This window comes from Ambystoma mexicanum, chromosome 12 (assembly GCF_040938575.1).
Source record: "Ambystoma mexicanum isolate Mex_15411 chromosome 12, UKY_AmexF1_1, whole genome shotgun sequence".
In the NCBI taxonomy this organism is placed as follows: Eukaryota; Metazoa; Chordata; class Amphibia; order Caudata; family Ambystomatidae; genus Ambystoma; species Ambystoma mexicanum.
In genome coordinates this window covers 900,329,393-900,473,571 of record NC_090936.1, presented here as the reverse complement: position 1 = coordinate 900,473,571, position 144,179 = coordinate 900,329,393, and positions in this window count along the sequence as shown.

The window sequence follows — 144,179 nt, the reverse complement described above, 5'->3', positions numbered from 1 at the left end:
AAACAGCACTCACTTCAATTCCACCAGAGCACAGACTATTCAGCAGAGCAGCAATGTTCTTCTCCTCAATAATACATCCAGGACTACAGGCGTACGCAAACGCAAAATGGCTCCAGATAACTCGATGGGAACTAATGATGACTATTAATTCTACGGTAAATGGATTCAACACAATAAAAGAGGAACTGCGAGCTGTGAGGATGGTAGCACTACAGAACAGATATGTACTGGACTTCCTAACAGCAATGGAAGGAGGAGTTTGCGCTAAGATAGGACAATCATGCTGCACATTCATCCCTGCCAACGATGCTGACAATGGTACACTGACAGAAGAAGTTTTACAATTGGCCCAGATGCACTCAAAAATGATGGATGAAAGTAAAGGTGTGAAAAAGGATGAGAGCTGGTTTTCAATATTATGGTCATGGATGCCATCTTGGCTGTCAGATGGACTGAAAATTATAGTTGGATGTACTATTTTGGCTGGAGCTACACTGATCATAATAAGATTTTGGAAGGCCCGGAAGGCACGCACCACAGACGAGATGATCGAAATGGTTGGTATGCACCTCTTGATGCCAACAGACGACGGCCAACACACAGGCACAATCATAAAAGAGAGAGAGAAGTTGCGCAACCAGATCATCACCAACCACCTGGACCCACCATCTGTGAAGCTCGAAAACCCAAGAAACCCAAGGAGCTACATAGGGAAATGGGTATACTGCACTCCTGGAGGAACCTGTGCATATATGTATTGGTCATTTGAAGACCATGTTAACCACTATGGACATTTGGGAGGAATAACTAAAATATGGAGAGTGAGAGGAGATAAAGAAAAGGATATGTTTGTGGTCGACAAGTCGACCAGAGGGGGGACTGAAGTGGGAGAATGGAAGAACAGACTCCCGCCCTTCCCCTCTCGCGCTTGGCCTAGAGGATCACGGCCTAGACACCCGCCACGAGAGGAGTTTGCCTATCTACCAGACGACCAAATACCCTGGTACAGGAACATACGGATGTGCCCACCTACCTGCCCAGCAGCCCGCCCTGCCCATGCCGACACCTGCGGCATGGATCAACTCGACTAAACCTACACGTCGTTAGAGATGCCATGACGACCTAGCCAACGGTCAGCACACCTGTGCACACATGCACACCGGACACTCCCACACCAATCCACACGAAGAACATACTCAGTGCTATGACATAGGCGACAGACATACCCACGGACGTGCATCTTTATTATTTTCCACATAGGCTCTCAAAATGCAGAAACGCAAGACGCATAATGAACTTATCTAAAAAGGCTTGCTCACGCCTCTTCTAAGAACCATGTACCATAATGAAGAATATAACGGAGACACGATACTGAGGATAGAGCAATATGATGCTGTAACCTAAAGCGCTCTGCATCAAACGGTTCCACCTATGCACCAGGCCCAAGTAGGCCGCAAGCAAAAGTTTCCATGAACATTGAATGAGCGAGAGCTCGGTTGTTGACCCTGCAGAATGAGCCCGGCGAAAGCACACCGCCAAGGGCACGATGTTGCAATCTCGCATGCAGAAAGCCGACGGCAAGGTCGCACCTGCAAGATAAACCAGGCACACAGTGGAAAAAACAATATTAATTGTGCTGAATTCTGCCTCAAACACGGTCCCACCTCACGTGACAAAGCCAAACCTGACAGGATGCCAAGCCCAGGAGGAAGGAGACGCCTGAATCCCACGTTTCAAGACACAGGCAGATACAATTAAAAGACTCATTGGACATCTGCAGCAGTGGGAGTAGTCGACCTCCCAACATATGAATAAATCCTCACATTGTTTACACCTACCCATAGTAAAAACATTGTTGCAAATGACAGGTGCACCGCGAGCTGGGAACAGCGATAGTCCCAGACTGGGAGGCTCGCAAGCGGACTAATCAGAACATGGGGCTCTTATCACTGACGCCATTAACATTGACCAATTCTCAGAGGTCTTCATGTAACAATTTTCATGTATCAAATTGAAGGGACAGCCCAAGTATATCACCTGACTAACCCTCAACCACTAATACCGTTCTCTATATGTATGCTATACTAACCCTACCACTCGAGTAACCAATCCAGAGTGGAAATAGGTTTTTTGCTAAACTTTGTAAGATGACGCAAGTAGCACGTCATACTAAGGTAAAAAGGGCCTGCGAGCCCCACGATTGTGTGTGTGTCAGGACGGACGCGTACGATCCTTGACCCATCCCTGCCGTTTTGTCTAATAAACAGCAGAGTCACCTTGCTTCTTGCGTGTGTCTCATACTCTATCTCTTTTGGGATATACAGGAGGAGTTGGGGCCTCCCTGCCCGGAGGTCTACGGACGGCCCGGCCGACCCCGGCAGAATCCCCCCCCCCCCGACAGCAGGTTTTTTTTTTCCACGCACGTGGTCTAGGAGGGGTTGCGTGCACCTTACTTCCCTTTTTTGGGCTGCCTGTGCGTTGCGTGACCCGTCATCTTTCCCCAGGGGTGACATACAGCCTTGCTAGAGCACTAGGGTACGATTACAATCTGGTACCCAAGCCCTTTGACCCCCAATTGCCCAGGAAAATAGTTCACATCAACTCCCATACGCACAATAACAACAGTGCCATGGCTGGGAGGCGAACAAGCCGTAAGGGTGGCAAAGGTGGCCGAGCCCCAAGTGGTGGCCGTGGTGGATCCGGTAGGGGACGTGGCCGTGACTTGCAGGGTGCCCCTAGCCCCCCATGTGTGGAGGAGCAGTCAGGGACACCCCCCCCCCGGTTGAGGTTACCGTGGCTGACACCATCCATGCTCAGCCAGCCCTTGTTGGACCAGCACACTGTGGAACCAGACCTGGCACAGGGTGACTCCATGGCTGACTTCCAGTTCAGCAGGTCTAGGCCACGTGCGCCGGTGAACGTTAGTGTCATCAGGCCACGTGGATCAGGGGCAGCTAGGTCATCTGCTGCCCCGCGTAGGCAGGCTGGGGAGGCTGCAGGGGCAGCTGCGGCTCCATCCACCCCACCTCTCACACACCCAGCCAGGACAGTGTCGGTCCAAGTCCATCATGCTGACATTCCCCCTGACACCATCACACTTGAGATAATGCCTGCACCAACTCCCATGCTGAGTGTGCAATCCCACGCTCCTGCCCCTAGTGTCCAGAGCGGCGCAGGACACTCCGGATCCCCACCACCTTCCAAGCGGAAGAGGAAGAGTGCTCGTCCAGTAGAGGCTGATGCCCCAGACACGGCTACACAGTCCGGCCCGTCAAGGAAGCCCAGCTTCAATGAGGCCGAACTGAATGCACTTGTAGAGTATGTGTCCGCACATGACCGCGAAATGGTGATTGTTGCAGGATCCAAGACCACACCTGCACAACGTCAGGCACACTGGCAGACCATTGCGGACATCATAAGTGCCCTTGGAATCGTGAGGCGCACAGCTAATGATTGCTACAAGCGCTGGAATGACCTGAAGCGCAGGGCAAAGAATAAGCTGGCCTCAAGTCATGCCGCAACTCTAGAGACTGGAGGTGGGTCTCCAGCAGACGACATAGAACTCACTCCACATGAGCAGGTTGCTGGGACCTACGTCACGGAGGAACATATCCAAGGCGTGGGAGTAGTGGCAGATTACGAGGCATTGTCCGGTGAGTGCACATGCATGTGTGTGTCATCCATGTGCATGTTGTGTGTGGGAGGGCTTCTGTTTGTGTGCCAGGGGAGGGTGTGTGTGCCTGAGTGGTTTGGCTCACCCATGTGCCTCTTCCTAAACATTCTTGGCACCAGCATTTGGGTATAGCAGCGTCCCTTCGGCCAACATTAGACATCCAGCCCAACACCACGCCAGTTGCCCTTGGAGTGTCATCTTGCCACTACACTGTTGCTTATTTACCTCTGCTTATTCAGGCAGATTGTTTGCATACCACCACTTTTACTCGGGATTTCTCAGTCCTATTGTCACATGTCTGACATGGCTATGGTACAGTGGACTGGCTCAGTTTCGTGGACATGATTAGTTTGGACATGTCCCTGTGCTATAGGACCATTTTTGACTGGCAGCTGCATCTAAAACATTAGAACCATTACAATGAAAATAATCAATCATATGAACAAACTGGACTGAATGAACAATTGGTGACCTCCTCTCCCTCTTCACTTCATGGCTAGGGTCAATGCCATCTGTGTGATGGCATGTGTATTTGACCTGCCAATCACTGGCCAATGTGTGATGGCACTGCTAGGCAGCATGCAGCAAATGTGTTCATCTTCCATCTTGGTGTCATCAATGTGTGCCATCTGCCTCCCCATCACAGGCAGTGACGGTGCATGCATGGGAGTGTTTAAGTCATGTGGGACATGTGTCAATCAAGTACTGTTTCTGTAGCCTCTCAGCCCTCATTGTGTGCCATGGTGCTAATGCCTGTTTCCATTTGTTTTCTTTTATGTCTTTGCAGGGGAAGACGCACCTGATACTGCTGGGGTTGTGGAGATGGTGCAGACCCAGGAGGGGTCTGAGGGCCGACCGACCACCAGTGAGGGACGTGGTGTGGTGGTGGGTGAGAACCCACAACTGCTGCAGGTCATGCTCTCAAGGGGTGTCTCTGGCTGCACCTCCCCCGAGCGTACTCGGGTGTTGATTCGGATGATGAGACCTACGTGCCGTCGCAGGTGAGTGTTCCTGGGAGGGATTCTGTTCTGTCCGACCCACCTGCACCAGGGTTAGAACCCTCAATGGGGATGTCAGTGTTGGCAGGTACGCCTTTGGTGGTTACGGATGCAGGGTCACACTCCGCGACATCTGATCCTGTTCCTGGGCCAGCAGATCAGAGGGGGAATTGTTCTGACTTGAGTGTCGTGTAGACCGATGAGTCCTCTGTCCCCAAGTGACGCACAGGGGAACTAAATAGAAACCCGCTGTGCGACCTTTGAGGCCACAGGTGGGAGATGTCTTCCCAGATCCACGGAGCCTCTGGAACACCGATGCTGCTGTCGAGAAGGAACGGGGTTAAGTACCAGGCAATCACAATACAGTCAGATAAACAAAAGGATCTAAAGTGTCTTACCTATCTGGTGTAAGGGTGACCCAGGTAACCTAGTAGAGAGGTTCGAGACTCAGATGATGCGGCGGTCCCTGGAATGGTAGAACCGCAGGTTAGCGTGGATGAAGGGTTAGCCACCTGTAGGAGAGATGGCTTGACTTGAATCCCAAGAAGGGAAAGGGCGTAGAAGTTCAGCAAGGTAACCAGGGATGATCCAAAGACAAGTCGAGGTGAAGTCCAAAATCCGGCAACAGGTCAACAGTTCCAAGCAAAGGTACAAAAGGGGTGTCCGAGGGAGTCCGAGGTAGAGTTCCGTGATCAAGATAACAAGGAGCAAGTTGTAACGCCAAACAGGGTCTGAAGCCAGCTGAGAAGCAATGAGCGTTCTGTCTCTCAGACCTTTATACTGAGCGTCCCTGGGTCATGTGACTTCTCTGGGTCATGTGACGTCCACCAAGATCACGTGAGGAACGCCACAGTGTATCACATGACCGACGTGAAGAGGAAACGCCGCCCCTTCTGCTATATGTTCTCCAAGGCAATTGCCAATTCAGAAAGGGTTGTAATCGAGCCCGTACACTAAAGCTGGTACGGAGTTTTCGGTTCTGTGGGTTCACCGAATCACATGAGCCTCGAAGCTTGGGAGGGGATGCTGGGGGAATGTGAGCAGTGTTCTGATGTGTAGTGTCCTGGTGTGCAGAGGATCGCCTAACAGGAATGCAGTCCTGCAGCCTCAGGCAGTGCCGGCACCGCAAGGCGCAGTTCGCCTTGCCCCAGACAGGTGTGGTGCCCGCCGACGTGGTGGCCGTACGCCACCTGGCAATACCGCATGGGAGCAATCCATTTACGGTATGGCAACCCAACAGGCAGCATCATCAGAGATGATGGCTCAGGCCATGGATAGGGTGGCCACTTCCATTGTCCCCCCCGAAAGGCTGATGGAGCGACTACAGCAGGCAACCGACTCCATCTGCCAGTCACACAGGGAGGACATGTTGGCGTCCAACAGGGACAGGCGGGCGGCACTGGCGACTCTGCAGGAAGCCATCTCCATAGAGTCCCAGGGCCACAGGGAAGCCCTGAGGCTGGAGCTCCTTCACCTCAGGACGACTCTTGTTGAGCTTGAGGCTTCAACAGACCGAAGGACAGAACAGCAGCTGGAGCGTCTCACCTGTACACTCTCAGCTGAGATGCAGGCAACTAGGGCGGAGGTCCGGGCATCCCGTGAGTTGTTGCATGGGGACCTCCGCACAATCATCCTCCAGAACGAGACCTACGACACCCGCATGCTTGCAGCCATGGAGGAACAGACTAGGGCCTTGCGTGGGCTGCCTTCCATAGTGCCACCACCTCCAGATGCAGCTGCACAGGGTGAGAATAGCGACAGCAGTGATACTCCCACAATAGATTAGCTGTGTGGGCCATGAGCCCATGGAGGTGTTTTTTTTTCGCAAGATCCACACAGGTGGGTTTTGGTGTGCACCCTGTCCTCGGACCTCCTGGGTGGCCTCCCCAACCCCCCCGGGCCCATTAATGGCCTTTTTTTAAAAAAAAATTTTTTTTTTTTTTTAATTTATTTTGGGACAGTGTGTTGCCTTGTGTGGCTCCCGTGGGCATACGCTGCATTGTGGCTGGGCACATGCAGGCTTTTCATGGATATGGTTCAGATGCTTGGGTTTTTGTCACACACACCCCTCCTGCTTCCCGTTTCCATGGGCTTGCAAAGGGTGTGCCCAAGTGACATTGACGTACATGGTGACATTGGACTCCCATGAGCTGTGTGGGCAGTCTGTAGTCAATACTGTGTATACATTCATAGTGAATATTGTTGTTGTATTATACACTGCGTGGTGTATTTATATGTGCCTCTGCATCCATCTCATCCTCCATATTTGCAGGTCCATTACTCATGTCTTCACAATGCGGTCCACCTTGGAACTGGAGTCCATGTTGTAAGCAGTGCACCTACACTCTTGCGTGGCGCTAACACTGTATACTTGCAAGTGTTCGGAGGGCTGTCATCATCAGGTGGTGAGGCTAGCTAATTTTTAATTCTGTAATGTCATGTATAAGGTGGGTTGGAGGTTGTGTAGGTGATTGATATTATTGGTAAGTATTTGGTACGGTGGGCTGTAGGTCCTGCATTACTGTGAGCATTTCATGTGTGGACAGGTTTCCATTAGGGACACTGTAGCTGCTGACACTTGGGGCATGTTGTGGGGATTCATTTCTTTCCTCTCACATTGCATGACATGCCATGGTGTGTTGTGTGGCCATGGCGTGGAGGGGTGGGTGACATGGCACTGTTTTCATGTAGTATTTTGCAAGTGGGTATTCATTTCTGCAGCATGGAAGTGTCTTTTCATGACACTGCATTGGTGGTGTTTGTGTAGGTAGGGATGCACACATTGTGACACTTCCACATGAACAATCTCAGGCTGCTATGGTTCTGACAGTTGACAGTCCCTTTGTTCGTCTTAATTGTCAGGTCGAGTCATCATTGCTTATCAGATGGTATGTGCCAGGCCTGTGTGCACTCCATTGGGGTGTGATTTCTATGTGAAGTAATTAGCCACCAGCTGCGTACGGGCTGCCTCACCCCGTGCCCTCTCCCCTCCCATGCGCAGCAGGCGTGCATGTGGTTGGGGATGTGGGGGCACCACCATGTCCACGGCCAGGCCCCGGCGTGTTGCAACATTGTGCAGGACACATGCTGCCACTATGATCCTGCACACTACTGGGGGCGCATATAACAGCTGCCCGCCAGACCGGTCAAGGGAGCGAAAGCGTGACTTGAGCACTCCGAATGTGCGCTCCACTATGCCCCGGGTTGCAATATGGGCTGTGTTGTATCTTACCTCTGGAGGCGTGATGGGGTTCCGAATTGGCGTCATCATGTGGGTGCTCAGAGGGTAGGCACTGTCCCCTGGTGAGGAGGTGATGGGTATCATTAGTGGGGTTGTGACATAACTCTGCATCTGACATGCATGCATGTGCAGTGGCATTCATACTCACCAAGCAGCCATGTGTCACCATGCCGCCCAGCTTCGAGGTCCCGGCTTAGGGTAGACATTCGGTAAATGAAGCTGTCGTGGGTGGACCCTGGATAGTTGGCATATACTGAGGTGATGATTCCCTTAGCATTACATACTACCTGCACGTTGATGGAATGCCAGTGCTTGCGGTTCCTATAGATGTGCTCTGATGCCCTGGGGGGACGTAGTGCCACATGGGTGCAGTCAATGGCACCTAGCACTTTTGGAAATTGTTCCACACCATAGAAATCGAGGGTGGCAGCCTGCCTTTCTGCAGGTGTCCTGGGCAGGTATATGTGCCTACGGACTGATGGGCGTGCAGTGATGATGTTCAAGACCTGGTGTAGGCAGCGTGAGTGGGTGGCCTGTGACACCCCACCCACTATGGCACTTGTCCGCTGAAATGATCCTGTGGCCAAGAAGTGCAGTACATTGAGGACCTTCTCCAGGGGGCTGAGTGCTTGGGAGCACAGGGTGGGTGATGTGAGGTCATCCTCCCACTCACTGACCAGGTCCAGTATTATGTGTGGGGGAAACCTGTACCTCCCATACTCCTGGTCATCAGGCATCCCAAAAAGGCTTGTTCTGGGAGTGAAAATTCGGGCCCTCACTATCCTCCTCCTCCTCCTTTGGTAACCCAGGGCCACTGCTGCTAGGAATGGTATATTCATCCTGGCGTATGAGCTTGTTTGTGGTTTTCGCGCACTTTTATGCTGCGCGGGTCGACGTACGCCTGCTTCATGCTGGCGTACGTGTGTCAGAATTGGACCCTTTTTCGGCACGTCGTAGGCGAACGTGTGAATCTTCCCGCCCACACCAGGAATACACGTAGCACGCTCTCACATGCCCAATCGCGTGTGGAAGTTCACGCGCACCCCCAGTAATACACGTACCCAGGCAAATCGCGTGTGGAAGTTCACGCGCACCCCGAAGTACACGTACAATCGCGTGTGGACCTTCACGCGCACCACGAAGTACACATACCCAGGCAAACTGCACGGCTGGGGGGTGGGGGTGGTGGGAGACATGAGTGGGGGCCTGGTGGAGGCTGCCCCTGCACTGCGGGGGGTGGGGGTGATAGGGGACTTGAGTGGGGGCCTGGTGGAGGCTGCCCCTGGTGGCTGGGGGGTGGGGGTGGTGGGAGACATGAGTGGGGGCCTGGTGGAGGGTGCCCCTGGTGGCTAGGGGGTGGGGGGTGGTGGGAGACATGAGTGGGGGCCTGGTGGAGGTTGCCCCTGACTGCTGGGGGGTGGGAGTGATAGGGGACATGAGTGGGGGCCTGGTGGAGGCTGCCCCTGGTGGCTGGGGGGTGGGGGTGGTGGGAGACATGAGTGGGGGCCTGGTGGAGGCTGCCCCTGGTGGCTGGGGGGTGGGGGCGGTGGGTGACATGAGTGGGGGCCTGGTGGAGGGTGCCCCTGCACTGCGGTGGGGTGGGGGTACTAGGAGACATGAGTGGGGGCCTGGTGGAGGCTGCCCCTGGTGGCTGGGGGGTGGGGGTGGTGGGAGACATGAGTGGGGGCCTGGTGGAGGCTGCCCCTGGTGGCTGGGGGGTGGGGGTGGTGGGAGACATGAGTGGGGCCTGGTGGAGGCTGCCCCTGACTGCTGGGGGGTAGGGGATGGTGGGAGACATGGGTGGGGGCCTGGTGGAGGCTGCCCCTGCACTGCAAGGGGGTGGGGGTGATAGGGGACATGAGTGGGGGCCTGGTGGAGGCTGCCCCTGGTGGCTGGGGGGTGGGGGTGGTGGGAGACATGAGTGGGGGCCTGGTGGAGGCTGGCCCTGACTGCTGGGGGGTAGGGGGTGGTGGGAGACATGGGTGGGGGCCTGGTGGAGGGTGCCCCTGGGGGGTGGGGGGTGGTGGGAGACATGAGTGGGGGCCTGGTGGAGGCTGCCCCTGACTGCTGGGGGGTGGGGGTGATAGGGGACATGAGTGGGGGCCTGGTGGAGGCTGCCCCTGGTGGCTGGGGGGTGGGGGTGGTGGGAGACATGAGTGGGGGCCTGGTGGAGGCTGCCCCTGGTGGCTGGGGGGTGGGGGTGGTGGGTGACATGAGTGGGGGCCTGGTGGAGGGTGCCCCTGCACTGCGGTGGGGTGGGGGTACTAGGAGACATGAGTGGGGGCCTGCTGGAGGCTGCCCCTGGTGGCTGGGGGGTGGGGGTGGTGGGAGACATGAGTGGGGGCCTGGTGGAGGCTGCCCCTGGTGACTGGGGGTGGGGGTGGTGGGAGACATGAGTGGGGCCTGGTGGAGGCTGCCCCTGACTGCTGGGGGGTAGGGGATGGTGGGAGACATAGGTGGGGGCCTGGTGGAGGCTGCCCCTGCACTGCAAGGGGGTGGGGGTGATAGGGGACATGAGTGGGGGCCTGGTGGAGGGTGCCCCTGCACTGCGGTGGGGTGTGGGTACTAGGAGACATGAGTGGGGGCCTGGTGGAGGCTGCCCCTGGTGGCTGGGGGGTGGGGGTGGTGGGAGACATGAGTGGGGGCCTGGTGGAGGCTGCCCCTGGTGGCTGGGGGGTGGGGGTGGTGGGAGACATGAGTGGGGCCTGGTGGAGGCTGCCCCTGACTGCTGGGGGGTAGGGGATGGTGGGAGACATGGGTGGGGGCCTGGTGGAGGCTGCCCCTGCACTGCAAGGGGGTGGGGGTGATAGGGGACATGAGTGGGGGCCTGGTGGAGGCTGCCCCTGGTGGCTGGGGGTGGGGGTGGTGGGAGACATGAGTGGGGGCCTGGTGGAGGCTGGCCCTGACTGCTGGGGGGTAGGGGGTGGTGGGAGACATGGGTGGGGGCCTGGTGGAGGGTGCCCCTGGGGGGTGGGGGGTGGTGGGAGACATGAGTGGGGGCCTGGTGGAGGCTGCCCCTGACTGCTGGGGGGTGGGGGTGATAGGGGACATGAGTGGGGGCCTGGTGGAGGCTGCCCCTGGTGGCTGGGGGGTGGGGGTGGTGGGAGACATGAGTGGGGGCCTGGTGGAGGCTGCCCCTGGTGGCTGGGGGGTGGGGGTGGTGGGTGACATGAGTGGGGGCCTGGTGGAGGGTGCCCCTGCACTGCGGTGGGGTGGGGGTACTAGGAGACATGAGTGGGGGCCTGCTGGAGGCTGCCCCTGGTGGCTGGGGGGTGGGGGTGGTGGGAGACATGAGTGGGGGCCTGGTGGAGGCTGCCCCTGGTGACTGGGGGTGGGGGTGGTGGGAGACATGAGTGGGGCCTGGTGGAGGCTGCCCCTGACTGCTGGGGGGTAGGGGATGGTGGGAGACATAGGTGGGGGCCTGGTGGAGGCTGCCCCTGCACTGCAAGGGGGTGGGGGTGATAGGGGACATGAGTGGGGGCCTGGTGGAGGCTGCCCCTGGTGGCTGGGGGGTCGGGGTGGTGGGAGACATGAGTGGGGGCCTGGTGGAGGCTGGCCCTGACTGCTGGGGGGTAGGGGGTGGTGGGAGACATGGGTGGGGGCCTGGTGGAGGGTGCCCCTGGTGGCTGGGGGGTGGGGAGTGGTGGGAGACATGAGTGGGGGCCTGATGGAGGCTGCCCCTGACTGCTGGGGGGTGGGGGTGGTGGGAGACATGAGTGGGGGCCTGGTGGAGGGTTCCCCTGCACTGCGGGGGGTGGGGGTAATAGGGGACATGAGTGGGGGCCTGGTGGAGGCTGCCCCTGACTGCTGGGGGGTGGGGGTAATAGGGGACATGAGTGGGGGCCTGGTGGAGGCTGCCCCTGGTGGCTGGGGGGTGGGGGTGGTGGGAGACATGAGTGGGGGCCTGGTGGAGGGTGCCCCTGCACTGCGGGGGGTGGGGGTAATAGGGGACATGAGTGGGGGCCTGGTGGAGGCTGCCCCTGGTGGCTGGGGGGTGGGGGTGGTGGGAGACATGAGTGGGGGCCTGGTGGAGGCTGCCTCTGGTGGCTGGGGGGTGGGGGTGGTGGGAGACATGAGTGGGGGCCTGGTGGAGGGTGCCCCTGCACTGCAGGGGGATGGGGGTAATAGGGGACATGAGTGGGGTCCTGGTGGAGGCTGCCCCTGGTGGCTGGGGGTGGGGGTGGTGGGAGACATGAGTGGGGGCCTGGTGGAGGCTGCCCCTGGTGGCTGGGGGGTGGGGGTGGTGGGAGACATGAGTGGGGGCCTGGTGGAGGCTGCCCCTGGTGGCTGGGGGGTGGGGGTGGTGGGAGACATGAGTGGGGGCCTGGTGGAGGCTGCCCCTGACTGCTGGGCGGTAGGGGGTGGTGGGAGACATGGGTGGGGGCCTGGTGGAGGGTGCCCCTGACTGCTGGGGGCTAGGGGGTGGTGGGAGACATGAGTGGGGGCCTGGTGGAGGCTGCCCCTGGTGGCTGGGGGGTGGGGGTGGTGGGAGACATGAGTGAGGGCCTGATGGAGGGTGCCCCTGCACTGCGGGGGGGTGGGGGTAATAGGGGACATGAGTGGGGGCCTGGTGGAGGCTGCCCCTGGTGGCTGGAGGGTGGGGGTGGTGAGAGACATGAGTGGGGGCCTGGTGGAGGGTGCCCCTGCACTGCCGGGGGTGGGGGTAATAGGGGACATGAGTGGGGGCCTGGTGGAGGCTGCCCCTGGTGGCTGGGGGGTGGGGGTGGTGGGAGACATGAGTGGGGGCCTGGTGGAGGCTGCCCCCGGTAGCTGGGGGGTGGGGGTGGTGGGAGACATGAGTGAGGGCCTGGTGGAGGGTGCCCCTGCACTGCAGGGGTGGTGGGGGTAATAGGGGACATGAGTGGGGGCCTGGTGGAGGCTGCCCCTGGTGGCTGGGGGGTGGGGGTGGTGGGAGACATGAGTGGGGGCCTGGTGGAGGGTGCCCCTGCTTTGTGGGGGGTGGGGGTAATAGGGGACATGAGTGGGGGCCTGGTGGAGGCTGCCCCTGGTGGCTGGGGGGTGGGGGTGGTGGGAGTCATGAGTGGGGGCCTGGTGGAGGCTGCCCCTGGTGGCTGGAGGGTGGGGGTGGTGGGAGACATGAGTGGGGGCCTGGTGGAGGCTGCCCCTGGTGGCTGGGGGTGGGGGTGGTGGGAGACATGAGTGGGGGCCTGGTGGAGGCTGCCCCTGGTGGCTGGGGGGTGGGGGTGGTGGGAGACATGAGTGGGGGCCTGGTGGAGGCTGCCCCTGGTGGCTGGGGGGTGGGGGTGGTGGGAGACATGAGTGGGGGGCTGGTGGTGACTGCCCCTGGTGGCTGGGGGTGGGGGTGGTGGGAGACATGAGTGGGGGCCTGGTGGAGGCTGCCCCTGGTGGCTGGGGGGTGGGGGTGGTGGGAGACATGTGTTGGTGATCAGTGGTGCAAGGTGACATGTGGGTTGGCTGGTGGCCATGGCCATGGTGGATGGGTTGCCTGTGGGACATGAGCAGGGGTGCAGGGTAGTACCCTGTGGTGTGGGCTGCCTGCAGGGGCCGTGGAGGGTGTAGAGGGAACACCTGGGGGGACCCACATGGCCATATCACGTGTAGCATCCCCCCGCAACACCGAAATACACGTACCCAGCCAAATCGCGTGTGAAACTTCCCGCGCACACCTGAAATCCACGTACCCAGCCAAATCGCGTGTTGAACTTCCCGCGCACCCCTGTAATCCACGTACCCGGCCAAATCGCGTGTGGAACTTCCCACGCACCCCTGAAATCCACGTACCCAGCCAAATCGCGTGTTGAACTTCCCGCGCACCCCTGAAATCCACGTACCTGGCCAAATCGCGTGTTGAACTTCCCGCGCACCCCTGAAATCCACGTACCCGGCCAAATCGCGTGTGGAACTTCCCGCGCACCCCTGAAATCCACGTACCCAGCCAAATCGCGTGTGGAACTTCCCGCGCACCCCTGGAATCCACGTACCCAGCCAATTCACGTGTGAAACTTCCCGCGCACCCCGAAATACACGTACCCGGCCAAATCGCGTGTGGAACTTCCCGCGCACCCCTGAAATGCACGTACCCAGCCAAATCGCGTGTGGAAATTCCCGCGCACCCCTGGAATCCACGTACCCAGCCAATTTGCGTGTGAAACTTCCCGCGCATCCCGAAATACACGCACATGTTATTTTTCAGTCAGCGGGTGTCCGTGTTTGTGGGTACCCCTTTGCACGTCATTTGTCCTGGAGGGCCACAGTATAGGACATTCATCATAGCTGTATACAGGTGCTATTTGTTGGCGCACCTTTTGGCGCACATTTTTTACAGGCGCAGGGACGCTACCGCCTGCTTTCTTGTGGCGGTCGTGTTTGTGCCTGTGCGCTGGTTTGACCGTTTGCTGTTTTGCCCTATTCGATTCCATGAATACGTGTTGTAGGCGAGCGTGTGGGCGTTCCGCGCACTTGCACCCTGTACTTCCCCGTGACGCCCACATTTTGGCAAGTTGTTACCCATTCCGAGTGTTACGCCCCGTGTTCTGCCTACTTTTGTTGCGTGCGCCGCGCTATGTGCGATTTTCGCTGTGGCCTGTGCGATTTTCGCTGTGACCTGGCGCACGCCGTTAGATGGCCTGTGCGCCAACGTGCGCCGCGCCCTTTTTTATCGCACATCAGATGGTTTTTTCGCGCACGCCCTTCCATGAATCGATGTGCGCTGCTTTTCGTGCGATTTTCGCACTTGCACTGCGATTTTCGCAATTCCACTGCGATTCGCACGTTTTTGCCCACTTGCGCCGCGCTAATTATTCCATGAATCGGCCTTGCATCTCTAAAGTATCCACGAAGTAAGTAAGCAGTAGAACTACATTGGCCTGGGACTGACTTGAAAGCCTAGTGTGGGAGAGAGAGAGATAAAGTTAGAGAAGCATTCTGTTCAGTAGCTCTGACTTTACTTTCGTATTAAACCCTCACCCCCAGTGAAAGTCTGCAAAAGGCTTGACCCTTTGATCCCGGGAGGGAGGCACCATGAATAGCGTTCAGCTCGCACAGATGTGAATAACGGAGTTCAACGAAGGAAAATTAGTGTAAAGTATTCCCAGTGGTGCATGGGGAATAGTGTGCTCAATTGTTCCTGTTGAGTTGATCAAAGCGGGCTGACTAATCAGCAATTTAGATTGGGAATTTGCAGAACTGCATTGTAAAAGAGCAATTTGGTTGGCGAAAGACTTTTCTGATGAAAACTCGTCAGCTGGCCAAACTATTTGGGGCCCCCAGAATAATGGTTGAGGTGGACAAATCGAGCAACCAAAAGGGAATGTCATGCCCCCAGGGCTGTATGAACATGGGACGGACGGGGAGAAGAATAATACTTTCCAGAGCGTCCCACTAATATCAGCCTGCATGGGACGACACCAACAGAACAATTCACCTTCTGTTAGTGCAAGTACTGAAGCAGAACTTACACTCTCCATGAAACACTCTGGGAATAGGGGAAGTACATCTTTGACTGAGTCCATGGGGGACTTGGAAGTTATCCCCACCCAGGCAGAGTCAAGTAAAATAGGAGAGGAGCGCGCGGGAGAGCACGACCTCGGAGAGATGGGGGAGAGCAGCACTAGTAATAAAGCCATAGGAGACAATCTGAACTGCTCTGATATTCGGGTGGATGATTTATCCCACCCGGGTGGTTGATTACCCCTATAAAGATGACCCCAGTATCTGGTGCTTTGAGTCGTGAGAGTGAGATGGAGTCTCCGTGCTGCAAGGATCAACGAAAGAACTCAGAAATAGCTGACCAACTGGCAAAGGATCTCACAGAATTGACTGTAAAAATCTCGACTCAAAAAAGAAAAAGTCTATCCTCAATCCAGACCAGGATCTCATAATTCGAGGCCAATCTGTCATCAGATGTTCTGTTCTTAAACCCCTCTATGCAATTGCAGACGAGAGAGTGCATAAGAGAGGGTTATGAGGAACCTAATATGGACAATCAGGGTATTTCCAATGACTCCGTTTTCCCTTCAATACCTCCAGCACAGCAAGGACATGAGTCCCCAGATAATATATTCCCCAGAGAAATTTGGAGGAAAACGATTCATTAAACTCCACAGACCCAACCCAGAAGGATTCAGTCTGGAGTAACCATGATAGGGCAAGGTCCCTGCCACAAATAAATGTCGCTCCAGCAGAGTTACAAAGGATTATATTGGCATCTCTTTCAATCTCCATGTCGCCATTCATTAAGCTTTATGAGGCTATCAATAAGTCAATAAAAGATCAAGGAACATTGATAGCAATGGTCCAGGCTAAATTGGGGGCAATTGAGGGCCTTGTAACTAAAGCTGAGTATCGCCTCGATAAAGAGGCCAAAACCTCTGCCATGTGGCAAAATCACTTCTGCGATTTAGCTCGAAGAGAATCTTCAGACAAATCCACTATAATGGAAGCCCTTTTGGAAGACTCTAGGTGGATGAGATCAGGATGGAAGTAGGAACAGATCAAGGAAGCCATCCCTCCAGCAAAGTTACAGACGCCGGAAAACACTGTTGTGGATGGTGGAATTATATTGGTGGATCAGGCTCCTAAAAACACAACAAAGTATTCTCTATTTTTATGAACAAGGAGGTAGGGGGATAGAAAGGGGAGACTGATACACATTTAACTAATACAAAAAAGAATAGGATAAATGGTTCAAGAGCTTTTCTGCATAACCGGTGCACACCCCCCACCCATTATCATTAATTCAATGTCCTAATAGATCAAGAAATGAGCTGACATTGCCTGCAGTGGCTGCCAAGAGAGAGAACAAGCTTACTTTGTTTCCAGACTCCAAGCATAAATGTAGAGATGCCTCGCCTAATTTCAGGGAGGAAACCTGCCTGAGTGATTTAGTCAAAATCATTGACCAATAAATCATGCAGAGTGGATGATCATTGGAATAATCTTTCATCCTCGGAATGGGCAGAAATTGAGCGGCTGGCTACTCAGTCCTCCTAGTTACAAGGACCAAAGGTGTTGAGAAGGGCAGCCGCCTGTATTCCTAGAGATAACCTGGCGAAGGAAACAGTTTTGACCCTAGAACAGAAACGTATGAAGTTGAATAATCAGAATAATACGGCTCAGCAAAGAAGGAGTTCCACAACAAAAAGAACATATGTGAAGCCAGAAACAGGAAGAAAAAAAAAAAGGGAAGTTCTGAAAATCCATTTGGAACAAATTATTAGTGGAGGAAAAGCTCCTATTTTAAATACTAGTAATGCTATGAAACTGTTTAAACATATCCCAGGCCTGCAATTTGTTTCCTCTGAAGACATCAAGGTTGTTGAATTTGTTTCAGAACAAACCACTGATTGGGTGGATCTCCATCTAACATCCCTGGAGATAAAAACCTCCATTTTGGAACAGAGTGAGAAACTATTGCCGCTTGGCTATGATCGAAGAGATTACCAACAGTCTGAGCTCCTTTCAAGATCACCTTAAAAAAGGAACAACAAAGGGGCAGGAAGTGTAAGTAAGCCTGTTGAAAAAGGGGTGGGTTGTGTGGGATTAACATGAAAGCCCTTGAGGAAAACTTTGCTTTGTTTGAATACATCTTTTCCCCGTGGGGAAAATATGTATTCAAACAATTCAAGGCCGTCTACGGATATCGTTGCAAAATCTGCCAATGATGATTCTTTACCAAACTAGTCTCTTTCTGGTGAGGGGCTTTCCTTGAAAAATCAGGAACTAAGTAGAATAAGATTCACAGTTAATAATTGTCACCAAGTTGCTTCTACAGGTTTAGTGGATAAGGAAGAGAAATGGGGGTGGTTGGCTGGGGCTCTAGCATCTAAGAGCCAAAAGTAGACAGGATACAGGATTCCCAGGTGATTAGGTTGGGATCGTGGAATACAAGGGGCTTTAAAACTCTGTTTATGGAGGAAATGAAGGCACTCAGTGAATATGACATTATGTGCTTACAAGTGCCTTGGCTCGGGTCCCTACCTTCCTGTGATGTTTATGAGGCTTTTTTTAACCCGGCGGGCAAGGGGGTCATGGGAAGACCATTTTCAGGTTTGTTAACTTGGATAAAAGTCGACTCAGAATTTGCAGTGACTGCTCACTTGTCTCCGAATCGATATGTGCAAGGGCTTAAGTTATCCAGAGTAGTTCAGGGGATTTCAGAACATCTGCTATTATTGAATGTTTATTGGTGGATTAATTCTGGGAATAAAATTAATTTTGTTTAAACAGTCTGTGAGGTGGCTGACCAGATCGGGACAGTGGGGGTATAGATTTGGGTGATTATTTGTGGGGACTTAAATATACATTTACTTGCTGCAGATGGCCACCCAAAAAAAGAAAGTGAATTAGAAGGAAGGGCTAGGAACTGGCTCCAGGAAGTCGGTTTGAGGGACTTTGTTATGTTGAATGGTCAGTTTGCAGGAGATACCCTGGGGTGTTACACAAGGGGTAGGGGATATAGAAGATATTGCCTGGATTACTGCTTTGTGTCACATCATTTGTGCTCCAGAGTCAGGAGATTTGAAATAAAGGAGCAAGTGGTGAGTGACAATGACCTGTTAAGTTTCGAACTAGAGATGAGGGGGGAAACAAGTCAGTAGATATCGAATGGGTGAAGTTGAAGTAGCTGGGGCGGGAAACAGGTTAAGGGTGGGAAAGAGAAAAATTTAGATGATTTGTGGGCAATTTAAGGAGGCTCTGGAGGCTGATATCACTCGAGTGGATTACAACTGGATTTTAAAAGATTACTCTAAGCCTTGGAAGAAGGGGAGGAGGGTGAGGACACCCCCGAGGCATGCATACGGCCCGTTGGTCAGTATAGTAAAAAAAGAACTCTGCGCAACCTTGAGGAACATCAAAAAAAAAAAAACAGTTGGATTAGGTGGAGTTGCCTAGGTTGCGGAAATTGAAGTTCAGGAATTGGCTCATCTCCACTAAATCACAGCAATTGCAAAACAACACGGAAAAGATGTTGAAGGCAGTGTGTCTAAAGAATACAAGGGACCTCTGGGAGCTCCTCAATAATGGGGGGTCTTATAGTGCTGACTTTATGCTCGGCCAAGTAAGTGAAATTAGTTGGTGGTCCATTATTCAGCCCTCATTTCTGACCCAGGCGACAAGGCTCCTATAGAGATTCCAGCATCTTTTTCAGGGTGGAAGCTGATCATAGATCTTGAAGACCTTGTAGCAAAGATCAAAGGGCTCAGTCCATCGGGGGCAACAGGCCCAGACGGGATTTCCAACCACCTCCTCAAAGTAAATCCGGAAGAGTAGAGTATGCTACTTCAGCAGATTTTTGAGCAGGTCCTTCGAATAAAACAGGTCCCGGAAACCTGGCGTCAGGCAATAGTGGTCCCGATTTATAAGAAGGAAAATCGGGCGGACCTTTGTAACTATTGTCCAATCTCCCTTTTGGATTTGATGGGGAAGCTTTTTGCCTCTTTTCTTCTGCGTGACTTGACAGAATGGTCAACTAAGGCGAGAAGGTTGGACCCCCAGCAAACGGGGTTTGTAAAGGGGGTGGGGACTTCACTTAATTTATTCGTGCTCGGTTATTTAAAACAGGGAGTCCTAGAGTCGGGGGCCTGCATCCATATGGCCTTTTTAGACCTGGAGCAGGCCTTCGACTGTGTGTATGGGGCAAAGTTGTGGGCCAAACTTAAATTCTCACAGCAAGAGGTGAGGGCCTTTCCTCCAAAAATAAATGGGAAGTCTATACCTTGGGTGTTGTATACGGACAATATTGTTCTCATGGATCTGACAGCAATTGGCCTGCACAGGCAAATTAACTGCTTTCTTCGATAATATAATGATATGAAAATTAACGTCCGCAAGTCTAAAATCATGAATATGACATCGGCACACAGATACCAACATCAAGATCATGGTTGGTGGATCGGTGGGGAGAAGGTGGAATTCATAGACACAATGGTCTATTTGAGGGTGGTGGTGAACAAGAATTGTGATGACGGGGCCAACTACCTTTCACTTTGGTCTAACACCAAACAATAAGCGGGCCACGGTGTGAGAATTGTTCATAAATATGGTACATTTTCCCCTGCTCCCCTTCTCACATTCTACTACCAGAAGGTGGTGCCTATTTTAATTTAAATGCAATTGGGAGTGGGGTAATTATTGGGGGTCAACCTCTTAGGCCTTGCAACCTATTTTAATGTGCAATTTGCAGGTGTTGTGTCGGTGTGAAAAGCGGATTCGGAGGAACCACCACCCCACCTCAGAGGTTTTAATAGAATTTTCTGGGGTTTTAACACAACGACTGCGCCACACTTGTGTTGAGAGGCCAACAAATTGTTTGTAGGTTTAAATCATAAATCTCCCATTGGAGAGCCCTTTTTATTGACACGTGTTTCGGCTCACACTGAGCCTTTTTCAAAACAGGGCATATCACATAATCGCTGCATCATTTTAGATCAAACATTAATAATAGTATGTGCCAACAATTGATTTGATATGAGACAGAGAATAAGGAGGGGCAAAGGGTAGCATTAAAAGGAAATAAGAAAGAAAAAATGCAAATGAAACTCAGGTTAAATGCATGTTAGTTCTCACATGCTTGTATTAAACTTAACATTTCACAAACTATATATTTGGTTTAATTCTGGTTGTTAAAATGTCTACCATATTTTAGGCTATCGCAATATGAAAATTATTATATAATTGTTAATGCTGTCTTCTGTTAATGTGTAAACATACTCAAAGACCAAGTGCAATACACTTCTAAATATATAGATCAGTCTCTTACCATCACTTTTAATGTTCCAAATATGTAGATGTAAAAAATGGTAGTGAACTTCTTTGATGTGAGGCCTGTTTGACTTTACATTGAATTGGATCAAAGTGCATGATGAGTATTGATGTGCTCTGTGTTTGTATGTACAGTTACTTTGGCCTCTGTTTGAGTTTTGGTGTGAGCAGTACAAGTGTAAGTTGTGGCCTCTGTTGATAAGGAAATATTGTGAAGTTTTGTGAGAACTTATTAATTTGCACTCTTTTGCTAACGATTTAGATATCCACAGGTAACATCACAAAGGACTTTGTAAGCTAAATATGTTGGAAGTTGCATACTCTTGTTTGCCAAATATGTTATGCGCAAATTGCCTAGGTGTGGTGATGTTTTGCTGGGAGAGAGTGGATGTGTGAAAATGAAAGGGGGGATGGAGATTCCCGACACTGGTGGTGTCGAATATGGTGGGGATGGAGGTTTCCGAAACTGGTGGTGTCAAATATGGTGGGGGATGGAGATTCCCGACATTAGTGGTGTCGAATATGGTAGGGGGTGGAGATTCCCGACACTGGTGGTGTCGAATATGGTGGGGATGGAGATTCCCGACAATGGTGGTGTTGAATATGGTGGGGGATGGAGATTCCCGACATTAGGGGTGTCAAACATGGTGGGGGGATGGAGATTCCCGACATTAGTGGTGTCAAATGATGGTGGGGATGGAGATCCCTCGCATTAGTGGTGCACATTTTTGTGTAGTGGTATTGTGGCTTTAGGCCGCGTGTGGGGTTAGGAACCCTGAATGGTGTTTTTTTGCACATTTCGTCGATGGTGGATGGAGGTAGATGGTTGTGTGTGTGGTTTGGCTTGTTTTGGATGTTTGACGGATTGTCGGCTGGTTCCTTGAGGTCGAGTTCTGTGGTAGGCCAGCTATGGAACAGTTGTTTTGATTTGGCGGGGGTGTAGCTATGTGTTAGCTAGTTTATGGTTCAGTGAGGGGAGAGATTTTTGCTCAGAGCGCTAGCTTGGTATTAGGGATTTTGGAAGCTTTTTTAATTATTTTGATTATACATGCTCTTTGGAGTTTTCCCTTTTCTGATCTTTCCTACTAGTTACATCTCAGTGAATAATTTGGTTGTCCCTATAGGGGGAAGATGTGTTGTGATGAGCTCTGCCTGCATTTTGTGCAAGTGAGTGGAATGTTGAGATGGAAGGCAGAGCAGAGGATGTTTACCCATGAGTGAGTGTTCCAAGGTTGTCAATTGTAAAGATGTAAGCCCTGAGAGAGGATGCTGGTGGGTGTCCTATATTCTCCATGACTTAACTGACCCTAAGAACTGCATTTAATAAGCCTAAACCAAGTAAAGAGTTAACAGTTCACTTGAAGTTGTCGGAGTCATTTGTAGCCGGACTAAGAACTCAACATAGCCCACAATCTTTATATGGACTGGGACCTCTGTGGTGGCCCGCAAGTAAAAGTGTGTTACTGGGTAATTTTTAGACGGAATGTCCCCTTTCTCTTCGGTCGGAATTTTCACAACAGCGGTATAATAGACTGTGTTCTGAGACATCATCTTTGTGACGATTATGTAATTGGGACTGCTGGGAAGAACCTTACCTTTGTATCTCTGGACCTGCTGAAAGGACTAGACTTGAAAGAGCTTTGACCTGTGAGTCCTGGAGGACCACCTGCCTTGAGGAGCACTCTTCCAGTGCATTGGTAGATCCGAGAAGAAGGAACACAACCATGACTTGTTCAATAGAACTATGAGATCCAGCCTCTCCAATTCACCCCTGGTTCTAAGGGGTTCTGGCCTAACCGTTCGACCTGTGTGTCTTCCTAGAGGAATTTGCCAAGGGTTTTTTCCAGAGGACTTGAAAGTCCGGTCCCAATGAGGATTCAGGAAGCATTTAAAAGGCTTGGTCATTGCAGAGACAGACCCTGGAGGTACCATGACAGATTTCAGGTACCTAAAATGTTACTGGAAGTGGGCCCGCATAAGAAACATGGGCTGACAATGAACTGCGTTGGGGCACATTCCAGAATTTTACAAGTGCATATAATTGCAATAATTGTGAACATATTCTGAAAGTCATATCTATTATTTCATCTCAAACTACTTGACATTGTTCAACTTGGAGCTTTTTTGGCATTGGGACCAACACATTTTCCCAACCAGGCTGATCCCCCATGTCAATAGCTTGGGGATGCACAGGAGCAAATCAAGAGATTCCCTGTTCATCTCAGAATTGTTCCTTCTACCTTATACCTGTTGTTTCCCAAAGCCTAAAAATGTAGCAAATATAGGCGGACCTGGAGCATCTTTCAGATGCCTCAGCCGCCTCTAAAAGAGCCATTTTCACTCACATTTCATATTAAGGATTGATTCTCTTTAACCAGAAGGGCAATGGCCTGACAAGGCACTACTGCTCTGACCCACATTATGCCTCACTCTTTCTTTAGCCATGTGTTCTGTCATGCCTCCTGACTCATCCAAATGCAAGGAAATTCTATCCCATGATGCCCATCCTCAAAGTGATAAAACACATGAAACCTTGACATTGCTACACTTCAAAAGAAAAAAGGAAAAATGCAAAAGATTGAAAACAGGCTTCTCTTGCTATGCACGTATACTCTGGAACAATATGCAGGCAGACATCAGGATAGGCAGTTATCGCCTACATTTTAGGAAAGACGTAATGCTCTGCGCATCAGTGAATATCTTGACAGACACTGATCATTTGATCATGGTCGCACCTTGAAACACTTGTGTAAAGGCGAGTTATAAATGCCATATCATATCATAGCACCTCATTACAACCAATGCGGTCCGGGAACTACGGTACCGGTAAGCATGCCGTTACCGTAGTTCCCGGACCACCATACTACGTGCTCTGCTCACGGGTGCCAGGTTTTTCCCGGCGGGTGTAATGGCACCCATGAGCAGAGCACGCAGGATGCACCAGCACAACTCTGCATGTGCCGGTGCATCTGACCTCCCCATCCCCACTCAGCCCTATGGGGCAGAATGGGGATCGGGAGGCCCTTGATTCTGGCACCCGCGAATGGGCAGCTCTGCATGACCCGGTTCTTGCCCATTCGCGGGTGCCGGAAAAAATGCAACTCCGGCAGCAGCTGTGCTGTTTTTAATGGCATAGCTACCGCCAGAGTTGTAATGAGGCCCACAGTATCAGTCCCCTCCTCCTCCCTATCCTGGTCCCCTTCTGTTTCTGTATACCCCACTTCATTGCAGCAGCAATCCACTGCTTCCCACCTAGGTTGATGTCTTTCAAATCCAATACATACACACAGGATGTGAGATGGATGCTAGCACGTTTTAAGCCCCTTCCATTGATTGAAGAAGAAAGAGGGCCTAGCAAGATCAGATGACCACATGCCAGCAGCTAAAAAAGAAAACCCCTAATAATCAAATACGTTTACAAACATCAGAACACACCACCAACTGGGAATGTATACTTCTCAGGCTTTCTTGAACCCATAGCCACTAATTTAAGGGATCAATAATAAGACTGTCCTGGATAATGATCGCTGAAAACTAGAATTACAATGGGCTTGTCAAGATGAACCATATGTTCTGTGTTATTCAATTATAGCAGTATGGCGACAATATGTGGATCCACCTTGGGTGTGTCAGAGTTCATTGATCAGGCAAAAAACTGACATTGTTAAACATTTAATTTAACAATTTACACATACTATTTCTTAAATTATGTTTTGGTTTAAAATAAGCAAGCCTTACACATTATCAACACATATTTCTAGATTAACAGTCTTTTAAATTCATAGATAATACACTATACATCAATCAATTTCAAAGCATTATTCTTTTAATAGAACTTACCATGGGCCTCATTGCAAGCATGGCGGTCTGGGAACTACGGTACCGGTAAGCATGCCGGTACCGTAGTTCCCGGACCGCCATACTACGTGCTCTGCTCGCGGGTGCCGTTTCACCTGCCAGGTTTTTCCTGGAGGGTGTAACGGCACCCGCGAGCAGAGCCCTTTGGATGCAGCGGCACAACTCTGTATGTGCCGGTGCATCTGACCTCCCCATCCCCATTCAGCCCTGTGGGGCAGAATGGGGATCGGGGAGGCCCTTGATTCTGGCACCCGCAAATGGGCAATTACCTGGTCCACCGAGCTCGGCATGACCCGGTTCTTGCCCATTCACGGGTGCCAGAAAAAATGCAACTCCGGCGGCAGCCGTGCCCTTAATAAGGGCACTGCTACCGCCAGAGTTGTAATGAGGCCCCATATCTTTCACCAAGGACATCTGATGACCGAACATCATTTGCTTCCAGATGTTTTCTGTCATTAACATTTTTGAATGATCAACACATTTAGAAAAATAATGAATTTGCCACAGGGTTAAGGCCAGGCAATCTAACCACATATGTTTCAAAGTTTCAGGCGTTTTCACGTGTAATACCTTCTTTATTTATTTATTTTTGCACTTATAGCAGCGTGCAAATCCCTCAGTTGTCTGGGCTACAGTTACAGTTACAGTAAGTGTGAAGTGACAGTTAATAAAGTGCAAGACCACCCATAGTGGTTACAATATATGTATGGAACTTGTAAGCATACTCTGGCAAAGCCGCACCTCATGGTACAGGGGGGCTACTTCAGTTGTACAGGTAAGCATAACATCAAAATCAGGTAGGTGCACATGCTGGCCAAGCCGTGCCTTGTGGTACAGGGGGGCTACTTCAGGTGTACAGGTAAGGATAACATCAAGATCAAGTAGTTGCATAATATGGCAAAGACGTGCCTCATGGTACGGGGGCTACTTCAGGTGTACATGTAAGCCGTTGTAGGTCAATTAGTCGAATCTAAATGGTCGACAGGACAAATGGTCGACACCAAAATGTCGACAGGTCAAATGATTGAATTTTTAAAAAAAAAAAAATTTCACATTTTTTTTTATTTTTGTTGTTTTCACATTTTATTTTTTTGGGGGGTCCCCCGCACCTCCTTTTTTTTGCTAAAAACCCCTTTTTTTCCCTAAACGAAAACCTAAAAAATATATATATAAATAAAAAACATTTGATCATTTGTCCTGTCGACCAAATTGTGTCGACCATTTGTCTGTCAACCATTTGTCTGTCGACCATTTGTCTGTCGACCATTTGACTAGACACCCATGTAAGCATAACATCAAGATCAGGTAGTTGCACAATATGACAAAGCCGTGCCTCATGCTAGAGGGGCTACTTCAGGTGTAAAGGGAAGCATAACATCAAGGTCAGGTTGTTGAACAATCTGGCAAAGCCACGCCTCATGGTACGGGGCTACTTCAGGTAGACAGGTAAGCATAACAGCAAGATTAGGTAGTTGAACAATCTGGCAAAGCCGCACCTCATGGTACAGGGGCTACTTCAGATTACAGGTAAGCATAACATCAAGACCAGGTAGTTGAACAATCTGGGAAAGCCGCGCCTCATGGTACGGGGCTACTTCAGGTGTACAGGGAAGCGTAACATCAAGATCAGGTAGTTAACAATCTGGCAAAACCAAGCCTCATGGTACTGGGGCTACTTCAGGTGTACAGGTAAGCATAACATCAAGATCAGGTAGTTGAACAGTCTGGCAAAGCCGTGCCTCATGGTACAGGGGCTACTTCAGGTGTACAGGTAAGCATAACATCAAGATCAGGTAGTTGAACAGTCTGGCAAAGCCACGCCTCATGGTACGGGGACTATTTTAGGTGTACAGGTAAGCATAACAGCAAGATTCAGCTACTTCAGGTGTACAGGTAAGCAGAGCATCAACATTTAGCTCCTCGAATCTTGATGGTGGGCAATATGTACAAATGTAAATGTATGTAATTATAAACATATGTTTTGGAAGGGAATCACTTTATACAAGGTTACATTTGAAGATACTCAGGAAATACCCTAACACAATTTTAACATACAACACATGTGTACCTGTTCACTGTTCTACACCTCTTAATGATCCATTATTTTGTTCTTCATCCTTATTTTTACTGCGTCATTAAACATCTGCTCAAATTGTCCCATGAATTGATTAATTACTGCATGGCATTCATTGTTATATGCCATCCTAATACCATTCAAAATTGATAGCTCAGAAACATTCATGATCTTAATAAAGAAGGACATTTGCCTTCATTTGGCGTAGGTCACATATGAGGTTATTTCCAGCTCTACTCTAATCGCTGACATAGGTGAGCATTTGGGCAGAGCAAGCAGATATTTTAATATATAGCTTTGCAATAGGGTTGCACATTTCAAATCCCTTATATTTATACATTCAAGGGAATATCTGCCAAATTTGGAATCACACCTTTTGATCTAAGTGATTGGTGACATGATGTTCCTCTTCCAGCTCGTATAATTGTCTGCCCCTTTGCTTATGTTAAGACACAACTATGTTAGATATTTAACTTCTGCTAGAGACTGTGCCTGGACAGACCTATTAAAGGGGCAATGTTTTTTTTTTCTTTTTGGTAAATCTCAAAATGTTTTATTTTGATGCATCAATTTCTCAAAAATGATCTTTAGCACATTTCCCCTCTTCATTTAAAGATCGTTAAAAGCCAATGGGAATTTTAATAATTCTAATTATATTGCCTGCATACGCGTGTCGCACAATCCTATCTACCCCCAATTTCTGAGGGAAACCCTCGGCCTTAGAAGCTATCTGCAGCATGTCAGATATATTTATTTATTGAACATCGTTTATGGCGCCTATAGACAAGTGATCCCAGGTGCAAAAAGACAAGTTGGAGGGGGGTGGGAGGGTGGGAGAGAACATGGGAACAACAAAAGTAGATCTACAAAAACGATTATATTGGCCTTGTGACAATTCTACCGTGCACGTGCATGACAAGGTAGTAAGTGCAGGGGGTTAGGGGTAGTGGGAGAAGTGCAAGAGTGGGGTGCCCAAAGGGAGGGGGTGGGCAAGTGCTGGGGGGGCCAAGGCGGCAAGTGCCACAGGAAAGGGAGAGGGGAGAGAGGATGAGTACGGTGGACAGGGAAGGCCAGGTTGGGCTTGTCCAGGAAAGAGAGGCCGAGGGCAAGTGCTGGCAAGGGATGCTGGGGGGAATTATAGGGGGTGGTCTGGCCCCTGTATGACTCTGAAGGGACCAGGCACCAGTCGCAGGGGCAGGGGGAAAGTTAGCATGGGAGAGGGAGAGGGAAGGAAGAGGAGAAATGGAAAGTCTTGAGATATTTCTGGAACATAAGAAGCTCTGGACTCAAATCTAATGGGGCCAGGGAGGCTGTTCCAGAGGGAGGAACCAGCTGAGGAAAGGGATCTAACTTCCACTCTCTGCTTGTACAAACGTTTTGACCTGCAGAGAGTTGGACTCAGAGGACTGAACAACTCTGGCCGGGAAGTATTTAGGGAGGGAAAGCTGGATGTAGAGGTCCCAGGCCCCAGACAGCCTTGTGGATGATGCAAAGGGTTTTGAATTTGATCATTGCAATTACCGGGAGCCAGTGGAGAGATTTTAGGGCAGGAGAGATGCAGTCACTGGGCTTGAGTCCAAGGATAAGTATTGCAGTGCTATTCTGGATTAGTTGAAGGGGTGAAGGGTGGAAAGAGGCAGATTGAGGAAAAGGCTGGTGCAGTGGTCCAAACTAGAGAAAACCAGGACTCTGGAGAAATTGAGCTTCTGGGGGAAGGCGAGGAAAGGTAGAATGCCTATTATCTACCTATTATCTATCTAAAGGTAAAATGCCTACTATCAGCTCCAGAACGCTGGAGCTGATAGTAGGATTTATTGTCAAGGTCCCTGATGTAAGCAGAGAATGAGATAGAGGAGTCAAAGATGTTCCCAAGGTTTTTTGCCTCACAAGTGGGTGAAGGGAGGGGATCCAAAGAGGCTGGCCAGAGAGTGGGGGGAAACAAGGGACAGGTATCCTAATGAGAAGGATCTCTGTTTTACTGGCATTTAGGGAGAGATAATTGGCACAGCACCATGCCTGAATGGCAGTCAGCCAGTTAGGAAAGAGAGAGGAGCGGGAGGAGGTAGAGGATGCCAGCTTAAAAGAAAGCTCTCTGTGTGTTGTTTGCATAACTCTGGAAATTAGGGGAGAAGGTGGAGATCAGGTGGGCCAGAGGGGCCAGCTGTCAAAGAACCATGGCAATAGGATAGAGCATTGAGGGACTCCACAGATAGAGAGTGAGGTGGGGGAGAGAAAAGGACCCATTTGAACATGGGATGGTCTGTCTGAGAGGAAGGAGGTCAGCCACGCCAGTGCCCTGTCTGTAATGCCTTGGGTATTTTTTTATTTTTATTGTTTTAGCTGTTATAAAACAACTTTTCAATATACAAAATTATACTTTAAAAAAAATAAACAATACATTATACAATATACAGACTCAAGCAACCAAATATGAACTTTCTATATAACAACAATCTCATATATATACACACTATGAATAAAATAAAATAAATAGAAGTAAAACAAACAAACAGATAAAAGAAGAAAGAGTGATACATACAAATAATTCATAAAACAGGCTTTGTGAATAGCTAAATTGATTGATTATCCCATTTCTAGCTGCCAGGTCAACAAAATCACTGCTTGAGTTAATGTAACTTCTTCACATGCAGGATTTCCAAGATTCAAAGACATCAAAAAATTAGTCAATGTTATCTGTACCAGATAGTTGTTAGAGCACCGTAAAAAGGACCAATGCATATCTTGGTCAACTATTTCTAAGATAGGAATCACTTTTGAAAAATGAACTAATCTTAAAGCAGTTAGCTGAGTACAATAGCAAACCAAGTGTTCTAAAGATTCAATCGAGTTAGAGTCCATGCAGAATCTACAGGACACAAGCTCTTTAGATCTCAAATTCCGCTCTTAATGTAGCAGAGGGAAATTTTAATAGGTATGCCTCTGGGCTTTTTACTATTTTAGGCCAAAACTGAAACTTACATGGCTGGCGATACATTTGACATTTGTCTAACGTAGTGATCCAATCTAATTGATATATATGTTTTTTTGACTTCTCTGGATTGTTTAATAACATAAGAATTAATACATTGGCCTTTGCTAAACTTTCCAAACATAAGTCGACCCATTGTTTTGTAAAAGCCTTGTCTGAAGTTAACATATAATCGGCGATTATCAGTAACATATTTGCTTTTTGGTGTGCCAATAAACATTTACGAAGTAACATACAGCATCGCCATATATAAACTGCATGCATAGAGATTAGTCCCAGCTCATAACGCAAGCAAGGGCCGGATACACATTGAAGCAAAGTGAGCACCGCCCTCCAGAATTTTGCTTCAATTCTGTCAAAGTTTACATTTTTGCAGTTCAAGAGAGTTTCCGCTCCATATAAAATTAAGGGAATTACTTTCATGGTCCAGAAGATTATTGCAGGTTTTATGGTGAATTTCCCAAACTTGTATTGTATAATTTTTGTCTGAGATATGGCCGTGTTCAGCTTTGCCTCCATGCGCTCCATCTGGCTACATAATTTGACTGAACCTTCAAAATCCATGCCCAGATAGGTATATGTTGTCACAATGTCTAAAGGGATGTTATTTATTGACCACTTGAATTTGTTCTTATGGGGTCTGGTTGCATAATATGCTACAATCTGAGTTTTCTTGGTGTTAACTACCAGCTGGTTCATAAGTAGATAGGAGTTAAATGCGTCAAGAAGATTCTGTAAACCTTTTGGCGTTTTTGATATAAGAACTATATCATCAGCATAATTCAAACTGGTGATTTTTTACCCTTTAAGGACTGGGGCATCAGATGGAATCTGCAGAAAGGCCGAACTTAGATTGTGTATGAAGTAGTAAAATATTGCTGCGGCTAATAAGCAACCTTGTTTTAGACCTCAAGCAGTCTTAATGGGAGCAGAAAACAGGCCTGCCAGTGTTAATCCTATACGAATCGACGTTTCGGCATCAAACGCAAGGATAATATCTTGGAGCATTGGGGACAGCTGTCTCTTTTTAATTTCACCATTAATAAAGCACGGGATACAGAATCAAATGCGGCATGTAAATCGATAAATGCAAAATAAACTGATTGTTTATGTGTTTGACAATGGGCCTTTATTGCTTTAAGGGTTAAGAGGTTAACACAGGTACCTAGACCCGCGACAAAACCTGTTTGATGTCGGTCTCTCTTACCACTAGTTTCTGTCCAGTTGTTAAATTCTTCCAAGACCAGCTTCGCAAAAATTTTCCCTGGAGCATCCAACAGTGCAATCGGACGGTAATATCGAGGATTTGAACGGTCACCTTTTTTTTTATATTGGTACTATTACCGAACTTAACCAGGATGCTGGCAGTTTACAGAGGGCCATCACTTGTTGGAAAATTGCGTTAAGAATCTTGGCCCAAAGCCTTGGGTTTTCTTTAAGGATGGCATTATGAAGCCCATCAGGGCCAGCAGCTCTAGATGAGCTTAATTTTTGTATCAACTCTTCAAGTAAAGGAGGTGAGCAATGGATATTCCAAGAGACAGTGGATTGAGTTTTATAATCCTTAGGCTTAAAATTTGGATCTCTATACAAATCAGAGAAGTGTGATATCCAATCATCCACTGATACAGCTCCTGTTTGGGCGTGTGCTTGTGACGAATTTGAGCGAAAGTTAAGTAATCGCCAAATTTCGGTTGAGTTTTTTGAACGAATAGAAGTAAGCATACATTCCCTATCTTGTTGGAAGATCCATGCTCGGTGGCCACGAATCCAGTTCAAGTATTTACATTTGGCTGTTTTCAAGGCACTATCGGTATTAACATTATTTAGAGCTATAATGTGCCTCTTTTCTTTACGATATTGCGCCTTACGTAACTTGATTGCAGGGTCAAACGAATGCTTGTGGATTCTACCATTTGGATTTGGCACAATTGTGTTTTTAAATGGTTCTAAAAAATCGATATATTCGATCAGTTTGTGTGAGTTATCTGGTCTATTTATTGCATGTGAAAACTTCATTAAGTTTCCATGAGACCATTTTAAGCGATTTTTGGTGTTATTAACCAGCAGTTGTTGGTTCATCCATTGGTTAGGAGAAGGAGCAGTTGACCAGTTAAGCTGTAGTGAAAGAAGATGGTGATCACTTTGTGACTGCAGAATTATCTCGAACAAAGCAATTCTACTGAACATAGATTGTTCGACATAAATGTAATCAATGATACTTTGACTTAGATCACGCTGCCACTTGGGATTCGGGGGTATATCTCGTTCCACTGCGCCATTTACAACTCGCATATTTCGTTCAGTCATAAGGCAGGACCAGGTGGAGGCGGCCTTCGTCTTACTTTTGTTATCAAGGGACAAGCAGTCCATATTTAAATCAGCCACTATGATGGTTTCGGTAATACAGGCAGTTGCAGATATTAGGTCTAGTAGCCTAGTAAAGCCCTAAAAAAAAAAAAACGCATCAGACAGCCCTGCCGGGTTACGGTAAATGTTAATGAGAGCTATTACATGGTTAGCACATGTGATTTTTACTAATTGCATGCAGATGGTAACATGTGATTTTAAGTCCACATTTCTTGTTAACGGCTACCGTTAAACCCGACGAAGGTCGTCCACGAGATCCCGTTTTTGCAGGCAGCAATACAACATCAAAATTATCCCAAGTGGGGGATTCCAAATACCAAGTTTCTTGAAGAGCAATTATAGCATAGTCATCTAATGATTTTATGGAAATATGCCAGTGAGCGTGGCCTTGTGTATTCCAACAAGCGACCTTAAGATCTTGAGACTGTGGCAAGGTTAATGGTTAATTCCTAGTTGTATGCATATCATCACATGAGCTAATGTATATTTGAAGTTGGTGGTCAGAGAATACCTCCACACGTTTTTCCATGCGATCAGGATCTTGAGCAAGTAAGAATCCCATGTCAAATAAAGTCATTTTAGCCAACCATATTGTATTTAATACTATGCCTGAGGGGATCCATAGTGTCATAATTGCAGTGGAAACATCAGTGATGTATTCTACTTGGGCGATGTCATGTTATGTTAAATCCTCCAGTTCTAAAACATCACTGAAAATATTCAATACACTTTGTCCATTTAAATTATATGTGGGGTATGGGCCCTCACAGCATTTTAAAATTAGTGTATGACAATCAGGGGCTAAGGAAGCTGGGTGGCGAGATTGCTTGGTGTTAATATTTTTCGTCCCGTTGTTACTAAAAGGGATATTGTTTCTTTCCAGATTGTATTTGGGATTTAAAGGAGTCGGGCAAGAGGCCCGCATAATCCCATTCAGGCCACCATTAGTTATTGGGTTCAGTGAGTTTGATTGTGGAACCACCGGACTGTTCCAGGCTACAGATTTTGCTTGGGTATCGGTGGCTGGCTTCTTTAGTTGGTCATTCTTGTGCAGGCCACGTTCATCCATATATGAATCTAGTGCTTTACGCATTTCGCTCAAGATAATGGATCTTTGTGAGTTAATTTCGATTACACTGGGCACTCGCAGCAAATTACTTATGGGTGCAACTGTTGTCTGGGTCGTAATCAGAACTTGATTTTTATTGTTACAATCACTTTCGAGCACTTCAACCAAGTCGTTCAATGGCTCATGTACCACAGGACTAACAGCAGGGGCTTGACCAACAGGCATCAATAAAACATTTGTGCCTTGAGATGGGACAACTGGGTCAATAGATGGAACATCTGAGACTTCGGGACGGATCATTGTGATTTTTTTAAAAAAGGCATTGAGTGACACTTTTGTCACTCTTGCAGATAGCATATTCTTTGTTTTTTTTAATTTGCTACTCTTGTATTCTTGTTATTTTTTGAAGGAATTAAGGGGGCATTATGAATTGTAGGAGCAGCACCAGTCGAGACTGATTGCACGTTACCCATCGTGAGATCAGTTACTATTGAATCCTGAACACTAAGCCAGGAGTTATTGGTTGATGGTATCGGGACGGGGGGTAGTTTTTCAGGACTTGAAGTAATTAAATGGGTAATAGTGGGCAACACTGATTGGGGACCGTCAGTAGGAAGGGGTAGCTCTTGGGCCATCGGACAGCAGGTTAAATCAACACATGGCTTTTCCTCTCGTAAGTGAGGTAAGACTTGAGGGCCCAGTCTCACCTGTTGAGTCCATGACAGTAAATCATCTAGCTTAGATTCTTGTTTAGCTATTTTAGCATCTAAAGCTTCAAATAGTTTAAACATGGATAGTAGTGTGGTGTTAAATGCTGTCAGTGTAGTCTGTAACAGCAAAGATTGAGTATCGAAAGAAGCAACCTTGGGATGCGCAATGGGACGGCTCGGCATTGGATGTACATATGAAATTGCTGACAATGAGTGGACCGATGACGGAAGCCCAGGTGACACATTTCATAAGGAATTTGGCTCGTTAAAAGGGAGACCTCTTGGTTGTCCGTGTCATCTGTTATATATTCAGTTATCATGGTAGATTCGATGTTGCATTCAGCCATTTGGGGAGGAATATAACAGGGCGAGTTTAACATAGTATTATCAGAGAGGTCTTGAGGGGCCGTCGAACCCACCACACTTCTTATAAGGGGATGATGCAAAGGTAACCCAGTATTACTATGCGTGTTAAGTGGCTTCAATGTTTGGGCTTCCAACTGGGCACCTTGTTTTGGGGTAGACAAATTCGTAGGATTAAATGCCGCAGTACACGCGCCCCTAGGCATGCATGGGCAAGGTGAAAGCACAATAGACTTGCGGGAAATCATTTTTTTCTGCAAATTATTTTGATTTCCATCAAAGCTGTTACATACATTAACAGTTGGAGGCATATCGGTTTTCAATGAATACAGCCGACCACGTTTGTAAATAGTAAAGGCACAAGAATTCGAAGCAAAAAAAAAATGTCGTAGATAGTACTACAGACACAAGCTTTGAAGAACCCACTTCAACTACAACTTTATAGGACACGTACCTACTAAGATTTAAGATTTAACTATGAAGGTTGGTCACCTTCACCGTCAACGTGGCAAAGCGTGTAAGCGGTACTTTCACCGGTACTCGGCCATGTGCACGTGCACATTCAGTATGTAGGGAATGCAGATCACAGCCACGGCCAATCGCTGTGCAATTTGGGGGGGACGAGCTCAGCAACAAAAGAGTGGGAGTGGCTCTGGCACCACAAACAAACAAGGCTGACAAGGCTGACACTTCGTAAGTGGTAAAGTCTTAAGTTCGAGTCCTCCAAGCAAGAGCAGGAACAGCAGGTAGTGCGGGTAAGCGGTACTCTGACCGGTACTCTGCCCGTGTGCGCCTTGGGTATCATGGAGATGGTTTATGAGGATAGAGTGGTTGACTGTGTCAAAGGCAGAAAAAGGATTGAGGAGGGTTAGATCAGAAGGAGTATTTGAGTCCAGATTAGATAGTAGGTCTTCACGGGTGTTCAGGAGAGCAGTTTCTGTGCCTCTGGATGTCATCAAACCAGACTGGTGGTCATGAAGTCAGCCAGCCATTTCAGTGTGGAGGGTCAGTTGGGGGATGGCCAGCTTCTCCATGAGTTTGACCAAAAAAGGGGTGATGGAAATAGGGGGAAAGTTAGCCGAGCAAGGAGAGGGTGCACAAGAGAGTGCTTAAGGGGTTGTGAGAAGGAGACAGTGGCAAATGAGTGGTTGCAGAGGTCAGCTAAGGCTGGGGCAAGAGAGTCAATGTTGTCCTTGATTCTCCTGGAGATGCAGGGGGGCACCTTTTTAGAGGAGACTTTCATAAAGCAGACAACTCTAGAAATCTTGTCCGGTGGAATGGGAGGGAAGGAGGAGTGTATGGGGCAAGGGAGGCAAGAAAATAGAGGAGAGGGGGGAGCAGATGACAGAGAGGACAGGATGTCCAGAGTTTTGGAGGAGAAGTAGGTGGCCAGTGCCGTGCAGAGGGCCTGGGAAGGAGGAGGAGAGGAGGAGACTGCAGTAGGATTGGCAAGTTCCTTGCAGATATAAAAAAGTTAAACCGTGTTATTGGTGGCTTCAGAGAAGCAGGCTGGGACATGAGCCCTCTTCTTGGAGCAGATGGCGAGATGATTTTGGCTTTGGAGTAGGCAGCAGGACAGTATGGCAGGGGATGCGCTAGATGCCTGCCCCCTCCGCTGTGCAGCTTTGCACTTGCGTTTCAGAGCTGCCAAGTCGGAGTCATACCAATAGTTACATTTGGTGGGAGACTTCATGTGGATCCTCATAACGGGGGCAAGAAAGTCCAGGATGTTAGAGATAGAGGTAGTAAAAAGGTTGGAGAGTGGGATTCCTGTTGAGATGAGAGCATCCAAGGTGTGTCAGGCAGTGTGGGTGGGCCAAAGGGAAGGATAGTGAGGGAAAGAGAGTTGCACAGGACACGAAAGAGAACAGTAGCCACATCTGAGATAGATGTTCAAATCCCCAAGGAAGATAGGTTTGGGTTAGGAGGAAAAAGGGAGGAGGACCTGTTTGCCCATTCTTAGAGGAAGAAGGAGGTCGGTCCAGGGGGCCTCTAGATGATTGCAAGAGTAAGAGAGAAGGTAGACGAGACAGATAGCCTGCAGAGAAGGCTTCCAAAGGATGAGTTGGTTTGAGTGGGGATGATGAATGCAGGTACCCACTCAGGGAAGATCAGAGCCACTTCACCACCAGGCTGAGAGGGCCTGGGATTGGATAGGATTGTGTAGCCCTCAGGGAGAAAAGTGTCAAAAGGAGTGACAGAGGTGGCCTTGAACCATGTCTCGCTGAAAGCAAGGATATCAAGTTCAAGGTCAGGTTCTTCAAGGAGGTGACAGATGTCAGAGGACTGTTTGTCAGTGGAGCGAGAATTGAGGGTAGCTAAGTGAAGCTGGTTGTCCCCTTTAAATGATTTGCGAGGAGGGGCACAGGGGTGGGATGCCACCACTGCGGGTGGAGGAAAAGGGGGGGTGAGGGATGGAGGGGTGGCAGAAGAGGGGGGAAGATGAAGAGAGATGGAAGACACCTGTCAAGAAGGAGAAGGTTGAGAGCCCTGAGCCATGATAGTGACATTGTGATAGACATTAATGGTGCATTTGGAAGATGCAAAGTGAGCCAAGAGCACGTCCCGTATAGGGCCACCAGTAATGGGTGAGGAGGAAAAAGGGGAGGGGACAGAAACCATATGGGGAGTCCATAAGTCAGAAGAAGGGACAGCAAAGGGAATGTCAGTGATAGTCTGTCTGGAGGAAGCATTGATGTAGGTGTCTGCGATGGGCAGACCAGGGTTGGAGCTCAGCAGTGCCTTTTTAAGTTTCTTTCTTCCAGACTTCATGAGAGAGGGAGATTAGGTGATGAAGAAGCAAGTAGAGTAGATAGAAGAGACGGAGAGCACTATAGGGACAGAGACAATTTTAGGTGAAACCTGCACGAAAAAGCCCATACGGCTTACCTCTTTAGGAGAAATGGAGACGCTGCTCCTGCAGCCGCGAGGCGATAATCGGAGGCATGGATGCCTCGTGCCTGCTTGTAGTGAGATGAAGATCTTTTAAAAAGACAGGGGGCTAAAACGTCACTTAGCACCGCTTGATGTATTTACATCCAAAGACAATGTGGTGTTAAACCTTACTCTTACCACAGTATCCATATGAAGCAGCATTAAAAGCTTTGGAAGGCCTCCATCCAAGCCGCTTCCATGGAATGTTTTCTATAATTCAGGTTCATCCGCATAATCTAGTTTTGTCTTTAGGAGCTGCAGTGAAAGACCATTAACTGAACAGCCCATATTATTTTTTTAATATTTTAGTATCCGGTGGGGGCGGGGGGGAGTTTAGTCTCTCAGCCAATGAGGAGGCTTGGAACGAGGGCATTACAAGTGGTAATCGCCCCACTCTGACCCGCTTCATGGCTGGAGGCCGCCATCTTCCCCCGCCAATGAACAAGGTAAGTGTGGTCCTCCCCCTTTCCCCTTCCTCCTCCTCTCATCCACAGAATTCCCTTCCAACCCCCTACCCCACTTACCATCTTTTCAGTCCATTTCGGGAGTGGACACGCTGGGAACACTTCTGTCCCGAGCGCATCCTCTCCCGATCTGCGACAAGCCACCATGGAAAGCAAGAAGGGACTACTCGTTATCCCTTCTCCCCTTTCCATGAAGGGCATTTTTTGTTTACTTTTTTAATGGGTACCATGGAAAGAAAGAAGGGACTACATGTAGTCCCTTCTCCCGTTTCCATGCTATTCATTTTCTTTGTTTACTTTTTTCAATGGCCACCATGAGAAAGGGAAAATGGCCCTTTTTAAAAACATTTTTTGTTCTGTTTCAGAACGCTGCAGCATTTAGGAACCAAAACAATACTGCTTTTAGTATCCCAGTCTTACGGGCCGAGGTACTATTAGCAATAAGCCCCTTGCAGAGAGGGAATTACCGTTTCAGGTAATTCTGCAGGGCTTTAAGTATGGCCGCCAGGGCATCACCCAAAGTGGTAATGCCCTCCCTGCATGTGACTTATTGCTTAAATGATACCATTTTCATTTGTCCACCTAGTCAAATGTTTTAACATTAATGCCCTAAAAACCTTGCTATTAACATATAGCAAAGTAATAGGTGCTATTTCCCATTTCAAATATAGAGATGATATTTGTCAAATGCCAACAGCTACATCAGATAAAATGTAGCATATCTTCTTTCATAAATTAGGGTCAGACCAGACTGTAATATGGGCCCAATATATCAGTACCAGGTGCCCTACTTTGCATTAATGCCCTGATCACTTCTCCTAAATCCTCTTTCTTAAATTGTCTCTCCCATGTGCTCAGAGAGCTAATCCGAAGTGTATCCAGGGAAGTAAGATGTTTGACGGGTGAGGCATACAGTATCATCAAATGGTGCACCCAAACAGATTTAGAGATGGAATTGATTATAGATTTTTTCTACAGCCTATCCACACTAGAGATAGAACCCCAACATGTTTGGAGTTCTGCTTCATTGCAACTAGCATGCTGTTCCATACTGTAATTAGTTTGACTTTTTTTATAATTCTTCAGCCAATTTTTATACTTTTGCTACACATGTTTCTGATTGATGTAATAATAACTTGCACCAGTATATTTACAAAAAACATTTTATTTAAATCTTACCTTATTTCCTTTTTATGCTCCTTTGTTGCAGCATAATTTAAAGAGGGATTGCGCTGCAAAAATACTTTCTCCAAGTATTTGGTATAATACCTCAATTAATTGGTCCATAAGAGCACCAAACCCAAGAGATTGTAAGGGGGAGAGGGGGGGACCAGAGTGATCCAAAATATAACTCTCTTACGTTCTTACATTTTTCTCAGACCTTACCAAATGATTTCACGTCCCATTTACATCTGTCATACCCTGATCTTCAAGGTCAAAAATAAAGCTAATCCCATAGAGAGGTAGGTGTGAAACTTGCTTTAGTATGAATGAAATCTAATTCACTCACTTAATGATACAACAACGTTGAAGCAAATGTAATCAAGGGTGGATCATACCTGGCTTTCGGTCCTAGTAAAGTCCACCACATGTCCCCTTTTATGTTGCCATGTGCCAAAAGAATAACATCTCTGTCCAAATTCGACCCAAGATGGCCAGGGCTTTTTGTTTCATATTAGCCCCAGGAATGGCGGTAATATATATACTCCCTATCTCCTCCTCCTGTCCAAAAAATCAGGACGTTTTGCCAAATAAAACATATTTTCTATTCCTCATGATGACACCATGTCATTATTTTATGTACTATTGATATATTGTCATGGGTATCAGGCAGGTAGTTGGGGCAAGCTGGGTGGAGGCTTTGCAGGCCTGGCATAGGCACACAAAGAACCCATAACAAATCCTTCATTTCATTCCTTCCTAGTTTTTGTAGTAACTTCCTGGTTACCACTTCCTGTTGCCAAACAGGAAGTGCATGATAACTCATGAGCTCTCTAGTGTTTGGGTGTGGCTGGCTATATAAACCACACTCAAGATTGTTCCAGTGCTTCATGTTGCTTACTGTGAGCTGTATCAGCAACACACTTGCTGTGCTCTGGATCAGTCAGCATCTGCTTACCTGCTCCGGATCATCCTGTTCTGTTTACCTGCTCCGGATCATCCTGCTTCTGCTTACCTGCTCCGGATCATCCTGCTTCTGCTTACCTGCTCCGGATCATCCTACTTCTGCTTACCCGCTCTGGATCATTCAGCTACTGCTTACCTGGTTCTTATTCCATGCCGCAGCTAACTCCAGTCAAGAGGGGACTTCTACACCACCACCTGTAAGAACAAAGAAGAACAGCGTTAACACACGCACATCAGTAATGCTGCGCGTACTCACCGAATCTTCCCGCGACACTGGAATCCAGGTTAGTTGCACGAGCGCACAAACCCCTGTAAGAAAGAAGAGACATTACTCATTGCGCTCGCTCCAATACACTTATTTCACTGCGCCCTCTCTCTCTATGCGGTGCATACTTACCAAAAGCATTTGTGCAAACTTATCTAACCACCAAGTCTCCAGTAGCGCTGAATCCGGACTCGAGGCGCTACTACCACATAATTTCTCCTGCAAGGGAAAGGGAGAGACATTACCAGGCGCGCTCGAATTGAAGGCGCTGCACAAACCTACCAGCAGCAAGCTTCTACACGCAGCGCTGCTCACCCACAAAAATACCAACAAACAAAGACAATACAGACAATTTTGGACACTCAACATTCTCTGCGCAACGTTCACTTGTGGGAAGGACTTTCTAGCCAGTGAAGAAACTGGCGCATTGAACTCTCGGCCTCGCTGTGAAGGCATAAAACAGTGTTTGGCATCTGAACTCAGCCTACAGACATTGGCACCAATCACATGAGTGAATCGCACCCCTGAAAATGCAGAATGCAGTGCACACCCTATTAAAGATCAAGGTAAACCCAGAGGGGACATCAAAGCACACAGTAAAGAGAAGGGAAGGGCCCAGGGGAAGCGGTGAATTCAGGTCTGAGTGTACACCTTGTATTTGACAGGTATTCCTCCGGGTGAAACAGGGGAAGTGAAGACTCAGGGTCAAGGGAGGCTCGTCCATCGCTCCTGCAGAGACACAGGTGAGTGTGACATATATTTGTGTCTCTGTTCTCATCAGCCAAATTGGCATGTATATTATCCAGTAACCAGTTCAGCACTTACAATCCTGCTTACCAAACCAGAGACAGTGGGACAATCCCCTTTTCCCCTCTTTCCCCACATACTCTCCTAACCGGAAAATCATTTAATGTAGCAATAAGCAATCCACCTTTTGGTCTAGCAGCCTTAACAGCTTCCTGTAAAATACATGAGAATTCATCAAGCTCTGGTATTTGCACAAGCCAAACCTTCTTTAAATGATAAAGTCATGGTAAAATACATATTCCTGTACTTTCATATTAATAAGAAAGCTATTAAAGCCAACAAGCACTCTTTTAACTTCAGGGATGCTGTTTGTCAATTGGCTGAATAAATTCTAGGCAATCATGACCAATCCGTGAAAAATCACTCTATATTGCTTTTATTACATGTTGAGAGTTCTTCTCATCGCTTACATTTGTAACAAAGCTACGTTTTTAATTATCACATTGTCTCTTATCCGACTTCACTGGTTACTCTGCATCGTAATGGACAGAAGTGGTTCACTATCATAACTAATATGCTCACTTGACTCATTTTCCTGGACACATATGCATAATATGTATTGTAGTTTCACTTTTTCTAAATCATTATATTCAGCAAACTCAAAATAATGTATATCCTTTGTATCAGTTACTCTCAATGATGGTATCTCTTAGACAAATTGCAGTATGCAAGAATGATTAATGCTTTTGATTTTTAGAGCCTCTAAATATTGCCTCCATATTCAAGACCAGGGGATCTCTGTTTTGCACCTGACACAATACATCAAGCACACCCCTTTTTCCAGCTCTTAAACAGGTGTCTACTATGTTCATACATAATGTTGGTTATCAAGGCACAGATCCCTTGTTCAGCTGTATGGTTTCTGTTAATGCTATACAGAAAAGCAGGTTTCCCTGTACCCACAAATACACGTGAACATCCAATATATACAGAAACACTGTATCAGTGCAATGAATTTGAAAAATATACAAAGTTTGAGTTCATTATATAGCTAAAATATATTATTTCATAGATAAGTAGCTGAGAGACATGTACAAATAACTCATAACTAGTGTTACCAATGGCAAATGCATGTTACAATCATCAATATGCCAAACATTAATATACATTACAAATATGGAACAAACATTAAATGAGTATTTTCCTTCTAAATATACAGTCCAAGTGTTCAAATGTTCACAAAAGATACAAACCGTCACCACCCACAATGGTGATCAATTTACTAAAATATTCACAACCTGGAAATCTACAATTCCCACTGCATTGAGCTCAACACCCCACAGTCCCTACATTTCACCATTACTATTAAGGAAGGACACTTCCAAATTGCCATGTGGAATTTCAAGGTGTCAGGGGCAATCCTTTCTATATGGTGTTCATTGCAAAAGAGTTCCTGAATGACTTTTCTTTTACCCTTCTAGAGTTTAACTTGTAACATTGCATATTCATGTATGTCCTACAAAAGATAATTAGGACTATTCAATACAGCCCTTATAGTCTCATAGAATTTTACTAGAGATTGAAATACCAGATCCAAGGCACTTGGCACTGCAGGACTCAACACACAAATTATGGAAGTGGATGTTTGCCCCAATTCAAAATAGTAAAATATTTCTCATTTGAGATTTCAGTAGCTGAGTCGAAATGATTTTCACATAATTGAGATGCCTCCTGTCACATTTAAATTTCCTTTTCAAGGATCTGGAAGGTTGATAGCAAAGATGTTTCTTTAGGTCCTGAGATTCAGGTTTAGGTCCTGAGATTCAGGAATTACATCCCTTTGCCCTGCCTTTGCACTCTCCATAAATGGCATAAAGGCTTCATCACACCTGCCTCCCTGCTTGTATGACTCTCTTTTTGTCAGTTTGCCATTATTTTTGTTAGTGCTAAGTTAATTTGTCCCATGTTCCACACCGTCCTCCAGACACATAAAATTAGGAAAATCACACATCAAAGCACACATTTTCAATATAGAATTGTTGTTACATTGGGCCTTTTTCTTGCTAGAGAGATTGTACATGTTTGCAATAGTAACAAAGGGGTAATTTACTCAAAGCATGAGATGCGATTTAATATTAGTGTCCGTCTTATAATGTTTGTTTATAGTAACCTCTAAGAGTGCTTCTCCATTCCATTGAAATAAATATTATAAATACTTCCTATACTATTAATAAGGTATGTTCAATCATAAACCTTACAAATTCAATTAAGGTATGTTACCTCTAACCATTACTCCATACAAAACATTCTTTAGAATCTGCATAAAACATGTACAAATACCAAATTTAGAGAGAGTTCACAACCGCTAATTCAATAGCCACAGAAAGTAATAAACTATTTAAAAAACTAGGATCACGCACTATTTGACTATTTCATAAAAGGTGCCAGTCAAGCCTTACATATGGTCCCACAGTGTTTTAAATTCCCCATTCTGTTACAAAGTCTATACATTATTCTAATGAAGGGGACACTTAATCTAGTGCCCAGCATGTCTATGGATTCTAAAAGATTAAAACAAGATTTCACAAATATTCAACAATTGAATATAAGGCATGGGGACCAAATAAAGGAAGAACATGTGTGCACTCAAGCTAATTTCTTTTAAATAAGAAATTATTAAACACCAATCTCATTAAGTTCCCTTTCATCTGTGTCACATATGATTAGAGTTCAACAAGTGTGAGCCAATACAAAATCCTAATACACTCATTTGGAAATTGGAGAATTGTTAGTTGTTGCTTGTTTTTCACAGTACCTAATGGAAGCCATGTTCAAGCCCATTTTAGGTACATCATGACTTATCATGTCTGCTGCCAGACATTATGAATTCACTGTGCTCACGATTCAAGCTATATAAAAACCTACAACTAAATTGTGTGTTAAGTACTATATTTAAAGTAAATATAGGAAACTTTGTGAGTGCAAGGGTGAATATTGTATATGGACAATATGTCCTTACGAGTTTGTCAGTAATTTTGCAGTAAATCTGCTAAATTACTGCCAAACTCTTAATGAACAAAATCGATTACCGTTACCCCACTCAGTCACATGGATTTACCACATAATTACTGACGAGTGGTGGCAATGTGGGACACATCACCATTTTTGGAGACTATAGGACTCTATGGGGATTTTGGCAGAATGATCATGAGCAGTAATTCCACTGCAGTAATTCCACAGATGTTTGCCACTATGCTGGAGGTAAATCCCCCATGTCAAGGTGAAACCCGGATTTGGTGGTGTGGTAAAATGGCAACAATTCTCTTACCACCGAAAAAGTACAGTTTAGGATGAGAAAATGTATTGTTTTGCGCTTTCCATTAAAATGAACTGTACTGGAGGAATACATTATGGCATCCCAATATGGTAAGGTCTTTTATGTACTAAATAGGAGTGTCAAATAACGGCTGGTCCCTCCAAGAGCTGTGGTTAATTAGTTAATAGCTAATTTTGGTGTATAGAGAATACCCAGAAAGAATGAGTTCAAATCATGACCTCATATCATTGTTCTAACTTTACTAACATTTGTCTTTGAAATCATTATCGCATTCTATTTCCTAGCAACACCTCATTTTGGAACTACATGACTTGAGACAAAGATGCATATTAATTTGTGTTGTGCCCTTAATATAGCAGACCAACATATGTTTTTAAGCAATATATTTTCTCAGGCCAGCTTTTACAGCCATTGACATTTGGGCACATAATATGCATGGCCGTTACCTGAGCAAAAATAAATTGCACCCATAAAGTTTCATAAGAACAGCTAGCGGTTCGATGCTAAAATGCCTATAGATGCAGCCTTTAATACGCAAGCAGACTAAGATACTTTAAAAAGCCCAAAGCCATGACATAAATATCGCTCAGGATTTCATAATTCTCCCAAAATATCCTGCCCTTCTGGCAGAAAGAAATGCTAACACCAAGCTACCTTGATAGCAGCAGTGGCTGGTATTGAAATTATTTTTTGATCAGTGGGAGCGGCTCTGGTTACCAGGTCATGTGTTGCTCCTGTGGATACCCCTCTGTTGTCCCTAGGAACATTACCTTTCTGTAAGTACATTCTACTTGTGTCATAGTGTCCTTGATTTCCCAAGATTCACTCTGCTCATCACGTCCATCATCTGTCAACTGCTTATTTAGTGGCTATTGCTTCAAATTAGCAGAGTGAGGAATTTAGGAATTGATAACCATGCAAAGCATGTACTTGCACCTACAAGGACACACATTAAGTAAAACAACACAACTCCCTGCGTGTTTGAATGTGTGGTGTCATCTAGTGTCACACAAAATTAGTAATATGTTAAATGATCAAGATTATCAAATTATGAAAATAAATATAGGTGAAGTACCACCTATCCAAAGAACAAAACTATCTTTTGGTTTCCTAACTAGTTCCTAATAACAACGGAAAATTAATACATACAATGAGATCAAAACTCAGGCCTATACATGTTTTACGCAGCCCTGGTAAATGATATATACTTTAAATGCGTGCTTCCTCAGCGGGAAGCAATTCTTATGTGTTGACCAAACACATTCAGGGCCTCATTTACAAAATGTTTTGCACACCGCAAAGTCACTTTGCACCATAAAAGTACACTTTGCGATGCGCAAATATCAATTTCCGTTCACAGGTCAGACTTTGTGCTGGCACTTCTCACTTTGTTCTGTGCAGGAGTGCTTTGGTGGCACAAAGTGCAACGGTCGGGAAGAGTCCACGCAAAAAATGAAATAGGGTCAAGGGCACAGAAGCATGATATCAGCACTACGAATGTGCGCTGCCCTATGCCCCTATGGCTTTGTGTGTTGTGTTGTGTTGTAGTGCACCTCACCTGGGGTGGCTGGATTCCTGCTGGGTGTTAAAAGCAAGGGTGAGAGCGGGTAGACACTGTCCCCTGCAAAGGAGTAAATGTTTGTTAATTGCATGTTTGTTTGTTTGTATTGTCATTTCTTGTGTTTCTGTGTGTAATGAAACTTCTTGTGTGTGTGAGATAGTTGATACTCACCCACCAGCCAAGTGTTTTTTGTTGGTTACTGATGCAAGAGCGCAGTATTTAGGGGAATGGCGGAAGATGCAGCTGTCATATGTGCATCCTGGATAACTGGTATTGGAATCACAGATCACCTGCACATCGATGGAATGACATTGTTTCCTGTTTCAGTGTATACGCTCAATTTCTTGGGGGTGTTTGCAGCATTACATGGGTCTGGTCGATGGCTCCCAGTACCCAGGAAAAGTGTACAAATGCATAGATTTCCTGGCACACTCTCGGCCTTGCCTGCAGAATGTGTGGCATGTGAATGTGCCTATGCACACATGCACCGATTCAGTGCAAGACCTGGTGGAGGCACCTTGATTGTGTGGGTTGTGATATACCCCACACAATGGCTCTGGTATGTTGGAATGATCCTGTGGCCAGGAAGTGTAGGGCTGATAGCACTTTTTTGACCAGACGTGTAACAGTGTGTGTGCACATGGTGGGTCATAGCAGGTCATTTTCCCACTCCCTGACCAGGCCTAGGATGACATGGAAAGGGAAGTAGTATCTTCCATGCACCTCCTCGTCTGGTATCCTGAATAATGTTGTTCATGGATGGAATATTCTGGGCCTCCTCCTATTCCTCCTTCTCCTCATCCTCCTCCTCCTTCCATGTAATAGTATCAGTGCTAGCAATGCAGGATTCACCATTGTGGCAAACTATGTTCATTGGGGTTGCATTGCACCTTTAGGAGTGTGCTTTCATTGCGCTTTGTGCTTTTCGTCGTGTAACGGTCGCAGTAAGATTACAAGATGTGCATTCTCCTTTGGACTCCAAACAATTGTGAGATAGATTCTCTGAATGGGGTTTCCTTAGTGCTTAATGGGGCATGTTTGTTGTTTCCACAATGGCTCCCTTACCACACCCATGTTCTTCCTCATTTTCCACTTTGAAGGGGGATTTTGCATGTTCCATCCCTAGTTAGTTCTTTCCCGACCGTTGTGCTCTGTGTCACCAAAGCGCTCCGGCTCAGCACAAAGTGCAAAGTGCCAGTGCAAAGTCTGATCTGTGAATCAGAAATGTATTTTTGCGCAGCGCAAATTATACTTTTACGGTGCAAAGTGACTTTACAGTGTGCAAAACATTTTGTATTTGAGGCCCTGAATGTGTTTGGGCAACACATATGAATTGCTTCCCCCTGAGGAATCAAGCACTTAAGGTATATATGAATTATCAGGGCAGCGTGAAACATGTGTAGGCCTGAGGTTTGATCTCATTGCATGTATACATTTTCCGCTTTGTTGCTGGGAACTACAGATAGAAAACCAAAAGATAATATTTTATTCTTTGGATAGGTGGTACTTCATCTATATTTATATTCATAACTTGATAATCGTGATCGTTTAACATATTACTTATTTTGTGTGACACTAGATGACACCAAACATTCAAGCATGCAGGGAGTTGTGTTGTTTTACTTAATGTGTGTCCTTGTAGATGCAGATACATGCTTTGCGTGGCTATCACTTTCTAAATTCCTCACTCCACTTATTTGAAGTAAAATCCGCTAAATAAGCAGTTGACATATGATGGACGTGATGAGCAGGACGAATCTTGGGAAATCAAGGACAACATGACATAAGTAGAATGTACTTACAGAAAGGTAATGTTCCTAGGGACAACAGAGGGGTATCCACAGGAGCCACACATGAGCTGGTAACCACGCGTTCTAAGATGGCGCTGATGGTGCAGTATTTGCATCGTATAATGCTTGATATCTTTCAAGTAGAGACGATCCGACTGATCAAAAAAGAATTTCAAAACCAGCCACTGCTGCTATCGAGCATTACTTTCTGCCAGAAGTGGAGGATATTTTGGGAGAGATATGAAAACATTAGCGATATTTATGTCATGGCTTCGGGCCCTTTTAAAGTATCTTAGTCTGCTTGTGTATTACAGGTTGCATCTATAGGCATTTTAGTATCGAACCGCTAGCTGTCCTTATGAAACTTTATGGGTGCAATTTGTTTTTGCTCGGGTAACGGCCATGCATAGTCTGTGCCCAACTGTCAATGGCTTTAGATGCTGGCCTGAGAAAATATATTGCTTAAACACATATTTTGGCCTGTTATATTAAGGGCACAACACAAATTAATATGCATGTTTGTCTCGAGTCATGTAGTTCCAAAATGAGGTGTTGCTAGGAAAAGAATGCATGTAGTTCCAAAATGAGGTGTTGCTAGGAAATAGACTGCGCAAATGACTACCAGGTATTGCTGTATGCACCCCTTGGAGTATGCAAAATCATTGTGGTATGTTGTGTCCTGCATAATATTGCGACACATCGTGGTATAGCAGTAAAGGTGCAGGAGGGCTTCACCCCTAATCCACAGGCAAAACCCATTCCCTTAGCTGGCCAAGGGTCACAGAGACAGGACGCATGCAACCAGGTAGTACAAACCTACTTCAGATGCATACCAACCCCTTTGGAACACAGACAGCAAAGCCACATCCATAAAGGTCTTCAATGATGCAATCGGGCGAATGCAGCTTACCCATAACAACACTCAGAGAATGTGCCTCTTGGAAAGCCAAACTGTGTGTGTCCCACAACACGAAAAGTACAATGCCACCCCTTCGACATCCAACACATGAAGTGCACAAACCACTGACATAGGGCCTCATTACGAGGTTGGTAGCCGTCCGGCTCTGGGTCCCGCGAAAGGGCAATTACCGGGCCATTCGGATCTCGGCGGGCCCGGTAATTCCCCTTGAGCGGGGCCCAGAGCCGGTACGTCCCCATTCCCATATGAGCCCCCATAGGGCTCAATGGGAATGGGGAGTATGGTAGCAGCGGTACTGTTCATAACAGTACCGTTGCTACCATCCAGTTCTGCTTGCGGCTGCCGCTCTGCACGCCTGGTTTTTTAACCAGGCGTGCAGAGCGGCATCCGCAAGCAGAACTCGTAATGTTGCGGCATGGTAACAGCGCCGGTAGCACTACCAGCGCCGTTGTTGCCTCGCCGCCACAATCGTAATGAGGCCCATAGTCTTTTCACATGGAATACAAGGTTACCCTGTCACGTGCCCAAAATGCAAGACGTGATGAAGCCAGCCCCTGGCACAATAGCCCCATACTATGTGCCCTCCTGAGTGGCATGTAGCAAGTGCAAAAAAGGTTTCATCTGACTACCATCGTGATGATGTGTCACTCTGCATGGTTGCTGCTGGTCCTGCCCACCTCCACTCACTACTGCTATGTACATGCTCCTGCAATGGGGAAAATGAACAGCTGACGACCCTCCCCCTCCACATAAATGTCACTGATATATTCAACATGCCCCCTGTGCAATCATGAAGATGCACTCCAGGAATACCAGAAAGCAAATTAGCCAACCACAGGATACACAAAAAGGAATAAAAAGGTAAGGTGACACACCACTCTCCATAAACAGCCCTTGATCATATCATTGGGAACACATCAGCAACATTACATATGACACATGAGAAGGACATTCCGGCCCACACCACCTGGACCTCACCAACAATGCACTGCATAGTACACACATCACTCACATACATAGTGGTGAAATGAAACATCCACCCATGTGGACCGTGACATTCAGTTGTTTTGCATGCCCATGGTGGACTGGGAACCAAAAGAGGCCATGGACATGATACCCAAAGTGAACCCATATCGTACTTCTAGAATAAGGTCAACATTATTCCCATGAAAAAAAAGTGGAAAACCACACAAAAGAGGCCCTGGGTACAGAGGGCTACTGTGAATTTAACAGAGTTCCTAATAGGCCAGTCCACCCCTGATCATGGAGCGGCTACTGAACATGACACATGTCAAGAGACATGACAGGAGTGCAAATGTAATGCCACACAAAGAATGGAGCTACTGCATCATCCCGTACTGAGGAGACTGACTCCAAGCACCAAGTTGTGGATCTGCAACCAATAACCCAAAGCACATGCATAGCTGATGATGGAGACATTCACACACACAATTATGTAGGACAACTCACATCTTCAGCGTCAGTGACCAGCACCCAATCATCACCGAATCACATCATCCATGAAAACCATAAAAGTGCCACATCATGCCACAACTGGGATGCATATGTTACCAGCCATGAACATCTATGACAGTGCACAACCATACCAGGGGTACAGCTGTGGTGCTGTGAACCCCTCACCACCTCCACCTAACACTGGGCCTCTGCATTGGTGCTAGGAGGGCCAGTGTCCAGCAGAGTGATTGGGGACTTCGGTGCATATAGGGTGCTGAGGGGGCCTCGAAGGGAGTGTGGGCACTGGAGGAGGCAACATACCTGAAATAGCATTGTACATATGTTTCAACCAGCTACAGACTGCATCTATACATATCATTGTAGAATAGAATTTTCACCTGCATGTGGGATGCTGTAGCAGTCCGCAACACCACGTCAGTTGACTTCACTGAACATTGTCATTTACTCCACTAAGCCTGGTTGCATATGCAGTCCCACAGTCTGAAGTTGTGCCCACTAACATGAGCAGTTGACTCACTGCCCTCGATAGCACAATGGTCCTGAAATGAGGACACACAAATTACACAATCCACCCTGGACGAGGACAAAAATATAGAATGCAGGCCACCTTGGACAGGGGTAAAAATCAAATACAGTACACATTGGACGGTGATAAAAGTCAAATACAGTCCACCTTATTTTATTTATTTATTGCATTTTTTATAGAGCACCACTCACCCGTGAGCCTCAGGGCACACAGAGAAACAGAGACAAAACAGATAACACGTCAGTACGGGGGTAGGGGCGACAGGCTGGGAGGAGAAGAGGACTTAAGCTGGTTTAAGATTGAACAGATGCGTCTTGATCAGTTTCTTAAAAAGCTTTTGTCGATTGTGTAGCCCTAAGGGCCAGGGGAAGCTTGTTCCAGGTGGCAGGGGCCTCAGCATCGAACATGGTTCCACCAAACTTAGTCAGCTTGCATCTTGGCTGCACCAGTGGTGCCTGCTTTTGAGACTGAAGGACACGGCTGGGGCAGGCATCATTGAGGCAGTCCATGAGGTATTGAGGTGCTCCATGGTCCTGCCATTTGTGGGTCAGGGTATACATTTTTGTGTCACACAATGATGAACGGGGAGCAAATGGATTCCTCTTCTAGCCTTGGACACATGGTCTTTCCGAGACCTGCCATGTATGGCCCCGACACCCCCGTTTTGGACCGTCTGCAGTGCTTTAACATTGGCCTGTGATGTGCTCAGTAATAGACTATTGTAGTAGTCTTAGTGGGAATTAACAAGGGCGGTAGAAAGAAGGGAGAGGTTGCTGAAGGAGATGAAAGGGCGAGTATAGTTAAGTAGTTTGGTGAGGTACCCACAGGAAGCATTGACATTGGCCATATAGGGTTTCATGAGAGCTCAGTGTCAAGAATGACCCCCAGGGTCTTGGCACTGCTGGTGACAGGGATTCTACTGTCAGCGATGTTAAAGAACTCGTAGTTCGTTTGTAGTTTTTGGAGTCGCTGGAAGGAGGCCATGATCAGGAGTTCTGTTTTGCCTGTGTGGAGGGCAAGAGAATTTGCAATCATCCAAGACTGGATGGCATCATAGATTAAATTGATCATATGGGCATCTTGGGCATAAATGCCTGACAATTCCAGGACGACTTGGGTGTCATCAGCATAGTTGGTATACCAGAAACCCAGGTCGTCCAGGAGAGCAAACCGGGGCATAACGTAAATGTTATTCAGGGAGGGGGAGATCCAGGACCCCTGTTGGACTCCGCATGTGATTGCCGAGGGAGTAAAGCAGGTGCCATCAACGGCCACTCTGGCAGACTGAGGTCCAAGAAAGGAGGAGATTCACTGGGCAATGGAATCTGTACAGTGCGCATGATCCTGTAGCCTAGTCACAAGCAAGGAGTGATCGATCAGGTCGAATGCCACTGAGAGATCCAAGAGCATGAGAAGGGCGGGATGACCATGATCAATAATAGTGGCCAGATTAGCTTTGAGATCCAGCATGGCAGTTTCTGTGCCATGCTTGGCTCTGAAGCCAGACTGCCGTAGATTGAGGATGTTGTTGCATTCAAAATTCTTGGAATTGTAAGTAGGCTACCCGATCCAAGATTTTGAGCAGAAAGGGAACGTTGCTTATGGGCCTGTAGTGTTTGGGAATACAGGGGTCCAGATTACTTTTTTTTCAAAATAGCAGAGTGATCCAGGCTTGTTTGAGAGATGTAGGGACGCAACTTTCTGCAAAAGATAAATTGACCAGTTTGGTGACCCACAGAGCAAGAACTGACATGCATTCCTTGAAGATGTTCAGGGGACAGCTATCTCCTTGGCAAGCAGTGGCTTTAAGGTCAGCCACAATCTAGAGATTTGGGCTTTGGAGCATTGTCTGAATTCGAATTGAGCAAAACATTTTGAGTTTTTGGTGGCAAGGGGATTGGAGGGAGAAGGCGGCATGATCATGTCTGTGGGTTACGAAAGCTGTTTGGCTAGAATACCTTGTTGATGGCCAGAGTGTAGGAGAATTCCTCATTAATCAATTCACATCAGGCAGAGTCTTTGATGGGTGCTGGTTTCCAGATGTTTTTCCCTCAAATTCTTTAAGGATTTAGAAGAGGTCTTTAGAGTTTGATTTGGCTGAGTCAGTTTTGCTTCTATAGCTGCCAGATTTAGCATCCCTGATTGCTGCTTTGAATAGTTTGGCAGCATTTTTATAGGATTGGAGAGTAAGCGGAGAAGGGTGCTCTCGCGATTCCCTTTCAGCAGATCTTTTGATGTGTCTCCGATGCAGGATGTCTTAGCTGAACCCGGGGTCTCTGTTAGATTCTGGTTTGACTAACATGCGTTTTTCAGGGGTGAGATAAGAAATGGCCTTGTTGATAGTAGTGGTGATATGACTCCCAAAACGGGGTAAAAGTCAAATACAGTCCACCTTAGCAGGGGGTAAAAACCTTTTGCATAAAAACATGTCCACCCTGGAAGGGGGTCAGGGGTAAACAAAAAATATATGCTCCCTTCACAGGCTCATAGACAACAGGGTGCATGAATAAGGGTTGTTGGTGGCAAGAGACTAGGGATGTGTGGGAGCCTGCCCAATGTCATCACCTGCGTGGTTCAACTGGAAGCCTCATCCTGTGGTGGATCCTGGGATGGTGAAATCTGACCATGCAATGCCAAAACCTGGTCCCTATTGGCTATGGCCACTCGTGAGAGGGATGCCTGCATGAGGGCCCCAATAGCTACAAGGTCAAGGTGATGGATGTCGCGAGTGGCGAAATACTCATCATTCATGGTGGCCCTTTATGACTCCAACTGCATGTTGAGAGATCATCTCAAGGAATCCATCTCTTGGCAGATGTTGTCCCTTCTGGCAAACATTTCATCATGCAGAGAATGCTTCAAAGAATATGTGTCTTCACTGTGGGACTCCCCTAAGGACAACATCTCCCCCTAAAGGCATTTGCTGTGTGATTCTGTGTATTGACTGCAGGATTCCCTTAATGCCAACATCTCCACCTGCAGGCATTTACTCTGGGATTCCATGTCTTGACGTTGGGATTCCCTTGAGGCCAACATCTCCACATGCAGTGTTTCCCTCAAGATGTGCAACTTCTGCCACTGGTGGTCCCTTGAGGCCAACAACTCATCATGCAGGGATTGTCTCAAACCGAACCATCATCACGAATCACTGCCTCAGTTGTTGCATGTCCTCTTCTCTCTCCTGCCACATTAGGTGGTGTTCGGAAGTGTGTGCAGCCTTTGAGGAAATGGCATTTTCTGCCAGGTTATGGATGTCCTTGGTCATTTCCTGTAATACTTCACCCTGTTGGGCACTTGCATGCAACAATTGATCATTCCACTCTGAGTGTCCGACAGGCACAAATCCTCCAGATATGCAGGGCCTACCAAGCCAGGATGCCAAAGCCTGGGCCCGTCGCAGTGAGTGCACTGTCATCGGCTGGTGGTCTACAACCCTCCAACTGACACAAGCCTCCGCTGCTGTCTCCATAATGGGCGAAGGCAAGCCTGCAGATGCAGGGCTTCCCACTGCCAGTCCTAGGGTCTCCTGGGCCTCTTCCTCCAAGCTTCAAGGGACTCAAGGAGATCCATGGCATCTTGACCACACAGTGGTTTACCCTCCACCATGTCCCTCAGTATGCCCTCCACATCAGATTTGTCAGCATCATTTGAAGAGTCGGCAGGCCTGGTGATGATGGAGTGCCACACAATGGGATTCTCACACTTTCACACCTTTCTGCACTGGTGGATGGTTGTGCCTTGCATGACCATTGAACAATCGACACTCCTAAAGTGGAATCGACAGGTCTCAAACCTCATTTGGCCAACTACTGCAACTGCTGCCTGTAACACTCCCTAATGTGACTTTGCCCTGACATTATTGCGCATTCATGTCAACTGGCTGCCAGGGCCAATGAATGGATAACCCTGACATCATCCATTGCTTGGTGTAATTCCATGTGAGTCATAATGTGTGTTCACAATACACTATCCACAATGATGACACTGTGAGCATGTCCAATGATGTGTCTTACAGTCCATTGCCACATGAAGGGTATTGCCGTCACTAGAGAATTCTGTGTGCTGTAAGATCAATGTCAACTGCACACAGGGTTACACAGTAGGATGCACAACATGTGATGGAAGGGGCCATGGAAGCATTACTGTAGCACTCAGAAATGGGTCAGAAGTACCCCAGACAAATGTACCACTGCATAGGTGTCCATGACTCCCACTCCAACTACCTGCTCACTGCTGATGAGTCCACCGGTGACCTCTTTAAATGGAGCTAGCTCATCCACATGTGGCGATCCACCTGCAATAACCTGCGCAGAGACCATATTGTTGCCAAGCTTCTCCATGGTCTATCGCATGAAGTCCCCCAACCTCTTTTTGACCTCTTCTGCAGTGCAGCTCTCCACACCACAGACATTGATGTGATCTGTGACCTCCTGCCACACCCTCCACCGCAGGAAAAGTACTGCCAGTCCAAGTGTACAAGTCGTCATTGTGTTCATTGATGTAATCAGTGAGGATTGTCAGCTCCTCATCCGTAAAGTGCCTCTTTCGTGGTCGCACCTTCAACTTCACCTGTGCCTCTTTGTGGGGTTCTGCTTGTTCCTGGCTCACCACCACGTTAAACAGGTGGCCTCTTTTTTGTACCTTCTTCCCCATCCTCATCCACTCTGCAGAGCTGTCTTACTCATGGTGCAAGCAGGGTTCACAGCAAGGTACAAAAAAATGTCAGCCAAAATTACACGTTCCACTCCCTAAATATCACAGCCTCTGTGCATGCCAGGAAGTGCGCATTGCACCCCCTAAATGTGTCCGGCTTCACGCACGACGGGAAGTGCATATTGCAACCTGTAAATGTCTCTGTCTATGAGCATGCAAGGCTGGGCACATCATATACACCATTACACGCATAGGCACACTGCGTGCGTAAATTAAGTACATATGCTTCTTCCTCTGATTTTCACACAACTGCCTCGTGCATGTATGAGAGACACCTGTTCATTCATGCTACTCCTGCATTGTGCCATATCTTGCCTCCTCCTGCAATATATTGCCTCCAAAACTCAACATCTTCTGTTCCCTGGTAGATTGTCACTGGCTGATTACCACTAGCACTTTCTTTACGTGTCTGGTATCCTCTCCTAGCCTGTTCTCCTGGCTCACCTGTCAGGCTCAGTGACCACCTCTTCTGCCATATTAGGACTTCCATACCCCAGAACCAACACCACAGCTCCACAGCATGCATCATCAGGGCCCAGCTTCCCCCCACCAGCCTCAAGGCGAACCATGTTCAGAACATCAACCTGCATCCCCAAGACGAGGCTGAGGGCTGTCAACTTCACTGCTGCAGAAGTTGACTTCCTGGGCGAGCAGGTCCTGGCCCATTACGATGCCCTCTTCAATCCATTTAAACAGCATGGGACGTGGAGGCATCAGAAGATCTGGGTGTAGATTATGGCTGCCATAAACATGGAGAGGGTTGTACCATGGACCACACCAATAAGTGGTGTGATGACCTCAGGATCCAGAGCCAGGCAAAGAAGGCCCTTGAGGCACATGCTTCCATCATCAACAGGCCTCCATTGGGTGTCACCTCTTCACCTCCACACCTTGTAGAGGGTAACTCAGCCATCCATGCCCAGGTCCTTGACCTGCAGACACGGATCCAAGCTGCTGGAGAGTACTCACAGGGTGAACATTTCCAGAGAATGTGTGTGTCCTGCATAGGTATGCGTGAATTGAGCAAGTCGGTTCCTTTCACAGCATGTGTGTTGCACAATTCTTAACTGGCGTGCCGCCTCATGCTGACACTGTAAGTATGTGACGGCACACATCTGTGAAGTGGACAGGTGTAAGGATGAGCTCTGTCAGACCTTTGTGACCAAGTATACTTGTGTGCATGCAATGTGAGATGCTGAAGCAAGGCTTCAGTCTCAGACAGGAACAGTTGTCAGATTGAGATGTTGTGGGCAGGTGAGTTACATTAATGTGCACCTCCTCTATGGGTTGTTCAATTGTGCATGATGATTGCATTATCCCTACTCCGCAGTTGAGACTGACACATGTGTATGGATGTGTGCTAATGCCAATGTTGTGCATTTGACTATGCCGAGTGAGGGGCCATGCATGCAATTTCATCATAGCATATGTTGGGGCTGGGAGCAACTGCATTGCTGCCTGATCCTCAGCAATGGGTGCATGTACGTCTTGCATGCTTTCATGTTGGACTGTAAGTGTGCATGTTGCTAGATGTGGTTGGTTGTAGATGTGCCTATAGTGCTACCGACACATGTGGCCGGTCACCTTTTCCATGACCGTTCCTGCGGGATACACTTGGGTCACTGCATCATTGGTATTGTGATGTGTATCATTGGTATTTATGTATGAAGCCAAACATAAATGTGCTAAGTTTACATGTGCATGTCTCGTCATTATGATTTATCATTTTGCTTTCACTTGTGAGACTGTATTCATTGTCATTCCAGGGCATGGGCCTGTATGTGTGAGGCAGTTGATTTTTGACTCATGCTGACTGCAGTCATCTGTTTCTATCGGGGAGACTACACATTGCATGCATTGTCACTGATGATTGATGCCTATGTTCTTTGGTCCTTTTTCCACAGTTGCTGCAGCTGGAGGAGAGGGTACAAGCTGTGCTGTTTAGCTGCAACCGAGGGACAAGGGGTCCAGACCCAGGTGCAGACCCCGGTCAGTTGTTTCCACCTCTTCTGAAGGTGATGTAGCTGGGGGAGAGTCCCATACATCTGGCAATGCTGCTGAGGGGAGTCCCAGAATTCCATCATTGTTGTGGACACCTCGGCAGCAGTGGGACAGGGTGGTGGTGAATTTGCCACACAGGGACCCCAAACCATGGAGACGTCGTTGGAGCTATCTGGGTTGATGGAAAAGGAGAAGGAGGAGGTGGCCATTGAAGTCCTGCCTGCAGTGGCAGGTGGGGTGCCCAGGGGGATATGCAGGCTGCATACCTGACCCTGAGACAGTAGAATGTGCAGTCCACTATGGAAGGGATAGCACAAAATCCAGTCTCAGAGCCATCTGATGCAGCATTACCCACCTTCACTGATGCATCCACCCAGACAGAGGCTGCACTTCCAGCTGATGTGGACCTCCGGAATGACGTGCTGCCCCTGTTGATGGGTGGCATGAGGTGGCAGGCTTCTATGTGTGATGCTGTGCAAGCATCTCGTAAGCTGCTTGTAGATCATCCTATACAGATGGGCCCCTATTGTCACAGGTTGCAGCGGAACTTCATTCTGCTGGTCTCTTTGGACAAGCCACTGCAATGGCCCCCTCCTTCTCCTCCTGATCTGTGCTCCAGTCATCCACAATGGAGACCTCTATGCCGGCTACCACCATGGCCTCATGTGCACCTGTCCCACAATTACCCAGTCTGGATGTCCCTGGAAGAGGTGGAAGTCCATTCAATGGCAGATGAGGTGGTCACTGAGCCTGCCCAGGAGTCTACACAGGAACAGGCTGTGGAGCAACACCAGGCACTTCAGGGCAGCGCAGGTGCTGTACTCCCCCAACGCAGACTGTCATCCAGTCAGAGGGAGTACCAGCACCGCAGAAACATTGCCAGGCAGCAGGAGATGTTGACAGCAAAGAGACAAATCCTAGATGGTCTTGCCAGAAGGAGGAGCTAAGGAAGCACACATATGGAGCAAGTGATGCAGGAGGCACGATGGCCCAGGTGCACTTTGTGAGGCAGCAGGAGTAAGAGAGGCAGCGGGCAGATGATGCGGCAATAGCCAGGACCTGGGCTGAGGTTGAGGAGAGGATGGCGCAGGCGTGGGCTGCCATACTGGAGGAATCTTGCAGGGCAGCAGAGGGGATTGAGTTATATCTCAGTATCTCCTAAGGCTTTCATGTGGGTTTAGGGCACACTCTTTGGGTCATGTTGGTACTGGCCTATTTTCTGGGGGACATGTGTGCATAATTCTTGTGAGTGTGATGTTTACTAGGATGCCTTCATGGCCAATGTACATATGTGGACAATGGTAGATGTGGGGAGATTACATGTTTAGAGTTGCATGTGTTTGATGTCTTTGTCATTCACATCTATCACTTGGCTATTTATGTGTTTTGCAGTACAGGCATGTTGGTCATTATTATGCATGGTCTGTGTGGGTGTGCCTGACATGTATGCTGTGGTTGGCATGGCGCTTTCTTTGTACATGTGTTCATGGGTGTTGGGTCATGTTGGGGGTTGTCTGAGGTAGTCCTGCTGCTAATACTTTGATTGACTTACCCATAGGGCCATGTGGACATGTGTTTTACAACTAGGCAAGGAGCATTTCAAGCATGGAGGTGGCAAGGGATGGTTGCCTGATACCATTTATGGTGCAGGGGCATTTCATGTTTGCTGTCAGTGTATCAGTGTTGGTTTGGTATGTTTTTGATTGTGTACCTGATGGTGGCGATGTGGGGGGACATTTCAAGATGGAAGGTATGTTTCATGATGATGTTTGAGGTCGCTCATTGTGGATGTATACTCATTTGTTTTGGTGTCTGGCTGGTTCATCCACGAACAACAAAACAATGATGTTGCATGGGATAAATCTGAAGTAATTATCATACCACAATCAATCCATCTTTAGATAAATGCCAAGAGTCTGCGTCTAGAGCAACAAAGTTTTAATAACATATGCTAAACTTCACATTAAAAGCACCACATAATAATAACATCACCACAACATCCTTCAACCTTCCCATTCAATTATGCATCCCTTCATTGATATGACACCATTCATATACAAACATACACAACTTTACACACCAATCGGAAAACCATTCAGTATACATCAATGTTGCAGTGTCGTCAACCCGACAATTAGACAGGGATATGTTTTTTTCCTGCACAATTTGACACTAGTGGGTATTAACACTTTACTCATGGCCCAATCACTGTATATTTGTCTGTAAAACATTTACCATAAATATTGTAATTCCGCCAACCCAGTTGAATGCTACCGCCATTCACATTTGTCTCATTGCCCAATCACTGTATATTTGTCTGTGAAGTATTCGTCAATTAGTACTGACTTCGCCCACTCATTGTAGGACCACGTCTAATACTATTTTAACCAACTTCGTCAACATCAAAAATTGATAATGTTCCTAGTCTTCTTCAGGGCTTGTGCATTGTTTAAAAATAAAAAAACACATTACCACCATGTTGCCCAGTGCCGACAATCTTTAGGGCACGCGGTGTGTACCAACCTTTAATCACACCAACAGTGCCCAATTACTTCAACTCATTATTGGCTATACATACTAGACATACTTTGAAAAAAAACACAACAGGCTACAACAGGGGCCTCACCAAGAGTGCCACACCCAAGTGAACAGCAAACGCATGCGATGGTGATATTTATACCACTCAATGTATGCATTTTTCTTCATAATACGACCTTAGAGTAATAGCTCATTTCCTGTGCGTGTATTGATTGCACCTAGTCATGAATCCTCAGGCTGCTCAATAAAGTAAAATGAAACCACAATTAGCTCAATGCACTCAACACGCCTCACCTTTGAAGGGCGACAGGCATTGCTTTTCTTACATTGCCTAACTTGTCGACCTCATTGGTGGGCCAATCTTGGACTGTCCTTATGTCCATTGATGACTACTTTTGTAACTAATTCGCCGGGTCTATCGTAAACATAGAGAGTGGTCTACTCATTAATATTAGTATTAAATATTACCTCCATAGATATTATCAAGTAGCCACTCTACTGCATGCGAGAGGGATATTGCTTGTGTACAAAATGTATTTTTAAAGTAGGGGAACGACGACTTGCGACAACGTTGTATCGGAAAGTCACAGGTAAAAACACGATACTACATTATTCTAGTTTCCATCCAGTCGCAATGAAACAGAACAGCCCAGACTGCAGGTTTGTGAGGTTAAGAAAAAACTGTACATCGATTCTAGAATTGTCAGCTCCAAGGATGGCTGCCTGAAGGCTGAGCGCCTACACCTGAACTGAATTCACTGCCCTACCATGGCTGATTCTATCATTTCTGACTCAAAACAACCAGCAAAATGGCAGAAGGGAGGTGGAGATGGAGGTGTGTCCTCTGATGAAAGAGTGGACAAAATAATGGACCTGCTGACTAAATTGACTCTGGATGTCAATGAAATTAAAGACAAAATGACCATGGTGGATGAAAGGTACACTGAATTGGCTACTAACTTTAATAGAGTGGAAACTCACTTGAATGTAATGGATGCAAATATGGAAAGGATGGACAACCACATCAAAGACCTTCAGTCGAAAAATGAGAAGTTGTCCCAGAAACTCTCTGAACAGGAAAACTTTTCAAGGGGAAGTCATATCCGGATTGCTGGTGTTCCTGAGGATGTTGAGAGGGGGAAGCCCATGGAGTTTGTGGATAAAATGCTAGTCTCTTTACTCAAACTGGACCCTAAAATGAATTTGGAATTGGAGAGGGCACACAGGAGTTTGGGGCTCAAACATAGCATGGGCCAGCAATCCATACATTTTGTGGTGACATTTTTAAGGTTTCCTATAAAAGAAATGGTACTTAAAAAAACTCCTGAATTGCATGATTTTTCTTGGAATGGCCATAGAGTGATGATTTTTGGGGTCTCAGTCGTGATGTCCTTGACAGGAGGAGGGAGTTCAGAGCAGCGAAGGACAAGGCAAAAGCAAAGAACCTTAAATATTACATGGTGTACCCTGCCATCTTCTGTGTTGTCAAGGATGGTAGATTATTCTCCTTTAATGACAGTAAGAGTGCTGAGGCTTATCTCAATGACTTGGGAAACGAGGTGGATTTGGAACAGCCCATGGAAGCAATTGCTTCCACTTCACAAAGGTTGTTGCCTTCCAAAAAGAAAAGATGATTTAACTTATAATTTGGTGAAATTCAACATTTTATTGTTACTGTTTTTTCCTCCTCATGTTTTTGGTTGCTTCTACTTTCTTTGTTAATGTAATCTTTATAAGTAATATTGGGGAAAAAAAGCTTTGTTTGAACCGTTAAGTCGGTTACATCTTGTTTACTTTCATGCTGCTTTCGTGTTACGAGATGCGGACATTAGAGGAAGGGTCCTAGCAACGTTGATCACGTTCATACATCATGGCTGAACGTGGATGTGAATGGAATGTGGAGTAAACATGGATGTGCGGTCAGCGGAGTGGGGCTCCTGTGACTCCGTAACTGACAGCCTACCCGCTGGTGTGCAGACGGTGAACATGGAGGACAAAACACGCCCGTTCCATCGCAGGTGAGGAGGTGTGTTTACTGGCAGGCGGTGCAAAGGGAATGGGATCAGAGCCGACCCACATAACGGAAGCACTCTGAAACCCTTCCCGCATGCCGCCAATCTACAGAACAAGTCCTTTCTGAAAAGTGACTCGCACTATGGCATTGGCATTCAACCTGTACCATTCAGCCCTTAGCGGAGGCTGTTACCATGATGGCCCTGAAAAACGACATTGATGCAGGAATCGTCCATTGGTGAACGCAGCTAGGTGACTTTCAGTGTACAACCTTGTGCCTTATCTGATCGGTACGCACTGGTGGATCTCCTGGGCCTGGCCACCGTTCTGTGTAATGTTGCTTTTGACAGTGTTTGCCTATTTACTTGATGTTTATTTTTTTAACTGGACTGCATTGGCATCCAATGGTGTGCCTGTCTGCTGGGAAAGCCTCAGGGCTTAACGGGTGTAATCTGTTCTCAGGCTTGGAGACTGCTTAGTTGGAAGGAATGGTGCACCTATGTAATTTTTTTGTTTTTGTTTCACGGCCAGTTGTGGAGAAGCTAGAAGCTGGATGTATGCCTTTTGTTGCATCTGACGATTGTGGCTTTTGGCGAGTTTCCAAGTGGCAATGGACTTCCGTGCCTCCATTTCAGTTCTAGGGAGAAGTGTATAATATGTTGTATTAGTAAAGAACAGTCTGATTGGGCTTAGTCTTGGGGGTTAGGGGTGGACGAATGGGGCTCCCTGATGCATTAAGGAGTCATTATTTTAAGGCTTATTCAAAAAATAAAAAAAAGAATGAGTGTGGTTCAATGATCGCTGTATGGCAACCGCAAGCACCTACAACATTTGAAGTTTTTTGGCTCTATGGCGCATTGCTTCATGTCTCTTCACAACTTTGCCTTCGGCCTATGCAGTAAGGCCAATTTGAATTGATGAGCAATGGGCTGTTTCAGTATCTGTGTTTTTGCTGTTACTTTAATGTTTGGGGGCAGTGATAAATTAGGGGATTTCTGGAGTTGCTGGAGTAGGGATGCGGAGGCAAATGTTTATATGCATTAATATTGTTTCGGTTACCAGTACCTTAGGTGAGAGGCTTAATGAATCTTGTGTTCTTCATGTGCTTGAAGGGGGCTGGAGAGTGGGGTAGGGGATGGTTATTTCAAAGTTATTTATATTGGAATAAGGTTTCAGGTGTAGGCTCTGGAGTGATTGTAATTCTGGAAGCAGGAATAGTTGTAAATATTGGAACTCAGTATCACCTGGCGATAACGCTAGGTGTGTGGTTTGATTTGAGGGGTATATGTGTTCTGTATGTTTGTTTGTGTTTCTGTTTGTCGTGTTTGTCAATGTTGTTTATTGTCTTGAGGGCACACTTGCAATTGTTCTATTTCAGCTCGCTTGGGTATCACTCATTGGGTGAACTGTTTGATTGGCTAAACATAATACAGGAGGACTCTGAGGATGGTTGAATTAAATATATGTTCTTGGAATGTTAAAGGCCTCAACATCCAGCGGAAGAGGAAGGTGGTACTAACTAGTTTGAGAAGGGAAAAGATCGATATTGCTCTTGTTCAAGAAACTCATTTGCTAGATGAGTCGATGCACCTTCTTAAGAATAAATGGTTCACAAAAGTTCTATTGAACTGTTACAGTAACAAATCGAAGGGGGTGGGTATATTGTTACGCAAGGGGTTAAATTTGGTGGTGGACAAATTGGTGATGGATGGGGAAGGAAGAATGATTTTCATGGATGCTAAATATGAAGGTAGATCTGTCACAATTGGATCTATCTATGGTCCATGTGTGGGTGGTAATTCTTTTTTTAATAGGATGTTATCACTCTTAAGGGACATGTCTGGCGAATACATGACACTAGGGGGTGATTTCAATTGTGTAATTGACGGGAGGATGGATCGTGCAGCGCATTGTAGATACACGGCTAAAGTTCTAGTAAGGCATTTAGGGAGTTTTTGGACAGTCTGAGCCTGGTGGATGTTTGGAGGTGCATGCATCCTACAAACAGGGAGTTCACCTTTTATTGACCTGTCCATTATTCTCACTCGAGAATTGATTATTTCCTAATCTCAGATCGGTTGAGTGAAAAAGTTCACTCTGTTATTATTAAAGAAAAGGGGATATCTGATCACTCAATGATGACCATGCAAGTGACTATGGGACAGGAAGGTTCAGGGTTTTCTAAATGGCGGATTAAATCCTATATTTTACAAGAACCAGGGGTAATTGAATCCCTGGAAGAATTCACAAAAAAAAATGTTGACTTAAATATTGCCTCAGCTTCTGATCATGTGGTCTGGGACAGTCATAAGGCGGCCATAAGAGGGGAACTAATGAACTTTACTTCAAGGGTAAGGAGAAAAGGATTGGCGGACCTTAAGAAATTGGAAGATAAACTGAATGCAGCTCAAACAAAATATGCAGTGTCTAACAAACTTGAGGACAAGGCAGAAATTGGTAGACTGAGGGAACAGGTTAAACAGGTGATGGATATTCAATATGAAAAAGGTATGTTCTTTATGAAGCAAAAATTCTGTGAGCAGGGGGACAAAAATGGTAAACTATTGGCTAATAGACTTCGTGGTCTCACAGAGAGTTCCTTTGTTCAAAAATTGGAAGGTGTAAATGGCGAATTTATTGTCAAAAAAGGTGAAATATGTGAAGAGTTTAGGAAGTTTTATACTACTTTATAACGAGAGGAGCAATCTCCAACACTGGACAATTTGGATGTTTTTTTTGATAAACGTGTTTTGCCCAGGTTAAGTGGAGACCAGGCAGGGATTGTTGATAGTCTTATAACGGAGGATGAAGTGTTGATAGCGACTAATCAACTTAATAGGGGTAAATCACCAGGCCTGGATGGTCTTCCCGCTGAATTTTACCAGGGGCTAAGTGGAGTGTTGGCGTCCTTCTTATGCAATCTGTATAATGGTTTTATGAGGGAGGGAATCATGTGTCCCACAATGAGAGAAGCTTGTGTGGTGGTTCTGCCAAAGCCAGGGAAAGATTGTAGAAAGTGTGAAAATTACAGGCCGGTTTCACTTTTGAATGTGGCTCTAAAGATCTTTACTAGAATATTGGTTAATAGGTTAGACACGTGTGTTGGTAATTTGATTAGCTGCTCCCAGGTTAGGTTCATGAGAGGTAGGTACGGGTATGATCATATCAGGACACTGATTGATATTATGGGTCTACCAAAGACAAAAACTCAGAATACCCTGTTAATTTTCATGGACGCTGAGAAAGCCTTCCATAGAGTCAACTGGTCCTTCCTGTACCATACCCTTAAGAGAATGGGATTTGGGGACACGTTCATTAATACCATTCGGGCATTGAACTTGCAAATTAATGTAAAGGTTTGGGTGAATGGTGCCATGTCTTCTTCTTTTTTCCTATATAGGGGGACTAGACAGATATGTCTAGATTTCCTATATAGGGGGACAGGACAAGATGTGGCCCATTGTCACCATATCTATTTAATTTGGCACTGGATTCACTCATTGTGTACCTCACACAGGAACCGAGTCTTCGTGGCCTTCAATTCGGGGATGATGAGGTAAAAGTTCTTTGTTATGCTATGATATGGGTATTGTCTTGTCTAATCCAGCGGAGGGGTGCAACAGGCTTAAAAATATGTTTGATGAGGTGGGTCGGTTATCTGGCCACAAAATAAATTGGGGGAAAATGGTGGCCTTCCCACTGGATGTAGAACAACCACGGGATATTTTGGGTTCATGGAATTGTCGTTGGGAAGTGGGTACTATGAAATATCTGGGTGTTTATTTGGTCCGAGACTTGAAAAGAATGGTTGGATTCATTGTGTCTAAAGTATTGGAGAACGTGAAAAGGGTTATACTAAAATGGGGCCAATTGAAATTAGGAGTATGGGCTAGGGTGAATGCAGTAAAAATGGTTCTTTTACCAAAGGTTTTATATATCATACAGTCCATCCCTTTAAATTTCACTAATAAAGTCCTTGGTTCCATTGATAATGTTTTTCAGTCCTTCCTCTGGGGAGATGGCAATAGACCAAAAGTGCCTAAATATATATTGATGCGTCCTGTGAAGGAAGGAGGGTTTGGATACCCGGACCTGAGGAAATACTGTACTGGTTTTGTCCTGAAAAAATCAACTTCTTATTTCTCCAAAGTAAATAGCTATGTACCCAATTGGCATATCATTGAGAATTCTCAGATTTCACCTTATGCTCTAAGTGATATCTACTCTATGTCGAAGCTGCCGAATTCGGGAGTGAAATTACCGACTATGTGTGCTACTAGGGAGGCATTACAAAGTTTTGTGATTCATAGTGGTGATGATGTCTGGATACATTGTGATGCTTCTCTGTGGCATAATATGAGTCTGCAATTAGCAAATAAGCCTTTGTGCTGGAAAAGTTGGATTAATAAAGGCGTACTCAAGATACGCGATGTGTGGCACAATGATCATATGATTCACTTTGATCAACTGAGGATGTCTTTCGGAATTGGGGGTAGGGAACGAGAGCGTTACAGGTCTTTGAAGGCTCTTTTGATTGAACGGACTGTTATGTTGAATGATGCAATGAAAGAGAGACCCTCAGTGTGTGAGATTGTTCGCTCCTACCAGTGTGCTGAATTCACATATATAAAGTTGATGCCAATGGATAATCGGGCGGTGGAAGCTTTGGATAAGCTTCGCCAGGCGTGGATAGAAGACCTTGGTTTTGATATCCCTGTGAGGGAATGGGACTATCTACTTCGTGTGGGGGTGCAAGCAAAATTGGATCTGGGGCTACGTTACGTTAGGCCACGGATCCTTTATAGATTGTATTGGATGCCGTCCAAGATGTCAAGGTTGGGACTTTTGGAAACGGATTCCTGTTGGGGTTGAGGCGAAAGGTACTTTGATGCATATGTTGTGGGTATGCTCAAGAGTTTCTGACTTTTGGTCTGATGTGTTGGATAGGCTGGCCATTGTGGTGGAGCAGCAACTTCCACGTAACTTTTGTTCTACTATTTTATTGTCAAACAGGGGTAGGGGAAATAAGGCTACGGACAAAGCGGATTGGATTAATATAATAAAGTTTTGGTGATGGCAGCAAAGCAGATACTACGGGTTTGGAAATCAAGAAAGAAAGGTGGAGGATTGGTTACTGGATGTGAAAACTCTGTCCAATTATGAGAAAGTTATGTTTTTGAAACAGGAAAAGGAGGATTGTTATTTACGACTTTGGGGGTCCTTTAATATATTATATGACTAGGTTTCCTGTATCTTATGTACGATTGTCAATATACATTGATGGGGGGTTTGGATTGGATGATTTATACATCATTGTTTGTTGTGCTTTTTTGTGTTGTCTTGTCTTGATTGTTGGCGTCCAAAGATTGTTAACTGAATGTATTGTTAAACAATATCTTTTGGTTAGCTTGACTGATTTGTTTCATGACTTATATTGAAAGTTTGATGACTATTGTTACTGTTCTGCATTTTATGATCTATGCGATATACTGGTGTTGAACATGGATTTTGTTTCTGTTTTTTGTATGTTTATTCAAAATGGAAATAAAGTGGTTAAAAAAAAAAGAAAAAACTGTACATCTATAGCTGATTTTAAACAGCCTACTGTTCGACATTGGGCAAGCCAGAGGTTATCCCAGATAAATATTGAGGCAATTGTGTAAGAGAGCAAGGATAGCCGACAGGGGAGCATTGCTGGAGCCGAACAGACAGAAAAAGCACAAAGAAAAAATTGTGTGTGCAACCACGTTTTGCACAGACACTCCACTCCTGCCATCAAACAATTGATTCTCAAAAACGGGCAGGTTTTGCAATTGGAAGATTCAAGTTTGGAACGACATCTGTTTGCTCTGAAATGGAGCATGAATGCATGCCATTTTTTCACCCATACCGCAGGATGGAAAATTCCAATAAACCAACTGGACCTGAAACATGGGATTTTTTTCAAAGTAAAAGGACATTGGCCATATGGGCATTGCAGTGTGTGCACATTTACAATTAAGACTGAATTATTTCAGGGGTGGCGCATTAAAGGATTCAAGAATTGTAAAACAGCAGTGGTTGTATATGTTATCATGTGTCATTGAGGCATGGCATATATATGGAAAACAAGACGCCCAGTAAATAGTAGAATTATCGAACACAGATCGAGAATCCGTAAAGGCAACACCAATACACCTTAAGTTCACCATTTCCATAAGAGGTTGCACACTACAGGCAAAACCAGAGGGTGCATTTAGGAAAAAGTTAATACAAATTTTAGGAATGGCACATTAGGACCATTGATGGTGAAAAGGGAACATCTACGGATGTACAAGTTGCAATCATTCCATAGAGGCCTCAATGATCAGGAAGAGTGGCACAGATGGGGTTGTGTATGAAGGCAAGCAGTTGAACAAAAAGCTATTTGAATGGCTTGGATGGCAACCCAATACATGTGTGGGTGAGAAATAATATGAATATTCCAAATTTTATCTGCAAAAGAAACTTCAGTATTATATAACAAGCCAGTTGATAATGTGATGAATTCAACAGAATTGAAATACTGTTGGGACATATGGTCAGGGTTTACATTTTGTGCACACACGATATCCTTCTTGAGTACAGCAGACTTCCTACTTGATAACATCTATGGAGGTAAAGACAGTCCAAAATGGAACCCACGCTAGTCATTTAGTACTAATATTAATGAGTAGACTGCTGTCTATGTATACAATAACATGGCAATTTAATTACAATGTAGTCACAATAATACATGATCAGCTAACAGATTATGCATTTTATTTAACAAATATTGCAATAGTCTTGAGGCATTTTGCCAATAGGTACATAATGGATATATGTGATAGTTTGGCTGTGACTTACCATATGGCTGCTTGTTAACAGCAACGGACATAAGGACAGTCCAAGCTGGAAACCATATTAATGATTCAGTAATAACACCAACAAGTAGTCCACCGTCAATGTCTATTAAAGATCTGGTGTGCCAGTCTTCCATTTATAAGGAGCCGTTTAGGGCATTGGCACTCATAGGCACCAGAATTTTCGCACCATGTAAAATCTTGGGTAGTCGATAGATTCTGTGTGGGAGTCAGCAACATATGGAGAGAAGCAGACTTTAAAACCAAAGTAAGTAGGAGTTGGAGATGTGTTTGACTTATTTTACAGCACAACTGTGCATTATGTACATTGTTGTTATGTTATCCCTTTTTGTACCGAAGTACAGCTGTAAGAGGATTCAATTCAACACTACAGCTAAGTCAACGCCTAGTCTATAATACTGAATGAAAACCCTTATTGATATATCTTTATGTCCAGTTCATGCGTTCTGGATGACTACCCCTATATAACACCCCTCTGTTGGAATCCCCCTGACCCCACTGAGCCAAGAAGTAGTTCTGTTTTGCAAGTTAAAAGGTTTATTTGAGACTTTAAACAATATAGATATATATATCACACTTTATAATAAATTAATAATTGAATATCACACTTAATCTGATATGATAAAGATTAACAACGGAGAATCTGGCACTAGCACACTTCTTTATAATCACTAAGGAGTTGACATGAAATGGATAAGGTAGCACACTGGTAAATAGGGACAGAAGAATAATGTGGTAGAGAATGCTTTATAGATTTCAGATGGATGCAATGTTGAATGAAATGCAGTACAGAAAATACTCAATATGATTTCAACAAAACAATGTAATCACTTTTCTCTGGCAATTCACCCCCCCCTTTTATGCAATGCAAGGAAATGGAAGGAAAAGCACACAGTTCTCAGAAATGCAATCAAATGTGATTCAGTTCACCCCAGCAAGCTTAGACAACAGAAGTTTAAAACACAGCCCAAAATGCTTCTATATGTGCTGGCAATGGAGTGAAAAATATGCTAAAATGCTTTTAATTCCCTGTAGAGGTTCAGGGTGAGTGGTATCTAGTTAATATTAGTCCAGTCTCACACTATCAATGATGCAGGGATAGTTAGCAGGTTAAACGAATTTCTGGCAAATGGAAGGCAAGCAAACTGCTGTTTTCACACGTGAAGAAATTTGCAAATCGCGGTAAAATTCGCGAATGCCTGTTCCGCGATTGCGGTAAAACTATAAGGGCTAGGAATGTGGTTCTTGGTGCGATTAAAAGCTAGGATTCTAAGCTTTCAGATGAAAGTTACTGCAAGTCTCTAGCCCAAACGGTTACAGAGTTATGACCGATTTAGTAGAGGTCGTTTTTGGTTTTGCAAATTTTAAATGCAACACTTTTTCAGCTTTAAAAATGATGGCAGAATAACACAATTGCTAAGCTGCAGTTCTACTTAGATTAAAAATGGATTGAATTATATGATTTTAACTAAGAGATGTGTTCTGAGTTTTGCTGAGTACTCACAAGAGATTTTGAACCGGAAAGCGACTTGGTCACGGACTTCAGTCTGGTCAGGTCTTCCCGAGTTCCGCTCACAGCGCCTGGCCTCTGGAACTGCTCACAGCATCGGGGTCAGCACTCTGGATACAATGGCCTGGTCTCTGCTAGGCACCGGTTCTCTGGGTCGGGTCCTGCCTTCTCTTTGGATATTTCTGTCACCGGGTTCTTGCAAAAGTTCTTGGCAAAATTCAGACGGCGTCAGCCGGCTGTCTGAAGAGTTCAGTTGCAAAAAGATTTTCAGGCCTGTTGACAAATACTCTTGCTGGCAGTGGCCTTTTTGGTTAAGGTTCTGTAGTCTCTGTTTATCTTGGAGTCTAAGTGTTGGCTCTTTGAAGGTTGATGGAGGTAAGTATGGATTTTTCCGGCAGAGCTTCTAGCTGCAGATGGAAATGAAGCTCTCCACCTAAGTTTCAGTGGTCCATTTATATGTTCTGCAAGTGGGTGTGTGTGTTGGTCATAACTAAACTTGCCCCTCTCACTTGTCATTGGTCCAGCTTTCATTTCTCCCCTGATTGGGGGAGCTAAGTTGTGTCAGAGTGATGTCAGCCATTTATGATCTCTTGAAAAAACTCCCCTGTCATCTGTGCACCCAAATCTATATCTGATCAAAATACATATTTCACAGTTACACAGTTGTTTGAAATTACATACCCATGTCACATATCACATGAGGTATACTCTGTCCCAAATCTGCTGTTTCTAAGAGCTTGCATTCAAAAATGGCAACTTTTAGCACTTTTTAATGTGCTAAACAACATTGGATCTTCATTAAATTTTATACAACTGTTCCTCACATATCTACCCACATACCAATGCATTTTCGTTTGTCTAGCTGAAACAGGGAGTCTGTAATAGTAATAAACAGCAGGGTTTTGTCCCAGAATATCCCACAATTTGGAGTTTGGGCTTGAATTAAAGGTACATTTTTTTAATTAAGTCTCTCAAAGTTATACATTTCTGTCATTTGATTACAAAGAGTTATCAGTGTTTTTGTAAAATATATATTTTACTTTCAATTCAGTCCTCAGAGTGTTGGAGTCCGCCTCCAAGACTTGGGTGGGTCAGTCACATGCATCCTCTGGCAGGCAGGCCTTTGTTGACAGTAAAACAGTAAAAATCAACATATTCCTTTCAGAGGAAAGGGTCCTTTGTGTGGTGTCTGGCAAGCTGACATCAGGAGGCCAGGGAGCCACTTTGCATTTAATTAACAGAACCCATGTGATTTCCTGGCTCCTTGTGTTGAGTTCTGAAGTGTCAAGAGTTCTCAAGACAGGCAACCCCTTAGAACTTTTAATGACATGAGACCCCTTTCTTTGCACTTAGACAGTTTTGCAAGACAGCTCTCCTGTCAGAGTTTAGACCGCTAGTGCCGCCTTGAGGATTTTGTTGGTACTGCATGCAATTTTGGGATCTTTCTTGGATTAATGCATTCTAAACAGGAATGGTTCTTACATGGTAGTAAATCCTTGCTTAACATTGTTTTGATGGGGCTCCTTACAGTAAGATGGTTATGTGGAACCCCACAAAAAGGGTTGAATCTTTAAAGTGGTCCAATGAGTCACGATTTCAGCAACTTTTTGACATCAGTAACAGTGGATTTTGTTAACAAAGACCTTTCTTTACACTGGTGGATGGCAAGTTAGGTAACCATTTTGGTGTGCGCACAACTGCGCAGCTCTCCTGGATTCTGGGATGAAATGATGGGCGGCGACAGCGCATCCCCATCTTTACCCACTCCAATGATTTATTTTTGTTCTGGGGTAAAATGATGGGCAGCGACAGCTTAATCCCCACATTCACCCCGTCTAATGATTCCACATGGGTCAAAACCCTCCACAAACCCCCCCGCCCGACTGCGCTTTGACTTGAGTCGAGGGGGAGTCGGTTGCAAGGGAGGTTTTGAAACCTGGCGCTGGTATGTCCACATTATCTTCTTCCAATTCTGTAGATGGCACAGTTCAGCATCTTCCTCTCCATCCGGTCAGATCGATCAGTTCTCCTCGCCGGTCCTGATGGGAAGATTGGGCGGTACCCCGGGCCCGTTGCGTCTCTGCTCCCGGTCTCCGGATCGTCCTCCTTGGCCCGTCTCCCGGTTTTCTTTCTCCTAGGACGACAAAGGAAGAGTGGCAATACCTATCCATAGACATTTTTCCACCACTGTTGAGATAGTGGGGCAGCATATGCATTTCATCATAACGAAACATTACATTCTTATTTTGAAAAAAACAAAAAAAACAGTATAACTAAGAGACAGTTTCATGCGAATCACAATATTTAAGAGACTAGATGTGGTATGTTTTATGGATGGAACTGAATTAGTCTGAGACAGTACCCGCTAGAATTCCAGAGGATTCCTCCAGTTGTTGCAGAGTGTGCCTGGGATGGCAACACTTTAACTGGTTTATGTGGACCCACTTGTCTTCCCCCGCTGCCAAAGGACCTTTGGGGATGTGGATTTTGTAGGCCACAGGGGAGATCTTGTCGATGATCTCAAAGGGTCCCTTCCACGTAGGCAAAAATTTGCGCTGCTTTGCCTGGTTTCTTTGGAAGTTGTATAAATAGACCCGGTCCCCCACCTGATATTCCTTCCTGGAAGTCTTCAGGTCATAGTGGGTCTTCATGCTATCAGCCGATCTTTCTAGATTCCGCTGAGCGTAAGCAAAAGCATGTTGGAGGTGTTTCCTTAAATTCTCCACATACTCATGAGTAGTGGAGGCATTTATCAGTGTCTGCTCTTGGGTCCTGTAGAGCAAATGCTGGGGAAGCACCATCTTGCGTCCAGTCATCAACTCAAATGGTGACATTTTGGTTGCAGATGAAGGGGTAGATCTGATAGCCATTAGGACCAGAGGTAATCGGATATCCCAACTTGGCCCAGAATCTGCCACAAACTTCTTTAATATGCTCACAATGGTTCGGTTATATCTCTCTACTGCCCCCAGAAGAAGCTGGCCTGTAAGCAATGTGTAGCTTTCTCTTGACCCCCAGTATCTCCCACATCTTTGTCATTACTTCACTGGTGAAGTGGCTACCCCTGTCTGACTCAATCCTTTGAGGTAGACCAAAACGGGAAAAGATGTGGTTAATCATCAAGGCAGCTGCGGTTTCTGCCTTGCAATTTGGGGCTGGGAGACATTCCAGCATGTCACAGTCAACATGTACTTATTCCCCCTCGCGGAGCGAATCACGGGGCCTACAAAGTCGATTTGTAAATCTGACCATGGCAGTGTCATCCCCCTCTTTTGGAGAGGTGCACGATGCGTGAGGGATGATGGCTGAAATTGTGCACACACAAGACACCCCTTCAAGTATTGGTCGAGGTCCTGCCCCATGTGTGGCCAGTATGCGACCTCTCTTAAGATTTCCAATGTTGTGTGAAACCCCCTATGACCGGCAGTAGCCGCATCATGGGCGTGACTTAACATCAGGCTTCGGAATGAGGTAGGAACCACCCACTGGTCATGGCCAGCTTTGGATTTCCTTACCAACAAACCGTCTTGGATCCGGAACATTTTTGGACATTTCATCAACACTCTTAGGTCCTCTTTCCCAATGTAATCGGTATCCGTCAGGGGAAAGTTCTCAGGGTCCTCAAGGTGTTGGTAAAATTTACCAATTATTGGATCCCCCTTCTGAGCGGTAATCAAATCAGCATCAGGGGTCTCCTTACTCCATTGTGCAATTGAAAGGTCGTTGTGAGCATTTTTCTGGGACCTAGTGATAGCAGTGACCTGGATTTCCCCCAACAGGGACTCAATCTCAATTAGATCCCCTTGGATGGCCCCGGTTTTGGCCAGCTGATCAGCTAAGTCATTTCCAGTTTTGTCTGGTCCCTCTACTTTGGAATGACCCTTGATCTTTTTCCAATAGATGGTCATCTCATTCGAGGTGACCAGATCATCAATGTTTTGGATCAACTTCCCATGTTTCAAGGGTTTGTTGTTAGCACATAACATGCCTCTGGTTTTCCAATTAACCAGGTGCTCCACTAACCCGTTCCGTACATAATCCGAATCTGTGATTATGACCAGTTCGCGGAGTTGATGCTGGACAGCAGTGAGGATGGCCTGATGCACAGCCATCAATTCTGCCACCTGACTACTTCGGGGACCAATTTTGTATCCAGCGGAGGGTTCTGGGGACTCATTCACCCATGCATTCCCTACGCCGGCCACCAGTTCTTTCTCCCCGTTGGTGTCAACATGGTAAGAGCATCCATCCACATACACAGTGGGCATTCCCTCACACTTGTCTTCTTCAAAGACTTTGTGGGGGGAATTAAGGTATGCCTCCGTGTTGTCCTTTATTTTTAGACTTTCGTCCTCGAGACAGTTTTCTCTGGCACAATCATGCAAGTCAGCCAGACCTTGCGCGAGGGAACTCTTCTTGTTTTGGCCATATCTGACCTCCACAGGAAAGCCTTGCATTGACAGAATCCAGGAAGTAATTCGGGAATTACTCACATTTCCGGCCCGGATTCTGTCACTTTGGAGATATTGCAAAGGCTGGTGTGGAGTCTCCACTATGATGTGTTCCCCCTGGATAAACGGGCGGTAATTCTTCAATGCCCACACCGTTGCCAGGAGTGCCTTCTCACAATCGTTGAATTTTTCCTCCACAGAGGATAAAGTTTTGCTCGCATAGGAGATTACTTTATTGACCTTGTCATGCTTTTGGTATAATACTGCCGTCAAGCACGTATTAGAGAACCCCGTCTCCAGGAAGAACTCCTTGTTTCTGACAGGGTAAGCTAGGCAAGGCGCTTGTGAGAGGCTTCTCTTGAGTTGTCTTACTGCCTCGGCTTGTTCTGGACCCCATTCCCACTTGACCCCCCCTTTCAGGAGATGAATCAGGGGTCTGGTGATCTCTGCGTAGCCCTCAATGAACTTTCTGCTGTAATTAGTCAGTCCAAGGAGGCTCCTTAGTTCCCGCAGAGTTGTGGGGTCTTTCAGTTTCTGAAGTGCTTCCACTTTCTTTTCCTGGGGACAGAGACCCTGAGGAGTAATCTCATGCCCCAAGAAATTAACACGGGTTCTACACCACTGTGCTTTCTGAAAGGAAAGTTTTGCTCCGGCGGTCCTCAACTGCGTCAGAACATAACGGATCTCTGCTATGTGTTCCTCCACAGATGAACTTTTGATGAGGACATCATCTACATAAGCCAGGTTACCCCTCGCACCCAGGTCGGGCATGGCCTTATGTAGGAAAATATTGAACTCAATACCGGAGTTAAGGTATCCGAAGGGAGTCCGGGTCCATGTGTACTGCTGGCCCCCAAAGGTAAAAGACAGCTTGTATTGGTCCTCCCTACTGACAGGCACAGTCCAGTATCCATTGGTCAGGTCTATTGCAGTGAATACCTGTGACCCCTGGATCTGGGCCAGCCCTTGGTCAATGTAGGGAAGAGGCCATCGGGAAGTATGGACCCGTTTGTTGAGCTCCCTGAGGTCGGCGCAGAGTCTCCACTGGCCGTTTGGTTTCAATATTCCCAGCACCGGATTATTGAAGGTGCTATGGACTGGACGGATTATTCCCCGGGACTCAAGGTTCTTAATTATTTCAGTAAGGGACTCCATTGATGCGAGAGGCAAGCGATATTGCTTCACAAACACTGGAGTCATGCCAGGGTCCGTGGGGATGGTTGTTGTGTGGATGTCAGTGCGACCACAGTCATATGAGTCTACCGCAAAGAGATCTTGGAAATCCAAGAAAACTTGTTTCAACTTTTGCTTTTGTTCCAGAGTCACACAGGCATCAGCTAGGTTGACTCTCTCTTCCACCATCTGCCTGAAGCCTGGAAAGACTTCTGGTTTGGCTATTTCAGCGGCCTCCTCAAGCTGGGTGGAGAAGTCCCTGGTCAGAGTGCTGATTTGGACTGGAGGCTTCAGGTGGAAAAGGCAGCCCTCATGGACTTGGAAAATCACCTCATCCCTCCTGAAGTCACAAGTCACATCTTCCTTACCATAGGGGCAGGAAGTGTACACCAGGAAGTTCCCCCCATGCCGGGTAAAAATCCTGTCTGGTGTTGTATTGTCCTCGCTGTCACTGTCAAAACAGTCCTTGGGGATTGGTCCTAACAGTTCATTTACTAAGTCGATAGAAAAATGTCGGTCATCAACCGCCATTCCAATAATGGTGCCTACGGCTAGAGTAATACTCTTTAAGTCGCTGTTATCCACCTCTATTAGAATGGTGTCATGTTCTATGTTGACTAATGGAGTTGGGTTTACCCCCAACCCTTGCTGTTGGAGAGAAGCGTTTAGATGTATGTAAGCATCAGGGTTTTGCAAATATTGTCCTCTTTTAACTTTCACTTCCAGGGAGAATTGTCGGGTCCTTTCTGGGATGGTGACTTCCTCTTTAACCTGAATTTCAACTGCATAAGGTAGCAATTGAGCTGACCTAAATGCTTTTTCTGGATCATCAAAGCCCATGGGATTATCCGCTAATCGGGACCAAGCTTTGAAGTTTATTAGGTCCAAACTAATGGCAAAGCGATTGAGAATGTCATTGCCTAAGTAAAAGGCGGCAGGGACGTCTCGCACGACCCAACAATTGTGGACTATGCTCTTGTTGCCAATGGAGATTTTGAGCATACACCTGCTTGGCAGGAGATGTTTGGAAGTAGGTGCTTCCAGGTCCATTTCCCACTTGTCTATCAGTTTGAAGGTGGGAATGGCTGGATCTTTTGGGAGTTGGCGGAACATGGCTTCGCTGATGAAGCTCTTACCGTTGTTCACACACACTCGAGCGAGAACAGAGTCCTTCCCATCATTTAACTGAACAGGGATGAACAACTGCTCTCCAATTTGCTGAATATCAGCCAGGCTCTGAGCTGATTTCACATCTTTTTGGACTATAGGAGTGGGAGTTTCTGATTGGGGATTAGTATAGAATTTCAGAGTGTTTCCTTCCAGCGTGGAGTACCACTTTAGACTGGAAGGAAGGTTGATTTTCAGAAATAGAGAGGACCCTCCACCACCAGTCTCTTGTCCTACTGCTATTACTGTCACGTCTGGAATTTGGCTATTCTGGAAGTGAAATTCTACTTGGTCAGGTTTTTGTTCAACCATGTGGCAGGTGCCGTTTAAACTAACATGGTTGACACTCTGTTTTAATTTTATTGGTCGGCTAGTCTGGGTCCAGAGGACCTTGTTTACACAATCTATTAGGGGTGACAACCTTCTCAGGAGGTCATTCCCTAGTAAACAAGGGGTGCCCTCTGGGGTCACAACTATGACCGGGTGTTTCAACTTGTGTCGCCCAATTTTAATGTCCAAGTCTGCCGTCCCCTCAACGGGAATTTCCTTCCCGTCGAAGTTCTGGAGTTGTCCAGGAAGAGAGGTGAGAGGAATACGATAATTCTCTCCCCTTCCTGCATTCAGTTCGTCAAAGGCCCTTCTGGACAGAAGGGTAGCTTGAGATCCAGTGTCCACCAGTGCCAAAATTGTACCCTGCCCCTGTACTTGTACCGGGGCATAATATCTTCCCTCCTTCTCCTCAAGGGGGCACAGATAATGTACATTTTTGGACAACTGGTGGGCTAATTTTCTGGTTTTGGACATCTCTAGCGAAGAGATTTGGGCAAAATTCTGTGGAGAGCCTTGGGAATCTGAAAGAAAAATTTGGCAACTGGAGATCAGAGCCATTGTGGGTTCCCCTGGCTCCGGTTCTGGGCCGCCCCCCCCCCTTTTTGGAGGCAGTCACCAGGATGGGTTTGAACCAGGGGATTTTCTTGCGGTTGGTTCTGGGATGAGATGGTGGATGGCGGTAGCTCAGTCTCCACATCTCCCCAGTCTGGATTTGCATCCCTAGGGACCCATTTTTCTTTGGGAGGAGTTCCCCCCTCTCTGAAGGAGAAGATCCTTTTCCCAGGATCCTCTGAGGATCCCTCTCCCTCAAATTGGAAGACCTGTACCTCCTCCTCAAACTGAGTCTGTTTGGGTCTTTTGTTTCTCCTACCCCCCCTCTGCTCCTTAGGAGGCAGACTTTCAGGGGCAAGAGATTTTGTTTCCGGTTCCTGGGTTTCCAGGGGCTGTTTACAAGTGAGGAAGGAAGCTTCCTCCAAGGCTTTACACCCCCCTTCCCTTTGTGCCTCCTCCCTGGGAACCGGTGAGTTATCGTGGTGCTGCCCCCGTCATTGTTCTGGGGCACCAGGTCCAGAGTTGGGTGCGTTCTGCGCCGGCATGCCGATCTGAGGGTTCTGCTGAGCCCTCAGTATGTGACCCAGATCCCGCGCCATGTTTTGAACCTGGCGCTCTAACTGGGAAACCCGCTCAGGCTGATACGGGGCCCTGTTTTCTCCCCTGGGCTGATCCTGGGAAGGGTAGCTGTCCCTCCTCTGGTAATACCCCGGGTTGGGAAGATTTGGGTACCCCTCCACCCTTGGCCTCCCCTCTCCCGGATTAGGTTGTCTGGGCTCAGGGAATTGGGGAAAGAAGGATGGATGATTTTGGGGTTGGAAATTGGGTGGATACCTGGGGAAAACGTTCTGCCCAGGATTTGGAGAATTTCTGCCCTCCTGTGGGAAGTTGGGAGGGAAGTTCCCTGGGTTAGGTGCTTGGCTGGATCCCCCCCCTTGGGCTGGAGGAGTCCACACATAACCCAGGATGGGTCGATTTCCCTTGTAACGGGGGCTTACATAATCAGGAGAGCGAGGGACCCCATTTGTGGGGCTGCCTCCCTGGCTCCCTGTCTGTGACTGGCCCGAGGACCTTCTGGGCCTAGCATTATTAGGTGCAGGTAGGTTTTTAGGCCCCCCCATCTCCAACTCTAAAACGGGGGTGACCTTTACCTCTGCCACCTTGGCAGCAGCAGGGGTGCTGTTGGCTTTGGGGTTTTTCTGAGCATTATTTTTGCTATCTACCGGTTTCTGCACCTCATAGATCCGGGTAGCCTGTTCAAGGACCCAGTCTAAAGATCTTTTCTCGTGAAAATCCCTCACGAGCTGGGTCATTATGTATTTGGGCAAGGCATGAAAAAATTTATTTATGAATTCTCTACTGTCTGTGCGCACCCTTCTGGTGGTCTGCGCAAAAGCACGTTTCAGTTCTTGCACAAATTCTTGTGGGGCCTGATCCTCCCCACATTGCAAATTGTAGGCTGCCTTGCGAGCCTCTTGAGGATTTCTATGAATGGAAAAATGTTTCAAGATGGCCGCCTTATAGGTGGACCATCTTAAATGATTTTGGTCCTCCAGCCCCGCAAAGAAACTGGAGTATTCCGGGGAGAAGGTCCACTTTACATATTGAATACAGCTTTGGCTGTCCTTCAAATGGAAAGTCTCCATCATTTGCTCAAACAACTCTAAGTGCTCCCAAACAGAATACTTAGCGTTCTTATGGTAAGGCGTGATGACGCTCCTGATCGCCTTAATCTGCTTTAAGGGGTCCTTAAGCAAGGCCCTTTTTGCCTTATTGGCCTTTTTGGTTCGGGTAACCCTTGTCCATTCATCCTCTGACTCAGAGGCACTGCTCCCAGAGGTTCCTGTCTGCTCTTCCAGGTTTTCCCGGATTCTGCGAGCCTGGGAATGGCTGGCAGAATGTGGGGACCTGGTCTCCTGTGTCCTGCGCAGTTCAGAGGAGTCTTCAGATTCCTCCTTGCTGCCAGGATTTGATGGGTACCCCCTCCACTGACCTAACTGGGCAGAGGTTTTCAGGATGCCCTTAATGGGCCTACTCTCCTGGGGTTCCCCACTGAACTGTACTGTACTTGGGTGCCCATACCCGGATGCCCACCCCTCCATTCCTGAGTGGTACTGGCCTATGAGCCCCATACTTTTAGCTGGATAGTAATCTGCCATCCCTGTGGCCCTGTGCTCATGTGCGCCAGGGGACATGGGGGTGGTAGAGTCCAGGGACTGGGAGAGATGAAGGCCCCTGGTGTTAGGGCTCCTGAGGTTATGGTCAGGAGTCTCTCTTTCCCAGCGGACCTCATCTCTATCCGCCCCTGCTCCCTGTTGCAATGCAAGAGCCTGCATTTGTGCTTTCAGTTCCTCAGTCAAGGCCTTACTAGACTCTATCAGTCTCTCCTGCATCGCTACCTGTTGTTGGAGAGTATCATTGTGTTGACAGAGGGCCTCATTTTCCCTCTGTGCTTCCTGGTTGGTCCTGGAGAACTGGGCCAGTCTTTGCTGCAGGAGGTTTACCTCCTGAGTCCCATCCCTACCGGCCTGCTCCTTTCTTGCCAGAGCATCTTCCACCCTTCTGGTGTGCTCTACCAAGTTCTGGTTTTCTTTTTGGAGGTCACCCAGCCCCTGGAGGGCCAGGTGATTTTCTTCAATTTCCTTTTTTAAGTGGCAGACTTCCTGGCCTAAAGTGTCTCTTTCCTGACTGAGAGCCTGCATCTGTGCTGCCAGGTCGTCCCTCTGCCTTTGAAGGGCACCAGCTTTCCGGCGCTCTTCATCAAACTCTGCCTGGGTATCCAGGTCTTTCAGAATCAGTTTATTGCTTTCTGCCTTTTCCCTATCTAGGTGGCCTTGCAGGGTGACTACCTGCTCAGCACATACCCTGTTGAAGTCCAGTTGTTGCTCCAGCTTTTTCTGGCTTTGCAGTAGGGAGTCCAAACCTTCGTGGTGCTCCTTCTGCAAGGCCCGAAATCTGGTATCCTGTTCTGACTTTTCCTTTTGCAGCACATCCATATCCTCCTTTATTTTAGTGATGTACTGTCTGGTCTCATTTTCTGACTCCTGGCTTCTGTGCAGCCTTTGCTCAGAAGAGTCCAGATCAGATTGGGCCTTCTCTAACGCCATCTGTTGCCTTTTTGCCAGATCATGGCCTTCAGCGCATTTATTCTGTATGGCTCCCATATATAAATATAAATATGTCGCTATCCTAACAATCTTGTTGTGTTCATCTTTGGCCTTAGGAGCCATATATAGTTCACTCAGGGCCACATGTAATGGACCCTGATCTCTCCATAAGTCTGACCCTGTTTCAGTGGCCTGTCGCGTGATGGCCTGCAACCAGGCCTCCTGGCCCTGCTCAGCCCATTCACCTCTCACAAATAGTTTATGTAAGAAGTGCTCTCTGGCTATTTTCATATCTACCAAGGTCGTCATTCTAGAGATTGGTCTCTGTCCTGACTTACAGAAGTTAGTATTTTATTTTTGCAGAACAGAACTTTTCTTGGAGTGTCCCTTTTGAGGAATGCTTCACAGCGTAATGCAGTGTGGTGATCCGACTGGATGTATGTATCCCGTCAGTTAGCACACTGTATTAAGCTGCACAAGTGGTATTCTAACCCAGAATCCCGGCTACGAGCCCCCAATTTGTAAGAGGATTCAATTCAACACTACAGCTAAGTCAACGCCTAGTCTATAATACTGAATGAAAACCCTTATTGATATATCTTTATGTCCAGTTCATGCGTTCTGGATGACTACCCCTATATAACACCCCTCTGTTGGAATCCCCCTGACCCCACTGAGCCAAGAAGTAGTTCTGTTTTGCAAGTTAAAAGGTTTATTTGAGACTTTAAACAATATAGATATAGATATCACACTTTATAATAAATTAATAATTGAATATCACACTTAATCTGATATGATAAAGATTAACAACGGAGAATCTGGCACTAGCACACTTCTTTATAATCACTAAGGAGTTGACATGAAATGGATAAGGTAGCACACTGGTAAATAGGGACAGAAGAATAATGTGGTAGAGAATGCTTTATAGATTTCAGATGGATGCAATGTTGAATGAAATGCAGTACAGAAAATACTCAATATGATTTCAACAAAACAATGTAATCACTTTTCTCTGGCAATTCACCCCCCCCTTTTATGCAATGCAAGGAAATGGAAGGAAAAGCACACAGTTCTCAGAAATGCAATCAAATGTGATTCAGTTCACCCCAGCAAGCTTAGACAACAGAAGTTTAAAACACAGCCCAAAATGCTTCTATATGTGCTGGCAATGGAGTGAAAAATATGCTAAAATGCTTTTAATTCCCTGTAGAGGTTCAGGGTGAGTGGTATCTAGTTAATATTAGTCCAGGCTCACACTATCAATGATGCAGGGATAGTTAGCAGGTTAAACGAATTTCTGGCAAATGGAAGGCAAGCAAACTGCTGTTTTCACACGTGAAGAAATTTGCAAATCGCGGTAAAATTCGCGAATGCGTGTTCCGCGATTGCGGTAAAACTATAAGGGGTAGGAATGTGGTTCTTGGTGCGATTGAAAGCTAAGATTCTAAGCTTTCAGATGAAAGTTACTGCAAGTCTCTAGCCCAAACGGTTACAGAGTTATGACCGATTTAGTAGAGGTCGTTTTTGGTTTTGCAAATTTTAAATGCAACACTTTTTCAGCTTTAAATATGATGGCAGAATAACACAATTGCTAAGCTGCAGTTCTACTTAGATTAAAAATGGATTGAATTATATGATTTTAACTAAGAGATGTGTTCTGAGTTTTGCTGAGTACTCACAAGAGATTTTGAACCGGAAAGCGACTTGGTCACGGACTTCAGTCTGGTCAGGTCTTCCCGAGTTCCGCTCACAGCGCCTGGCCTCTGGAACTGCTCACAGCATCGGGGTCAGCACTCTGGATACAATGGCCTGGTCTCTGCTAGGCACCGGTTCTCTGGGTCGGGTCCTGCCTTCTCTTTGGATATTTCTGTCACCGGGTTCTTGCAAAAGTTCTTGGCAAAATTCAGACGGCGTCAGCCGGCTGTCTGAAGAGTTCAGTTGCAAAAAGATTTTCAGGCCTGTTGACAAATACTCTTGCTGGCAGTGGCCTTTTTGGTTAAGGTTCTGTAGTCTCTGTTTATCTTGGAGTCTAAGTGTTGGCTCTTTGAAGGTTGATGGAGGTAAGTATGGATTTTTCCGGCAGAGCTTCCAGCTGCAGATGGAAATGAAGCTCTCCACCTAAGTTTCAGTGGTCCATGTATATGTTTTGCAAGTGGGTGTGTGTGTTGGTCATAACTAAACTTGCCCCTCTCACTTGTCATTGGTCCAGCTTTCATTTCTCCCCTGATTGGGGGAGCTAAGTTGTGTCAGAGTGATGTCAGCCATTTATGATCTCTTGAAAAAACTCCCCTGTCATCTGTGCACCCAAATCTATATCTGATCAAAATACATATTTCACAGTTACACAGTTGTTTGAAATTACATACCCATGTCACATATCACATGAGGTATACTCTGTCCCAAATCTGCTGTTTCTAAGAGCTTGCATTCAAAAATGGCAACTTTTAGCACTTTTTAATGTGCTAAACAACATTGGATCTTCATTAAATTTTATACAACTGTTCCTCACATATCTACCCACATACCAATGCATTTTCGTTTGTCTAGCTGAAACAGGGAGTCTGTAATAGTAATAAACAGCAGGGTTTTGTCCCAGAATATCCCACAATTTGGAGTTTGGGCTTGAATTAAAGGTACATTTTTTTAATTAAGTCTCTCAAAGTTATACATTTCTGTCATTTGATTACAAAGAGTTATCAGTGTTTTTGTAAAATATATATTTTACTTTCAATTCAGTCCTCAGAGTGTTGGAGTCCTCCTCCAAGACTTGGGTGGGTCAGTCACATGCATCCTCTGGCAGGCAGGCCTTTGTTGACAGTAAAACAGTAAAAATCAACATATTCCTTTCAGAGGAAAGGGTCCTTTGTGTGGTGTCTGGCAAGCTGACATCAGGAGGCCAGGGAGCCACTTTGCATTTAATTAACAGAACCCTGTGATTTCCTGGCTCCTTGTGTTGAGTTCTGAAGTGTCAAGAGTTCTCAGGACAGGCAACCCCTTTGAACTTTTAATGACATGAGACCCCTTTCTTTGCACTTAGACAGTTTTGCAAGACAGCTCTCCTGTCAGAGTTTAGACCGCTAGTGCCGCCTTGAGGATTTTGTTGGTACTGCATGCAATTTTGGGATCTTTCTTGGATTAATGCATTCTAAACAGGAATGGTTCTTACATGGTAGTAAATCCTTGCTTAACATTGTTTTGATGGGGCTCCTTACAGTAAGATGGTTATGTGGAACCCCACAAAAAGGGTTGAATCTTTAAAGTGGTCCAATGAGTCACGATTTCAGCAACTTTTTGACATCAGTAACAGTGGATTTTGTTAACAAAGACCTTTCTTTACACTGGTGGATGGCAAGTTAGGTAACCATTTTGGTGTGCGCACAACGGCGCAGCTCTCCTGGATTCTGGGATGAAATGATGGGCGGCGACAGCGCATCCCCATCTTTACCCACTCCAATGATTTATTTTTGTTCTGGGGTAAAATGATGGGCAGCGACAGCTTAATCCCCACATTCACCCCGTCTAATGATTCCACATGGGTCAAAACCCTCCACACAGCGCAACTGAAACCAAAGAGGTAGCCTGGGGCTAAAAGACTGAGCAAGCAGTATAGTAGACCAGAAAATTAGAAGAGTAAAGTTTTTAAGGCCCTTCTAAATTGCAGATGGCAGCCTTAGAGTAGAGCGCAATAGACAATGTATTCCACAGCTTGGCAGCCCTCACAATGAATGAGCGGCCACTCATTCTAACACAATGAAATCTAGGCACAGCAAGAAGTAAGCGATCCTTAGAACGCAACAAGCAGCCGGGGACACAAGGCGAAAACTTCAGCTGCAAATACTCAGGTCCTTCCGCGTGGAAAGCCCTGTGCACAAGACAGAGATTTAAAATGCACACTTTTGACCACTGCCAGCAAATTCAGAGCACTGAGAACGGGGGAGATGTGATCCCTAAAGGAGGAACCGGTAGCAAGCCGGGAAGCTGTTTTCTGTAACATTTGAAGACGATGTACCAAATAGTCAGGTTGCGCAAGATAAAGGGAATTGCAATAATCAATCTGGCTAAGGACCAAGGCAGCAACCACCAGAGCGCAAAGGTGAAAAGGAATAAACTGCAATACCTTTCTGAGTATCTTCAGCTGAAAATGACCAGCCTGACAAACTGTGCTGTTCTGAGAGGATATAGCGAGAGAGGCAGACAATTTTACACCAAGATTCTTAACGACAGGGACAGCAGTTAAAGAGCCAAAGGAGGAAGGCCACAAAGACGGGCTTCAGAGGTAGGTGACAGAGACAGGGTCCACAACCATAATTTCAGACCTATCTCCATTCAACTTAAGTCAATTGTCGCTCAACCAGCAACACAGAGCCTGCAGGCAGTCTCTCAGCTGAGTGGCATGGGCCAGATGGAGAAGGTCCAGCCAAACTAAAATCTGACTATCATCAGCATAAGAGTAGCATCTGATGCCATGGGAGCGGATAAGAGCAACCAGGGGTTGGATGTAAATATTGGACAGGGTGGGAGAAAGAGCAGAACCCTGAGGAACCCCACACACCAAAGCAGAAATAGCAGAAAGGAAGGGCTGCTAAGATAGTAGCTGTGAGCAATCAGAGAGGAAAGAGTGAAACCATGAGAGAACAGAACCAGAGACCGCAGAAAGACAACTGATCAGGATGGAGTGGTCAACAGTATCAAAAGTGGCAGAAAGATCCAGAAGGATCAGTGCTGCCACTCCACCCTGATCAGAAATCAGCACCAAATCATCTAGCACTGGGACCAGAACAGTCATGTTGTGTCAGGACAGATTGAGGTTGTGTGAACCGTTGTTGGGCCACTAAGGAGGTTAGGTTAGACACTGTAAGTAAATCAATGCCTGTCGCCCTCTCGAAGGTGAGGATGTTCACTCTGCATACAAACAGTGCAGTGGGCTAATTGTGGTTTCATTTTAGTTTATTGAGCAGCCAGAGGATTCAGAAATAGGTGCCAGCAATACACGCACAGGAAAGGAGCTGTGGCTCCAAGGTATGATTATGAATAAAACATATACATCGAGTGGTATAAATAACATCATTGCATGAGTTCGCAATTCACTCGGGTGTGGCACATTGGGTGAGGCCACTTTGGCAGACGGTTGTTGTGGTTTTTCAAAAATTAAGCGAGCATGCCTCAGTTGTGACTATGCAATGCGTGCTGATGTCTAGCATATATAGACAATAATGAATTGAAGTCATTGGGCAACGTTGGTGCAATTAAGAATTGGTACACACCGCGTGCCATAAAGAGTCTGGGCCCTGGGCAACACAGCGGTTATGTTTCCTTTGATTTCTTAACAGTGTACAAGCCCTGAAGAAGACGTGGAACATGATCAATTTTTGAAGTCATCGAAACTAGTTAAAGTAGTATTAGACATCGTGTTACAATGAGTGGGCAAAGTCAATACTAATTGGCAAAGAGACAAATGTGAATTCCAGGTAGTGTTCAACTGTGAAAAACAATATATGTCTGTTAAATTATTTATTGAGGTCAATAAATCTTGAGTTGACAGCATTACAATATCTATGGTGAATGTTTTACAGACATATATACAGTGATTGGGCAATGAGATAAGTGTTAATGCCCTTAGTGTCAAATTGTGCAGGAGAAGAACATATGTCTGTTCAACCCTCTATTGAGGTCAACAATTGTCAGGTTGACGGCACTGCAACATTGATGTATTACTGAATAGGTTTCCAATTGTTATGTATTATATGGATGGTGTCATATCAAAGAAGGGATGCATGTATGAATGGGAAGGTTGAAGGATGAACTGTTTAGTGGTGATTTTATGATAATGTGGTGCTTTTAGTGTGAAGTTTTGCATATGGAATAAAAATGTTGTTGCTACAGACCCAGACTCTTGGAATTTTTCTAAAGATGTATTATTCCGGTATGATAATTAGTTCAGATTTATCCCATGCAACATTATTGTGTTGTTGTCTGTTAATCTATACCCCAGTGTTGTGTGAGTTACAGGGTAACCCAGCTTATTGTGACAGATGTTCCCCGGAGCAGGGATGTCTGAGGTATCTGTTGGCAGCACTTTCATCTCTGCCTACTCACTCTGCCTACTCATTTCTCAGGATTTCTGTTTCTTGGATGTTGTGTACCTTTTTTCTTCCACAGCAGTTTGGGTGGCTTGTCCATGTGTATGTGCTCATACTTCATCTACGGGTATTGCTTATTGGTATTGGGGATGAGGGGGAGGGATGCGGTTTCACTGTAATTCAATGGGCTACACACCTCACATATGGACTTTGTCACCTGACCATCAAGAGACAAAGGTGTAGCTGCTGTGACATTTTGGCTGGCTTTTGTTGTGCAGCTAAATGTGATCCAAGGGGATGCCAGGGACAGGATGACTGTCCCTTATTCATCAGCACTGCTTCCCAGTGATCATGTTGGAGAAGGATGTCTGCCAGGTGTAGTTCTTTGAAGACACAGGCCTGAGGAGTTAAGGAAGGTAAGTGCTCCACAGTGATTCGCTAAGAGTGCATTACTCCTTTTCCGCCCATTATGAACGGTTCCGCGTCGTGACTTACCAAAATGAGAACGCGTGAGAGACGCTTTGATATGTACGAGTTTCCTCGCATGGGTGAATTAGTATTCCCGAACGAAGGTATATATATATATATATATATATATATATATATATATATATATATATATATATATATGCATATATATATATAATTTTTTGCTTAGTGTAATCCTGTGTTGCTTTTCTCTGTTAGATTTTTGTGGGTAGTCTTTTATTGTTATATCTAAGTAAACGTTTGTATTTTTATTAGACTAGCCTGCATGTGAAGAGTGAGCTACACTAATGTTCACCAGAGGCCACAGGAGTACTAGTTACCAGGCCATTGGAGTACAAGTTACCAGGCGAACCCAAGCAGGGTTTGCAGGTATGACGATTATTTTATTACACTGAGTCACGACCGATGTGGAGCATGGTTGAGTATAAAGTGTGAGATATGGCACTAAATGAAAGGAATCTTGATTTTTGTGCTACATACCATTGACCTTAAATTAGTAAAGGGTCCAGATGGTTTGCCGATAGTTTGTCAACATGTGTTTGAGGCATTGTTTTGGTTTTCTGCTGCATTTAGGTATGCAGCAAACATTGGGACCTAAGTGGTGGGCTAATAGATGAGCCTGATGGGTAGAGAGATAGATTTGATGCTTGTTCCCCCTGGTCCAATACTATTGTGAGTACTACTGAATGAGGGGAGACAGCAAGCTAGCTTTAATTATTTTTTTAACAATATGTTTATCTGTTTGATTTTAGAAATTGTTAACGTTCATCCCATCCTGATGAAGACTTATATACTTTGCCAAGGCGAAACTATTTACCAACTGGGAAGCCCGTGCTTTAGAGAAGATCTACACTTATGGGCACCAATAGTCGATACTTTGTCTGAATGAACTATTATTAATTGTATAGGTGAAATGAATTGGAAATTAATTGTATAGGTGAAATTAATTGAAAATGAATTGTATATTCCTCTTCAATATCTTAAAATTATTGAATGTTTTAGGAATTTATTTAGATTGAATGAATGTATGGATGCATGATATATAGGATGCTTTTTTAACATAACTGATTAAAATGTTTAATGATTTTTTACATATTCAAATCAAAATAAAATGAAATAATGATTCGATTTTTCTAGCTTTCTGTCTTCCTTCTTCAGAATAGTCTCCTTCTCCTGGCACCAGCTTATGTTTCATTCCACAGTGAAGTGGGCCATGGGTATTCATGATGCATGGCTGCACAGGTGCTTTTGGTGTTACAGTGATTATAAGGCTGACACCACCATCATACTGAACAGGGCCTGCAGGCTTGTTTGTCACCTTGTAGAGGCAAAGTATGGATGTGAGTATCCATTGCTGTTGGGTTTGTGGCAGTACCGTTCACCCAACAGATCATGGATGTGTGCAAGCATACTGTTTCGTCTTTTCAGCAGGCAACACGATTAGTGGATCTGTGGGAGTATGATTGTTGTGTCAATATGCAAGAGGTATGGTGGAACATCAAGTGAGCTGTTGGCAAGCTAGTGTAGTGGCCAAATTACATGGGAGTGTATGTGGTTTAACTTAGCTGGTCTGGGGAATCATCATGGATGTCTGTAAGCAGGATGGTTAAATTGAATGTTCTGTCAGACACATCAAAGGTCTTCCAACTCCAGGTGTCATTACTGTGCATTGTAGGAGTAAGTGTGGGCATAGGGGTGATGTGTGTTTGGGGTGCTTGATTGTAATGCAGGATCTTGTTGGGGTAAGTGCTGTGTGGGTGAGGAGTGGGCATAGAGTGATGCAGATTGGACTGCAGTTTAGTGGGGTTACTGGGACGAGGGGAGACTTGTGGGTGTTACCTTAGGTTAGGGGGTTGTGCACAGATCACTGGGGGTACTGGGACAAGGGTCGACCTGTGGGTGCTGCCTTAGGTTAGGGGGTTTGGAAACAGATCAGTGGGGGTACTGAGACAGGGCAGACATGTGGGTGCTGCATTAGGTTAGGGAGTTGGTGCACAGATCAGTGGGGGTACTGGGACAGGGGGGACTTGTGGATGCTGCCTTAGGTTATAGGATTGGGGTGCAAGTCAGTGGGGGTACTGGGATGAGGGTGCACCTGTGGGTGCTGCCTTAGAGTAGGGGTTTGGGGCGCAGATCCGTAGGGGTTCTGGCACTGGGAAGGACATGTGGGTGCTGCTGTAGGTTAGGGGATGGGGGCACAGCTCAGTGGTGGTACTGGGACAAGGGAGAACCTATGTGTGCTGCCTTAGGTTATGGCACTGGGGCATAGATCAGTGGGGGTACTGGGACAGGGCAGCTTGTGGGTGCTGCCTTACATTAGGGGATTGGGGCACAGATCAGTGGAGGTACTGAGATGAGGGAGGACTTGTGGGTGCTGCCTTAGGTTAGGGAGTTGGGACACAGATCACTGGGGGTACTGGGACAGGGCAGACCTGTGGGTGCTGCCTTAGGTTATTCAATTGGGGCACAGATCTGTGGGGGTACTGGGACAGGGCAGACTTGTGGGTGCTGCTTTTGGTTAGGGGGTTGGGGTACAGATCAGTTGGGGTACTGGAACACAGTGGACATGTGGGTGCTGCTGTAGGTTAGGGTATTGGGGCGCTGCTCAGTGGTGGTACTGGGACAAGGGAGGACTTGTAGGTGCTTCCTTTGGTTAGGGGATTCGGGTGCAGATCAGTGGGGGTACTGGGATGAGAGCGATCTTGTGGGTGCCGCCTTCTGTTAGGAGATTGGGGCACAGATCAGCAAGGGTACTGGGACAAGGGAGCGCTTGTGGGTTCTGCCTTAGGTTAGGGGGTTGGGGTGAAGATCAGTAGGGGTAGTCAGATGAGAGAGGACTTGTGGGTTCTCCCTTTGTTTAGGAGTTTGGGGCACAGATCAGTGGGGGTGGGATGAGGGAAGATGTGTTGGTGCTGCCTTTGATTAGGGGGATGGGGCACAGATCTGTGGGGGCACTGGGACGAGGGAGGACTTGTGGGTGCTGCCTTAAGTTAGGGGGCCCGGGATGCAGTTCAGTGGAGGTACATGGGTGCTGCCTCAAATTATGGGGCCAGGGCTCAGTTTAGTGGAGGAACGTGGGTGCTGTCCTGAGTTAGGGGACCGAGGTCCAGTCTAGTGGGGGCGCTGGGATGAGGGAGGACTTGTGGGTGCTGCCTTAAGTTAGCGGGCCCGGGATGCCGTTTAGTGGAGGTACATGGGCGCTGCCTTCAGTTAGGGACCCAGGGTGCAGTTTAGTGGGGGTGCGTGGGTGCTGCCTTAATATGGAGGGCTGGAGTGCATTTTAGTGGGGCTGCTGAGACCAGGACTTGTCAGTCGCAGGAGTGGAGTGGGAGTAATGGTGATTTCTGGTAAGTAATCCTTGATTACTTTTTTTTTATGGGTCCTGCGCAAAAGTTTTCCAACAAAGCTCTGTTCTGTTTCATTATTCTTTGAGCTCCATGTTTCTGCATGCATTTAATTCCATGAATTGGGTCCCAGCACTATTCTTTTTGTATGCGCAATGTTCTTTTTTATGCTAACTATTTTGCACAGACTTAGCGTTTTTTTGTAAATTAGGCCGTCTGTGTTTGTTTGTCCTCAGCTTCCCCAGAAATGTGAATTTGGTATACTGCGCTCCTTAGTATTGGCTGATCATGCTAAAATCTCTAATATGATCCCTTTAGGTCGTGTTGATTTATTGTATTTATTGTTTGCTTGTTAGGCGCTTATACAGTAAGAAAATACTGTTTCAAAGCACCCACAGAGCAAGGGAGGGAGCAGGGTTGGGAAATACAATTAAAATACTATTAAAACACAATATATAAGAGCAGTGGTGGGAAGAGGAAAACAGGGCGAACCTACTATGCCTTGTGAGTATTCAGAACGTGCAAGTGCAGTAAGGAAGAAGGCAGGGGTCAGTGCTGTGGAGTCTGAGCTCCTGGGTGAGCCACAGATGAAGTGCTAGGAATGTTGAGTGCTACACAGCCAGGAGCCGTGAGGGGTGTAAGTGCGAGTCACCATGGCAGAGGGTGTAAGTGTAAGTGCAGATAGACAGGAGCGGGGCCGAATGGGTGTGGGAGGTCAGGGCCCCAAGGATGCATAAGGGCCAAGGACACAATTCACAGCAACTCTGGGATTAGCACGGGAGAGAAGAAGGGAGGGAGGGGATAAAAAGGAGAGTCTTGAGGAGCTTCCGGAATTCAAGAATATGCTGCTCAAGGCGAAGAGGGAGGGGGAGGCTGTTCCACAGGAGGGAGCCAGCTGAGGAAAGCGAATGACCACTTGCCCTATATTTAGCAAAATGCTTTACACACAGAGATTTAGAGCCAGAGGAGTGTAGTGGTCTAGAGGGGGAGTATTTAGTGAGGTAAAGTTTAAGATAGTGTGGTCCCTGGGCACACACCACCTTGTGGATGATGCAGAGGGATTTGTATTTAATCTGTGCAGCAACCAGGAGCCAGTGAAGACTTTCTAGTGCAGGGGAGATGCGGTCTCTGGGCTTAAGGCTAAGGATAAGCCTTGCTGCCCTATTCTGGATTGGCTGGAGGGGTCCCACAGTGGAAGAAAGTAGATTCAGGAAAAGGCTATTGCAATAGTGGAGCCTACAGAGAACCAGGGCTAGGGTTACATTGAGCCTCTGTGGGAAAGTGAGAAAAGGGAGAATTCCTTTGAGAAGGAAGAGCTGAAAGTGGGATTCTTGGCAATGTCCTGAGTGTGAGGGAGGAAAGAGAGAGAGGAGTCGATGATGACTCAAAGGTTTCTGGCTCCAGAAGAGAGTGCCGGGAAGAACCTGAAGAGGAAGGACAGAGTGAAGGGAAGGAGGAGGGATCAGGGGTCCCGATGATCCTGCATTATAAACCAAATAAAACAAAGCAGCTCCTGTGCTCCTTCATCTTCCCTAATCTATTTGTCATCCCATATAGAGGAGCTCATTTTAAATAAATGATAACATTACACAACAGGACACACTGCATTTGCACTTACACACAAAAGGTGCCCTGCATTACATTTTCACCATGAAGTGCAAGAAAGTGCACAAACAGGTGACATTGTGATTGACAACGTTTCAGAGACAGTTTAGGTTTTCACAATGTAAAACCTTAAGAGATTCAATTTTCCCCACTCCCCAAGCCCTAATTTCTGCATTACTTATAACTGTGCAGGTTTAAAAAAAACAGTGTTTCTGTACTCCGCTACGACATGCCAATAAATATTTTTGAACAACGAAAGTAAAGAGCTTTCCAATCTTAATAGCTATTCTCTGTTTATAGTCTACAACCGTGCTGAAGAAGAAGTAACAGATTTTGGAGAAGACAACTGTTACGTGGGACCCGCCTGGGTGTGTTGCCCCTTTAAGGGGATGTGTTTGTCCTCACGTGTATTGCCCCTTTAAGATGGGCCATGACTGCGTCATGGCCCAAGCTAATAAAAGGAGCCCCTGCAGGCACGTGAGACAGAACGGCTGCAGACTCCGTGGAAGGTTGGTCTGAGTCCGTGTCTCAATCATTACCGATGTAGGCCGGAGGCCTACACGTGGAGGCACAGGCCTGCAGGCCCTGCTGCCATGGGACCCTCATGCCAGGACGGTGGCAGAGGTCCGCATGGGCAGGCTCCTGGCAGGCTGTGCCCCCACCCCGATGGCGCCGACATCCTGTAGCGTCAATGGGGCCTGCCTGATGGACATGGCAGACCCCCGACCCCCACAGGCGCTGGGCCTGTGGTGAGCTGCGAGGAAGCAGCCCACCAGCGTTGCCTGCCGGATGGACCCGGCAGGCCCCCAAACTCACACAGGCACTGGGCCTGTGTGGGGAGCAGTGAGGAAGCAGCCCCTGGGGGCGCCTGCCTGATGGACACGGCAGGCGACCCCCAACAATGGCGACGAGGAGAACGGGCCCGCGAGCCCAGAAGAAGTGGAGGTGAGGCGGGCCCGACGCTGTCAGGGCCCGCGTGAAGGGAGGAAGCTGCCCCCACCTCCCACGGAAAGGAGAGGCGCCAGCTGCGGTGATTGCTGCCTGCCCCCCCCTGTGTGGAGAACCAACGAGGGCGGAAGGGGGGAAGCCCCGAGAAGTACTGGCGGCCGGAACCGCAATACGATGTTTGGCGGCCTCCGGCCGCAACAAAGGGGAGCGGCCCATCCCCCACGGCAGCGGCCATGCCGGCGGCGTATCCGCTGCGAGGTGAAGGCGCTGCCCCACCCCCACCTAGGGGGCTGTGGTGGGACGCGCTGCAGAGGAAAAAAAAAAAAAGAGGCGGAGGCGGGGCCCAGCAATAACGGGGCCCGCAAGGACAAAGGACGGCGAGCTGCCGGCCCGTCTCCTGAGGGAGACGGGGAGACGCGACGCTGTCCCACAACCATGAGAGGTGGCCCTGGGAGGAGGAGCTGCTGCCTCCACCCCGTGTGGAGGGGGATGTGCGGCGGTGGCCGCGTGAGCTGCCCCACCTCACAGTCCCGAAGAGAGAAGAGGCGGCCCCGAACCGTGAGCGGCGTCAGCCGCATTAAGATGCCGGGCGGACCCCCTGGCCGTGGCAGGGAGAGGCTGCCCCCCCGCACGAAGCGGCGGCATCTCCCGCGTACAAAACAGCTGAGGCGGGCCCAACATCAACCGGGCCCAGAGAAAAAAAAAAAGTCGGCAACAAAGGAAAGCGGCATCAGCCGCACAAGCTGATGCTGGGCCCGCCGTAAGGGGGAAGAAGATCCCTGATGGTGGGTCCTCCCTGGCTGCGGCCCTCTGTATGGGGGTCCTCGTGTGGCCAGGGGGCAGCCTGCCCGCAAACCCTGCTGTGGAAATAGTGCAGCTGCGGGCAGGGAACAAACATCCGCCCGTGAGGAGAAACGCATTGCCCCGCCAAAGGCCGCGGCCCTCTGAAAGGAGGGTGCTCGTGCGGCCAAAAGGGGGGGGATCTAGCCCACGCCCCGTCCCGCGGCGCTATGCCAAGAGAAAAAGAAGGGAAAGAAATAAGAACGTCCATTGGGAAATATAGACTGCCCCCAGCCGAAGCAGTGAGACTGAGTGCTGCCGTGGAGCGCCCACCTGTCCCACCTCAGCCAGCCTGCCGCGAGGTGCCCTGGGCAGAGTAACCGCCCCCAACCGTTCCAGGCGGTGCGACATAAAAAGAAGCAAACACCTGCGGTTCACTAAACGTTCAGGCTGCTGGCAGGGCGAGTCCACGCCGCCCAGAGGTACAGTTTGATGCGCTCTATGTCAGAACTGAAAGGTGCCTGATACTCCGTGTCAGCCCGGGTCAGGCTGGAGGTGAGAAAGCTCTGGATCCGAGCGGCACAAGAAAGAACCCGCTCCCTTCAAGATCCGGGGCCACAGATAGATGTAAATCCCAGCAGCTCTACAGGGTCGGGGAGGCGAAAGTGCGAACATGGCCCCCGCAGTGATTGGCGAGGAGAACAACCAAGCAATCTTGTGCTGGAGCTGTGCCATCAGAGGCCTCAGTGGGATCCCGGGCCAGGAGGCAGTGACATGCTGTGAGATTACTAGCCCAGAGTTCTCCTCTCCACGTCAGCAATGTTCCTGCGCTGCCCAGGCAGGGGGTTGTGTCTCCCTTATGGTCGGAGCACACCTACAAAGATCGGCTACAGCAGTACCCGTGCCTCTGTCTACTGCCAGACACACACGAGAGGCAATACCCGGAGAGGGCCACGTTGCCCAACGTGCCTCAATGAAGATTCTGGGCTGCTGCTGTCGAGAAGCCACGGTGCTCTGGAAGGAGCAGGAGAGAAGAGAATGCATGCTTCCCGTTGGAGCTCTTTGCATCGAAAGGGCGCTCCATTGGAAAAAAATCCCAGGCGGTGAGTGCACCAGACACAAAGCAGAGCGACAGCACCAGCCCCCATGGGGTCCACACCACCTTGATAGCGGGGCGTCCACCCTCGTATACTAAGGCCCCAGCCAGGACGTTGGACATTGTGTGCACTGTACACCGCACTAACGGCACCGTCCATGAGGTGCTGAAGGGGATGCAGCGTTGGCAGCAGAACAAGACCCGGTACCCTGCTACATCGGTCGGAAGGAATGCCCGACAACATAGAGGTGATCATATCCCCGAACAGTGCCGTCGGAACATAATCCACCCTGCCTATCATCTTAGTGGCACTGACTGACTGCCACGGAGGACAATCTGGCTGCCTGTCATTAATGACACCCTGCATACTATGCCATCGAAGGGACAAGCTTGACAGGCTGTGGGGAGGATACCTGCTGGACCCCTGAGTTCAGTCGACACCTTGGGTGTGACCAAGTGACCAGACAGGCTTGGACCATAAAACTAAGAATCAGGGCATTAGTCGAGAAATGGGTTGCAGCTCATGACGAGTGCTTGTGCGCCCTTCTGTGCCCCTGGAGGAAAGAGGTGTGCCAGATCGGGGGAGCATCGCCGACAAAAAAGGGGTGAGTGATGCCATGTCGCTCCGTAATAAATCAACAGCACACGGAGCAGCCTGGATGCCCTGTGACCCGCGGCGCGCTACTCTGAACATCAAGTGACTATGCCGATGTGGCCCCTGGTACCCGCTAGGTGCGGCTTTGCCGGCTGTGAACTATACCATCGATGGACCTGAACTTGGGAAGTGACTCCTGAACGGACACTGATGGGAGATGGACTGGTTTCCTGCTGCCCCGCTGTTGTTTAAAGAGGACTCAGTAATCTTGTGTTTGATGCTGTGAACCTGCATAGTAACTACATGCTTTAAGGGGTCTCAGGCGAGAATAATGGGCTCAAATGTAAAGCAATCCATCTGTCACAGTCTTCTCGAATATTCCCGAAAACGTGCTCCATGTGGGTAGAGGCAATTATAGCAGATGAGGGAAGACAATGCCAAAGCACATTTCTTTTGACCGTCTCCATGGCTAACCGGAGATGTCTTTATTGCTTACAGGATACTAGCATGACTCTGCTTTCCTTGGCTCACCTTCCAGCCTGAGGTTCTAGGCAATTCTTCATAAGCTGCAAGTACTGGTTTTTCTTGGTTCTCAAATTGTAAGTAGCATGTAATATACAAATTATAGCATAGTGAATTGCTTTTCTCATACTATTGTAGCCTGGACATATCTTTTGAAGCATAGGCTAATTGCAGTGGTTATATGGTCAAGTTAAACGCAGAGCTGTTAAGGGGCAACCTTAAGGGGCAACCTTGCCTTCTTCCTTGCTTTCTTCCTTCCCCACGAAAGAAGAACTCTGAGAGGATGTCAATAATGTCTAGAAAGAACTTGGATCTTTTATAAAAGGTCCATAAACATGTACATGAACATTCGGTGAGAGTGTTGCTAACACCCATTTTTAAGATAGTCTTAAAAAGCATTTGCGATTTCACATTATTAAAGGCCTTTCTTCTGCTAATCCCTGTTAGCATCTTCCAACCAATTTCTATGTTGGCAATTTTCATGACATTCTTTAGACAGTATCATTTGTCAAAGCCAAACCATAAAACCAGTTTGATTTGAACACTTAAGAGGAATTTTCGCAAAAAACTGTTACTGGCATGTAGGAGGCTGTCAAAGTTTGTATTTATGAACACGTGGGTACTCTCCATGCAATGTTCTACATATGCAAGGCGAGATGTAAGAAAAAGGTGCTAAAACGCCTTTTTTACACTCCATTTGCTAAGAGGTGTAAGTGCAGTAAAGGCAGATTCCATATGAGCACGTTGGGCTTATGCCAGCATTGCAATGCCAAGGTGTGTAAATCCCGGCAGAGTGGGAAAGATAAGCAGAAGTGGCAATCCAATTTCATGTGCCACACTTTGCCTGCACAAACTTGAAAAATCTGGCCGTATGCAAACACATGTGCAAAACCTGGCAGTATAGCCACGACTTTACTCTTGTTTTTGCACACCACAGGCTTAAAAAATGATCCACTTAGTGGACTAACTTCTAAGGGGCTGAGACACATTCCCACTCAACACTGATAAGAGATATTGGTGTTAGTATAACTGAGAATCTTTACACGGTTTAGTGATCATATGGATTTTATAAGATTTGAATTTAGCATCCAGGCCTTCTTTCTTAGCATTTACCTTGAGCATGTCCTGCAAGATGTGTCTGGTCTGGTTATTTATAAAGTGCTTAATACCCAGAGGTTTCAAAGTGCAGACCCAGCGATCGAACCTGTGTTGCTTCCTGTCGTCTTGTTTCTAAAGCGAGCACGTTGCCGCTGAGCTATCCTCTGAAGACAAGGCATAGATGTCGAACTTGATAGATGGTCTTAGGCTGCTAGAGATGTCAGACTTTACAGGAGGGGGGTCATCGCTTCTAAGCAGGGAACAGGCAAGGGAGTCGTTAAGGAAGCAAGAAAACGCATACAGGAAATGGGGCTTAATAGGTGAGACTGAGATTCGAAGCCATGAAGCTTTGTTCTGTGTTGACAAACGCATTGCTCCTGAGCTATCCTCTCTGCCGAAAAGCAGTAAGAAAACATTAAAGGAAAGGTAATCAACTACAAAAGATGGACAGCAAAGTGGATGAGAAGATAGGAATACATATACAAAGATAGCTTCATAAAGCAACAAATGAAAAAAATGCAAACTCCTAGGGATAAAAAAAACGCCTAGAAAACGTGTAGTGTAATACAATGTACTTAACGTATGTGGATTTTTCTTTTCAGTGCATTTCTAGACTTGGAAATAGCATTACCATTGATATTTCTGTTGTTTGTAGACTTTAGCTTTTTTATGTAGTAAGTTCAACTCGTTTTTAATTAGTTTTTCAATGAATTCCCTCTGAATTTTGTTTTGTGTGCTTGTGTATGTTTTCGAATGCTAAGTATGTGTGCACATGTTGCAAGGTTGTTGCTGAAAGTGTCCGTTTGTGTGTTTGTGATTTCGAACGCTGATAATGTGTGTATGTGTGTATCTGCACCTGTGTATGGATGAATGTGTTTCTTATATTGCCGTACCTGTGAGATCTCCATTAACACGCTGAGCAAAAACTGTGTTGTGCGGCTCCTATATTTTGTGCGTGTGTTTGCCAATGAGGAGTTGTTTTTTATGTCTCTGTGTGTGTGTCTGCTTTTGTATGTTTGCGTGTTTGTCAATGCTGAGTGAGCGTGTGTGTGTGTGTGTGTGTGTGGTGTTTCACATGTCTTATATTAATCCACAGGCATGTCCGAAGTGTCCAGTCGGTCATTGTTTGTGTATATGTATGTGTTCGGGTTTGTGTGTGCATATGTGTGTTTGCGCACATGCGTAATTTGTATCTGTGTTAATGGCCAGAAATATTCAGATGGTTTTTGTACGCATGGTTGCATCTGTGGACGTGTCTAGGAGGTGAGTGTTTTTGTATCCCCATCATGTCACATATTTTTAATACGCATGGTAAACCCACATATTTGCAATCCGTAATCTGACACACTGAGTCCTGTTGATAATGGAGTATGTTTTTGAGGACCACCAATACATGTTGACCAACTGCATACCAGGTGTGCATAGTGCTAAACGCTTTGGCTAGTATTGTTTAGGAATTCTTCACCCTAACAATGTATCTGCAACATTGATATTTCCCAGGCATGATTTTAAGATAAATGTAGCCCACAACCACTGAGACACCTAAAGACGTCTATGCTATGAGGTTCTAATTAATCTGGAGGAGTTTGCTTTAATAAACTGAAAACTAAGAACACACACCTGCTTATTGACTTCAGGATCAGTGCCGTATATTGAAGGAAATCAGCACTACTATTGAAGGAAGTTCTATGTACTGTAGTCTTCTTGACATGTTTCTTTTAATATCATTATATAATTATTCTCTCTATTGCTAATACATATTGCAATGTAATGATACCACTCCGGTGTTAAGTGCTTGGAAGAGCAAGCCTTCGTTATGATGTTATAATTACAACATATTTTGGTTTATCAGAACCAATAATTTATAAAGGAAAATCAATGCCGACAACTGGTAGACGAAACAGTCGTCCAAATCAGAAGCTGTCATCAACTCTCTGCTACATCATGTTTTATGGGCCAAAGCATCATGATTTGGAATGGGTCACACCTTATTGTTCTATCTCTTCAATTCCATAGCTGTGGCCTGACACCTAACAGTCTTTGCAAATGTGAATCTAAGATTCCCTTTGCAAATTTGAAGGATCCCTTCATGTTGGTGTCCAGACCATCACTGTGGCCCCAGGAGTGAAATATAGGGGTTTTGCTGGATCATTCTTGGGACCCTTCATGGGCACTTCCAAAGCGCGCAAAGGGTATGTACTCTAAGTGCCCACCACCAAATTGTTTGGTGGACATTCAGAGCTGTAATATCTGTTCGTTTACATGGACGTCAATTCACTAAAATGATAGGTGTACTAAATATGACATCACGTACCTGATGACATTATGAAAAGTGAAATCACATGACCTATGACCGTGATGATAACACATTAAGTGATGTCATATGACCATTAGTGCTGGTGGCATGAAAGGAAGTGACATCACAACATTTTAATAATGACAACAAGTGGAGGATTACTAAAATAACAAATAGTACTAAAGCACACATAATGTTATAATTATGGTTCTCTCTTGACATGTAATGTGTGAAGTCATAATAGACAGACCCAGCAGAATCATCGTAAGCCAGGAGCACTGCTTTATTATGCCAGTACAGGCTTACAGGGCCCATTACTGGCATCTTATATCTGTCAAAACCTCACATGCATCTGCAGTAGAAATATGATAAATGCGGCCACACTTAATGACTGCTGTAGTATGTAAAGCTCACCTTCATATACCGAAGTGATGCCATATTATGCCAAGTTAAGCCTCATACTCCATTCAAAGTCATCATATTGACATTGTATAAATGCCTCATAACATAACATATGCAACCGAAAGCCAGGTGCTCTGATCATGTAACACGGTCCGGGAGGATAGCTCAGGGGCAACACGCTCACCTTGGGAGCAAGATGATGTGGAGCAAAACTGATTCGATTCCTGGGCTTGCACTTAAAAACCACTGTGTAAATAACCAATTACAAAAGTGCAGCCTCACTGGGCCAAGTACTCAATTCTTTTGAGAGTTAAGCACGGTATGGTAGATACATGTTTCAGCGTGTTTGTAGTGTAAACTGAACTGAATCGCTTTTATGTGACCTTAATTTGAGAACATAGGCAGAATTAAACTCTATGAGGTAAAGTGATTTGCCCAGGAACACACGTGTTGGTCAAGTAGAGAAGCCCAGGTCTGTGTCCATGTGACGTGTATTACAATTTCCAGTTTATCCAGCAGAACACATCTCCTACCATCCCATCTTAGTTTTACACCACCATACTAAAATGTCTTCTTCATGAGCAGAGCCATATGTTTGTGTTTAATCCTGACATACGAAGCACCAAACCATATTGTAAATCAATCTGAAAAGATAAGGTAAAATAAATCTTTATCAAAATCTGTAAGGTAAAACAAGTATGATTTATTGTGATGGGACACGGGAGGAACACAGTCACTAGTGGCAATCAAATAATTCACTGAGCTATTTCCATCTCTTTCTACCAAGTAGACAAAAAATCACTTTTTCTAAATAAAAGTTCTAAGAGTTAAGTACTCTGCACATTTCAAAAGAAGTGTCATAAAACATAAAATACTGCATTTAAGCAAACTGCAAACAGAGGGATGTTGCGCACACACTGTTTGGTAAGAATTGGTGCAGTCACACTGTGTGAGACTACACAACACTTATCTGCTTGGTATTAGGTAACCCACCTTTTGGTATAGGTCTGTACTTCACAAGTTGGTTTGTGTGACTGAGCAGCCAGGCCTATCTCAAGAGGAGTAGATGAGAGCTGTAGAGCTGTTCAAGTGAAATCCGTAAATACAAGTAGCCAACTAACACTTACACTCAAGGTTTCAGTTATAAATCATTATTTATTTGCTAAACATACATTTTTAAATAAGCGTTATTTAAAAAGGCAATTTTTTGAAACAATGGAAATATAATATACTTTCAAATTACTTTTCAGAATCAAAACAAGTTAGTGGATAATCTTTGCATAAGTTTCTTACACAATTCCTACACCCTGAGGTGACTTCAATCACAAGGACTGTAAAGGCATGTATATATCACACTAGTAAACTTTGCAGATTCTGAGGTTGCAGAAAGGAAAGGTTAGAGAAGGAAAAAGGTTAGACAGTTTGTCAGTAAATGTGAGAACAACTAAATCTTCCAAAGAAACCTAGATAAGCCTTTCCCAGCAGTAACTGTACACAGCAAGCTACCACCAATGAGGGACACACATTATAAAATGCACTGGACTAGAAGAGTCTTCATGGAGCCAGGACAGTCAAAGGCTTTTGGGACACAGTCTATGGATTTAATGCACTTCTTAGATCAAAGTTTTGGACAAACTTAGAGAGTTTGAAGGAAAATCACTTGTAGAGTCACAAGCTGTTAAGCCTGTGAGAAGAGAGTTGAAATCAACTCGAAAAGGTAAGCCAATGCAATTCCCAAATGAGAAGAGCACGGCTAAAGGCAATAAGGTAAGCACCCAATGCAAAACAGCACCTCTGGTTTGAAGAAGAGTGGTGCAGCTGGATTCTATCTTGCTACAGCGGTACAGACCCTTGTTCCTGAGCCTCAGACATGGGGACAAAAGGGAGGATGTCTGGAGGGCTCCTGCAGCGGTACTTGGGAGGTCGTCAGCAGCTACGGGCTCTTTTCGGTTCAACAGCGGTTCGCGGTTTCAGCGCTTAGCAAAAAGCACTGTTGCGGTTTTTCGGACACCGGTTGGACTCTCGTTGCTCCCTCGGTCCTGCACTGTGGTGAGGGGACTCTGGATCCAGATGTCCTGCTTCTGGATGGTCCTTAGGAGTCTCCTGGAGCTTCTAGCCACATTCGTTCCACGGCAGACGTTGCACTTGACTATGGACACTGGACCCCTGGCATTGGGCTCTCACAGCAACGAAGAAGCACATCCAGTCAGGGATCGTCGGATTTCGTCTGGGGGTTAGTTGGTCCCACTAACCCAAGGGACGAAGTCATTCTGTCCGGAGCCTCTCTGTTGAGGTGAAAAAGGAGTTGAGCGCAGCAGCAGGGCTTTACTGTGCAATTCAAAGGTCCAGGAGGTTGCCGCAAGCTTCATTTACGGATTCTTTGTCGGGTGTTTCACCCAGTGGTCAACTCTGCCTATAGCCCCAAAACATTCACCTTTTAAGCAGGTTTCTCCCATTCATGCACATCCTAGGCTGTCAATCACACAGCAGGGTGGCTGTCCTGAAAGAATAGCCAACCAGCCAATCAGGACTAGTTGCATTCAGGCATTCCTAGAGACAAAGGACAGGGGAGTTTCGGAACCCTCCCTCACATCCAGTGCTTCCAGATAAACTGGAGCCAGGCCTGCCAAAAACAAGACAAACAAAGGGCTCAAACCTGTTTTAACGCACAGAGTAAACCCCACGAAAGTCCTCACAATCAGAAAATGGTGAAAAGAGAAGACAGGGGCCGTTTTGACAAAAGGGTCACCCATCAGTGCTGTGCTGCAGCTGAGGGGTCGGCCAGAGGTAGAAAAGCACAATGGTAGGAACAATTAAACCACTGCCACCAGCCATTTAAAGTAGTGAGGGTAACATAAAAATAAATGTTACATGAGAATTTAGGATAAGGGGCTACTAGCTAACACCCCAGCACTCCACATAAGATTGTGTTTGCTGGACCAAGTGAAAAGGTAAGTAAAGTCAATTTCACTTTATTATTCTTGGGAAATGTAGGGCACACAAGAAAATGTATTTAAACCTTGTGATAAATCGAAAGGGATTTCTCTGTGACATTGCACTGAAGGTATTGTGTGTCACCATACAAAAAGCAGATGCCGGTGGAGTTTGTCAGACTCCAAAAACAGTGAAAACACAAAATCCAAATCAGGTAAAAACCGATGAGAGAGTGAGAAAAAGGTCTCACTCACTCACTCCAGGATGAACATTAAAATGTCTAAGTCCAGCAAAAGAGCTGGGTTTCTCTAAGGTTGAAGGGGATTAGCACAGTCCATCAATATATTTCAGTGAAAAATAAATCACTCTTTGACATCTAAGTATGAGGGCCAGTTGGCAAGGGGTCGACAAAAGGGTACCAAGAAGATTTCCATGGGTAGCAGCTGGTGCCGCCAGCTATCCCTAATTGACGTCCATGTTTGTTGATGTAATATGTCTCCACAATTAAATTCACTGTTAGTTCAGCTTGTGTGTTTAAGGGATATGCCGACATGTTTTACACTCACCAGAGCCTTATTTTTGTTAATTTGCATGACATTTGTATAATGATCTTCAGAATTCCCTTAATTATGATATGGAAGTTATCATTTCGGTCTCTCCCAGTTCGGTTCATGAATTTTTATCTTCCCACAACGTCTCTTCAGTAAAACACTAGAAAAGAGAGTCAGTGATTACATCAGTTTGTATACTAGTGTGATGCTTGAATCATATGATTCTGGGAATGGATAGAGGCTGGGAATGGGTCAGCACACTGAAACGTCTTAAGAATTTGTGATGTCTCATGTATAAAGTTCTTAATTTGTAATGTAATTTCACCCCTGAAATCCACTAAATTCTGAAAGGAGTCCGTGCAATGAAATACATCTATATGTGTATCATTTAGAATTGCATAATTTCCAGTAGACCATATATCAATGTGTTTGCCTTTATTTGACTGGGGCTCAGCAAAACAGAAAAATGTGTTATATTGTTTATTTACACCTATTGCACTCTTTCAGTCATTGTACATATGCAGTACGTAGTGGGTTCTCCCAGACACAGTAATACATCAGTGGAAAATAGAAATAGAAAAACAAGCATTGGCAATGCCAACAGTTTAGGCGTTTGTGTAGGGCTATGATATGAAATGATGGTATGCAGTGTTAAAGACGAAAAATAAATAATGACAAAGCTTTTCAGTAAAAGTATATATGGGGGGTGGGGTAAGGGATTAAAAGGGTGCGGGAAGTTAGGGGAGAGTAAATAAGCTGTAGAAACAGATGGGTTTAAAAATATTAAAAAAGAGAACAAAATTCTTATTAAAGTGTCACTGAAAATGTATGTCATTATTTTGGTTGTCGTTATAAACACATGGAACCGATATGGTATGACATTTATAATGCACGAAGCACTGAACCATTGTACTAGTGCCTTAAAAAAGCCCATGGAAGGGTGTCATGATTCCTGCCCTTCATGTCCCCAGCCCTCCAAGATGTCAGTCTGGAATCAGGCCACGATCACCTACATGTCCCTCAAGGGCCTCTCCATCCCTCCAAAGACCCACTTGGAGTCAGACTTGGCTCTTGTGGCACCAGGCTCAATCACTCCCATAGGATAACATTGGGGATTGGACTTGTAGTGCATTGATGGGGACAAGATGGATGCCCCCACATATTTCGGTTCCCAGAACTGCATGTGCAGTCTAGTCTTTTGGGTGTGGTTCAGCCCAGAGACACCTGGGATACCCAGAGAATATTTAAGCCACGCCCAGGCTGAGAAACATGCTTTGTGTTTTCTGTACCTGCAGCGTGACACTCACCGTGTTCTGATCGGTCTCCAGTAGGCCTGCATCTTTCTTCTGCGCTCAGCTCCTGCAAGAATAAGAACACCGTTAGGAACAGCCTTACCTTGCGACGCTTCTGCCCATCATTCATCGCTTCTTCTGTTCTGTGGGTATCTTCGGCGGTGTCATTCCCATCCCGGCACGCCACTTCCTAGGTAAAAGGGAAAAGAACAGAAAAAAGACATTAGTAAGCATTCAGCAAATCTTCGCTTATTATTAAAGACTGTACGAGCTTCAAACGCTTACCTGAATCCCAGCCGCTCTGGGGGAACTTTGTCTCTGGAACTTCTCATCCATCTGCAAGAGGGAAAAGACACTCCAGGTTACCGTGGAAACATCTAGAGGCGCTGCATGCCGCGCATTTCTTCTTCATAACCGGCATCCATGCTGAAAATGTCACGGCACCTAAAAGACACAGAAAAATAACTCAGTTCAATACAAATACGAAAGGGTTGCATCGCGCATCGCGCTCTCACTCACCTTCAGTGCTACTTATCGCAGCAGCACGTCGCCATCCCCGGAAGCCGGCCATCATCTAAGGAAGGAAAGGAACAAAGTTAGAGAACTGTTCAAAAGACTCCTTATACTTACCTGTCGGACTCTTGCCAGTGAAGTAACTAGGCAGCAACGAGCCCGCATCAATCAACGTGCCCCTGTTCTGAAAGCAGGACGGAGAGCACACTTTCCAAGAAAACAAGCCCAGTCTCCAGTCGAGTAGACTCCAGGGAACGGTTCGAGGTCGTAAGAGGTCAGAAGAGGCTGAGTGACGTCCCCGTGGATACCAGGTGAGCGTTACAAGGGCGAAACATGCACACGTGCCTCCTATCGGAGGTATGTTGGCACAAAAAATCATTATAAATTATGTTTATGAATACACTGAAACAATTGAATTGAAACCTATAGGTTTATTCACTAATTAGTGTGCATTTGAAAATTATTGGAGAAACAAATTATGCAAAAACTATATATATTAATGCGTACAGGCTAACATAGAAACACAACCTCCTACTTAAACTGACAGACCAGTTGGTGGATACCGGTCTCTATATAGCCATGCAGCCACTGACCTCCACATAACTTCGATTAAACCAAATAAATCACTACAAACTAAGAAGGGGATAGAGCGCACAGACTAATATTATTCACCAACCTCAAAGAAAACGTATAATCAAATTTGAGTTATTATTATTATTATTATTATTATGGTATTTATTTAGGGCGGATCTACCTCTGGGAAGCAGCAGAGCGGTGTACAATCATGTGGGGATGAACCTGGTAAGGGAAGCAGATAAACTAGAGAACAGGGAGCTAACAAAAGGAGAATGGGAGTGCAGGCAATTTGGTAGCAAGGGATCAACAAGCAAACAGGAGAGGAAAACATGGAGAGCAGATCACACAGTCTCAGGTAGTGTGAAGGGTGTGTAAACCTAGGTGTTAAATGGAGCCATACCTTGAAGAGGAGGGTCTTGATCTACTTCCGGAACTGTAGAAGTGATGAGCAGGTCTGATGTTGACTGGGAGGAGATTTTGGAGTCTTGGGGGTGCGTAGACAGAGAAGACCTGTCTTCTGGTTCTTTCCTTCCCGCACTGTTGGAATTCTAGTATGCACATGTCTTCACTTCTGGCGGAATGTAGACCTCCGGAGAAGCAGAATTTCTTAGTTGGGTGGTTTGGGGTGACAGCCTTGTAGATGATGCAGTGGGATTTGAGGATGATACAGGCTTACAGCACGAGCCAGTGCAGTACGATTCGGGTTGAGTTGTTTTGGACGAATTTGCTTGATGAGTCGGGCTGCAGCAGGTAGGACACATCTCAGAGGTGCCAAGTTAGACACCGGAATGCCTTCCAAAAGGCCATTGCCACCAAACATGGGGGAAGGACCAAGGCTTAGACAGCATATGTGAAGTTGTTTTCTGAGATGAAGCATCTGATTTTCCGCAGGAGAGAAAGTTGTGCCTAGCTGTGAGTGGTTTCATTGCTATGTGCTGTTTGAAGGAGAGGTGTCTGTTGATGTTGAACCCAAGGGACATGGAAAATGTTGTCAACTGGGGTGTGAAGCCCTCGAGGTTCATAGCATAGAGACAGATCTGGATGCCAGCGTGTTCAGTGGTCAGCAATAGGAATTCAATCTTGGAGGGGTTGAACTTCAGGTAAGCACTGGACATCCACAACTGGATCATTGTGAGGCAGGGCTTGAGCCGGTGGATGTCTTCAATGGAGGTATCTAGAGGTAGAGCTGTGTGTCATCTCCATATTGAAAGATGTTGATGTTGTGTGGAGCGAGGAGGGTTCCACATGGTTCCAGGTAAAGACTGAAGATCATGGGGGAGATAATGGATCCTTGAGGGGACTCCACAGGTGACGGGTAGAATTGATGATCTAGAGGAATCCATTTGCAGAAACTGTTAGAAATTAGCAAGGGAGGATTTTAAACCAGTTCTGTGTGCATGGAGTTGTGCATGAGAGATAGGATGTGGGTATACTACTTTGAGCAAACAAACAAAGTGGTTAATTCTGAAAGTGCTCTGGTGTGCATAGAAATTATGTAACACACAAAGGTGTGGACAATTTGAGTACTTTGATTGCTACTGCCTGCATGAGCATTGAGAAGTATTTCAATGTTTTGTTCGAACACCATCATGCGCTGCACTGAAGGCAAATCAGAAAGGTAGGTTCTAATCTGGTAGTGTGCAAAACTCTGGTTTATCTTAGATCCTAAGATCATAACCAGGGCACAGGATTTTAAAGGAAATGTGGCATGTCAGACTGAATTGACACCACTAGAGTAGAGAATTGCACAATTGTAGTATGGTCTAGTGCCAGATAAAACAGTGGCGTTAAACAAGGGTATGGATCTTTAAGGCATATATTTGACACAATTAGAAGAAAAATGTGCATTGCTATTAAGGGTATTGACCAACCTACGTTTGAGCCACTAGAGGCATGTTCTAGAACAAGGGGGATTTCAGAAACATTTAGATCTCTGACCTTCTTTGTCTTCACTGATTGTCCTTGTTCTTGGTTGTTTTTGTGTGCGCTGTGAGGCCCGCGGGTGATTTTGGCACGTTATTAAGAATTTAAATATATAAATAAATAAAAGGTGTCACTGTGATTGACATTCAAGTGGGAAAGTACAAATTGAGATATCCTTTGGTGATCATCACTGTGGATGAAACACCATTCTTGTTAAGCACTGCATGACTGAAAAGTGTATCCCCACTATTGCATGGGGTCAATGAGGTCATCTGGTCTTTATCCAAGAAGCCACTGAGTCTCAAAAGGTGACACATCAACAAAACACTGTTCAGGAATGTCACGCAGCCGTCAAATAAAGAAATGCAGTTAAAGTGTATCTACAGAGTCCTGATAGTGCACCATCAATCTCCTGTGAGAGGCTAGGTCAGGAGACAAAGTGCCAGAACACCCATTTGACATCCACCTAGACCACAGGAAGAATTGGCAGACCCAAACAGAAGAAAACACACTGAGATGTGGTTTACATAAGAAGATAGGGCATGCAGTGGTAAAATTAACGAATAACAAGACAAATATATCCCAGCAACTGCTGATATTCAAGTAAAGAAGGACTTCCCCTACATACCAGGGCACGTAAACGGCTAGATGGATATCTAGAGACAATTAATTCTATTTATAGCACCTCAAACATTCCTACATTTGTGGTATTGAAGACCAATGGTCAGTGGAGATTTTGCATCAATCTAAGGGAACTCAACAAGAGGGTACCTGTATCAAGGTGCCGACTGTGCTTCATTGATCAGGGTCTTGCACAGATACAAGTGTCAAAGGTCTTCACTGCTTTAGATTTAGCAGATGGTTACTGGTTTGTGCCCGTTTGCACAGGACATCCAGCTTTTGTAACTTTTTCTAAACGAGGCAATATGTGTTTAAACGTTACCCTTTTAGGTATATTACTAGTGGTAGCACGTTTGGAATCTTTTGATCCATCTGATCAGGGCAAAATAATATACATGGAAGACATCCTGGTTAAGAGTGATGACCTAGATGCATATTTTTATGTTAGGCATATACTCAATCAGTTACAAAAATCTGGGGCAAAGGTCTCATTGTAGAATTCCCAATGGTGGAGGAAAAGAGTCAATATTTTGTGTCATGAGATCACAGCCAGTGCTTTAACCCCAAATAAGAAAAATATGGAAGCAATTCAGAACCTGAAGGACACAACCAATCTGATACGTTTGAAGAGACTGTTGGTCATGATGAGTTACAACAGTAAATTCATTGAAGAATATGCAGAGATTACGCAGCCAGTAACAAACCCACTAGATAATGTTTAAGACAGATCAGCAGGTTGACCGCTCCTATCTGTCTGTGAGCTGAAGTTTGCGGGTTGCAATCCTGCAAGGCTAACTCAGCCTTTCATCCTTCTAAAGTCGATAAACGAGTACCAACTTTGCTTGGGTGACAATTGTTTGTAAATGTTCTATGTAGAGCACTTTAGTGAAAGCCTATTCAAATAACACATGATCATCATTGTCATTATTAAAGCAAGGTGTGCCTTTGAAATGAGGGAGGAACAGCATGGGATGGTGGCTAAATTGAAGGGCAGCCTGACCAAGGCTCAAGGTTTGGTCAAAACTGGAGGAGTCAACAATTGTTCCTTGAGATCACATTTACTTCTGTATGCATGTCACCAATCTTATATCAGAAAAACGTCACAAATGATAAGGTAATTGATTATGCCAGCAAGGTACTGCCAATGGTTGAGACATGGTTCAGTGAGTGTGAAAAAGCCTTATTGACTACTTTCTGGGCCCTACAACACTTCAGCCCCATCACACAGGGCGATCAGGTGATCATTTAAACCGCACATGAGCCATTACAATATCTACAGATTAAACAGATCCAAGCAGGGAATTTATCCCAATTAAGAACAATCTCATGGCCATTAGGCTTCTAGTGGAGGTGAGGTATGGACAAAACAAGAAGGGCCCTGTGGCCCAAGGGCAAGCAGAGCTATATGATTGTGCATTTATGGAAGTTTAACCACAGAAGTGGAAGATCATATGACTGTGTATGATCAATATCAATGTGAGGCTTTTGAGGACGATAAATGTGTAAACTTGTCAACAGTATATGCTGATGGCTGTTCATACCATGTGAATACTGGCCTACTGCCATTTGCAAGACAGTCTTCAAATCAGTTCGAGGTGTTGGTGATTGTTACTGACTCTGACTACACCAAAAATTGCTTTCTGGAATTTCTTCTGTGATGGAAAATTAAGGGATTCATGGCATCAACAAACATTTACAGCATGGTAAACTGATTCAAGCCATTGGCAATATTGCTGTGGAAAATGAAAGGACCATTTATTGGAAGAAGATCAAATGGTATTCTAAAATATCTGGGTGAACTTAAGGAAGGAAACAACAATGCTGACCAGCTGGAGTAAATGGGGTGGTAATGGGGTACGTGTCCTACTTAGAACTTTTACCTGATGAGATATAGGTAAACATGATGGTGCAGTCAAAATTGTGGGAGAGAGATGATCTGGCTATTTTTCAATGGATCTTAAATATCCCTAGGCAGGATATGATCACTGCTAAAAAGAAAGACTCCTCACTAGGGAACCTTCTGTGTACTTTTTGCTGCACAAAGGACAAGGCTATAGAAAGTTGAGCGCACCAGGCCAGTTATCCCCCCAAGCTTTACCATTTGTACCCCTCACTAGGGATATCTTATAACCACATATTAGCGTCTGAGAAAGACCTAATTACAGATGAGGATTTTTGAGAAAAAGAAAAATTGAGGGTGATGTTGAAAACTAAGAAGCAGTTCCACTTGTAAGATTACATATTGATCCAAAAGCATGTCCAAGGTCAAATCCTATGTATGGTCCTCATTTCCTTGTGAGGATGCATGGCACATTATTCTGATGATTTTGTAACAGCGGTTCACAGGGGGCCTGAGCAGACATTTGAGAATTTGAAAATGGCCACATATCTTCCAAGATGCTGAATTATATACACAGGATATTTTTAGTGTGTACCCAATTTCAACCCAGCTCTCTGATATACAGGAGGTCATTTTTGAAGCAAGGTTTAACCCTTCCATGGTCCGAGTTACAGGTTGATTTAATTGGCCCAGTTGAAAGATCACCTGGGAATAGGTACATGCTTACTGTGATGAGTCACAGTGGCTAGAATGCATGCGTGCCCCCATATACAGCACACACATTACCAATGTTCTAATAGGCAATCATATTCTTTCCATTTTTATCTCTTTTATTTTATTTTAATTGTTCATTTATAACACATTTAATACCAACAAGTGGTTTCTAAGCACCGGATCGCCATTGAAACTTGTGTTTTGCTGTGTTGTTTTGCTTCTTGCTTCCAAGACAAACGAGTTGCACTTGAGCTATCCATCCTCCCCCATGTGTGTAATACAACAGAGGATATAGTCTATAGCACCCTTTTCGCTAATAATGTCCAATGTGTGACAATTCCTCTGTGTTAAGAGGAAGCTCCATATTGCCTACTGGCTATCCCAAGCGGTGGGGTAGTATGGTGCATTAGGACTGTCAAAAAGGGCTCAAAAATGTTGTGGCAGAAGTATGACTTGGTTGGGTCTTGTCACTTCCATTAGTGCTCATAGACATGAAGGCTACAGCCACAAATCTCAGCCACATGAGATGATCCCTGGCAGAAAGACGAAATTACCCCAGCACTTGTGATACAGAAAAAATGAACAGAAATTGATAAATACATCCACAATCCACAAGTATGAGGAAACATTTACGACATGCATTTGCATTCATATATAGGAACATAAAAAGGATGCCTGATGGTGCCAAGACATACTATGATAAAAGGACAACAATCAAAAGATTACAAAATAGGTGATATGGTATACAAATTGAAGTTTGCAAAGGGCAGAATAAAACATTCTACGTTTCTGGCTTCTTGGCATGGCCCTTTCACAACTGTGGAAACTATTTCCCCAGTTGTGTATATGATGTTAGTAAAAGAAGACGACCTGGTTGTGAAACCATTTGTAAACGTAAACCAGTTGAATCCTAAACAAGATATTAGGATTAAGGAATCAAATATTGACACCAGTGGCTGAGGCAGTGTCTGTTACAATGGTAATAGAGAACCATACCCTAATAGATAAGTAGATCCACTTGAGGTTGTCGAAATGTATGTATGATCATGAAAGAATTTATTGTAACAGGAAATTCAGTATGTTTAAGGCTGAATGAAAAGGAGAGATTTGTCGGGCTAATTTCCAAACAACCAGATTTTGAGAGAACATATTTATAGCTATATAATGCATATTTCAAATGTCATGTTCAAATGTGCACTTGGGTTTCTCTGGTGGTCATTCACCTAATAATCTCCCCCTTAGATTAGGTATACACATTCCTGGATTTCAGTGGTGGTTTTACATCTGTCAGAATCCACAGAATCTGTGTTTTTTCTTTCCTTTTGGAAAAAGCAAATGACCTCCTTTGGCTGAGATTGAGAGTACCTAAGGATGAACGATGGCCACCGGTGAGCTGTGTGACAGGAACCGCATGAATTGTACATACAACATTCACAGCACTAGTGCTGAAGAACCTTTTGACTTGTTGTGTGGAACCATATTTGCAGCAAGCACAGGAACAGCAAGTATGTGGTGAGGCACGGATGAACCTGAATGATGTGCACATATGAGCGGAGGAGCGGAGTGAAAGTTCTGAAGGGGGATGCCTCGAGTGTATGGGTTAGGGAGGGAGTGGTGAATGATAATAGGGCCTCAACCATAACAATCAGAGACCTAGAACAGTGATCTTGTGTATCCATAGAGCATATCAGAAGTAGTGGGGATGCTGCCAAAAGTGGCTGATAGCGACAGAGCAAAATGGTGAGATCTACCTTCCGAAAATATTATTACATCAGTGGAATAAACAAGTTGCACATTTTTATTTGATGCAGACACGTTTGGGGTATCAGTATGAAGTCAATGTAAATTGATGGGGAAACTGCAGTGGGACTAGTCTTCTGCAATTTTTAGTGGTATTAGAACTCCATGAATGTGCATTTGATGTAAATGTAATTGTAATGGGTGTTTAATAACGTGCTTAATACCCAGAGGTTTCTAAGCGCGGATCCGGGGATCGAACCTGTGTTGCTCGGCATCGTCTGGCTTCCAAGGCCAGCAAGTTGCCCATATCCTCCAGGGCCATCTGGATACAGCAGCTGGGTAGCCCATCCACACATAATTATTGTATTGGGAAACAGCTGCAGTGTCAGCCCTCCTCAATAATCCGAAATATGTTAAATCTTTCACCCAACCATCCCGCCATACCACTATGCTCACCTAATCATCCAACCATGAATCCTTAAGTGCAACCTTATTCACCCACTCATGCATCCATCCAAACATAGATGTATATTCACCCACTCATCTATTCAGCCTCTGCCCCAACAGCCCTATTCATGCATACATCGAACTATTCAGCCATATAACCATATTCACCTCCTCATCCAATCATCCACCCATAAAACAAGACCAAGTTCATCCAATCATCCACCATACAACCATATCCCCATTCTAACACAACCATCTATACAACCATCTTCAGCCCCCATACATCCATAAAAACATCAATCACATGCACCCACTTACCTACCCAGTCACACTTGCAAATGAAATACAGAACTATTTTTTAAATCCAAACATGGTTTTGTCCACCCACTGATTCGTGCAATGCAGTTTGGTTTTCAGAATAAGGACACATTTTCAAATATTCCCAATTTAAATTCCTATGGCCTGAGTCTCAAAATCTAGTTGGGCACAAGTAATGGGGATGTGCTAACACAGCCCGTGCATTTGTGCCGAAAGAAGTGTTGCCCAATGCACAAAGGGACTCATAACATGTATTTTATAGATATGCACATCCAACTGCACTCCCCTTCTCTGTGCATTTGTTCAAACCAGTGGGTTAGAGCCCTTTCCCATTTCTGAGGAACAGTCCCTCTGTGATTACATCTGAGCTTGACTACAAATTGCTTCCTAAACATGAGCCCAGTATTAAAGTTCAGCAAGGGATCTCCATGCACAATAATTCCCTAGGGTCTACAACCTCCCTTTCCTCTACAAAAGATCTGGGAAAATCAACAAAACATCTCTGGTCTTAATGCAGTCTCTAGAGTCAGCAAAAGCTCTGCTTTTTGTAGTCCGCAATCCAAGGGATCCCATCTCCAGCATATATTCTTTCCTATCACTCATTCAGTATTGGGGGCTTAGATGCACCTGCACTTTCTTGGCTCTTTTGACTGTAGACAAAGATTAGTCGCTTCTCATCCTTGACTTCTCAGGACATCCCCAATCTGGCATTCTCTGCTTATATGTGTCTGTATGCTAGGCTGGTGATAGAGATGAATAAAGAGCTGGTTGCCACCGGGATTTACCCCAAATGTTCTGCCAGGAATCTGGCCAACTGAGCTTCTCAGTTGGTTTGGCCAGAACATTTAGGTCTGGTGACAGCTCTAAGACTTTCAACCAGAGGCTGGGCATTTCCATTTCTCTGCAGGTCGGTTCTGGTTTCATTCTCCTTCGCCCTGTCTTCGTTTCCAAGCTATGATTCACCATACACTGTCTGCCTCTGTGAAAAGCTGCAACTGTCTCCTATCCATGGGATCTCTCCTGCACCTCCCCCTCCCTTTCCTCCACTGTCTATCTCCTTCACCTCCTCCTGTGCCGTTCTGATGCCTTGTCAGGAGCTCTTGCGCAACTCTATTTTTTCAGACACTAGCATGCCTGCTTCTTTTCTCCATCCCTCCAGCCTCTTCTCCGTTATAGCTAATTTCCTCTACCTTGTCTTCACTCCCTGTTTTATCAGTGCTAAGTGAACATTTATTTTTCTAAAAGACAAATTAGAAAGATTGATTTAGAAAGACCACTCGGAGATCGCTCCAAGCGGTCTTTCTAAATTGACCTGTCACGCCCCTGGATGCAAAAGAGTGCACGCAGGGGCTGATGGGTGCAGCTGGGCTGCAAGAGGGGAGACGTGGGCGTGCCATGTAAGTGTTTTCTAGGATTCTGTGTGTGTCAGTGTGTCTGTGTGCGTCTATCTGTGTCTGAGGAAGAAGGAGAAATGTTTGTAGCAGGGAACGGAGGAGGCAGGAGACTAGGTAAATGTGAGTGTGTCTGGGTGTTTGTGTGTCTGAATCAGTGTTTTTGTGATAGGGGTTGAGGGGGAATGCTTTCTTAGCCGGATGGAGGTGGCAGGGGAGGAGACGGGGCTGGGGGATGAAGCCCTCAATCTCTAAATATAAAAACACGGCACGCAGAGTGTGGGGTGGAGCCAGCAATAGAAATTACTTCTCTATCGGGGTGGGGGGGGTAGGTTTTGGGGAGAATCCCAGAGAAGTGTGAAGCATTCTCTTTTGAAGGCCGTACAAAATCAGCCAAAATAAATCAGTCATTTTGTTGTGCGGCCTGTAAAAAAGCAGAAACTTCACATGGAATAATTCCATCTACAGCACCCTCTGGGGTGAATACTTACTCAATGCTCTCTAACTCATTCTACCTGGTGTTCTCCCAATCATCTCCTAAATGTATTCCATTATCTTTCCTCCAGTAGTCCCCTCTATCCAGCAACCTCCTCTGTCTGCTTTTCCTGTTTACCACCTCCTTCTTGTTTTACTCCTCACACTTCCTTTCCCTCCTTCTGGCAACCTCTTTCCAGTCTTTACCTTCCGGCTCCACCTTGAAGTCTTTTTCTGTCCACCAGCAACTTTCACCAATGTTCTGCCACCTCCCCAAAACGCCCGCCCGTGCCTTAATATTCTCACATGTAGGTCATCATTACACGATCACGAGTTTGGTCTGAGCCCTTAAATGTGGCGGGCACAGTATTACCAGTGAATTTAAGTGCTGGCAAAATCAAGATTTGGACGGAAAATGACAATTTTCGGTCTGTTTTCACCCGTTTTCGGCACTATCACTGCATCCGCAACGGTAGTGCTATGACCACCCAACTCGTGATGAGGCCCGTTTCAGATCTGATTGGTTGAACTGATTAGGACTGCAGACTCTGTAGCGCTCACACTGCCCTTACCCTGGATCCACAGAGAAGTGGTTTGAGCTTTAATTAGGGCTGTCTACCATCTTCCAAATACACCCGTCACGTGTCTGGAGCAGGATGGTCTGTTTGGTCTGTGCAAGGCAGCACTATGCAGTAACTGAAGAAAAAAAGCGGAAGTAGGTTTCTTGCTGCACGGTCACCTTTGTAGGCTGTACAATTGCAGGAAACAGGCTTTTCAGAATTCTAGCATTCTTGGGGCAGATTTTGCTTGTTGGTGTCGAAGTAATAGACAGGGCTGACTGTCCCCCACAGTCAGCCCTGATATGGTATACGCTGGGCTCTAAAGTATCATACATGTATGTCATACATTAAGTCACGGACCAAACTTTGGGAGCAACAGGATCGAAAGGGGGTTGGTAATTTCACTTGTTTGGAGCTTCCTTAAAGGGTTTAGGATTATGTTTTTGGCCAATGTGAGAAGCCTCTACGAAATTGCAGGGGCATGATGGGGTGGGTCAGGAGATTCCCCATACACTGCCCTCAGGCCCTAAATCATGTAGCAGAGCCCCATGGCCACCACACCCTCTATCCCTTGATCCAGGCAGGGCGCTTTGTCACAAAAGAAAGGCTTTATTGTAGGTCAGGGAGAGTTCTGATAGTATAGAGTCAAGCTTGAGTTAGTGGGGACAAGGGTTGTTTAGTTAAAGGGCCTCATTACAAATCACCCGGTATGGAAACAACGGTGGCGGTAAACCCGCCGCCACCGTTGTTTCCATGCCGGGCGATCCCGACTCCTGCAGGCGGGAGGTGATGTTCCCGGCAGGTTTGACCTGGCGGGTTTAACACCGCCCGCCTGCAGACGGACGACGAAACACCGGCAGCATTACGAGATGCTGCCGGTGTTTCCATGATCCCCATTCCCATCGAGTCCCATAGGACTCAATGGGAATGGGGATTAACACCATTCCGCCTCTGTGATTCCGGGAAAACCAGGGTTGTAATGCCCCAGTAATTCCAGGAATCACGGAGGCGGAATGGTAATACGAGTCCGGCGGCAACCAGGCGGTTTTACGCATTAGAGCAGTATTGAATTCAGTAGAAGTCGAAGAATGGCAAGAGGGAGATGAAGAACAAGGAAAGAAGTTGAGGGTTCTAGGACGTCTGTATATCAAGAGGTCAGTGAGGGTTTGAGAGCGAGCAGTTGTGCTGAAATGGGGATGGTAAACTTTCGATGGTGAGACAACCCCACCTTTTCTCTTAGTCACTCAGGGAGAGTAATGAAGGTAGCAGAGTTGGTGTGCAAAGCAGTAAGTGTGTCTTTGTAGGAGCTTGCCAAGTTTATGTTCTGCTAATACTCATAGGCTGGGTGATATGGCATTCAAAACTTTCAGAGGAAGTATGATTTTACAAGGAGTTGGTGCTGGGTAATCTGAGAATGAAATTAGTAGGGGTGAAGGAGCCTAGAGATTGACAAGTTGAAGGGGGGGTAGGTAAACGGGATAGATGAGGTTAGAGTAAGATGGCCCACCAGATTGCTATTTATTGGTGATGGAAGGGTAGAGAAGTATAGGAGGTCAGGGAGAAGTGAAAGGAAAGAGAAAGTGCAGTAAATAGCAGGTGTGGCAATGCGTTGTGTTGATGAGGGAAGTTGTTGGGGAGTGACGGTGGCTGGCGATGGGTGGTACATGTGAACTGGTTTTGCTATGACTGGGCAGGGTATTGGCTACAAAAGAGGGCAGACGTCTACCAAGAGGGGGCATTTGTTACATGGGAACAGTTGCAAGGAAGTTTGGTGAGGCATTTGGGCTGGTGTTCCAATTCCATAGACTCTGTGAGGCATTTAAGGCGCGGTCCCCATCATTCCCAGTGGAACCCGGGCCATTCCCCGCTTAGGATGTTTATATTTAACTCAGCAAACTGCAGGAACACAGTGGCAACGATATACGGCATGACTCAAAGGTATACACCAGGGCAAATTAATGAGTGGCATGTAGGGCAAAATGGGAAAGAGACATAGACAATGCGGTGGCAGACACTGAGTGGAAGTCCATGTGTGAGCAATCTAAGAAAGTGGCAGTTCATTCTCACTTGAAATTGATTCAACTTAAAGTACTGCATAGAGTGTACCTAACCCCAGCTGTCCAGGCAAAGATTGACAGTGGGAGCAGTGGTAGATGTCTGTGGTGAGGTAAAGACAGATCTGACTTTATTCATGTCCTTCTGGACACAGGTGGTAAAGGTGATAGAGTGTATGGTTGAATGCAAAGTTCCGCTGGCAGTGCAGAGCTGTATGTTTGGACTTGTACAGGGCATCTCGAAGAGTGAGAGGAAATTACTATCACTATGCATGGTCCTAGCAAAAAGGTGTATGTTAATGCTTTGGTCGAGTCCTGTGGCGCCAATGTTTTCCAGGCTGTTAAAAGACTTGGCCGGGTGTTGCGATATGGACTGCAGAACCTTTCCTATGGGCTCTCATCCTGCAGATATTTGGGGTCCTGTGCGGAACATTATCTTTGCCAGAGGTTGCCTACTGGAGGTAGCGTTTGAAGAAGGGAATATGTTAAGTAAGGGTGCCTTGAGATGTGGTAGGAGCTAGAGACAGTACTAGAAACCTGCTGCTGTAATGTGCGGATGGAGAGGGTATGAACAGGCCTTTGTTTTGCTATCCCACCAGACGAAAGTATGTAACCTACGCTGTTATCTTATATGCCAAAATGATAGTGCACTGAAGTTAAGTTGTTGTAAACATGCACCTATTTAAATAACGTTTTTTTTTTAAATTTCGTTTGGCATACAGGGCGGATCTGAGAATCAATTCATAAACCCTGCAAAGCCCCAATCATTGGATTCAGAAGGAGAACAGTCAACTGTAGGCGCGCCAGATATGAGCATCGGGATACACCTACACACCACTCAAGGTAATGCTGCATTTCCCTTCCCTATGATCACCTGCTGAGCTCTATTCGATGATTTGCCCAATTCCACCAATTCCCTTTGTTCTTGATAGAGGTTTAGGAGTGAGGCCTTGCCTTTCTTTTTACTGTGACCATCTTTCAGGTGTGGATGTTCAAACCAGTAACCAGCATTTATGGCTGTCAAGTTAGCTTTTACATGTGATGTCCCCCTGATTTTTAGTACACCAGGGTGGGAAAGAACATTGGCAAGTATGGATTTGGACAGAGTGGCTTCCTTATTTGCCCACGCACACAATGAAAGGTAATCTAAGCTCATTATGTACAGCAAAGGTCCTAGCACTCTGAGGAAGACGTCGGGATTGATCTGGCAAATCTATTCTCCATTAACTGGAATTTACAAGGAGACTTTTCACCCATATCTCTGCCCCATAAAGACCAATGGCTCGAGGCTTAACATTATATACCTGTAACATCATTGCTGGTGGGTGGACTTTTATGGATCTTGCGAACCGCAAAATCCCTGCTCTGGGCTGGCACCTTTTAATTGCTTGTTTTTTTATATGGTGATTCCCAAGGCCATTTGCAGAAAAGCAGGTTCCCAGGTAATCAAAGAATTACACTTTCTCTAGCATAGATCCATTCACAAAAATCTGTTCTCCAATTTCTGAGCCTTTCCCATTACTAATATTGCTGATTTAGTTATATTAACTTAATTCTCCTACTGGACAAAAAATCTGTGTAATCAATCAAGAGTTTTTGAAGAACTTTCAGTGGACGGGTATGGAGGACATCGGAGGACAACATCATCAGCACAAGCCAGTATAGGGGCACTTGTGCCACCATGTCTGGGTACATCAGTCGTAGGCTTTTATAAAGTTAATTGAATTGCATTTGTATACAAATTGAATAAATTGGGGGCAAGAACACACCCTTGTTGGAGGACCCTATGTGTCTCAAAAGGAGGTGTACAGTTCCCCCCTCCATCATAATGGATTACACACTCTCTATCGTGTGAAATAAAACTTTTAATTTCAGTTGCTCATGTGGGATTTACATCTCTCCCAAAATTGACCATAATTGTTCCCTTTCCACCAATTCAAAAGCGGTGAACAGGTCCATAAAAGTCATATAAACAGCACCATCCTTTAAGGTTGTGTATTTTGCTGTCAATAAAATGAAGTTTAGGGCCTGATTTAGTGGTCCCAGTCCTTGTCGGAACCCGAGCTGTGTATCCCCCATGATATTGTTTACCCTCACCCCTTCCACTAAATGCCTTTGCAGTATGCACCCTAGAATTTCTGAGGAGGCATCCTAAAATGAGATTGTACAATAGGAATTTGGTTATGACTTGTCACCTTTCTTGAAAATGGGGACAAAGATTGCGCTGTTCCAGGATTTCTGAAGTTCTCAACTCTTCTCAATTGCAGTAAAAAGGATACAGAGAATGGGAACTCATAGTTCTATGTTGGACTTACTAATGACCTGTAATGAAGTCCGGACCTAGAGACTTATTAGACTTATGGGCTTTAATTGCCTTTAGGACATCCAAATAAGACATTCCCATACTGTAGTCTCCCCATGCTGTGTAGTTCCTTAACATGAATCTTGTTATTTCCCCCTCATCTTTACAGAATATGGCCCCAAAGTAGGAGACCCATGCTGAGGCTTGCACATCTCTCTCTAGGGGGTGGCTCAGAGAGGGGTTGGTTGCATTTGCCACCATCTTCCAAAAAGCCTGTGAGTCCTTACTTTCCACTGCTGCAGGGAGTTCCTCCCATACAGCAAGTTTAAGCTCTTGCTTACGCACACAGCATGCCCTTTGATACTCCTTTCTTATTCTACAACCCAGATCTGTTTCCTCGGGTGAGCCCTTGGGGCATCTCAGAGAGCTTCCCTCGCAAACTTATCACTAGTGTCAAACCAGCCCTTACTCTGAGAAAGGTGTTTTGAGTTGCTTTTTTTGTTACCCTAATGGCAATAGCCCTAGCCAGTTCTTCATAGGCGCTAATTGATTTGTTAGGGTACTTACAGAATGTAGGCATTCAAGGATAAGCGATTTTACTACCCTCAAACCATTCTCATAGAGGGATTTAATGTCCAGCTTATCCCAGCAAATCCTTTTACGGTTTGACGAGAGGGGGCCTTCAGAGTACCAGTACAATGGTTTCTCCTTAATTTCCAGCCGGCATTCCAGCCTTAGGGGATTATGATCACTTTTTTCTCGTTCCATAAATTCCATATCCACTAGAATGGCAATGTTGGAGATCAATAAAAAAATAGTCAATCAACAAGATCCCCTAATCACCTATAAAGGATTCTCTTGCGGACAGGTCTCATGGCACCCTCCTGTTTACCACTGCAGCCCTTGTTCTACTAGGAAGATATTAAGTAATGGACCCTTAAGAGGTCAAGTATAGAGGTACACCCCACAGAGTATATTCTTCTGGCTCGATCTCCTCTTTTAACCCTTCACCAATCTTTGCATTGAAATCTCCAGAAACAATTAGAATGATGCTTAGGTTACAATCTAAGATGTCAGCTACATATTTTCAAAACATTTCATCTTTCTTTCCTGGTGAGTTATAAAAAATACTCAGTACCAACTTCATGATTCCAGGGGCCTTAAATGAAGCAGACAAGTTGTCCTCACTGGGATATGAGACTTCCTCACAAATCATCGTCAAACCCACAGAAACATATATGGCTAACCCACCAGAGGGGCACCCATGTGGATTAGGTCTGGTTTTATTCCCGCATAGAACATAACTATCAATCGAGGGAGGTTGAGTTAGGGGCTATAGTAATTGTTTATCCCAAGGCCAGGAGTTGTAGCAGTTCCAAATGATCTGTGCTTGGTGAAGAGGTCCCCATGTTGCAAAGTTCATCTTGACACACATCTTCTTTGGAGATATGTGTAGGCCCTATCTCTTCAAACAAGGTCTTGGAGGAATAGTTAGATGGATCATATACACGCTCTTGATAACTTTACTCCCCCTTAAGACCTTTTTCCTTCCATAAGAACAGTTTGATATATTTGCCAATGGTACAGGAATTCTGTCAATCCACATCCTCTAGTCCTCACTCATGATGTAGTCTTTGGTTATGATCCAAAGATGTATATCTGTATATCGAGGAACATCAAACCTAGTGCTCCCCAGTGGCCACTGATTACCTTCTGTGGTATCACTTGGCTATAAAGAAGATGGGATTTAATCAAGTATCTGGGGCATTGAGGAGCCAGAGGGTAGTGATTTAGCACCATGGGAGGCTTATAAAAGAACCCCAAGGGAAGCCATATTATGTTACTGGGCGACAGGGTATGGGTAGAACTCACAACCCTTTTCAACATATTTAGGATCCTTGAAGCAAGAGGAGGATTGATACAAGTGATTAATATAAAATACCCCTCCACGGTCGTAACCAATCTCCAGCTGACTCTTCTTGACATAATAATGCTGTGAGTCGGTTCTAGGAATAACCCAGTTCTTGTATTCAGATAGTGAGTGGCCTTTGCTATGAGGGATGTAGTAGGTTCACATGCACCCCTTCTGAGTGGAGGGACTTTAGTTAGCACGATCACCAGTGGATCAGCCTCTGGAGGTAAGTCCAAGGTATCAGGCGGAGAAGCCCCAGTTGAGACAGCATTATCAGGCGAGGGCATGGGTGCTCTCACAATGATGTTCTTCTTTACACAGGTCTTTGATTTGGCATCATTTTCCCTCCTAGAGTTAGTCTCAAGCACAGTTTTATAACCTCTTGTTCAACAAGGGGTTGAATTAGAGCTTGGGTTTCAGCTTTTAGCTGCTCCAAGCCAGGTAATTTAATCAGGTCTTTTTTGCCGGGAGCTGCGTCAACAGCAACAGCTGCATAACACTCAATGATCCCTCATCTATACAGGAACTGGCACCTGCCAGGGAAGTGCATCTGGTGTTAAGGGTTGCCATCTCCTTCTGGAAAGCTATTATCCATGTACTGGCCTTATCAAAGGCCTCAATTACTACATGCATCAGGGTCAGTTGGGGCGCACATAACCCCAAGATTTCCATGCACTTAATGTGGCCCGATATACCTAGATTCTCATCCTTCTCAGTATGTGCTTCACCCTGTCCCTTGGAAAGACTACAGTCCACAGGCAGCGTCCCCCTCCCCAAAGTTAATGACAGTAGGAATCATTTCAATCTTGCAGTTCAGGGGATGTTGTTCCACTGTTAAACTGCTACCAGCCATTGTCAGGCTTAGAGTGGCTTAGAGTGGCAAATTTGAGAGCTGGTGATTTCTGCACGGAAGCTGAAACGTCGGCCACTTCTAACTCTGGAACATGTCGATGATAGTCGTGAACCACTGATGTTGCTGTCAGCTTTCGCCCACTCACCTAATGCATATACCTTGGTAACTCAGATAGTCCATCCATCTCATGACATGATTTTGGTCTGGTTCTTGGTCCGTCTGAAGATACTCTTTTAGGGCATTCCGTGGACACAGTAGGCCATAAGCCCACTAGTTCGGGCAAATTAGTCACTACCACGTTACTCTTAACCTGCTCCATGTCATAGTTTTTTTGGCCTCTTGTTTACTTCCTCCATCTCCAGAGCAGGGTTCTCACCTTCCTATTTTCTTCTTTTGGGCAGTCCCTAAAGCCTCTCCCCTTATCGTGTTACAGACAGCACCCCTTCTTATTTTCTTTTCACCAATGGGGCAGCAGGGAGCCACATCGCAGCCTCCCTCCTGGGCATCACAGCTCAATATTAGCACTTTTAGGCAGTGCAGAATCAGAACTGTAGCGACAACAGTGTAAAATGTAACCAATGATTAATTTACATGTTTTCCCATGGGGGAGACTGTAAAGAGGTAAAGATAGTCATACCTCAAGAGTGGGTTTGCTGGGGAATACATTATGGGGTGAATTGTGTTGGATGTACTCTGGGGGCCTACCTAAAATGCATCTGGACCATCAGAAACACTTGCACAGTAACCATTGTAATTGATAATAAAAAAATCAATACATACTCAAATTTCACAGGTGCCTGCTACTGCCACCAGCCCTTGGCCCACATTCTGAAATTGTTATCCCCAGCAGAACTTGGAATATAATCGCTCCCCTCAAGCAAAGGAAACAATGCAAAACCTATGTGTTTTGCCTCTGAACCCTGACATTGCCCTTCTCTCCTCTCTGTCTTTTTGCACATACTTGGATACATTTCAGGTTAATATAAATACAAATACACAAATACTATAGGCATCTGCCTGTGTGCCTTTGTGTCTATCTTTAATTTGCATTTACTGCCATGCTGCTTGAATTATCTTGTTTCTGGTGTCTGCCCAATTTGGATGAAAGCAATCTGACATTCTCCAACTGGAACTATGACCAGGTGTAGCCTAATTATTCTCCACTGATCACATGTGCTACAATATCACCATGCAACTATCCCATTGGCTGCAAAATCTTAGGTCTCTGATGCATGTTTTCTAGTCTAAAAGGCGCTTAACTGGTAGAATGCTTTGCCATTACTACATGGAAATGAGAAAACATTATGTGCAGCTATGCTTCAGTCTAAATGCCGTTCATATGTGACATATGTTTTGAAGGAGCAGAAGTCAAAAACATTTATTTTCCTTGATCGATGTTTCCACGTTAAAAATTGGATGATCTTTCCATTGGAATCTGACAGATGGGTACAATTGTAAAAATTAGATTGTATCTGGACAAGGATGCATTGTAAAAATCACATCTGCTCAATTATGCAATACGGGTTCACATTGTGCCAGTTTACAGCCTGTGGGCAATAGCGGTAATGAACATATGCGTTGACAGTTTCCGAATACATCACGTTGACATGGCAGAAATTAGAACATAATCATTTCCCAGTGCAGTGGAAAAGAGGCCCTGGTGCATCTTCAAATTGTACACATATTACGCTAACGTTGCTCTATGAGGCACTTCATACTAACCGCAGCCAGTTCACAATGTTAGTGTTTGTGAAACTGAAAAACCTAAGGTTCCAATAGCAAACAATTAGTACAGATAGACGAGGAAAGTATAGCAGTAAGTATGACAAAATGCCTTCTACCCCGCAGAAGTACAAGGATGAGTAGTGGCTAAACCGCATACTCAGCCCACACACTTCTACAAAGCAACAGTGATCCCAATCATAAAGCGAAAACATACACAGCTAAGAGGTATATACCTTCTTAGCCTTTTGTGTTAATGTGGGCCCTGGGAAGGATATACTCTCAGAAGTGTGAATGTCATCCAGTAGCAATGTACACAGCAATAGTACAAGAGCTCCAAAAGAAAAGACTGTACAAAAAAGGCTTATCGGAAGCGGCTTCTATTCTGTGTGCGTGCTCTGTGCTCTGTGCTCCAGTGCGGCAGTGCGGCTTGACGGCCCAGTGTTTAAGAATCAGTGTACGCGTACGTGTACGGCGAGAGATTCTTTCCTCGAACCCTGCAGAGCTTCAGTGGAGCAGGGAGAGTCGAGCATCGAGCATCCAGAATCGAGTGTTGATCGGGCAGAATGGGCAACATAGAGGAGAGGAGACCGCTGTCGGACCACTGTTGGATGTTGGAGGTCGGTTGAGGTAGTTCCAATCTGATCCGACCCGCTTGGCGGTTTAGTTCGTCTACAGTCCGCAGGTTGACTGCAGTTGCCCTAAGCATTGAGCGTTAAGCATTAATCCTAAAGCCTAAAGTTTATTAAGCCTATTAAGTCATTTGCTGCTATTTAATATAGTGATCTCATTATCATTATTACCAGCACTAGTATGGTAGTGATATAGCAGCGGGCTGAGTCGAGTGAAAGTGGGAGACTGTTGGGGCTGATCCTTTGATCCCGCTACTCGCTATTGTAAAAACTAGCAGGTTTAATATATAGGCGGAATATTGGTCCTGTTGTGTGTGTAGTGTGTACACTGCCACCCCCAGCCCCCTTGGCAACATCTAAGTGTTAGGCACAGGGGTGTTCGGGTGGGCCCAGTGAAGGAGTCTCTGTTTGGAGAGGTTTACTCCCCTGTGAAAACTAGGAGCTACAGTGATTGTAGGACCTATTCCAGGACCTATTCCTAGGAGCGGTACTCCTTCTTGACTGGGACTGGTACCGCAAGTGCTTGGGCTTGCATATGCACTAATAACCACCAGGAGGCGATTCCCACTGCTTCCCACAGCTGGTCTCCCTGGGGGCAGTGTATCCAGGGAAGTAAGTGGTTGAAGACCTCTAAGGAGTGGAGTACTATTGGAAAACAATTACTCCCCAGACTTCTACAAACCGGTGGTGAAGTGTCCTGAAGTGATAAAGAGGAATAACATCCTTAAATCTTCAAGTACAAGTACAAGTCTCTAAAAATGAAACTAAGGAGCACTTCCCTTTTAGAGTCGGCAAAAGTACCAGAATGGGATGGATCATATTTGAAACCAGTGGCGCAATCAACCGTAACAGGAATACCCCGGATGGGGGAAGACACCTGTAAATCCAATCCAAAACTCTGTAATAACTACGGCTCAAATCCATAATTTAGGTCAGCATCCTCAGGAAAGGTATACAGGGACGGAGAGCCAAAATGACCAGACAAACCATTGGAAAAGAGGTTTAGAATACACGGTGACTACTAAAAATATCCAAAGGAAAATTAAGGAATACTTTGGGAAAAGAAGAAGTAGAAGTTTAGATGAACTGGTAGATACAGCAGACTCAAACTGGGGTGATGTGATAGTGACCGGAAGAGAAATTGGTAATCAACTGGTGGAAGCTCAACGAGTGATCGCTAACCAAGAGGCGGAATGTGGAGTGACTGGAGAGAGCAGGATTGGGGGGATGAGCGGGGTAGAGACCTACATTTGGAAGAAGATACACAGAATGACGTCCCCGTAGAAGAGCGGGAAAATGACTCAACAGAAGCTCCCCCCCCAACTGGCTCAACACTGAAGGCTCTCAACTATGTCCTAAATTGGCTGGTATTGGTTTGTGAGATGTTAAGAGGAGAAGTTCAATCCCAAGCAGGGATCCTGCTGGAGCTGACCAATGAGATGACGAAATGTGATGCATCAATGGTGGGCCTCAGTAAAGTGATCAACGTTACGTTAACCCCAACAATCCTGGAGATTAAGAGAGACACTACAAAGCGAACAGAAAATATTGAGCTCCCTCATGCCCTCTGTAGGAAGATCGTAAAGGAGGAAGAAATTACAAAAAATCAGTTAAAGGAAACCCTGAAATCTCAACAGGCTAACCCTCAATTGAAGGAAGCAGAATGCCAAACGGGGGAGACAAACTGGGGACTGCAGGAAGGTACACCCCTATTGGAATCAATAGTAGAAGAACTTTTAAGGACAGTGCAAATATTGGAAGACAAGGAGGGCCTCTCAGAAGACCATCAACAAATAGTGGGAGAAGGGGCCGAGGAAGATATAAACGGCTCCATTTTAGGCTGGACGGAGGCAAGCAGCCAACATTACAGCCAAAATTACAGGAGGAGAAGAAAGATGAAAAAGAAGATGAAAGGAAATAAAGACAAATCGGAGATGAGTCCCCTGGGGCGAGAAACCAAGAAAAGAAAACAAAAAATCACAAGAAACAGAAGCGTAAAAATACAAATAATGAAGAGGAACAGGGAAAGAGGAAAACGTTACAAATGCATAAATCATCTGGGAAGGAGCTGGAGACCCTTGCAGAGGAGGAAGCTAGCCACCCAACTACATCTGTGTATAAGAAAGTGGCAGCAAAAACTGGTCCGATAAATCAGTATAGTGAACCAGAAGTAATAAAACTGAGTGTTGGTCTGCAAACTGAGGTGACAATAAACGGTGCCAGCACTACCGGGACCCAAGGGGCCAGAGGGTGGAAACTCGCCCCGATCTTCACGCAGAAGAAAAAATCCATCAGTCAAGTAGGGGCAGGAAGCACCAAAAATAGTGGATTAATTGTTAAACTGGCGCTGATATTTGTGAAAACTAAAAAAGATGAACCAAACCAACAACTAGGGGATCAAAGGGAATCCCTGCCTGCGCTGAATTTGAATCTGGGAAATGGGAAATCTTGTACCTTACCAGAACCAAATGGGGCTCAGGGGGATATCTTTGGGAGGTTTCAAAGGACCTGAAATTACAGACCCCAAGGATACTCATGACAAGACAACAGATTGGCAGGAGAGCACTACTGGCTTTGAAATACCAAAGCTTTGGTTGAAAATACTGTCCAAACCAGCCCACTTTATATCACTAAATAGTAATTTTATCTATATTTAAAAAAGTTAAATGTTTATTTCTGTTCTCCACAAACGATATTGAATATGTCAGGTTCCCATATCAGAATGCTTTCTCCACAGTGGAGAAAGGACTGAACTCATTAAGGGCGCATTCTGCAGTTTTAAAGGTGGCCAGCACCTTGGAAATTGAATGTTTGATGAAGGTTTGATGGTCTTTAATACCCCCTCCGAACACCCTGCTGAATACTTCCCGTAATTATAGTGGCAAACAAGGTAATTCTCTTGAGCGAGAGGGAAGCGGCCCGCATGGCCCAGGTAGGACCGGGGTGGCGGGTAAGCAACAAGAACCTCTAAATCAAGAGAAACCATCGGCCTCCCTACCAGGCATTCTATCACAAGTGTTGAAGAGCTGGGGCCTGGGGGTGCAGGGTCTTTAGTCAAAGGGGCTCAACATAGTGAGCTGGAACACAAGGGGTTTTAGCACCTTTAGGGCAAGAGGTACAAGAGACTATCTGCTGGGGAAAATTGACATACTACTACTACAAGAAACATTGCTAGCTAACACAGTAGAGATCGAAGGGTATGTGATTCACTTTCTTCAAGCTAACCAAAAAGCCAAGGGTCGTCCTGCGGGGGGGTTGATGATGGCCTTTAAAAGTAGCTTTGTGAGACCTGTGACCCCAATTTTTAAAGATGAACTAGGCATATTGCCATGTAAAATACAGCTGACTGCTAAATTCGGGAACCCGTAATGGATAGTGATAAATGCGTATTGGAACCCTTCCCAATCAGAGATTCAGATATTTTTGTGTAAACTATCATATCTATTAGGGAAAATCGGGGAAGAATGGGAAGGAGCGAACATCCTGCTAGCAGGAGATTTCAATGAGGAATGTGTGCCCCACAGTAAGGGGAAGAAGGGTGGAGGTCTGCAGAAAATATCCACTAAAAGGAAGGCTTGGCTTGAATTTATGTCTGCCTGGGTCTTAAAAATGCTGACTGTTGCGAAGCCTCCATTTTGGACTACATTCTGCTTAGTGAAGGCCTTCTTGCCCACCCACCAATATTGGAGGTTAAGTAGGAAGGGGTTAGCGACCATTCGAGACTGGAACTTGCATTCATGGATTTGCAATTGGCCCCAAAGGTACTGAACAAACAAGAGCTGTCCGGAGCAAAAGGTAGAGTAAGACTAGTAAAGTACGGCCAGGGTGGGAGAAGTTTAAATAACAAGCCATATAGCATACCAGACCACATAATTAAAGAGATGTGCTATCCAGAAGAGTTTGTGAATGCCATTTGGCCTCTAGTCCCCCCCAAAAGTTCTGTTAGATAAAATCTGTCATAAGCATATTCATAGCTTTGACGAGGAAATTTGGATAAAGAAACAGTCCCTAAGAAAAAGCATCCGTGATCTTAAGGATCTAAAGCTGAATAAAAGTGATTATAGTGCGGAAGTAAAGCAGCTTAGAAATAACTATAGGGCCTGGACGAACAGTCAAAAGGCTATTCACTTTCAACGAGATGAGGAACACATGTTAAGGTTGGTCTCGGAAACAAACTAAAAAAACCTTTGGTCAGTGCTAAATGAGTTAGACTCTCAGTCTAGTTGCTCCCTGTGTAATTTGGTGGCTGACGGAGACTGGATAGTTTATCTTTCTGGTATATTTAAAAAAACCACAGGGAGAGTTTGAGTGCAGACCATTAGATCAGGGGTGGGAGTTAGGTCTGGATGAATCAGATATCGAAGAAATAATAAAGAAGGTCTCATCCTCGAGAGCTGCAAGCACAAATGGCTTAACATATCAGGTACTCAAAGAGGAGCCACTACTTTGGGCGAAAATACTAAAACACCTGTTCTCATCGATCCTACGGAGAAGACAGCTCCCTCCATCCTGGAAGAAGGCTCTGGTGGTACCATTTTTCAAGGAGGGTGATAGGACAAATCCAGCAAACTATCGTCCTATCACCCTCCTTGACATAGAAAGTAAAACCTTTATGACGGTCTTACTAAGGGAGCTGTCGACCTGGGTGGAGGGGCAGAAGGTCCTCTCCTGCTTCCAGACGGGCTTTAGAAAGGGGTTGCCAACAATATTAAATGGTATGGTGTTGACCTTACTTACTGAATCCACGGTGGTCAAGGGGGGCATGCCAGTATATGGGTCATGGATAGATCTCTCTAAGGCTTTTTACCATATTGATAGGGCGAAGTTGTGGTACAAACTTAGAAGTAAAGGGATCCCGGAAAGGCTACTTTCAATAATAATGTAATTTCACAAAGGGAACACGATAAGGGTGAGACTGGATAATGAGGGGCTCTTATCCGAGACAATCCCAGTGGAAAGAGGCGAAAGACAGGGCTGTATGGGAGCACCCACGTTCTTCAACTTATTTTTGGCAGACGTGGGAGCTCATCTATTGTCGTCGGCTCTGGCCAGTCTGAAATTAAACGGGAGAAAGATCTTTTGGCTAGCATATGCCGACTATATTGTCCTGTTAGATAATACTGCTATAGGTCTACGACGGTTGGTAAATGGATTGGGAGACCATGCAGCTAAAAATGGCCTGAAAATAAACCCAAGTAAATCAAAGATACTGGTGTTCAGGCATCCTCTGAAGAAAAGAGTGTTTGAACATTGGGTACTTGAAGGCCAAACAATCCCGCAAGTGGAAGATCTGGTATATTTGGGGTACAAGCTTTATGCTTGTCCGACAAATTATAAAGTGGAACAAGACATTATGAGTAAGAGTCTCCGTTTTGTTCCCCATTTGAAAAAAATCCATTCTAAATACTGTAGATTCTCAATTATCCCCGTGAGAAAATATTACTTGATGAAAATTGTTCCAATATTGTTGTATAGGCTGGAAGCCAAGCCTCTAATTTGGGAATTTGACTGGGCAAAATTGGAAGGTAGAATATGGAAGGGGGTTTAAATCTGCCCTGCAGTACCCCAGGATGGCACCTGAGATATGAATTAGGCTAAAATCTCTAGGGTGCTTGGCCAAATGGAAACTGATGTCACTGTTCAGAGAAATCATACACCCAAAACCAGACTCACTGTATGAGGACATTAAGGCGCACCAGGAGGGCCTGAAATGGAGGGCTTTGCTGAACTTGGATTGTAGAATGGAACAAATAGGCCTAGACAGAGAGGTCTTAATAGTTAATCCTTTAAAAGTAAAGCGGGAAATGGAACTAATGGATTGGATAGACACCACTGCTAAAGTAAGGACATCAAGCCCGTGGAACAGCTTTCTGGTGGTCGATACTAAACTAGGCTTTCTTCCACGATACCTGGTAAAGTTCCCAGATAGCAGAATTAGGAATTACTTTTTAAGGGCGAGACTTAATATACTGCCCACATGAGAGATTTTGGCAATTAGAAAACAAGGGGTAAAAGCGGTAAAATACTGTAATGAATGCGATCCACTGACAAATCAGTCACTAAAGCATTTGCTGCTGGACTGTGAAGGGACACAGGCCCTCAGGGAAAAAAAGTTAGGAAGATTTGCAGAGAGGTTGGAATGGTTATCTTCTGAAAACATGGGGTATAGAATGATCTCAGGGTATGATGTCCATCTTACAGCAGTGGTAGTGGAGATTTTGAGAGCCCTAAATCTTCTCCTGTAAAAGGAAAGTCACTTTTGGGTTTGGAGAATTGGGGGGAGGGTGAGGGGCTTTTGGGCCCAGAAAGTGGAAAATCCAGGGGCTACCAGGCATTTGTAAATTGTTAGGTAGAATTGCTGAAGAAGTTTTAGAAAGTAGGGATGAGGGGAGGATTTTTTATGTGTGTTTTAGGAATTTTATTTTTTATCAGTTTGCATAGTCCTAGTTGGTATGAAAGATGTGGTATTGTAAAAGGTTTTCTATATTATGTTTATATATTAAAACCAAACACAATAAAAAAAAAATATGTAAAAAAAGATTCTATAAAATATGTACATTAAACACACAAATCATTTGTACATTTCTATAAAAAAAATGCAGCACTCTAGGTACTTAGAAAGGAAGAAAAAAACAGGCAAGAAAATTCAACAAGAAATTCAAAAAGAATGGGTTGTGTTGAAAAAGATGCAAAAGGGACTTCACCAGACTCTTTGGCCCCAAATTGTGGGTTTGGAGGACAGGGTCACTTCAAAGTATTTGATTTAATGTTCAACGGTTCGAACGAGGCATCAGACAGTTGTGCTCTTGGGTCGGATTTGGTTTAAAGATGTCAAATCACATTGATCCCAGGAGGTGAGTCGACGTCGAGTTAGATTTGAGCATGAGCGGTTTGTAGCAGCATTGAGTGCTGTAAAGTCAAATGGATCACGAGGCGAGGTTTCACAATTGAACGTGGTTCAAAACGATGAGTACCGCTGGTTTAAGTCAATGAGTGACATGGTGGTCCAGCGATTTGAGTCCAGCTGCAATGCAAAGTGCTGGCAGTTTGATGCTTGATTAGATCTAGCAGTTAGAAATCGTTTGCATAGGATTCTGGAGCTCGCACCAGGCAGGTGACAGGGCTCTGTTTGGGCGATATGGCATCAAGCTGGTTCAATGATGCAAGCACATTGGTCAAAGATTGAATGAGTGCCAAAGGACTAGCTGAGGGCTTTGGAAAGATCAACTCTCACAAAAGAGGTCCAAATGAATTCTTCCGTAAATCCTAGAGGGTCCAAAAGTTAATCGAAAAAGGGGTGGGACACCCCCTCTTTTAACAGCAAAAGGCAACATGTGATTGAAGGAAAGGAAGCCTGCTTTAAGGTGTCCATCCCTGTCCTTGTGACAAGTGTTCTTTGCTTGTTTGCATCATACCCAAAGTGCTGTGTGCTAAAGAAAGTGTAGGGGCAGGAAGGAATGAGGGGAATAGAGAAAAACAAAATGGTGGCCTCAATCCCCAATTATTTTGATCTCTCTCTGACTACACTAACCCTAACCACTTCTCAGACACATAGCATCAAAGGCCCCATGATATGTACCACCTTGGTGTGAGGATAGTCGTTTTGTTTAGGGTGTGGCCTTTGATTTCTGTTTACCAGGACATCTTCTGCTGAGAGTTTAATGGGCTGGAGTGAGGTGTTACCAGACCACACAAAGGTTCAAAAGAAAGGCAACCCCCACTGACTAGTGTCCTGTATTGCAGCAGAGACAACCAGTCTAGGGCGAATATACACAGTGTTTCCATGGCTGACCTGGTCTCATAGTATTGACATTTGTATAATACAGATCAGATTTGGCTAATAGTTATGTGAATTACTAGCCACTATACCTCACACTCAGGTCTGGCTTATGTTTAAACTGTCACCAGGATGATGGTTCATCATAATTATGTAGGTTTGGAACAGAGGTGCAGATTTTAACCTCTAATCTGAAGTGAATTTGCTGTCACGCAAGCTGCCATTCAGGGCACCTCTGATCTCTGGACCTGCTCTGTGTCCCTGGAGAGCAGGTGCCAATCATCAGTATACTGATGCAGCAGGGTACAGGTGTACACTAAGCTTCTGGCATGGAGTTTGTTTAAAGGGGGGATCTGGTTAGCAGTCCATCCTTTCTGAGATGGAATTACCTACATTGTTGTATTATGTATGCAAAATTAAAAATTATGCACAGTAAGGGTAACCTTATGCAACAGAGAAGAGTGACAGGTGGAAAAGCTATGAATTAATTATGACTGCCTTCCAAACATCACTTTTAGCCTGATGTGTCATAACTGCAAATCAGGCATTGTTACATTCCAATAAAGGCATCCAGATCAAACGTATAGATCACACTCCTTTAGCAAAGGACCACAAGCCACCCTACACATATTATCACCTTTAGGAGATGGTTAGAAATCTAGGCTTTACCTAGGGAATGACGCTGAACCTCACTGATGAGAACTGGCAAGGTTCAGATATACTAGGAATTTCCTTAAATCCCATGCAGAGTTGTAGTGGCCTAACAGTTCGGGTTGGAGTGCTCCCATTGGTAACAGGACCAAGACTGTGTTTCATATGCTAGGCCCCTCCTTTAATAGTGCAGACAGGTTGAAACACAATTAAATGAAAGCTGTTCAGAGCAATTGAGTAGTTATGATTAATTCAGGTCTTTTCATGCATCACTATTTGCTGTAGAAAGTGTGATCTTAATAATGTCTTCTGTGGTAAATCTACCCCAACTCAATACACTTACTTTAGATACAACAATTGCCCTCCTCAATATATTAATTTTTGGTCATTTACTAACACTTGTGTATAGGCCGCGTTATAAATGCCTTATCATATCATATAATGTTGGTGAGAAAGTCTGATAAGTCTCCTGAGCAGCTCGTTTGGCAGGGCAATTTCCTGCTAATCATCATCTCCTGTTTTCCTATATCTATTGCTTATTAAAGATTGTGCCACTGGGGGGCGGTGTGGAGTGCTCTCCCATTTCAGTCTGTACTTGAAGATGCTCAACCTGAAAACTGTCATTCTGAACATAGATATAGGATTCGTGATACACTATTCCCAACTTTGAGCATGGGCTCATTAATGCATCCACCTTGACAGTCCCAGAAGACAACCTACCATTACCACCTCTCACATACTGCTGTTGGACACAATGTTTCCGAACTCTGAATGAGTGTTGACTGCAAGGCAGGCATGGCATCACAACTATGACACTGACCAAGAGCTACACGTTTCAAAACCTTTGTTAAATTCTTGGGGTTTGGCAAAACTCCTGCTTTGCCCTATAGCTATGTGAGACTTGTGTCTACCATCAGTTAATAAAGAAAACACAGTCGTAATCAGTCTATGTCAAATCAAAATGGCCTATACTAACAACAACCTAATGCCCGCCCTATCTCTTATACAAGAATTGTTTAAACGGGAATATGTATGCAAAGTAAAGTCAATGTTATAGCACAAAAGATCATGGTGGCTGAGTCAGCTCTCCTCCCCATGTTGGACAACATGGCATAAGGTGGCCCCCATAGACAGGATGACACACTCTGGCTCAGATTATCAAAAAATGGCAGTTCAAAATGTGGATCGAGGCCCGCATGGCCTTCCACGCTAAAGTCACTTACTCCAGTTCACCAAAAGTTCTTTCACAGTACAACAAAAGTTCACGTAGGTCTATCTCTGTGGGGCTCTGACCTCTCAAGGCATCAACAGTTGTTTTAGGTTGCCAAAACGTACCTGATTAAACACATTCCTAACTCACCCGGGCTCAGATCTCACAATCCCAGTGCTTGCAGAGGTACCCTTCCTCAAGAAAAATCCACATTTGTCAGGGGTTCCCTTCCCCTAACTTACTTCATGTTCCCGGTCTCCCGCAGTCAGGCTCGGACCTTTCACTGATGTTGAAGACTTTCGAATATGCAGGGTTGTTTCCCAAGACCTCCTCAGGACCACTTCCACTTTCACTTCAGCTCTTCCTTATGTTATTTGCCCCAGTGTCTCTTGGTCTTGATAGTTCAACAACACCATCAGAAAAGTTAAAAGAAATCTTTCTCTTAAAGCAATCACCTTTTAACTTCCCCTTTCGATGGGATTAATCTTGACCATTGCGCATTTTAAAATTTGTTCACTTTGTCACTTTAAAACAAGACATTAAACATTTCACAGAGACGTTCAAGTGAGCTATTTGCTTTTGACCGGACCACTCTGCTACTCTGTATCACTGGCTTCACAGTTAGAGCTAACTATAAAGTTCATTGCTGGTTTGCTTTCTTTCACGTCTCATTAGCACGCGCGCAACCTTCAATTGTGAGATACACTGTTGCGGCTTCAATCTTTCCTTGACACAAACTGGTCTTTCATGTCTTTCGCTAAATCACCAGTTGTGTGCATTCCTTTCTTTTCTCAGTGGCTTTGATTCACGAGTCAAGGTTGATACCACAGGCTTAGCCTCGCCTACATCCTTGAAACACAATGCAGGCTCCTGCCTGTCTGAGATTTGGCTTTCTCTGTGTATCCTTCATGGATTTCCCAGAGGCAACGACCTCCTGCATGGATCTTCAGGGTTTCTCTACACCTTTCTCTGGTCCCTCGATCAGTCGTCCTGCTCCAGTGGCTTTGCCTTCTCCTGGGTAGATCTGCTCCTTCTCGTGTCTATCCTTGCTCAGAGTGTCTCTCAATGTGCAGCCTTGTATCCGTGTGGGGGCAGCTAATCGGTATCAGATGTATGTGATTAAGGTCAAGTGCCTGACTTTGCCTGACCTTATTAATGGGACATGTCCAATGAGATATGCAAGTGTTAGCCTCTTTACTCTCAGTCCTCCTCTTCCTCGGCCCAGTGTTTGTTTAGAAAGTGGGGGGAGTTGGAACATTGGAGAATCTTAAAAAATAGGATGGGGCATGGGCATGGAAAAGGGGGGGATAAAGCATCTCACCATTGTTTTCCTCAGCCCCACTTTCTGAAGATTCTTCATCGAGGTGATGCTCCTGCACTGGTCCACCTACAGGGTCTGGATGCAAAGGCGATGGCCAGGCCCTGGCCACCTGATAGATAGATCCCTGGGGACTAGCAAGCGAGACACCCTTTGGTTTCTCACAGGACCCAGGGAGCAAAAACGACAACTTTGGAGGTCTGAGCTCAAATGATTGGTACCAAGCAAGTGGCACACTCAGCTAACAGGGGAAATTTTACCATTGGTGCAATGTATTTTTGTGTTTTCCACTTTGCATACAAGCCAGTAAGTCATAATTGACCATGAGGCACAGTAGAATACAATATGACATTGAGCCATGTAAACTCTGGGAATATTTCTGTATTGATTCTATCATATGTGGACCAGTAGCCGTAAGTAACTGGTTTAACTACTATATGGCCATAGTTCAGCATGGAGGCTGAAAAAACATGCACTTGCATCTGACCAATTTTTAGTTTTAACTTGTATGGCTCGCCATTCTTCAGTCTGAGGATTGCAATCGATGCAGGTAATCATTTAGGTGTGGGTGCCAGAAAGATGCAGACAAGCAATATTTTTCGAAAACTGCAGGCTGGTTTAAGCATTGGAATTTTGAGCCTACTGTACATGTGAACAACTTTAGCCTGTGTGGGGAAGGTCTGAAACAACACATCCTTTATTTCAAACTGATTGTCTGGAATGTTATATTTTTTGATTTCTCCACAATACTGTCAATGTATTTTTCATACTGGGTCCCAATTATAAGACACGCTAGGCTTAGGTTTTTAGACACATCAGAGATTGCATGCAAAAAACATGGCGCTGTTCAAAAATGTAATTGCCACACTGTTTGCCAATGGGGGCCAGTATGTATCTGTTTCTCATCCCGAACTGATTGCCCTGTAGATAAAGGGACCATCAGATGACTTCATTCTTGCCAAACTTTTTCTTGAAGGCAATAGAGTTTGAAGTTTCTTTTTTTCTATGTAAAGTGCATCTCCTGCTTTGTTTTCTTCATTGCTCGTTTTATTATATGACGACCATCTGATAAAGAAGTCTATGGGACTTTGAAAGCTTATGTATCTTACCCACAGCATATTATTTTACGTTACTCCAATTAAAGGCTCCAAAAAAAAGGGTACCAGGTCTTTGGATTTGCTTGATTTTGAAATCTGGACTAGCAAGGCATCAAGCCTTTTTTTCCTGCACAATCTGTGCTATTAACTTTTTCTAGCAATTCAATATCAGCTTAGGCGTTAGGCTTAGGCTCATCTTGGTTCGCCTAGAAACAGAATGATGGATGGAGCAACACCTCACACCTCTCCAAAGTCACCCAGAACAGTTTACTGGGCACAATGAGTAATTAAGGAGTTTATGTTCACCAAGATCGAGGACAGGAACGGGTGGCTACCAACAGGCATAGGATAGTAGGCAGTACTGGAGTAATAGAACCCATTAGGGCTTGAGGAAGGTGACAAGAGGACTACATAAAATACAGGTGGGAAACTGGGGCCCGCTCTCCCAGCTCCCTCGTTCTCAGACTCTGCAAGGCACACGTGTTACCATGTTTGGCGGTCCGGTGAGTGACACCACTGGGAGGTCGGGTAGATGAGGAAATGCCATTCTCTGAAGCCAGCGATCTGAAGAGCCTTCCCAGAGATTCATAGACAGTGAGAAACATGGAGTTGGGATCCAGAGGACATTAAGGTGAACATGAATTCCTAGTTATAGTATCAGATACATGAAATGAGAGCAGAGGAAAGAATCTGGAGGGAGGCACCAAAGCCTCTTCACATAAGCATAGACAAGGGACAGGAGCACTGGATCAAGCTGAGAATCCTAGTGCTTGAACGCATTGGAAGGCAAGGTGCTTGTGCATTTGAGAACATTGATAGTCACTCAATTGGCACAGCTATTACTACTAATCATAATAAACTGCGCTCTGCTCTGTCGCATAGAACTGTAAGTCTTGTGTTAGGTTCGTAGCACCATGACCCTTGAAGCCAAAGACCCTTGGAACCTTCTGAGAAGTCTAATAACCCTGACCAGTGGGTTGGTGACGAGAGAAGGATCATAGAGCAAAGTTGTAAACATCCATATGTGAGCCTCCATAGTTATGTTCCCCCCACATTGATTTGACTTCGTTCTAAATTGATAAGAGCACAGCTTCAACTGGTGTAAGAGGTCATGAAATGTCCAAGGTGTACATGTCATGATGAGCATGTTGTTTAGGATTTACATATCATGAACCAGTTTTTACCTTGATTTATATATACACAAGTAAAAGTGGCATGTATTCTCCTATCCATTAAACACCCTAATCTCTCACTTATTTTGACCAATGTAAGAAAGTCAAGAGGCAAAAGACAGGAGGTCCATATTGGAGCTATTGGAACTAGTTGGTTTTAGAAAGCGGGAAATATATGCAAGAAAAGAAACCCTCCTAAACCAGGCAGCAAAAAAACAAATGCTTTTAAATAAGAAACAAGACTTGGTTAGACAGCACAAGCCTGTTGTCAGGAATGGCACTCTGTCAAGAGTGGCACAGGGTACCCAGGTAGGGTTTTGGTGGCTGTGCTGAAGTAAGGTAGCAGATAAGCACACACAGCAGGAAGTTCAACAAGAAAGAAGAGTAGGAAACCATAGCTGTGAACCGAAAGGGGCAAAAGATACAAAGGTACAAACAAACTGGATTCCCTCTTGGGGTGTATGCTGAAATGGGAAAGAGTGTTCCACGAATCTTAGGAAACTCCAGCCTTCTGCACAGATTGCTATAACGGAGGCCCACGCTGTATGCTCATGGCTGGGAACAACAGCAGTGGGTGTCTGTAACACTGAAAACGCGACAAGGGAAGGGGCAGAGGTTGCCTGCCGGAAACCAACAGGCAAGCTCTGTACAAAGGGATTACATAAGACACATAAGAAGACAAGAACAGAAATATCCAGCGAAAAGGAAGTCAATGAGCAATCTAGCAGAAGGAAATGAAGGAAAGGCAGTTAGACTGAAATAGATAACCTAAGGTGGAGTACAGAGGACTCAAGGAAGAGAACAAGGGAGCAGCAGTCAGGAAAACAGAAGGGCTGCAAAGTAGGAAGCAGGTCTGCAGTCAAGAGTGGCACTAGGTGCAGGCAAACTGTAGTGGACTTGCAGAGGACTGTTGTAGGCTGCAAGGCAGGGAGTCCAGAAGAACAGGACAGAGAGAGATTAGTAGTAGGCGACAGACAGAGAGCCCAAAAGAATAGGGTCGCGAGGTAGGGATCCCAGAGGAGAAGGGCTGTAGGCAGCTAAGTGTAAAACAGGCTGTAAGGAAGAGGAGTGTAGCAAGCCGCAAGGCAGGGAGCCCAGAGGACAAGGGTTGTAGGCAGCGGAGGGAGACAGGCTGCAAGGAAGGAGCCCAGAGGACACGGGCTGAAGGCAGTGGAGGGAGTAGGCTGCAAGGAAGGAGCCCAGAGGACAAGGGCTGTAGGCAGCGAAGAGGTGCAGGCTGCAAGGTAGGGAGCCCAGGGAACAAGGGCTTGGAGACAGCAGAGGGTTGCAAGCTGCAAGGTAGGGAGCCCAGAGGACAAGGGCTGTAGGCAGCCGGAGTGAGGCAGGCTGCAGGGCAGGGAGCCCAGAAGACAAGGACTGTAGGCAGCCGGAGTGAGGCAGGCTGCAGGGCAGGGAGCCCAGAGGACAAGGACTGTAGGCAGCCGGAGTGAGGCAGGCTGCAGGGCAGGGAGCCCAGAGGACAAGGACTGTAGGCAGCCGGAGTGAGGCAGGCTGCAGGGCAGGGAGCCCAGAGGACAAGGACTGTAGGCAGCCGGAGTGAGGCAGGCTGCAAGGCAAGGAGCCCAGAAGAGCAGGGCAGCAAGAAGTGAGCCCAGAGGAGCAGGGCCACTGACTGTAGAGGGCTGCAGAGGACTGTAGTAGGCTGCAAGGTAGGAAGCCCAGAGTACAATGGCTGTTGGTAGAAGGCAGCGGAGCGTGATCGGCTGCAAGGCAGGGAGCCCGGAAAGGGCACTGGGTCAAAACAGGATAATGCAGCAACAGGAACAGCATACAAAGTAGAGAGTCTAGGCAAACAGGAGCGGGGAGATCTCAAGCTGCAAGACACTGTGCTCCTGCAGCACACCTGAAGACAATCTGCCTCCTCCCTCTCTGGTCCTGAGCAGGTGGAAGCAGCACTGGCCGTCAGGGCTTCTGGGGATTGTGGTCCTGTTAACGCTGAATGAGAATAGCCAGGAATTGAGGACTGTAGCCAGGTGCATTATGGTAGATGTAGTTAATTGAATAAAATAAGAAAGAACCAAAGTTGAGCAAATGGAAATAAAAGACCAAGGCGTGAAAAGGAGTTGTTCAAGGAGTATTAGGAGGATAAATGAGTACCAAGTAGTCCATGATGGTTGCCAATGCGTGCGCCAGCGGCGCGGGCATGACAGTATGCCCCTCTCTATGCCCCTCTCCAGGCCCCCTGAAGACTGACCAACAAGAAGAGCACGTCCAAGGCCTGTCACACCGCGAGAGAGTCTTATACCAAAAAGGCACATCATGAAGCACCAAAAACTGTTTAATGCTGCAAGGTGAGAGTCTTGAAGGGAGGAGACATTACCAATGTTTCTAACCTTTGAGGTAGAATTCAGAAAAGACAACCTCTTAGGGACCAAAAACCCAACAGTGCGTTCATGAACTGAGGAACTGTTGAGATGTGCTGCAGGCTCCATGGCATATATTGCTTTGAAAGAAGTGGTCTTCTTTAGGTCTGGCAATGATACAGTGCTGAAAGGTGGAACCAGAGATTCAGCTGAATTGGTTGCTCTAGGACGGTCGTCCAAATAGTCAGAAGCAGCAATGGCAACATGAAGATTTGCGACAGAGACTTCAGGAGTAACAAATGTTGCAGGAACTCCATGAGTTGCAGGAAGATCAGGAATGGCAGTAGGAAGTTCAGATGCTGTAAGAGCTGGAAGTATATGTGTCACAGGAGCACCAGCGGACAGGGACGCAACTGAGACTGATGGCGTCGTGACTGGTAGTTTAAGTGCTGCAGAGGCACCAACAGGCTCTACCGGAGCTGTAGCCTTAATAGGAGATCTTTTAACTGGCTTTGCAACAGGTACTGTCCTTGCAGGCAGAGAGAAAGGGGGTGCTTCGACTGCAGTAGGAGTGATTTGAGATGAGGCATCAGTAGCAGATTCAGGAGTACTAGCAGGAGAAGCAGCTGAGATTGGGCTTGGAGATCTTGTAACAAGTAGTATGGTGGATGAAGAACCAGGAAAGGGTAAGCCTTCCGAAGGCTGGCCTGCAAAGTCTTGTGTGCCCAAGTTGATACATGGATCTGGGGTATTGACAGTAGGCAAAGTTGGATTCCAGACAGGTACTGGGTATGTTTCAGGATCTGACTCATGGTCAGGAGTGCCAATGTTCATAGAAGCAGAGTACATCTCAGATCTGGTCACTTCAGTAGAGGCTGTAAGTGGGAGTAAAGGACTGACATCAAGGGCAAGAATGGAACAATCCTTTGACTCAGCGGAATGTCCAGTCAGATGATTACACTTGATCTTTGGTGTAATGGCCTTGTGAGCGATCTGGCCCACTGGAGGAGTCCATTCTTCACTATCTGAATGACAGCCTAGCCTGTGTTACTATGGCTAGTAAGTGAATGAGCGGTGTCATGCTTTAACTGGTATGTATATGCCAAGTTCAGGTCTTCCAACTGCTCTTTATAAGTCTGTATCCTCTTCTGTGTTACCAGTACAGGCCTTAATCTGTTAAACTCTAAAGACAGAATGTCGGGTGTTGGACATAGTGTCAGATGGTCTGGTAAATTCTGTCTCTTTGCTAGATTCTTATAATGCAGATAGACAAATTCATCATAGAGGTCTTGGGTTTGTCTTTTAAGGTGCAAGAGCTGTTCTTGAAACTGGTATGTTCCATTAGCCAGTTCTACAACTTCGGAATCTGGTGTAGCAGAAAAGCCAGGTGTTACAATCTGAAGACTGACCTTAGAGTTATTGTGGTTAGTAGCTACAGGGGAAGTATTAAGACAACCGATGGTCAGTATTGGTCCTTTGTACCCAGGACCAGCTGCTCTAACTTCAGGACACTGAATGTCTTGTCCTGTTAAATGAGTGGTATCGGTAGTATGGGGATGTTGTGTAGCTTTCCAAGCTGATCTTGATGATGTCACTTTGGCAATAACGTACTCTGGTTGAGAGTTTGCCACAATGAGTGCAACATCTTTGGTTGAAGCAGTGTCAAAGGTAATGCCAGAACGCGCATGAGTGTTATCCACTGGTTGGGCTAACAAAATCTGCAAGAATTTGTTATCTTGCTGTAGTTCTTCTACAGATAGAGACTGTGGATCATAGTTGTAAATGTCATAGTAGTTATACATAGAAGGCTCAGAGAGCCAGTGAGTGTAGTACTGTGCTTGTAAATGTTTGTTTACTAGGGCGAGTCTGTCTTTTAAACTAGGGTTTTTGTTTGCTGTCCTTAGGAAAACTTTAGATTTTTGTAGAGGTTTCTTGTACCGAAAATAAAGCATCTTTGGTCTGTGTGTGCCCTTCCTGCCTATGGAACAAGAATCTTTTTGGTCTTGCATTCTGTCAGGAATGGCACTGTGTCAAGAGTGGCACAGGGTACCCAGGTAGGGTTTGGGTGGCTGTGCTGAAGTAAGGCAGCAGATAAGCACACACAGCTGGAAGTTCAACAAGAAAGAAGAGTAGGAAACTGTAGCTGTGAACCAAAAGGGGCAAAAGATACAAAGGTACAAACAAACTGGATTCCCTCTTGGGGTGTATGCTGAAATGGGAAAGAGTGTTCCACGAACCTTAGGAAACTCCAGCCTTCTGCACAGATTGCTATAACAGAGGCCCACGCTGTATGCTCATGGCTGGGAACAACAGCAGTGGCTGTCTGTAACACTGAAAACGCGACAAGGGAAGGGGCAGAGGTTGCCTGCCGGAAACCAACAGGCAAGCTCTGTACAAAGGGATTACATAAGACACATAAGAAGACAAGAACAGAAATATCCAGCGAAAAGGAAGTCAATGAGCAATCTAGCAGAAGGAAATGAAGGAAAGCCAGTTAGACTGAAATAGATAACCTAAGGTGGAGTACAGAGGACTCAAGGAAGAGAACAAGGGAGCAGCAGTCAGGAAAACAGAAGGGCTGCAAAGTAGGAAGCAGGTCTGCAGTCAAGAGTGGCACTAGGTGCAGGCAAACTGTAGTGGACTTGCAGAGGACTGTTGTAGGCTGCAAGGCAGGGAGTCCAGAAGAACACTACAGAGAGAGATTAGCAGTAGGCGACAGACAGAGCCCAAAAGAATAGGGCCGCCAGGTAGGGTGCCCAGAGGAGCAGGGCTGTAGGCAGCGGAGGGAGACAGGCTGCAAGGAAGGGAGCCCAGAGGACAAGGGTTGTAGGCAGCGGAGGGAGACAGGCTGCAAGGAAGGGAGCCCAGAGGACAAGGGTTGTAGGCAGCAGAGGGAGACAGGCTGCAAGGAAGGAGCCCAGAGGACACGGGCTGAAGGCAGCGGAGGGAGCAGGCTGCAAGGAAGGAGCCCAGAGGACAAGGGCTGTAGGCAGCGAAGAGGTGCAGGCTGCAAGGTAGGGAGCCCAGGGAACAAGGGCTTGGAGACAGCAGAGGGTTGCAAGCTGCAAGGTAGGGAGCCCAGAGGACAAGGGCTGTAGGCAGCCGGAGTGAGGCAGGCTGCAGGGCAGGGAGCCCAGAGGACAAGGACTGTAGGCAGCCGGAGTGAGGCAGGCTGCAGGGCAGGGAGCCCAGAGGACAAGGACTGTAGGCATCCGGAGTGAGGCAGGCTGCAGGGCAGGGAGCCCAGAGGACAAGGACTGTAGGCAGCCGGAGTGAGGCAGGCTGCAGGGCAGGGAGCCCAGAGGATAAGGACTGTAGGCAGCCGGAGTGAGGCA